This window comes from Macrobrachium rosenbergii, chromosome 8 (genome assembly GCF_040412425.1).
Source record: "Macrobrachium rosenbergii isolate ZJJX-2024 chromosome 8, ASM4041242v1, whole genome shotgun sequence".
Lineage (NCBI taxonomy): Eukaryota > Metazoa > Arthropoda > Malacostraca > Decapoda > Palaemonidae > Macrobrachium > Macrobrachium rosenbergii.
The window spans coordinates 48478149-48622327 of NC_089748.1; the positions used below are offsets into that span (position 1 = coordinate 48478149).

The 144179-nt window shown below is 36.0% G+C and overlaps 9 protein-coding genes and 1 long non-coding RNA gene across 20 annotated transcripts in view; 6 read left to right on the plus strand and 4 right to left on the minus strand.

The window, feature by feature from the left end:
• Positions 1 to 644: 644 nt before the first annotated feature.
• LOC136840820 (uncharacterized) lies at positions 645 to 13975 on the plus strand. The gene is made up of 12 exons (XM_067107743.1): positions 645 to 735; positions 1269 to 1392; positions 1642 to 1789; positions 4732 to 4850; positions 5186 to 5361; positions 6595 to 6696; positions 6994 to 7070; positions 7775 to 8017; positions 8365 to 8492; positions 9390 to 9511; positions 12889 to 13119; positions 13841 to 13975. The coding sequence occupies exons 2-11, from the start codon at positions 1350 to 1352 to the stop codon at positions 13114 to 13116; spliced, it is 1386 nt and encodes a 461-aa protein (XP_066963844.1). The 5' UTR covers positions 645 to 735; positions 1269 to 1349; the 3' UTR covers positions 13117 to 13119; positions 13841 to 13975.
• LOC136840821 (uncharacterized) lies at positions 13858 to 15501 on the plus strand. Its single transcript, XM_067107744.1, has 4 exons — positions 13858 to 13989; positions 14233 to 14322; positions 14448 to 14614; positions 15023 to 15501. Exons 1-4 carry the CDS (start codon positions 13858 to 13860, stop codon positions 15267 to 15269), a joined length of 636 nt encoding a protein of 211 aa, XP_066963845.1. The 3' UTR covers positions 15270 to 15501.
• A 1690-nt stretch (positions 15502 to 17191) lies between these two features.
• Positions 17192 to 33157, minus strand: LOC136840824 (probable glutamate receptor). Of its 3 annotated transcripts, none has more exons than XM_067107749.1 (15): positions 30914 to 33157; positions 29053 to 29215; positions 28117 to 28279; positions 24764 to 24870; positions 24171 to 24346; positions 23868 to 23969; positions 23245 to 23321; positions 22707 to 22949; positions 22229 to 22356; positions 21593 to 21714; positions 20880 to 21111; positions 19885 to 20033; positions 18649 to 18738; positions 18031 to 18197; positions 17192 to 17691 (listed from the first exon to the last, which is right to left on the minus strand). In XM_067107749.1, the coding sequence occupies exons 2-15, from the start codon at positions 29102 to 29104 to the stop codon at positions 17460 to 17462; spliced, it is 2040 nt and encodes a 679-aa protein (XP_066963850.1). In that variant the 5' UTR covers positions 29105 to 29215; positions 30914 to 33157; the 3' UTR covers positions 17192 to 17459. The 3 variants fall into 3 exon arrangements, with proteins under 3 accessions (XP_066963850.1, XP_066963848.1, XP_066963851.1); XM_067107747.1 differs by having other exon boundaries at positions 24764 to 24873; positions 30914 to 31062; XM_067107750.1 differs by lacking the exon at positions 17192 to 17691 and having other exon boundaries at positions 18059 to 18197; positions 18626 to 18738; positions 24764 to 24873; positions 30914 to 31062.
• Positions 33158 to 33231: 74 nt separating this feature from the next.
• RpS30 (ribosomal protein S30) lies at positions 33232 to 37987 on the plus strand. Of its 2 annotated transcripts, none has more exons than XM_067107760.1 (4): positions 33232 to 33395; positions 37238 to 37358; positions 37515 to 37614; positions 37752 to 37987. In XM_067107760.1, exons 1-4 carry the CDS (start codon positions 33247 to 33249, stop codon positions 37931 to 37933), a joined length of 552 nt encoding a protein of 183 aa, XP_066963861.1. In that variant the 5' UTR covers positions 33232 to 33246; the 3' UTR covers positions 37934 to 37987. The 2 variants fall into 2 exon arrangements, with proteins under 2 accessions (XP_066963861.1, XP_066963862.1); XM_067107761.1 differs by lacking the exon at positions 33232 to 33395 and adding an exon at positions 33549 to 33573.
• A 1832-nt stretch (positions 37988 to 39819) lies between these two features.
• Tango14 (transport and golgi organization 14) lies at positions 39820 to 48832 on the minus strand. Of its 3 annotated transcripts, none has more exons than XM_067107758.1 (2): positions 48700 to 48832; positions 39820 to 46133 (listed from the first exon to the last, which is right to left on the minus strand). In XM_067107758.1, exon 2 carries the CDS (start codon positions 46129 to 46131, stop codon positions 45358 to 45360), a length of 774 nt encoding a protein of 257 aa, XP_066963859.1. In that variant the 5' UTR covers positions 46132 to 46133; positions 48700 to 48832; the 3' UTR covers positions 39820 to 45357. The 3 variants fall into 3 exon arrangements, with proteins under 3 accessions (XP_066963859.1, XP_066963858.1, XP_066963860.1); XM_067107757.1 differs by lacking the exon at positions 48700 to 48832 and adding an exon at positions 48479 to 48615; XM_067107759.1 differs by lacking the exon at positions 48700 to 48832 and adding an exon at positions 48338 to 48451.
• Positions 48741 to 76703, plus strand: Ced-12 (engulfment and cell motility Ced-12). Of its 3 annotated transcripts, XR_010853746.1 has the most exons (17): positions 54504 to 54969; positions 56590 to 56743; positions 58023 to 58127; positions 58993 to 59154; positions 59347 to 59487; positions 60564 to 60725; positions 61102 to 61248; positions 63239 to 63403; positions 66592 to 66752; positions 67146 to 67251; positions 68118 to 68263; positions 68529 to 68702; positions 70343 to 70445; positions 71711 to 71889; positions 72232 to 72368; positions 74455 to 75886; positions 76214 to 76703. XR_010853746.1 is itself a non-coding variant. In XM_067107746.1 (16 exons), exons 2-16 carry the CDS (start codon positions 56621 to 56623, stop codon positions 74616 to 74618), a joined length of 2175 nt encoding a protein of 724 aa, XP_066963847.1. In that variant the 5' UTR covers positions 48741 to 48870; positions 56590 to 56620; the 3' UTR covers positions 74619 to 76703. The 3 variants fall into 3 exon arrangements, 2 of the variants coding, with proteins under 2 accessions (XP_066963847.1, XP_066963846.1); XM_067107746.1 differs by lacking the exon at positions 54504 to 54969 and adding an exon at positions 48741 to 48870 and having other exon boundaries at positions 74455 to 76703; XM_067107745.1 differs by having other exon boundaries at positions 74455 to 76703.
• FucTB (alpha-(1,3)-fucosyltransferase 10) lies at positions 48869 to 50544 on the plus strand. The gene has a single exon (XM_067107756.1). It carries the CDS (start codon positions 49045 to 49047, stop codon positions 50416 to 50418), a length of 1374 nt encoding a protein of 457 aa, XP_066963857.1. The 5' UTR covers positions 48869 to 49044; the 3' UTR covers positions 50419 to 50544.
• A 4098-nt stretch (positions 76704 to 80801) lies between the features above and the next one.
• On the minus strand, positions 80802 to 121367 carry LOC136840826 (kelch domain-containing protein 4). Of its 3 annotated transcripts, none has more exons than XM_067107754.1 (11): positions 121016 to 121367; positions 95789 to 95959; positions 94354 to 94470; positions 93318 to 93436; positions 91963 to 92129; positions 89440 to 89589; positions 88201 to 88419; positions 87003 to 87112; positions 85913 to 85987; positions 85442 to 85640; positions 80802 to 82545 (listed from the first exon to the last, which is right to left on the minus strand). In XM_067107754.1, exons 3-11 carry the CDS (start codon positions 94435 to 94437, stop codon positions 82361 to 82363), a joined length of 1308 nt encoding a protein of 435 aa, XP_066963855.1. In that variant the 5' UTR covers positions 94438 to 94470; positions 95789 to 95959; positions 121016 to 121367; the 3' UTR covers positions 80802 to 82360. The 3 variants fall into 3 exon arrangements, with proteins under 3 accessions (XP_066963855.1, XP_066963856.1, XP_066963854.1); XM_067107755.1 differs by lacking the exon at positions 121016 to 121367 and adding an exon at positions 107409 to 107666; XM_067107753.1 differs by lacking the exon at positions 121016 to 121367 and adding an exon at positions 100969 to 101202.
• Positions 111085 to 119590, plus strand: LOC136840825 (protein fem-1 homolog C-like). Of its 2 annotated transcripts, XM_067107751.1 has the most exons (6): positions 111085 to 111257; positions 114647 to 114794; positions 115275 to 115475; positions 116394 to 116612; positions 117256 to 117445; positions 118008 to 119590. In XM_067107751.1, the coding sequence occupies exons 1-6, from the start codon at positions 111222 to 111224 to the stop codon at positions 119092 to 119094; spliced, it is 1881 nt and encodes a 626-aa protein (XP_066963852.1). In that variant the 5' UTR covers positions 111085 to 111221; the 3' UTR covers positions 119095 to 119590. The 2 variants fall into 2 exon arrangements, with proteins under 2 accessions (XP_066963852.1, XP_066963853.1); XM_067107752.1 differs by lacking the exon at positions 115275 to 115475 and having other exon boundaries at positions 118008 to 119244.
• A 7800-nt stretch (positions 121368 to 129167) lies between the features above and the next one.
• The window catches only part of LOC136840831 (uncharacterized), a 49237-nt gene continuing 34225 nt past the window's right edge, over positions 129168 to 144179 (minus strand). Inside the window, exons 2-3 of the long non-coding RNA XR_010853747.1 lie at positions 142140 to 142296; positions 129168 to 130088 (exon numbers count right to left, since the gene is read on the minus strand). This is a non-coding gene — a long non-coding RNA (uncharacterized lncRNA). The remainder of the gene's footprint in view (positions 130089 to 142139; positions 142297 to 144179) is intronic.

Below are 144179 nucleotides of genomic sequence, written 5' to 3' on the forward strand. Positions count from 1 at the left end.
GGAAATATTAAATGTTCTCAATTTGTTTTTGTTTCTTTCCTTAGTCTCAAGGTCTTTCCTTTACCCTTATCATTCAATAAGCTACACATCTCACAACTTTCCAGGGAATGCCAGACTACACGAATTCGTCTTCTTCAAAATAAAAATAAACTTTCTGTGAAAAGTAAACTCAAGTAGGAACTTTGGTAATCGTTATCTCTCTCTGGTTCAGTACAGTTCTCTGGCCTCTAATTGGTTTCTTAAAAGGAAAACGGTGTATCAGCTAATGGGCAAGGATATCAGCCTATGGAATCTTCAAAATATCCTTCACCTTTCCAAGGCAAGCAAATTATACATTCCACGAACACACACACGCACACACACACACACACAGGTCTACTTAAAGCTCTGAATGAACACTCACGAAGTCATCGATTATGTAAAGCCTTTGGGGGAATCATTAAAATTTACGGTCATGAAGTCTACGCGGCTTAACAAGAAGCCGTCAAAAAATGTTATCAAATAATATAACACCTGAGCACACAATACCCTGTTCCCGTATCATGTGTGAATGACTGATATGCAGTCCATTGACCAACATACTATTCGATGATTTCTTTTTCTGGATTCAGTCCAGCCAATAAGAACGTAGGACGGCTAATCGCAAACCGATCAGTACCTGGAGCGATTTATCTTTCGCTGGGCAGAGTTTATCTGGAGGGAGGAAGGAGCGACCACAAAAGAACTTGTTCCCAGGTAACATCGTGTCTGTCTTGTCCCGCTCTCTGTTTCGTGTTCTCTGATATTAGACCACAAATACCCTTAACATCGAAGTTACTTTAAATTGGGAATAACTTGCACCCAAAGGGAATTAAATGCGATTAATGTATCTGCCCCAACCTGAATTCGAATCTACGATTTTTTGAGATATAATTTGATTTAGATTCTGCTGTATATATTCCGATCGAATTCAGGGGTTGTACTTAAAATCTTCAAAATATATACTACGTTCCTAAATATATCAAATCGCTTGGATATGCGCATTAATGTGACTACGTGGGCATAGTATCTGGTTAAATTACAGTATCTTTTTTGCTAATGAAATTCTATCTATTACATAAAAATATACATAAAAGGCAATTTTACAATTATTACAATACAGAGGCTGATGACTGTCGCCCACCCCCTCACCTCTTGGGTGCTAAGGGAATATTAACGTCCTCTAATACTCTCTAATATACCAACCTTTCTCTTACACGTCATGTGTCACCACAAATGCTGCTACACAGCACTGGATAAGCAAAGACTAAGCGAGTTCAACGCAACGCTTTTTCCATGGAAGCTTTCCGAAAGGAGAAATCGCGTTAGCCATGGATAAAATAAGCAAGGTGTCAGTGACGATGCTGATATTAGGTACGTTATGACGACAGTTGAAACCTAATATTAATGATACATTTTTAAACAAGCATGTTTCATGAATTCATCTCCAATAAGATAATAGACACTGAATTATCTCAGAAATTTATAGGTTATCTAAATATGAGATTAGTTTTAAAAAAATCCTCGACGTTAGGCCTATTGGTTTTACCTGTGTCATTTTTCATTATTTAATATATCAGCTTTTATCCCAACCTTCTAATGTAACATCTTGTCCATCACCAGCATGTTTACTACTGCAGACAGCAATGTCAGCCAATGTCACTGCTGTACAGAATGTGACAAATCTGGATTTGCCAGACTCATCAAACATCACGAGGGGCAATGAACTCAAGGGTGGAAACATCACTCTCCAAGCAGGATTCACAGTAAGGTAAGTCTATGGTTGTATTATTATTATTATTATTATTATTATTATTATTATTATTATTATTATTATTATTATTATTATTATTATTTCGGAAGATGACCCTCTTTCAAACAAACTTCATTAAACAGAATGGCGCCGTCTAGATGCCGTTGTGTTTATATTAAAGTTTCTGAATCTCTCGAATGGTTTCTTAGCAGCAGCAAGTAAATTATTATTATTATTATTATTATTATTATTATTATTATTATTATTATTATATAGCAACCAAAAGTATTTAGAGAGGATGGTACTGAAAAATAAATATAAAACAAAGTATAAGAAAGGATAGTGATGAAAAACAAATTTACGAATAAATAAATAATGATCTCCTACACAAGGAGAACACTAATAGTTTAAGGAAAACGAAAAGAAAGTGCATTTACGCAAGGAATCTCAAGAACGGCTGCACGGATCTAGGTGAGACTTGGCAAACAATGTCCATTATCGTTCTTTCTCCAGATGAAAAGGTTTGGGAGAAATTGTTCAAAGATTAGAGGTTGAAAGTGGTTTAAATGCTTCATGGCCGGCTACATACTTGTGGCATCCTCTTCATTGTGATACAGCATAATAGCAATTTCCTTCGAGATTAAAAGTTAATATTACTGTTTTAAATGTTTCATAATCTGTTGCACATTTCTGGCACCCTTGATCACTCTGATAAATCAAGATGGCAGCTCCTTAATTACTAAAGTGTACCAAACTTACCCTTTCAGGACTAAAAAATCAAATCCTTGGGAATGGTACTAATTTGCTGCACTGACCAAACTAGTGGCTTCCTTTTTGAAAAAGACAATTATCATCAATTGTTTACTTCATAAAAGAGTGGGCGTAAATGTGCTAGCAACAAGGGTGAATCTAAACTCTTATCTTTCAAACAGGACAAGCAAAAAATGCGCCGAAGTTTCTTCGGCTCAACCGAATTTTCTGTACAGCCGCTACAGCGTATAATCAAGGACACCGAAAATAGATCTGTCTTTCGGTGGTCTCGGTGGCCTATCCTATATCGTTGCCAGAAGCACGAGTATGGCTAGCTTTGGCCTTGAATAAAAATAAAAACTACTGAGGCTACAGGGTTGCAATTTGGTATGTTTGATGACTGGAGGGCCGATGATCAACATACCAATTTGCAGCCCTCTAGCCTCAGTAATTTTTAAGATCCGAGGGCGGACACCAAAAAGTGCGGACAGAATAAAGTGCGGACGGACATACAAAGCTGGCACAATAGTTTTACAGAAAACTAAAAAGGACGAAATGCATTGAGCAGTAGGTAAATTTCAATCTTATTTTCATCCAAGTAACGAGATCTGAAAATAACGTCGTTACTTTCAAATAAATTCAACGGTTGGAAAGTAAGTTGACTCCTTATAGAATTCCATTTCGTGACCGAGGTACGGCAGCTGAAAAATCAGTGTGAAAACACTTGCGTCTACATGTTATCCAAGCGACAGGTAACTTATTTCAATATATTTTCTTTTATGCTCGGGTATTTCATTTTCTATTTATTACGCAAACATCATTCGTCTTCATGCAGAAGTGCCGGAAACGAAATCTGTACAAAACAGCAGTGAGAATGAGCGTTGTTCAAACAAAAGTTAAGTGGTCCTACTTCATCTATCTGACAAGTTTGAACTATGCTGTCACTGAACAAAGAACACTTCATCAAGCCGTTTGGATGATAAGTCGCCTGTTTTTCATTATTCACAACGAAGATTTATTGTAATGGAGCAGATCGCCTAATAATGCTCACGATTTTTTATTCCCACCTGTAGTGACATACTGACATACGACGGTGAAAACTGACTGAATCGTTATATAATCTATAAATAAGTAAAAAATGCGCCGTAGTTTCCTCGGCGCAATCGACTTTTCTGTACAGCCGCTACAGCGTGTAATCAAGACCACCGAAAATAGATCTATCTTTCGGTGGTCTCAGTATAATGCTGTATGAGCCGCGGCCCATGAAATTAACAACGGTACGGTGGTGGCCTATCTTATAACGTTACCAGAAGCACGATTATGGCTAACTTTGACCTTAAGTAAAATAAAAACTACTGAGGTTAAAGGGCTGCAATTTGGTATGTTTGATGATTGGAGGGTGGATGGTCAACACACCAATTGCTGTCGTATTTGTTTGTTTTAATTTTCCCAGCAAAACAGACTTGCGTCTAATATCTTACATGGCTGCAACTTCCCGCCTTTATTTTTGTATGAAATTTGGTCCACTCCTATAACTGCGGTCTATCAGTGCATTTATGCTTCACGGAAATGAGTCATTACAGTGCAAACCTGCTTTGCCTTGAGAAACATGTTATATGCTGACTTGACAAAACTTTAGGGGTCGATGTCACACCCAGACTACTTCTCTCTCTCTCTCTCTCTCTCTCTCTCTCTCTCTCTCTCTCTCTCTCTCTCTCTCTCTCTCTCTCTCTCTCTCTCCGTTACATAATGACCTTAGGATGAATTTACAGCATGGCTGAAAAGTAAGGAATAAACGGCAACCTGACAAAATGAGACGGGATGATCCACAAGTGTGGAATAATTCTATGTTAGGCCTATGCCATGGTTTAAATTTCTCAAGATTTTAGGTGAAACGCTGTTAACCATTCAAGAAAATCTATGTTTTATGATTATCACTGACAAATTATTTATAACTAGACGTTCCTTCATGCCAATGAATTCTAGCTTTGCACAAGGTTCGAACCAAACAAAAACCTAGAACACGCTGCAGGTGTAATATTGCAATCCACAATGAAAGTTTCAAAGAGAGGAAATTAATCGAACAGAAGATAGGCTAACCTTATTTTATCAAACTGATAACATTCTCTTTCATGATGCATCTCTCTCTCTCTCTCTCTCTCTCTCTCTCTCTCTCTCTCTCTCTCTCTCTCTCTCTCTCTCTCTCTCAGGAGGAGGCTGGCACCGAATGATAAGGATGATGAAGCAGAATTGGCCAATTTAATCGAATTCTTGTTTAATGAGTCTACAGGCCGAAACGTGTACTTCTTTTACGATTCCGCAGACGCAGGTAAGCTCGGCGAGGCGCTGTTGCCTTATATATCTAGCAAATAAACAGAATGATGAGGAATATATACCTGCTTATATTTGTAAATACACACAATATAGCAGCGTGGTCAACGACCTTCGCTCCCCAGCGAGAAACCAGAGTTTGGTCAAAGTTATTTTGTAACGAAGTGAAAGCAAGAAATAACAAAGCAATGTTTCTATTTCCAAGCAAGGCCCAAAGCCTAAAGAGAACCAAAAGACGATAAAGAACAATGCATTTTTATCATCAGTGGTGTGCGTAATCAATTTTTCAAGTCTTAATTTGCGAAATTATAATTAGAGGTCGTCTCGTTCCAGCAATATCAGCCTCCTTAGCCATGTGTTATCGAAGAGGGGCTGAAGTCAGGGTCTTTCGTTGCCTCGACGGAGTGAACTACGTCGAGAAAATCATCATGAGCTTTAATCAGTTGAAGAGTATCCGCAACGCGTTCGTCCTGTGCTCGTCTAATGTCACCAAGTCGCTGTTTAAAAAGGTACAATGTATAAAAAGTGGGGCCTTTTGAGCGATTAAATTTAAGCTTATATATATATATATATATATATATATATATATATATATATATATATATATATATATATATATATATATATATATATATATATATATTTATACACACACACACACACACACACATATATATATATATATATATATATATATATATATATATATATATATATATGTTAGTTTCTTTATTTATCCGTTAACAATATGTCAAGGAAACTAGTAGGTCTACATACATTATGATGAAATTTGTTTGAAATTATTTTTTTTTTTTGCAAATAATAAAAACTTTGGGGAAAAATTTCATCAGTGCCAACAATTAAGGTCACCGATTCAAATGTTTCATACTCATCATCACGTTTATGGCATGGATTTAAACTTTTAAGGTCAAAGGTCAAGGTCAAGTTTTGCACGGTTTAAATGATTCACATGCATAGTATTCTTTTCATACTGAAGTTTACTATGTCACAGATTAGCGACAATTCATCTTGAAAGTAAGTTGGTACATATTTATGGTATCCATTTAACACTGATAAGTTTTTAAGGACATTTCCTATATATTCCCTTCTAGCTATATATCTCTGGCATCCAAAATTATGAAGCTTACTAAAATTATATCTAAATATGGCCACGAGCCGACGTCAAGTATGGTCTCAAATTAGCTAGAAAATCATAAAAAATTAAATTAATCTGAGGTTTTTGTTATCGTCAATATCTAAATTTACCGCGCAAAGGCGTGTAATTCCCAGACAGGCCGCTGGAGGGCTAATTCCTTCCTTTTCGCCTCTAAGCAGCTGAACTCTATGAATATATGAAGACCACCCCACTTCCCTCATTATCTGAAAAAGAAATATCATTCTTAATAGCCGCAAAGTTGTTTTCTTGTTTCCTTCTTTCTATACACGTACTGTATTATGTGCTTAGTAAATTTACACACTCTATCTGAAATGAACGGTTTCCTGCCCGCGTTCGATTCTCCGGTCGTCCAATGAAGAATTAGAGGAATTTATTTCTGGTGATAGAAATTCATTTCTCGGTATCATGTGGTTCAGATTCCACAATCAGCTGTAGGTCCCGTTGCTAGGTAACCAATTGGTTCTTAGCCACGTAAAATAAGCCTAATCCTTCGGGCCAGCCCTAGGAGAGCTGTTAATCAGCTCAGTGGTCTGGTTAAACTAAGGTATACTTAACTTTTGCGCAGATCTACGACCTGTATCTGGAATCAGCCCTGACGCACTGGTTTGTGATACTCTACGAGGATATACTGAAGGAGCTCTTGCCTATTATGAGGGAAGGTACACAGGTAAGACATACTACGACCTATGTTTGAGAGTGAAACTTACAATTCATCGCCATATTTATCCAGTTTTTGCGCCGTGAATATAAAAATGACGAAATCAGTACCCCACCTCTTTTTATTCTAAGCCCCTAGCTTTATATCATTTCAACATTCGTTTATTCTTTTTCTTCCTGTTTGAATTACACACTCATTCATTGGATGATTTCAACTGTATATTAGCGGAAATAACAAAATTTTTAGTATTTGGCGAAATTGCGCCAAAACCAGTTTCGATAATGATCACAAACTTCTTTCGAACAGGTAACGTTTTCGATCAACAGGGAACCTGGCCTTTATGACCTGAGGTCATCGTACATTAACATCAAGAACAAAGCAGCGTAAGTGAACATCGAATTTCCATCAGATTTCGTTGAGATATTTTTAAACATCAGATTATTTTTCCCAAAGTTTACCATTAAACAAAAAATGAGCTGATATGCGTCTATTTCTCTGTATATATATATATATATATATATATATATATATATATATATATATATATATATATATATATATATATATATATATAAAATGGGTTTTCAGTTCATCTGCAAACATTTCGTTTTTAATTTAATGCTGAATTCAAGTCTCAAAATTTGGAGGGCCAGATATTTATAGTGTCAAAAGTAGTAAAAGTCAATTTATCATCTGACCTGAAAATATTTCATACTAGTCGCCCCTGCCTTCATTTTATTTTTCTTATCTAGGCCGTTCTGTTCGGTTATTATGGCGATTCTCAGTCCACATCTGCAAAAGGAAGTTATAAAAAAGATGCTCGACTTGTTAGAACATCACTCTGGGAGGATATTTAATTAAGATTTTGAAATTAATCCGGGCACAGTTTTTTTTTAGACATGACATAAAGAAACTACACTACAGCCTCTTTCTCATTAGACCAATTTGTATCAACACTGGGACTGAAAAACATTTCAAGTACCAGGGAACTGTCTTTGACCTACCTCTTCTGTGGGTGATTATAATTTGTCAGTATAAAACCATGAAAAGAGAGGAAACTTGTCACACTTTAGCCTATAACTGCCAGAACACACGAAATCGGCTGGTGGTTTTGGAACGCAACTCTTGGTGCTAAGAAACTGCTGGCGAGACCTTTGTATCAGCCCGTCCTGGAAGTCTACAGAGACTTTGGAGGACGAGAACTGATCGTGACAGTCATCGACAACTGGCCCTTTTGGCATCTCACTTACCCTGGGGACGGACGCGTCATTCCCACGTCAGGACTAGACTACAACGTTCTAAAGACCATCGGAGACCACCTGAATTTTACGTAAGTTAAAGAACATTGTCCTGATCAGTGAACTGAATCATGTCAACAACCATGAAATGAATCACGAATTTCTCACTAAGAAAGCTTTCTTAGTCCCACACTTTTTATTGCCTGAGAGCACTCAGTTTATTAAATCATTCCGTTGGGTCTCTGACCTCATTGCTTTTCATTACCGCCCACACTGGACCCCACTTTGCAAGTAGGCCTATTCTGCTCCATCTTAATGAAGTCACTTGAATCATCAGTTTTCAATACACGTAAACTGTCTAGGAGGTGGTCCTTCTTCCTAACGTACCCTTCAGTACTCAGTGCAATTTTCTGAGATATGAGTCTTTCTTTATATTTAGATTCCGGATGGAAATAACCCCAGATGGCAAATGGGGAGGCGTCATGGCTGACGGGACTGTCACCGGGATGGTGGGGGTGGTGCATCGCCATGAAGCCCATGCAGCTATTAATGAGTTCACCATCACAGGTAAATAGGAGAATGGGTGATAGTGAATGAATCTACAGAAAACTGAAAATAACAGAGCCGGGGGCGGGGGCGGGATACAGGGACCTTCTTCATCTGTTAACTTCAGAATCAAGAATAAAGTCACTGTGCAAACAAATTCCATTACAGGAGTCTTTTCCCATCTTGCACTTATCCTCTCGTTTTCTAGATGTTAAAGCCATTTTGCTTCAACAGTTCTTTTTCCCCATCTAACCGTTATTTCCTTGGTCTCCCTTTTCTACCTCATTCCAGAATTTCCAAATTACATGGGACAACATCGGCCTAAAAACCCTCGATTCTTTTCTAGGAATAAAACCACCTTGAAAAGTAGATTCATCTTTTTGTAGATGCTAAACCTCGACATTTTTTATTATCAGTATTATTAACACCAAATATTTTACATTCTAATTTGGGATTCACCCCGATTTCTCACTGGTTGTATAAATTCTTCCCTGTCTTGTTCTTCGTACCACTGATGATAAGACGTGGTGTCTAAACATTCGACGCACTAATGTAACTTTGAATAATTGATTTTTGAACTCATTGTCGATGATATAAGACTTTGTATGTAGTAGGTATGTATGAGAAATGAAAGCCATAAAAAATCATTACTTATACAAAATGTAGATCCTGAATTCATCATATCTCTACACGATAGAAAAGTTAACCTAAACATAACCTAAATATAAAAATAATTGTTAAGTAAGGAAGACACATATATGTCTTGGTTCCAAATTAATGATGTTACTTCTCGTTAGCAAGGAGCTATAAACAATGAATATCTAAATAGTGTTAGAGACCAGTCTATTATTCCAAGTACATTATAGTAAAGATAAGCATTCGATAAGATGGTTTTACAGATAAAAAAAAACTTTTCAGAGCAAAGAGAAAGGGCTGTTGATTTTACGAGGCCCTATTACTACGAATGCACAACGCTGGTGTCTCCAGCTCCCAAAAAGCGGATAAGGACGTTTGCTGTGCTGATGTCCTTCACCCCTAAGGTTAGTTCTTGAGAGATATTGTTAATATATATATATATATATATATATATATATATATATATATATATATATATATATATATATATATATACTGTATATATGTAGAATCTACTGGTCACTTTTAATAGACATATATGTAATTCTAATAGCCACAATGCCTCTCAACTTTTTCGAATTCTTCGCGCTTTTTGGACATGCTTGTAACTACGAAGCCGTAAGATCAAACGCAAGAAATTGAAGAGACTGTGATGGCCGGTCGCGGGAAACGAACCCGCGTTACCATAATCACAAGGAGGTCCCGTTGCCACCATCACAGTCTCTTCAATTTCTTGCGTTTGGATCTTACGGCTTCGTAGTTACAAGCATATGCACGAAGACTAAGAAGTTAAGAGGGCATATCCAAAAAAAGCACACACACACATATAGAAGAATTATATATATATATATATATATATATATATATATATATATATATATATATATATATATATATATATATATATAAGTTAAGAGGGCATTGTGCATTATATATATATATAGCTAGAATACACACACAAACACACACACACACACACATATATATATATATATATATATATATATATATATATATATATATATATATATATATCAAAATTATGGAGGATATATGTATTACAAGGCAGCATCATGAATATATATATATATATATATATATATATATATATATATATATATATATATATATATATATATATATATATATATATATATATATTCATGATGCTGCCTTGTAATACATATATCCTCCTATATTTTTGATATATTTACTCTTTTATTTATCATGTATTTGTGTAATAATAATAATTTTTGAAATATCATAACAAATCTCAAAAGAATTGATGCTTTAGATGACTTAATAACGTAGTTTAGAACGAATACTAAATTATCTTTCTTGATAAAAGCGTGAACACACGCGAAGACTTGTTTCATTTCAATTGTCATCAGTTGAGATTAGAGAGGGCGCTTTGTTTTGGGTTGACGTGAGGACAGTTTTGAATAACAAATGCCGATTCGTTCAGGAAATCAACTCAGTTTTTCGTCTTGTTTATAAAACACGTCAATCATAATTAGCCGATTGCAGTATGTTTCGCTCGTGTAGAGATTTCTGTAAAAGATTCGTCCCGCACGAAAAGAAAAGAATGCGAGTGATTTCACAGTGTTACATACTGTACATGGCTCTGATCACGTAGGCCCCTTTGAGGGGAAGAGCAACGTCCCGGCTGCGTTCAAAACGTTTTGCTGGAGTGACGTCACCTTCCTTCTAGAACTTTTCTTTTGTATCTCGTAACCAAAATGTTTTAATGACGTTATGTAATTGTTTCATGTGCTACTGGAATTCTGAAATCTGTTTCATACTTTCATTCTGATTTCAGAGACCGTTCATATTAGTTCCTTCTCTCTCTCTCTCTCTCTCTCTCTCTCTCTCTCTCTCTCTCTCTCTCTCTCTCGTTCTTAAAAAGAGATTACTTTTAACGTAGTATATTTGTGTTCACTGCTATAATAAAAGAGATTACTTTCAACGTAGTATATTTGTGTTCACTGCTATTGGTATTAACTTTTGAGATCTGAATTTAGTAAAATTATTTAATTTGTAACGGCGCTTGGTAAAAAGTGTGTTTAGTGAAATTAGCGCAGCTGCAGAAGGGATTTTACAGAGGTTTTCACAAGTCTGTGTAAGGTAACGTGAATTTTACTTATTAATACCATGGTATAATAAGTTAGGGAAATTTTGCCTTAGAGAAATTATTATTAATAAATCTTATGTGTATTTTTGCGTGTTTTCTGTTCGCAATCTCTTCATATATTCACATTTTTTTATATTTGTGATGTAACATTTATTTACATGGCATTTTAAATATTTCTTGATAATTTAACATTGCATACTTGATTTAATTCTTCAATTATTAAGATTTTCTTTTCAAATCTTGAGTAATTCTTGATAGTTTAAATTTTTCTTGATTAATTTAAATTCTGATAAAGTTTTTGTGAATTAGTTTTGTTTCATAATTTAATTCAAGAATTAATTAAGTTTTGTGTTATTTTCAAGTAATAGTAAATTTTTCAGATTGTTAATTCCAATTAAAAATTTTGAATTTAAAAATAAATTTTTGTGTTTAATATTTTTAGAAAAACAGTGTTGCATTTATTGACCATCAGTGACTAGATTAATTGTGTGTGCATAAGGCAAAGTGATAAACATGTTTTGTTCTTTTAGTTTCGCTAAAGTGAGTTAAGACCATGGAAACAGAGTTGTTTGATAGAGTGATGCCCTTTTTCTTTAGAACATTTCTTGTTTAATTGTTGATACCTCACACGTATTCTGATAAATTGAGTTTGATTTTTTCAAGTGATTAATAAGGTTTTTAAAGGGACCACAGTTACCTTTAGAGTACCCCGTCGTAATTCCTATTGTTATGAGAGTTCAGGTATCTCGCTGAAGTAGGTAAATTTTTGAATTTTGAGATTAGTTGTGTAATAACTAGGTACTGGTATCTTGACAGCATATATATATATATATATATATATATATATATATATATATATATTATATATATATATATGTATATATATATATATATATATATATATATATATATATATAATATGTGTGTGTGTGTGTAAAAGTATTTAGAATCCAAAGGTGAGGTATGTGGAGGTACAAAGAAGTGATAACAAGGTTATGTAGGAGAGAAGATGGATCAGTGTGGTTTGGTCATGCAGAGAATGGAGGAGGAGAGGAAGACATGAAATGCACTGAACACATGAAGTGGAATGGGTACTGGAATGGAATGGACTTGGTATCAAGGATTGAGAATGTGCAAAATAGATGTGAATAGTACCCCATGAGCAGTTTTTACACAACTCATCTCCTTTATTCAGCAACGAAATGTGTTAGGCTTGAAGAATATGAATTGGTGGTTGTGCTGAGTGATTTTAATGCAAAATCTCATTAAAATAAAAGAGATGGCACTAATAATGGTACTAGGTCCCTGGAGTAAATGAGAAAGTCATGTAAATCTGTGTTTGAAGAGGCATGACTATTGGCAGCACTTGGCTCAATAGTAATAAAAAGCTGAAATTTCAATAGCGTGGCGTCTCCCAGTGTCCAACAACCTTTTGATGGCCCTTTAACGTAGATGTATGAAAAAACTGATTTTGTCGACGTTTTGGAGTCACACCGGTCAGGTAAAGGTTCAGTATTATGTATATATATATATATATATATATATATATATATATATATATATATATATATATATATAGTATATATATATACACATATATATATGTATATATTATGTGTGTGTATTTTTATAAATACATTATGATTTCAGGTATGGATAGCATTTCTGGTACTAGTGATCTTCACCCCTCCTCTCGTGATGCTGCTAGTCAGACTGAGGAGGAAGTTATTCGGCGAAATCAATAGGCCTTGGGAGGAACTGGGCACCGTTTACTTCATGATGTTCGGACACCTGATGATCCAAGCGACTCAGATCCTTCGACATGTTGGTCTATCGCCTCTTCTTCGTTTTCTGGTTTCCTCTTCTGCTTTCTCGTAACGGGTCGGTTTGACGATGTTGTTCAGTGTCCTTGCTCATGCCTTGTTACCTCATATTATCTTTGCTTCGGTTTTCTGCGCATGAAAAACACCATTCACACTTTTGGGTGAGATTCAAAACTTCTCGAATGTGAAATAATGACGTAATGCAAAACTGCATCGAAGCCCAAGTTACATATTACCGAAGCTTTAGTTTTATTCAAAGGTGGTGTAAACCCGGCCACGTTACCTCAAACATTATACAGGTTTTGTGAAAGTGTATAGTTTAATGAACAAACAAGTGTACGGAACTCCTTATTCCATGCAGATGCATGCTGCAATTGTTTTATTTCCCAAACTTTTCCACTTCAGGTGCATCTATCTAGTTTTTTTTTAGACAGATGGCAGCACTTAGCCCAACGTTTGCCTAGTTTTTTTTAATGTAGACCTATCTGCTGAGCTCTACTCAACTCAATATAAGCACCAAGTTCTTTCAGTGCAAATGTTTCTTTTTAGCCTTTCCCAGAAAAATTTATGCACATAGTTATTCTAATATAGCTGTATTTGGCTAGTTCTTCTTAGGTAGTAACTAATTAAATACAGAGCTTGCCCCTGGTTCATCCACTGCAGATTTGCAAGCACAGTTTACTCTACGAATGTAACTACATGTGCAAATGAATATCTTTAGAGCAGGCAAACCTCTGAAGATAGAGTGATATCTTAACATCAGCCTTTCTGTCTTTCAGCTCTGTATTCCGAAGTCATGATCTCAATGCTTGCGGTGCCCGCCTATGAAAAACCAATTGATTCTCTTTACGATCTGCTGGAAGCCATAATAAAAAGGCACTTTATCACTGTTTTGGGTTGTGGGTCGAACAACGAGTTTATCTACAGTGTAAGTATTATGCAGGAGAAATAAACAGATAGATAAACAGACAGAGAGAAAAGAGAAAGAATGCATTCAGAATCCTGCTTGTTCCAACAGCCTGTCTCTAAGCTTCTTAGTGCCTAGCCTTCACAAACATCTCTGCCTAATAAAGTAGACAATATTCTAATTAGAAGTTCTGATCAAAGCTTCAGTAATACAAATTATGAACATATGGCAGCCCCGGTACATACTGTAAATTTCTATTTGCAGACTACAGATCAAAAGATATACAGAGACATCTACGCGAGGTTCGACCACAGCAAAGGTTGCGTCTCGAACTGGAATGATGGAATGGACAAGGTTAGTAATATATAATTGAATTGCATTACTGTCTGATCTTATAAGTTCGTCCTTATTGGTTCTGTGTACCAGGAGATTATAATATTCATAAAACTGCTACTATAACTGTCTAATGAAAAATATAGGTGCTCTTAGGTGGACATGTCTTCAGCAACAACCGCTTGGGGTCCGAAGTCAGGGCCAATCTGAAAGGTCGGAGCAAATTCCATTTTGCAGAGCATGAATTTTACGCCCATGGCTACAGCATCGCTTGTCCAAACGGATCTCCTTATAAAACAGCATTCGAAGAGGTGTGAGTAAATAATTATTTATTTAAGCGAATATTCAGTTATCTATACCTAGTCTTATTAATTAGAAAGACAAAGGATTTACATATTTTAGCAATGAAATACTTTCACGGAATAAGTTATCAGAAAAGGAAACATTTTTCTTTGTATACTGTGTCACTGCTTATGGAAAGTTCCTTGCTTATAAGCTTACAACTTCTACCTTGTACAAACATAGGAAAAGCTTTTAAGGTAAGACCATACCGTTATCGAAAAATCTACAGACTTTTCAAGAAAGTATTTCTTATCGGTTTTTGGGAGGGGGATGTACTAAGGAGGAGCCAACATATAAGTCTTGCCATCTACATGTAGGCCCAAGGTTTTCATTGGCGTTTCTGACTGATCAAGAAATTTAGATTTTCGTTATATTGCAGACTGATTTGGGAGATGTCATGTGGTTTAGTTCAAAAGTTCACGAAAGACGAATTGGACAAGGCCCGCAGACCTGAAGACGCAGAGTCACAAGATCCCGAACCAATAGGTATCCAGCACCTTCAAGCAGCCTTCTTCTTGGTGGCCATAGGAAACGCCTTTGCCACACTTCTCTTAGTACTTGAGAAGTTGGCCCACTGGAAAGGTTCACGTTCTACAAAACGATCACCTGGGAACTCTGACAAGTGATGACTTCATGAACTTCTCAAGATAAAACTCTGATGTTTACTGTCTGAATTATTTACGTCAACTTTCTTACAGCTTAGGCCCAGTTGTCTGGAAATCAAGTGTCCAAGCAAAAGTATTGCTTACGGCCGTTAGTCGTTCACTTACCTTATTGTTTACAAGCACAATAATTATACAAGTTTATCCTTACAGAGCATTAAATATAACAATACAAAAGAGGTCTCTGAATCCATATGAGCCTGTTTTGTCACTGATGAGAAAAATATGGGGCATAGGCCTATCAGTTCAATTATGCACCTTTTTACCGTCTTGAATTTAATATAATTTTGAGTCCAGTTATTTTTTTCTAATTGTTCTAAAATTATAAGAAGAATAACTACAATATATATATATATATATATATATATATATATATATTCATTGCTAATGGGTACAGCTTGTCCTGAAAGATGTACTACATGTTTCGTTAGTATTGTATAAGAATATCAACATAAAGAATTCAGAAGCAAGATGGACACTAATCAATATAAAGGCAGTCTACGCTGTTGAATGTTACCAACGTCAAGACAGGGAACTGGTTCTTCTCCAGAATGGTAACTTAATAAGAATCAAGATACCTTGTTTAATCAGAGGAAGTGAGGAAACTTGACCAAAATCACGCTGGCTGATCAAGATTAGAGCATCACTATTAAAGGATATTTCTGTACTAGGAAGCCACTATAGGCCTACCCAAAGATTCCAATCTATTGCTTGGTTTCCTGACTGGATCTATCTCTTCATCATTCAAATTCATAAGAAAATCAGATATGCATAAAATCCATGCATACATAAAGTGATTTTTTCATACGTTTTCGAAAGAGGCAAGGTCATTCAGCCGTTATTATCCTGTCATCTTTAAAATCTTGCTCAGAATGGTTTTGCCGAAAGAAAAATATTTGTGGTACTCAATAATAAAAGGTCGTTGATTGATCTTATAACCCTTCTTTTCTACGATACAACACATACACTAAGCTACATTATCGTACCATCGTGATTCGCCGTTTCTGGTTTTTTTTTCGAGATGGCCGCAAGGTTCTCCAGCGCCGCCCTGGTGGAAGAACACCGAACTACGTGGTACTAGTATACAGATATTAACACCTCAAGATATCATTGGCCCACTATGATCAATGCCAACAAAATAATAGACCGGTTATAAGGTTTTCCGGGTTTGTAGTCGGTAATTGCTGGATATGATAAAAGGGCAGAAGAGTATTTAAAAAAAAAAACCTTTAGGAATGAAGTGCTCCTTTTAGCATTACTGGAAAAACTATCATGAGACTGCATTTTGAATGTTTAGCTTCCTTAGGCTCACATAGGACAAGTACATCAATAACACATGATTTTTTTCATTTTAAACATCTTTTTGCAACATTTCATACATCGATATACACATGGTTTCTATAAAATACAGCCCGACTTTGTGTATAACCAGTTCTCTCTTCTTCTCCCGTCGGAATTTTAAAGGGCGACTGTATCATTACCTTTCCCACCCAGTGTGCTCTGTAGGTCTAATCCACTTTGTTCTTATGAAGTGATTTCTACTCGCTTTCATAAAACAAGCATTATATAGAGGGTTATTACTGAGACCAGCATGAAAGAAAGGCAATAACTAGTATGCAACATTCTGACTAGAAAGGAATTTTGTGAGTTCTGACCGGGTCGCAAATTCCTTGAGATGTGTTAGTATTGTACCAACCCCTGTTTTTTTTTTTTTTTTTTTTTTGCCAAGACCCTATAGGTTAGGTTAGGTTAGGTAAGTTTAGTACTTTTGGAGTAATTTGGGTATGGGAAACATAATGAGGTTAATTTCAAGAAAATTCTATTGTTAGTTTTTAAGACATGACGAAACGCATTTTTCAGGGAAAGGTCCCGGTACTCTGTTACATCTTGGGAAAATGCGACCGTGTCACTCGTGTCTTTTTAAAATTCGTTGACGACTTTTATCAATTAAAGAAAAAAATATGAAGAAAAAATCGTAACCGAAACATGTATTTTAGACACCGGTGGTATTAACGGGACGTATACTTGTAAGTATATATCCCGTAGTACTGTTTTCTATTATACAGGTTGTCAATCATAAAATGCTTATAACAATTACTATTGCAAGAAATCTTGTACAGTTGAGTCTTTTGGCATATTTACAATAGGTCATTTTTACTTTCCCAAGTCTGAGCCCGGTGAAGTATGCCTTTTCACTATAGTCTCAGCAATGACGGCGCAGCCTCCCAGGAAGTTGCCGAAGAGCCACAAATAGCAAGCTGCCTGAAGGTGGCGGATGTTGATCGGTTCGGGACCTTGTTCTGAGACACCCTGGATCTTCCTCGCTTTCTCCAGCTCATCCCTCGTGTACTTCTGTACGAGACCGTAGGTCATCTCCCTGACGAGCCTGAGATCATAGAGAAAGTCTTACCAGATAATCGTTATGAAATGTTTACCATGACTTTTTTTTTTTGAATTCCAGTATACTTACTGCTTTTATATCTCCAATTTGTCTTACAATTTTTTTTTCATAAAAACAGTTTATTACTCTTGGAATCTGCCTCCTTGTCTGGAAAGCAACAAATTGCAAGTGATTTAACAGCTTAACGGATGACGTCAGACTTGTTACAAGGCAATCTTGTGGTTTTTACTAGATGCCACCTCCAAGAATTGCATAATAGCAAAGAGTTGCGCTTTACTAGCAGGCAAGACAAAGTATTAGTGAAGAAAAAAAAATGGCACTTACACTTCCTCAAAAGCGGTTTTGTAAGGCGAACCATTCGGACAAGCGATGCTGTAACCGTGAGCGTAAAATTCGTGCGCTGCAAAGTGAAACTTCTCTCGACCTCTAACGTTAGCACGGACTTCGGCTCCTAAACGATTGTTGCTAAAAGCGTATTTACCTTGAAGGACCTATACGGGAAGATAAGCAGATGATACTAATCTTATCTAGGGTGTGCTATATCTGCAGTCATAAAATAAAAAAAAAAGGTACCATGAATATAAAGAATGAAATCATAATGAAAAATAAAAAACATTGCGGCTGGAGGTTTGAGGAAGTGCAGGAAGAATTTAATTGTAACTGATAAATTTTATAGAAGAAGCATCAAAAATACCTTTCTAGCCTGGCTAGATTACGCAAGCTTACAGAAACCAGCCTTTATAGGGAGTTAAGATAAGTTTGTTAATATTACAAACACAAATTCCTCTTTTGTAAGTTGTTTGCAAATCGATCTGCCTTAATTTTTCATCAATTTGTTTTTAGTTCCCATAACTGCCCACTCTTCAAGGGAGGAAGTGACCCAACTATTTCCAAACCATAGGCTGGAGAGAGCATTAACTTTTATCAGACACCATCACAGACCCTGTCCATCCCGTCGTCCCAGTTCTTGATGCACCCTTTGCTGTGGTCGAACCTCGCGTAGATCTGCTTGTAGATTTCCATAGTCGTATTCTGGAAAAGAAACTGACTCTGTAAAAAGCGAAACGACAAATCTTTCGTTAGAGACTGTTTTAGACAGGATTAATAGAGTACAGATTAATCCTGGTTTTAGACAGGCTTCGAAGACACTTGGTACGCACTTTTATAGGCCTTTTATGGTTATGTTAAGTAGAGTTTTGGAGAGAGGGAGAGAGAGGATTTGAAGATCTTCTTGTAGATTTCCACAGTCGTGTTCTGCAAGTGAAAATGATTGTATAAATCTTTCGTTAGTGACTGTTTGAGACAGACTTGGGAGACACTTGGTACACACTATTATAGGCCTATAACGGTCATGTTAAGTAGAGTTTTGGAGAAAGAGGATTTGAAGATCTCCTTGTAGATTTCCATAGTCGTGTTCTGCAAGTGAAAATGACTGTAAAAATCTTTCGTTAGTGACTGTGTTTGAGATAGACTTGGGAGACACTTGGTACGCGCTATTATAGGCCTATAATGGGTTATGTTAAGTAGAGTTTTGGACAGGGAGAGCGAATGAGAAAGGATTTAAAGATCACTTTGTAGAACTCCGTAGTCGTATTCTGAAAAAGAAATTGATTTTGTATAACAGCAAAACGACAGATCTTTCGTTAGTGACTACAGTATGTTTGTGACGGACTTGAAAGACGCTTAATACTCTGAATATGCTCATTTCTTCCGCGTTGATATATGACCTGCTTGGCCTTCTTCTTATCTTCAGGTTTATTTTATCTTCTTCTTCTCAGCTTAATACCTAGTCGGGGTTGCTGTTTTCACCGAGACTTTTCCAGGTGCTTCTATCTTGTGTCCTCCCTTCGCCTGTTCCTCGTGCCTGTCATGTTATCGGAGTGCTGACTTCCGTTTTTTTTTATTTTTAGATTACTACGGCTGTTCTACGCGATGAGAATATGTTACTTGTCTTAGATTGCTCTCTCTCTCTCTCTCTCTCTCTCTCTCTCTCTCTCTCTCTCTCTCTCTCTACGTGTATATATATATATATATATATATATATATATATATATATATATATATACTGTATATATATGCATGCATATGTGTGTGTATACCCACGCCCACATGTCATTAATAAAATAATAATAATAATAATAACAGTAAAGACTGATGGCTTACGCGTGCGAAACTCACACTGTAAATAAACTCGTTATTGGAACCGCAGCCAAGAACCGTCACGTAGTGGTCTTTCTCAATGGCCTCCAGAAGGTCGTACAAGGAGTCGATGGGTTTTTCGTACGAAGGCACAGCAAGCACTGATATCATGACGTCGGCGTAGAGAGCTGGAAATGGATGAGATGACGTTTTTCTTTATAACTGGAAAGTTATCGAGCGGTCGCCAGCGTACTGTACTGTATCATGAAATATTTTAACTAAATAAAATTAGCGGTTTCAGCGCACTGTAAGGGATCATGAAATATTAACTATTAAAATCATCGTTTTCAGCGTACTGTAAGGGATCATAAAATATTAACTAAATAAAATTACCGGTTTCAGCATGCTGTAAAGGGTCATAAAATATTAACTAAATAAAATCACCGGTTTCAGCGTACTGTAAGGGATCATGAAATATTTTAACTAAATAAAATCACCTGTTTCAGCGTACTGTACGGGGTCATGAAACATTAACTAATAAAACCATCGTACTGTCAGGGATCTTGACATTTCGACTTCTGAAGTATTTTTATTTGAAATTCCGTTTACAACTTTCCGTCAAATTCTTCCTACGAGATTGTTGAAACTTCTTTGAGTTAAGATTTATAATCAACGTCAGCTTAGAATGTAAATTCTGCCCCAACTTCTCTCGAGAGAACAAATCTTGAGATGAAGAGCCAAATTAATGATTACAATCTTTCCTAGATAGTGACCCCCAAGGGTTTTCGGGGGTCGTTATCTAGGACTAACATTTCTTGCGGTCATTATCTTTTGCTTATGTTTCAACGGTAATCCCCAACGGGCTTGTACTAAACACGCCGCAAAGGTGGTTACATACCGGGTTAAAAACCCTTGGGGGTCACTATCTAAGAAAGATCCAATCATTAAAATAAACATCACGGATTCCCACAAGTGTTAACAGAAAACCCAGCACTAAAAAAAAAAAAAAAAAAACTATCTCGAGCTCTACTGACATATCATGAGGAAGGAGAAGAAGAAGTAGCCGATGAAGACGAGCCTGTAGAACCATTTTGGGGAGGGAACCCTCCCCCCCTGGTTCACCAGGGGCCGGAACATGAACAGGCTCACGTCGGGGAGGTATTCCCACTTCTTGTGTACTTCTCCAAAGAGCTTCTTCCTCGTCCACACCAGAAGTCTTATCAGAGGGCCGATCAGCAACTCCACCACTATGAGGGCTATCCACACCTGATGGAGATTGGGCTTTTAGTGGGTAAAACAGGGGATCAGCTCCTGCCCTATGAGCCTACAGAGACCCAGGAGGACTTTAACTTTAATATTTTACCTTATACTGTATTTATATGTATAATATATATATATATATATATATATATATATATATATATATATATATATATATATATATGTGTGTGTGTGTGTGTGTGTGTGTATGTATATGTATATGTACATGTATATAAATATATATACTATATATATATATGTGGATATATATGCATATATATTTATGTTATGTATATATATATATATATATATATATATATATATATATATATATATATATATATATATATATATATATCTAACATGAAAACAAATTAAGTCACGTATAACAATCCATCTTACAAAAACACCAGGACAGAAAAGTGCCCGAAATAAAACAACAACAAAGGAAGCCCCCACCCCCACAGGACGCACTCCAACCACTAACCTCGTAAGTGAAGGAAGTGAACACCGCGTAGGACCTCAGCGTCTTGGAAGGAGCGGGAGAGATGAGCGTCGTGGATTCGTAGTAGTAGGGTTTGGTGAAGTCTACGGCCTTTTCTCTCTGTTCTGAAGTTCGGGTGCGTTTGGGGTCGTTCATGAGACGAGGTGAGGGAGGATGATATTGTTTGATTATCTGCGTTTGCCTTCTGTTCGTGTGGGGGATTTTTTTTATAAGCTAGCAGTGGCTTTGGTGTCATCGGCTTATAGGCTAAAGGATCATTTCTGTATTACGCAGTTATTTTAAGGATATTATTTTGCGTACACAAACACATACTGTATATATATTGGTATATATATGCCTATTTATGTATATATACATATATACAGTACATGTGTGTATATATATGTATATACATACACACACACACACACACACACACACACATATATATATATATATATATATATATATATATATATATATATATATATATATATATATATTATGTTTGTTTTGTGTGCTATACATGCATTCATTCATCCATACACATACTGTACACTTCCATGAGGCGTGCGTACTGCTTTACCAACTGGTACTGAAACAACACTTTTTATCTACTCTGACATATAATTCATTTACCTGTGATAGTAAATTCATTAATGGCTGCATGGGCTTCATGGCGATGCACCACCCCCACCATCCCGGTGACAGTCCCGTCAGCCATGACGCCTCCCCATTTACCATCAGGCGTTATTTCCATTCGGAATCTAAATATAAAGAGAGACTCGTATCTCAGAAAACTGCACTGATTACTGAAGGGTACGGTAGGAAGAAGGACCACCTCCTAGGCAGTTTACTTGTATTGAAAACTGGTGATCCCTGTGACTTCATTAAGATGGAGCGGAATTATAGGCCTACTTACAAAGAGGGGTTCGGTGCGGGGGTTGATGAGAAGCAATGAGGCTAGAGACCCAGCGGAATGATTTAGTAAACTGATTGTTCTCAAGCATTAAAAATCGTGGGAATAAGAGAGTTTTCTTAGTGAGAAATTCATAATTCATTACATGGTTGTTAACATGGTTCAATTCACTGATCAGAACAACATTCTTCAACTTACGTAAAGTTCAGATGATCTCCGACGGTCTTCAGAACATTGTAGTCGAGTCCTGACGTGGGAATGACGCGTCCGTCCCCAGGGTAAGTGAGATGCCAAAAGGGCCAGTTGTCGATGACTGTCACGATCAGTTCTCGTCCTCCAAAGTCTCTGTAGACTTCCAGGACGGGCCGATACAAAGGTCTCTTCAGCAGGTGCTTAGCGCCCGAAGTTGGGTTCCAAGACCACCAGCCGAGGTCGTGCAGTCTTTGAGATATATAGAAATACGAGAGTTTAAATGATTCTTATATTATTTTTTTATGTAAACGGCGATTAGCTATTACTGTTGACTTTGGAAATGGGACTGTACACTAAATGAGGTCCCATTTACTAAATGAGGTCTTATACACTAAATGAGGTCTCACTACGAGTCAGGATATGAGGATTACCGGAAGAAATTCGTATGCACTGCAGAGACCACTTAATTCCAGCAATTTTCAAGGACAAAAACCTGATGAAGAAAGATTTATTTCACCAACTTTTACCAGAATGTTTTACTCACGCTGCTTTGTTCTTGATGTTTATGTAGGAGCCCCAGAGGTGGTACAAGCCAGATTCAATTCTCAGGGCGAATGTCACCTGTATAACGAAAAGTACTATTATTATTATTATTATTATTATTATTATTATTATTATTATTATTATTATTATTATTATTATTATTATTATTATTCAGAAGATGAACCCTATACATATGGAACAAGCCCACAGAGGCCACTGACTTGAAATTCAAGCTTCCAAAGAATACGATGTTCATTGGAAAGAAGTAACAGAAGGTGATAGGAAACACAGAAAGAGGAGATCAGTTATTAGAAAAGAAAAAATAATTTATCAAGTTAGTAAATAAAAACTCGTAGATAAAAATGTAAGTAAAATATAAGAAATGACATTCCAGCCACGACTGTCGGTGGCCATATTGAAAAATATGTATAACCTAAAAACAACTCCAGTATGCCTCAAGAAAATTAATACATATTTTGCATGCGGTAAAAGCATACATCGACCCAACATAGAAGTGTGAAAAGATACAGAGAAAGAAGAAGAAAGGCGTAGAAGGATTGATAACCGCTGTAAATTTCATACCAGTCCGCGTGCGCATTAAGAGTCTACCTTGAGTTCTCTTACCTGCGTTCCCTCTCTCATGTACGCGGTGACGGGTTTCAAGATGTCTTCTTCAAGAATCACAAACCAGTGAGTCAGGGCGGACTCTAAGTATTTGAAATAAATCTGTTGAGAGAGAAAATCAAAAGGCAACTTTTACAGGCCTAAAGTAAACATATAAAATCCTATTTATTTTCGAATTTGAAAATTGACTGGAAATTCTTTTAGGCCTAAAGTAAACGTATATAATATCTTATTTATTTTCGAAGTAGTCAGATTATCATATGAGTCTACCTTCAATTTATATGGCGGGTTCGCGTCACTTACCTCTCTGAACAATTGTTGCGTCACTTCTGACGAGCAAAGGACAAAAATGTTGCGTATGCTTTCCAGCTCGTTGAAAGACATGATTATGCTTTCGATGGCCTTCACTGCGTCTTTACAATTGAAGACGGTCACTTCGGCGCCCCTGGCGTAACACATAGACGCAGAAGCTGTAACGGCTGAAAGCAAGCGAAAAACACTGCCCTTAAAACCTTCACAAATTCGCATTTCTAGATTCAATCCCTGAAATCGTTGTATTTTTCTCCCTCTTCTTCAAAATAGCCGATGGGTTTTGAAAGGAAACTCTTGTTAATTTTTGTGTCAACTTATTTCGTGTAGAGAATGTAAAGTGTTCGATGTGTTGCTGATTAACCCTCCTCTTATGAAACAACTAATGTGGACGTTTTCTGCACATTGGTCTCAGTCTTGATCAACAGTTAAAGGATGAGTTGTTAGTAACCTTTTTCTCGAGTCACTCTTGTTAGGCGGAACATACCAGAAATAAATTTAGGCCTAATACATATTAGAATGTTGTATTGTTAAAGAAATGTTAATATATAATGTTAAAAGGTAGTTAGAACACCCATTAAACCCACCTGCATCTGCGTGGTCATAGAAGAAGTAGACATTACGCCCAGTCGATCCGTTGAATAAAAACTCGATCAGATTCTGCAGTTCGATTTCATCCGCGCCACCATCTACTCTACTGGAAACGACCAAGAAATTCAATGAGATTAGTAGAATTTTTTATTTTTATTTTGGAATTTTATTCTCTTTTTATTTTCTAACCAAAATCTATTAACTTTTCTCATCACAGACAACATTATAGAGCCATACCATAAATAGGCCTAGAGAGGTGGAGGAAAAAATGTCCATAAACTAATATTTGACATGAAATTCGTGTCTAAGAATGAATTTGTTTTTATAATAGGATTATACAAACTTTCTGTAAATTATCAATTCAAATATCAAACGAACCAGTATAACACAATGTGAACCAATGATTAAAAGTTTACTTTAGATTTAGACCAAATTCTATTATATCTGCAAGGCATTTGCTCAATACCGTTCGTCTTCTTAATGTTGTTAATGTACTACGTAAACATGGCAATTTCTCATAAGGAGGCTTGAGCGAAGAAAGCCACTGTTTGTCAGTTAAATCGCCGGACTGTCATGAGTCAGTGTTGACTTTGCTAACAAAATAATGACGTTTAAGTCAACAAAAGAATCCGTAAAATGGTAACAATAACCGCTTGACACGTAACTCTAACATCCTGTTAGTAGGCTACACAGTTCCTTAAAGTATGAGTCTATTCAAAAATAACGCCCAGAAATAAACATTTCGCAGAAATCGAAAACATGATGCTGACTCAGCAACGCTCGAGTGTCTTAGTGGAATAACTTTGAACAGCGACAGGTGCCAAAAAAGTATTAACCTTTTATTGTCGATCTTAACTTTTTCTTTCTTGCTGGCAATTGTTTACTGCCTTCCACGTAACACTGTTGCCAGTAACTTTTTCTTTCTTGCTATCAATTGTTTACTGCCTTCCACGTAAAACTGTTGCCTGGCAACAGTGTTACGTGGATGGCAGTAAACAATCTGCTTTAAACGAAAAGTTAGATCGATAATAGAAGGTTAATACTTTTTTGGCACCTGTCGCTGTTCAAAGTTATTCCACCAAGACACTCGAGTGTTGGCTATACGACCACCAGATAGATTCAGCTCAAGGATAACGGATTTAGAGAATGTCTTAAGCAAATTTTTGTTTATTTATTTATTTATTTTTTCTGTTTATTTTTGCGTACTTTTTCTGCATTCCATATAGATGTTTTCAGATTCCTACTATTTGTCACCGTCCTAAGAAAGCTCATAGGAAATGTATATTTGTCTTAAGACGCCATTAGATTCCACAGACTGCGTTGTGTGGTAAAATTTATTTGCATATACAAGTAAGTGTATAACTTGGCACTTAACATCATAAGTCAACAAAGGAATCAATCAGAGAAGCAAAAAGAGAGAGACATCTACAATGAACAGAAAAGAATTAGGCTATTATCGAATGGCGTCTCTGCACACGCAGTGTTTACACAACTGAGTAAAGGTCATTCGGAATTTCTCCTCCGCGGTATTTTGCTAGAAAGACACACACGCACAACAAAGGAAGATGAAACCGTATCTTAAAGCTTTTCAAGGACGGTGCAGATTGGGGATTATATATCCTGCACGAGTACACAAAAGTGAATCGATCGAGAAAAAGAACGAGGTTGTGAGTCTATTGTTAAAATGGATTTTCTGCCCGACTGCTTTGCTGGCTTTCTTGAAACGACATCCATTGTAAAAATAGTAGATAAATGTTGTCACTGTTTGGTTTGAAAAAAATAGAAAGGTTTCAATTAATTTACAGAACGTTCCTATGGAAAGGTGAGTAAATAATTTAATATATATGTTCAGTCTATACATGTTGCTTTAGACCAATAGACGGGGTGAAATCTGGGAAAGGTGACACAATGATTTACATATGATCAGTATCTACGGACGCAGCTATAGATCAGTAGTAAGGGCAATATCTTTAACAATATCCTCTATGGGGCTGAGGTAGAATCAGCTATTCCAAGAAAGAAATATTTCAAGTTATTGATATCAAAGGACGACGGAACGTACGCGTTCTTTAAGGAGTGCTGCATTCAATCACGACAAAAGAGTTCTGACAGACCCCATTCCACGACAAAGAATTCGTGTGGAAGGTTTCTCGGTTTTCTTTCGCCTTTGCAAAGCGATGACGAATATTATTCTTGTGGAGGTGCCATAACGAAAATTTTAGTAGATTCCACTTTTTCTAGTTTCTGCTGAGGTTTTAATAGGCAGATCTGGGTTAGTTACTTGCAGTGATCGTGAACGCCACCGCCTGCCCTCTTTTCAGTCTAGTTCTTAGACATGAGACAAATACAAGTAATAATATAAAAACTAACAACCTGACGAGCAACGGGTGAAAGAATAATGGAACTGCTGTGTTTCTAATAATTTTCCTTACGAATAAGTCTTCAGCAGCATGACAGAACTGCTCACTGTATTATTATTATTTTTTTTTCAGAAGATGAACCTTATTCATATGGAACAAGCCTGCAGGGGCCATTGACTTGAAATTCAAGCTTCCAAAGAGCATGGTGTTCATTCGAAATAAGTAACAGAAAGTAATGGGAATTTGGGAAATACAGAAAGAGGAGATCAGTTATTAAAGAACAGATAAATTAACAAATGAATAAATTAAAATACAAGTTGAATTGTGTTAGGGTAGTAATGCATTGCATCTTCGCTTGAACTTATGAAGTTCCAACTTCACGACATCCTCTGGGAGGCTGTTCTACAGTCCAACTGTGTGACTGGTGACCAGTCACACCATAGAGTACTGGAGGATTCGTTATAGAATGAAATACTTAGAACAAAATTCGTCCATTTTCAGTCATTTTCCGCGATATGGCAGCATAGTCTAACTACAAAATTTACTTCCTAGAGCTAGTTTCGTATGCTGTGTAGAGGAAACCTCCTTAGACTAATATGTACCTTGTTCCTAAGGGCATCTTCATATAGAACTCCTTATGTAAATTTTCAAGAACTATTATCCAATGATCTCTTTAATGAAAAGATTGTTGACAGAGTTTAAGAAATCCTTTGTTTTCCAACGAAAATTGTGAAAAATTATTTTGACTGAAAAAAAAAAAAAAAACACTAGACCGAATATTCAGAACGAGGACGCTTAGTTGGCTAATATGAAACTGCGTTCCTGCACGGCACCAGAATATAATCCAATTCAAATAAACAACAGTGTATTTTGCGTATTTTGAAGTGTTCTTAAAACTAAAATGTCTGTCAAATTCCTAAAAGAAGAAGAGGAAGAGGAAGAAGAAGAAAGAGCACCAAGACATCGAGAGTTGAAAAATCTCTTTGTACCTTCGCTTCATCGCAGGAGTTTGAGAAAACTTCGTCTCCAGTGATGCGTGATCAAAATGATGAAGGTGATTAAGTGAAGTCTCCGTAAATGAATCTTGTAGGGTGATCTCCTTCGAAACATTACCAATATTTGTTTGATCTGCGTTTGAAGTGGCTAAGAAACCTGTGAGCGAACGAGAGGATGAGTTTGCAATTCTTTATAGGCTTGAGTGCAGGAATGCACATTATTTACAACAAATTGAGAAGAAAATTTAAAATTGCCATTATCATTGACCGCTCTGAGTACAATGCGCAGGAATATAATTTATATAGAATAAAACTTGTAATTAATATTATTTTTTGTGGTGCTGAAGTTAAATGAAGGAAGAATGACCTTATGATTACTAAAAAATAAAGTAAAAAATATTCTTCATTTTAATTCAACAATATCATGATAACTTGGTATTAGAAGACTACGGAAGAATTCAAGGAGAAATTATAATATTTTCTTAAAACAGTGTCATTACGAAGTGAAAACTACAACGTATATAGGTAGTCTCACTCGCAGTCACTAAGCATTTCGACAGATCCCTCTAAGCCTTAGACCTTTCCTTTCTTACTTCAGATGATAATTCAACTTCCTGCAACTGATTAAACCATAAAATCCCGATATTCTAGCCATGATTGAAATCAAATAGAGATCATATCCTTTTTGAAAGTTCGTCGGGTTAAATTATATTCCATAATTGTAAAAGAAAGTGAACAGAATGAAGTATAATTACGATGACTCTCTCCTCAGTCATTTGCGTTTTGTTTCTTTGATCTGCCTGTTTATCGATCTATCTGTCTTTTTCAGTGCATTGGCTTCATAAGTAGGTAGCATGAACATCTAATACGAGATTCATTGGTCCATGTGAAAATGAGATCACATGAAAATGAGCTTAGCGAACTACTTACCTAATGCCACCGTGATCAGGGAGGTGGCAGCTGCAAGATAACTTCCTGACATAACTGCCCAGTAGTTGGATGACGAGATTTTATCTTGACTAGACAACTATAATGCCTTCATGTGATCAAAAGCCATAAAAGCATGGGCAAGATGTTACATCCTCCAATTCACCTGCAGTAAAGACGCAAAAGTTTTCACATATCTATTAAAACAGTATATATATATATATATATATATATATATATATATATATATATATATATATATATATATATATATATATATATATATAATAATACCAGGAATAGGTTACGTTACATATTAAGATAACACACAGATTCATTCATTTTTGTTGGTACTGAATACTAACTAGAAAAACTAATCGCTATGTGGAAAATTTCCAGATAAATGTCAAAAGTTTGCAAGAGACTTGTTACACCCAGCTTACACATCTTACTCGGCTGTAATCTTTAAAAAAAAATTCAAGATAATGATTGGCATGAGTGTCTGATTATGCAGTTTATAATCAGCAGTTCACCTCGATAACTGATGAGGAGTCTTACATCTCGAGCATCACCCCTCGTCAGACTTAGGCCTACAAATGGCTCGATTTTAACCTCAGTCAAAGAGCACTGCTAGACCGGGTTAAGAATCACTGCAGTCTAGACCGACAAGTCTAGACCTATAAAATTAGTCGCTGGCTTTGATGAGCAAGAAAGCGATGGAAAATTTATTATCCTAATTAACCCATAAAGTCATGCAATCAAACGTCGGGTTAAATTGTTTTCCAGAATTGTAAAATAAAGCGAACAGAATGATGTATAAATACGATGACAGATAAGTGGCTACACTCTTCTTAGTTATTTGCGTTTTCAAGGCCACCGAAAATAGATTTATCTTTTGGTGATCTCGGTATAATGCTGTATGAGCCGCGACCCATAGGCAACCACGGCCCGATGGTGGCCCCTATCTTATATCGCTGCCAGAAGCACGTTTGTAGTAACTGATTAAATAGAGTAAAAACTACTGAACCTAGAGGGCTGCAGTTTGGTATGTTTGATGATTGGAGGGTGGCTGATCATTCCAATTTGCAGCCATCTAGTCTCAGTAATTTTTAAGATATGAGGGCGGACAGAAAAAGTGCGGACAGAATAAAGCGCGGACGGACAGACAAAGCCGGCACAATTGTTTTCTTTTACAGAAAACTAAAAAGTGACGAGTTTACTGGAAAAAGTAATGACACGCTGCACGATTGGTGGAACCACAGGTTATATTGTACCATGAATAAGCAATGCAGTGAAGTAAAACAAAATTGTTGTTTTCGTCACCAGTCTCTACTGTTGGGTAATTCCTCTTATGACCTTAGAATGAAATGTTAGGAAAGACTGCCACCTATATTTTGCCCTTTGTTGAAAGTTATCACCTTCCATTTTAAAATATTCAGAAAATTTTGCACGTGTATCAATGAAGAAAAATTAAATGGGAAACCAACCTCTAAAATTTTTGTTAAAAAATAAACTTCACCGCAACAATGACTTCAGTGTGTTGCATAAATCTGCAGCAGAACAAGTAAATAAAAAATAAAATCCTTATTTTGCGAAAAGTTAAAGTATTTTGCTGACTACTAAACTATTCTTACTATAGTACATAAAGTATACACAGACACATATTCAACTGTATTCGTAGCATACATGTATATACATACATACACGTATACATGTACACACATCTATATATATATATATATATATATATATATATATATATATATATATATATATATATATATATATATATATATATATATATAATCAGACTTATTATGGAAAAAGAGAAGTGATTGTCCGTGAACAAACCTAGAGAGCTTACCCAGCAGAGTCAAATCCAAAGGGAAACTGCGCTTCGGCCGAGCGAACTCTGCGCCTAGACCTATATGTCGAGTTTTAAATAGCAACTGAAAGATGGATTGCCCTCGAGTTGCTGATTGATTGCTAGACGATCCTTCTCGCGTCCTGTATGGTCCGTCGAGAGCCAATCAGGAATCAGGTTTGACATGAGATGCCAAAACTTTTTTTTTATGGAATAAAAGAGTATGAGGTGGTCTTCTCCAAGATAGGTTAAATTTCAAGAATATTCAGGATGCGAATAATCTTTTATCATCCCCGGCAAAAGTTTTGTATCACTAACTCCATATTTAATGTCTCTGAGAGTTGGAAGAGTCAAACTTTTCGTCGAGCCTGTATTGTTTAAGGAAATACGGTTACGAGGGCAAGGACCACTTGATATTAGTAAATATTATGTACGTTCAAAAATTTGTAGATCAAAGAGTTTATATTCTACAATTTTCGTTACTGCTGCCACTTTGACTCACCAGGACCTACTTACTGTGATTTCTGGGCGGTTGGCTTGAAGAATTGATTTCTTGTAGGTTTGGATATAGGCCTAGGAAACTTATCATATTATTGTTAAACCATCAAAAACACCATTTTTAAATCGATCATCTCTGCACTCGTGCTGAAGTTCTGGCAGTTGGGAATATCTAAAACAAATTAATATTCCTTCTTTTCAGTTGTGTTTTACTGATTACATTTCTGTAAATTAAGAATTCATTTTTCTTTACATTCACGGAGTATAAGTGCACAAAATTTTCTCTTATGTTATCCTCGTACTATTAAGCAGATAAACAGACAGACCAGAAAATTTCGTAAAAACGGGGAAAGAATCATTCAGTGGATTAATACATTGAACACATACATACATATAAATGATGGGTCTATTTATTTTATGTCTTTGGTCTTCAAGTCGTAGATACCTGCTATTTGAAAAAGGCATTTTTTTATACTTTATGTATATGACTGTAAATTGAATATGTATTCCAGCTTATATTTTATGGCTGGTTCTGACCTATTAGGGATTTATACAGACTAAGTAAAAATAAGATAAGATTTTTATTTAATTCCTTTAGCAACCGAGATTACAACAGATCCCCTAAAAGAAGGCAACGATAAGGCTTCAGTCTTTTGTTTACATTACTATCTCTGGCGCCAAATTGATCGATCTGCTTAATCTAGAATTGTCTGTTTAACTGTCATTTAATCGTTGTTGTCCTTCCACCACTGATGACAATAAATTATTGATAGATCCATACGCCTTTTTTGCCCGTTCCATTCAAATTCCCTTCTTCAAAAATGTAGCGCAATCAGATCATTATACTCATCCACTACCTCATTAAATTTTGCACCAGGCAATTTCATTTCACATTTCTCATGGCAAAGTAGCTTGAAAAATTCAGGCTTTGGAAATTGAGATTATATGCACTGAATCTTTATGCACAAACTGTCCAAGGAAAGGGTTGCATCACTTGCCGTTAATCTAAGCCTTAAACAGCTTTAGCACTCATTATCTGTTTATCTGAACACGGCAGAATTACGCAAGTCTCTAAGTCCGCGCTCTCTTTCATGCATAAGTTGGGGTAACATTTCCTTTTCTCCCCCTGCAACAGTACAGACCATCCCACTTTGCTGTGGAGCTCATTGTACAAAAATTACAGCAGAAAATTAGTCTTACAATGTTGCAGAAAGTTCAGAAAGCCTTGTGTCCTTGCCTGTTTTTCCTGAGTCACTCCTTGTCTATACGATGCAATTCAATTTAGGATAGACTTGGAAGGTTGGGGAGAAGTTTCATGTGGGTTGCCTTATTATCTAAAAGCAGGGTACCTTTTGCAAAATGAACACATCAAATAGTTTTTTCAACAGTACATTTTTTTCATTAAGTGTTTCCAAAGAACTGTATAGTACAATTGCTGACTGCGTTAACAAAAGAACACTTCGTCCTTCAGTGAAACAACTGAAGTATGAGTTTTTACATGAGTACAATACATGTAGATGTTGGTTTTGTAATAAACCTTTCAGGGCCTGTCATCCAAGATAAGCTTAGTGGGTGAGATCAGACGAGTTCGAATTGAACTTGGCGTATCCTTTGACGTGGTTAACCGTGAAGTTCCTGTATTATATGTTGAACTAGGGACATGAATCACATGACTGATGGACTAGAAAATAAAAAAAAAACGGCAAGCTACGCTTGTTATGGTACTACACTCGTTATGGTTAAACTTTTCGTGTTATTTCTCAGTCCTTCTAATATACAATTCTAACAATGAAATTGAATTGTTTCTGAATCTAAATTGAATTAAATTTCATCACATGAAGCCATTTGTCAGTTACAGTAGAGTCTGCTGTAATATTTCAAGCTCATCGATCATTCTGAAAAAAGAACCATCGAGAAGGCTCTTCCATTTTCACGTTGCGCACCACCAAAACAACCTCTTCGAGTCCTACCGTCTCTTGACTTGGTAAGACCCTCAAATTCCTTTTCAATGCTTCGATTTTGTGCCACTTATATTTGTTCTTCCTATTTTATATTAGTGTGCAAGTGTTATTAAAAGCTTGAGGGTACAATTGACGCCATTCTGGTTGACGTTTGAGACGGTGCGCTCGACGTAAGTGCATTTTATCAGGACCAGTTCACGTGTGAGTGTCGAGTTTCCGTCTTTCGATTCTTTTCGTGCGGTTTCGTCCGTGTTTCATGTAAATGGTGTCCATGGGTTGGTCCAAGTCATTCCTAATCATATTTTCATTCTTGTTAATTCAGATTAATATATCTGTTAAGTGCCCCCAGGCCAGACTTTGACCTTTGTCCATCTTTCGTACGATGGGCAGTTGCATCAGCTTGGTCAATTCGCAACCAATTGTATTTTGTTGTTTAAGCGATAAAGTACCTTATATTACTGTATGATTATGTTGTTTAAGAGGACGAATGCTGAGTAATGCGTCAGGGCCAATGTAGGACTAGGCTAGGCTAGTAGGTATTTCAGTGGTAATAGGACCTAACCAACCCCAACCTTGGACACCGCACCCTCATGCTGCACATTCTACCCATATTTAGTTTTGCCCATTATAGGGAGTAAATAATGACGTAGGAATATTTAATATTTTTGGTAAAACTTTTAACTACCACGCCCCGCTTACGGTAACCACCAGGTTACGTGCAAAATGGGGACCTTTAGTGCAAACCCCTTGTAGGTGAATGTAAAACAGTAAATCAGGGTAAAACTTTATTCTAGTTGCTTGGCCTTATTCCTGCCATTTGCCAACCATGACAGATTATGGCCTTTTATTTGGTTTGTGGAGGGTCCTGGGGAGGCGAAGCAACCCCCCCCCCCTCCCCGGCCAGGTCATGGCACATCGCCTTAAGTTAGGTTAGGTAGGTGAGATCTGGTTAGGTCAGGACATGGCATTACAGGAAAGGGTGTATCTATGTATGAGGAACCTGTCACAGTCGACAACTGGCAGGAATCAGACCATGCAACTAAAAAACTTTACCTTATACCTAAAGCAGTGACAGTGAATACCATTAAACACCAACCAAATGCAGTAAATATTGTGGTCGAAGACTGACAAGAACCAGGCTGCAATAGGTTTAGTCTTTAGTTTTACCAATTTTTGTTTTCTTGGCAAACCATTGATTAGCCTAGACTTTTGAAGTATTTCTAGGCCTGCTTAGTCTGGATTAAAATTATTCAAACTTCACCTTATACCTGTCATTTTGTGGTAACAGCAAAAGCGTGGACGAAAGACATTAAGTAGTTGGGTGGCAACTGGTGGAAATCAGGCCATGGTAATGGTCTGCAGTTTTACTGTTAACAGGCCTGTGGTGTACACAGACCATTTCATAATTTAAAAAATAAAGTTAATCTAGGCTTTTATCTTAGCCCATTTAAACTTCCTAGCTTATCAGCCCAAGCAAACTTGCTTGAATTATTGTAAGCCTTGTGAACTAGGCTTTGTTTGACCATGAAAAAAGGTGTTTAATTGACTACAAAATGAAATTAAACTGATCTGCAATAAAATTTCCATATCAGTTATAACAGGCTTTAGTTTTTGTATCATCACTTGGGAATGTAGTCAGGGTGTGAGCGTATAGTAGTCATTGTGCTGGAATGCGTAGTGTATGGAAATGACGTTCACCTTGTAAAGATTGACAGGTTATTATATTGAGATACTTACAGTTGTCATTATAAGTTTGGGAACAGATATGATTTAGCTCATTAAACCTCGTTGCGACTAAACAGTCAATTTCTGAGTTAGGATGGGAAAACTAAATTTAGGTAATGCCCAGTAGGTTATTCATTAGTATATCTGCATTAAGAGAAAAATGCCAGTGTTTGTATTATTCTTAACATGTAAGTTATTTGATAATTCATTGTACCCTCATACTAATCATGTCAGCAACTGCGAGTCATCGTTTTTCTCAGATGTCTTGCAAACCAATTATTTGATCAAAATGGTACTTTGACACAGTGTACAAGACACCACCTGATAATTTTTGGTAATATAGTGTATTGTCAAATAGTTTTAGTTAAGGGGTTTACTCTTGACTTGCATGGTGTTGCCAAGCATTGCCAAACTGCATTCACATGTCCTTTATCCCCATCCCATCCCTTCCTCTTCCCTCCCTCAACCCACTTTCCTGGCCTGGCCAGCCCTAGGAGAGCTGTTAATCAGCTCAGTGGTCTGGTTAAACTAAGGTGTACTTAACTTTTTTTCCCCCATCTCTGCCCCCCCCCCTTTCCTGTCTATGGGGGATAGTGCACATTCGATTGCATAGATTAGTCATGCTGACTCCTGCGACTTTGTTTTTAAAAGTCGAGTAAACATCTTGACTAACATGCCTTTAAAAGTCAAGAGTAAATGTCTTAACTAAAACCATTTGACAGAGCACTATATTACCAAAAATTAGCGGGAGGTGTCCTGTACACATCACAATACAGCATGCAGCAAAGTTCTTGTGACCCATTTTCAGTGTTTTTTGTTCGAACTAACTGGCAACTCTTACGTTACCCTCACATTTCTTTCTAATGATGCTAAGTTGCAACGACAAAACATTTTGCAACTTCGCAAAGAAAAAGATCACAGTTCACTAAGCATGGTTTTAAAGTATGTGCCATATTTTTTATCAAAATACAAGCTAGCTCATTATAAACACATTAACAGTTATTTTTAAATTTTGTAAATATGAAAAGTTTATTTTTAATTATGGTAAATGTGAAAAATGTGTAAATAATGAATAAATTTTACTTTTTAGGCACCATAGCAATGTATTTAATGTAATGAACGTATTGGAGATGACGTCGTAGTTGTGGCTGTGGTCTAACCAGACGTCAACTGTTTAAGCAGCTCAGTTTGCCTCCCCTCACCTTACCCGTAGACCAAGTGCACTTCTCAATTATATCATTCTTATGAAACCTATAGGCCTATGAAGGAAATAATGGTGGAAGTATACCACACCAAGACTGTGGAGAAATTTCACAAATCCTGCTTTATGGTCTTACAGACACCCTTTTTAAGTTACAAAGATTTGACGCAACTATGTATTGTTGCTATCAGAAATATAGCCTAGTATGTTATAAAGCCAGTAGCATAGGCCTAGATTCCAAAGCCATATCATTATTTTTTATAATACATTATTGTTGTCATTCTTCAGAATCTGCACATAACGGGTGTGGCTAATATAATGTCCGATCTGATCATAGTCTTTCATTCCTAAAGTAAAAGTAAAATAGTAAAAAGGTACGATTAATTGTATTTCTAAAAGCGAAGATTACTTTCCACCTGGCTTTATTTATTTATTTATTTATTTATTTTTTTATTTTTATTTTTTTTTTTTTCTTCAAAATGAAGAAACCCCTCGCGAGACTAGACCTTGACCATAGCCTAAGCTATGACTTGTAATAATTTATCACGTTTTCCATAAAGTAAGTGGCACCCAGTCATTCAGGTCTCTCTCTCTCTCTCTCTCTCTCTCTCTCTCTCTCTCTCTCTCTCTCTCTCTCTCTCTCTCTCTCTCTCTCTCTCTCTCTCTCTCTCTCATTTAAACATGGCCTGGCCTTGAATTTGGAAGATGTATGTATCCATAAGCGAAGGGGTTAATTTCAGAGTACAGTATTGATCCAACTCTTCAGTTATAGAAGCCAAAAACAAAAATACTAAACTTTCCTGCCAACTACAGTATTGGTATTGTGTAGGGAGGGAAATTGTCATCATTCATTCAGTATGAGGGAATTTGTCATCATTCATTCAGTATTCATACCATTACTATTGATACTGTGTGTATAGATACACCTTTTATTTTCAGGTTCACAATGCAGATCTTCGTGCGTTCGGGAGTCACCCATGTCTTGGACATCACTGAACAACAGACTGTTGGTGATGTCAGAGCCTTCATTTGTGAAGCAGAGTCCCTCCCAGAGTCTGAGGTGATTCTTTTATTGCCTTTGGAATTTGAATTGTATAAATGGCTAAGTTAACTAAAGGAATAACAGGACAAAGTGTTAGCTTCTCCAAATGCAAATGTTTTAAACATGTAAAGACAACAGTTACAGAATTAACGTGTTGTTCATATTTTTATACAGGTGAGGCTATATGCTGCTGGTACTCCTCTGGACAATGATCAAGTCCCTCTGATTTCATTGACAACTGATGCCATTGATGTGAATGTTGCCCTTAAGGGAGGTAAGTGTTTGTTACATCTGTCAGCTTTCAACTGCATGTAAACCATTATTCAAATGAAAAATTAATTGAATAAAAATTTATTTCATGCCATAACTAGTCCATCTGTAATTACTAATCTTTATTTTTTTTAAATACAGGTAAAGTCCACGGTTCTTTGTCTCGTGCCGGTAAGGTGAAAGGCCAGACTCCAAAGGTTGAAAAGAAGGAGAAGAAGAAGGCAAAGACTGGACGTGCCAAGAGGAGGATCCAGTACAATCGTCGTTACGTCAATGTAGTGGCAACCTTTGGCAAGAAACGAGGCCCTAACAGCAACTCATAAGATATTAACCTTGGCTAGGATATGTCTTGCAATAAAAGGCAGTTAAGTTGACAATTTTGTTATTTTTCCACCTATGTTGTTTGATTTGTTTCAGTTTTGCATTATGTACTGCTGTTTGACTGCTGCAGGATGACAAGGCAAGCTTTGATGTATTGTTAAAGATAACCATATGAGAATTCTGCATTCCAATCACTTGTCAGAAATGATTGGGACCTAATTTTCGAACAAAGGATTGGGACCTAATTTTCGAACAAACCTCACTTGTGTAAAATGGTTTGAACATGTAAAGAATATCTGTTGTTGGCAATACTGTAGTCATTTATCTGGGCAGTTGTCAGGTTTAGGGCAGACCTGCTTGCACCAGAGTTTTATACTTGTAGTGCACTAGCATAGAGCACCATATGGGGATAGTGCTATATTCAGAAATTGCTTGTTGAAAATTGTATTTGCTAAGAAACCCAATCCTCAAATGCAGGTCAGTGGTTAAACTCATCATCTGTCGTGAAACAAGATTCATATTTTTAAAATGGTTTGAACATAATTAGAGGTTCAAACATTTATGTTGATGGCAATAATTATCTAAAGTTTACAGGTTTAATGTAGACGTTACATTAGGCACCAATAATAGATTTCCAAGTTGTATAGAGTACAAGTGAGGAATTTGGTGGTCCAATCCAGAAGGTCATTGCTGATGGCTGAACATAGTATCTAAATTTCACCAAATGCCAAGCGAAGAAAGCAGGTTTTTTAAATACTGGTATTCAACTCTTGCAATTTTTTACTATTCGTAGTTTTGTAACTACTGTAGTTGCAAATTGCTGTAATTCTAGTGAAGATTGCCAACTGTACCAAAAGAAATGCAAGTGAAATGGGGAATGAATACATAACAATGCCTTTAGAATGCTAACCTGTTCTGTCAATCTTGCAGTCACAAAACCTGATTGCTGAACAGTATCGACCCATGCTCTTGATTGATTCACAGTATTTCTGTAAAACATTTTGTGGCAATTTCAGAAGTGTCTGGAGTTCATCCTAATGATGGGGTGGTGGTGATGACCACCAGTTTTACCAAAAGTTATGAAGCCACGAACCTCAGTGTAGATGTTTCCACAACAGAAGACACTGTAACTATTGAAGTTAACCACTCGCCATTTTATCACTCAAGTAGAACTTGCCATGGAACATTGCCCTTCTCAAACTTCACTGGGTACATTAAACTATTCTCACCACACATCCTACAATGAGGCCAGGCAGACTCCCAACTACTAATAATCCCCATATGAATAGTGTGAACCTCTCCACCCTACCCTCTTATGCCAATTCTCCAACCACTGTTAACCGTTTGTTGCAATGTTTTGGTTCCTAACCCATGTGGAAATAAAGAATATTGATGAAGCAGCCCAGGCTGCAACTGCTTGACCCATATAAAAAAAAAACCATTCTTGATAGTGATCATCTTATGTTTCAAACCCATATAAAAGGCAGCCTTTGTGGAGTGTTGAATCTGATTTAAGCAGATTAAACTCATGCACTGAAGTAATTTAATATTCATATTGATCAACTTTTTTTTTGACCCATGGATACATGATTAGAAGACCACGACCCAAATCTTGTGTGTAAAGAATTAAAGTTGACATTAAACCTTTAAATGTGCATCCACTCTTCACCAATAGCTAATGTCAATTAAGGACATTGTCATTTAATTTTCTATATCCAATTATCACTGTTAAAGACTGCATTTATTAAGTATATTTTTATTATGAAACAAAAACATGTAGTGGACATATGAGTATTGAGTTTCAGCCTTGTGGTCTAATTACAAGAAATATGGTAATTTAGTTCTGTCCAAAAAACACCATAGTCTTGGTTTGAATGAAACCAAACTGTATAAATAACATTTATTGAAACAAAGAATTAGCAGTAACAGCCTCTGCTAACATAAATATTTACATTACTATTAATATGGAATCATGTCAAACTATACAGAAATAAAAATTTTCAATAATTAACTATCACAGATAGCTTGCAATAATTCTGACCACTGCAAGAGAACTTTGGGCTGCAAAAACAGAGATACCTGTTAACTTCAACAGTTGAGACTTTCAAGAAACATCCCAAATGAAGATTCCACAATGATACAGCGCATATTTTCAAGAGAAAACCATCTCTTATTACAATCAAGTTGACATTTACAGTATAAACCATTTCCAAGAGTTTTCCTTAATCAAATTCTACAATAGTACTAAATGTCTCAAAGTAAAAAAAATGTCCTATTTGACACCTGAACTATATTCACTGTACGAACAAGAAATTTACATCACATAGAATTTACTTACTGGGCTAGTGGTAATCACCTACCTTAGTCACCTAGGTTATTTGTACATTCAACCATGGCTCTCGCCCCTCCTTTTTGCATCAACTAAAGTTACGAGATTGGAAAATCTCTGCCGCCCAACTAATTCAACCTTGGAAATACTCTGCCCTAGTACAGATATTAAAAGTTTTTTTTTTTTTTTATTGTATAGTACTTGAAAAACTGTTCTCTCACTTTAGCCCTATCTTCAGGAATCATGAATTTATCATGACAGTTCAGTTCATGGGAAATCAAAACTATAAAACATCCTAAAGCATCAAGATAAATGTCATCTATGTCATACTTAAATATGCATTAACTTTTATCACATAGTTACTTACTATCATAATATCAAGGACTACTTTGTGTTGGAAACTTGATACTTTTCATTAGATTGCACTTAGGTATGCACATTATATCAACCTTCATAAATGCAAATATTTAGACAAAATAAATACAGGTACTCATTAGGGGTGTACAGAACCTGGGTGTCTTGAAAAGCTTAATACAAGTTTTACCTGGCAGTATCATATAAATATGAATTTTATGAGGGCAATAAAGAGCACTGATATTTGACTAATATTGTGCAATCTTTTGAACAATTCTCAACAGAAAGAAAACAGTCATTAACAACAAAGATGCCAGTGTGCATACATCATTTAAGTCATGAGAAACATTTGTTTACTAAAATACAACTAGCCAGAATGAGAATAACAGCCCCTAAAAATACCTTCAAAAACAATTTGCATGAAATATTAATCTACAACTGCTGCATAGAAGTGCACTGTGAATTCTCTCAAATATTTTCTAGCTGGAGTTATTTCAAATGAAAGTTTAGTGTTCCATACCAATAGCTTGAGAACCTAAGTTCTAAAGGTTTCAGCCATAAGATTTCAGATAAGAAAATAAGCTATATTAAATCAATTGTGGGTTTTAAAAGTGCTAAATGAAACTAAAATTCCAGTCTTTCCAGAATATAAATCCATGAAAGATTTGTAGCCTTTAAAGATGGCCGAAAGAAAAAAATGTTTACTGCACCCTGGACTTCCCAGGTTTTCAAACTATGTCATTAAATTACCATGGGAGAAGAATGAAAATGAATCTGCCCAGACAGACAACTTGTGGTAGCTTCAATACTAAACATATCTGCTAATGCAGATTAAATTTTACACCAACTTTCTTAATGCGTTCTTGTTATTTAAACCAATGGCATGGCAGTTTATAACTGTCCATTATCCTATTTTCTATTGCAATATTTTTCTCAATTCATCCTACAAAGTGTAAGATATATGCTGACTTAATTATACAGTATACATTACAATCTGACCTCTGGCCCTCCATTCACTTTTACATTTGCTTCATATATGATTCCTATTCAGGCAGAAAGAGCACTGGACAGAGTAGAATGGAGGACACTCATATTTCCCATCTAATGCAATAGAGGGAAAAGCAGATAAAGAAAATATTTTTGATCATGAAAGTATATATATGTAAGAAAGGGAAATTGTGGCACTGATGTATTCACTCACTGTCAAAAAACATGGGCAAACTGGCAACCTCACTTTTGTGATACCTGAAATATCAATATAATTTCCACTACATTTTTCATTTACAACACAAGGTGCACTGCACTGAGAATTCTCCAAAAGCAAGAAGTTATTTTCTGCGCCCTTTCCCTAAAATAAATCAAATGCATTCCACATACTATGACTTGCTCATTTATCTGTAACTAAACCTTTCCCCATATCTTTCATGAGTACACCATGACTTCATATTAAAAACACACATTATTAATGTCAGTGAACTTAGAAATCAGAAAGTTAGGCACTATCACAGTTAATTACTCAGTTTCAACCACGCATGAAAACCTAGGAAATATGAACACTGAAATTATGCAAAGTACACAAGGGCTGATGAAACAGATCTGACCATACAAAAAGTATTTAACATTTTCATTATGCTACACACAAGAAATTCAAGAGAGCTCTTCAAACCAAATTACATATGAACCACACTGCAGAACAATCAGTGGAAAGCATCTTCCATATCATGCTAATATAAACAGTTTGTTGATATTAAAAATGTATATAAAATTACAGCCATGACTACGTGACTATAAAATTACAGCCATGATTACGTGACCATATACAATGACAGTGATAAAAAATAATGAAAGTACTGTATCATTTCCAACCTTTACTTACAGTGAAGTCCTCACAGTAACAAATCTCAAAGGATAGAAAAACTATTTACTGTACTGTACCGAGTAACTCGAAAGGTAAATCTTCACTACTACAGCAACAGGTATAAATTTAGCACTACCATGTGACGTATTTTGGGTCATGTACATAGTTACAGTGGGATGAAAGAATAATTTGTAGTAAGTGAGTGACATCTGCATAAGAACAGCAGATAAGACGAATTCCACAAAGCCTTCATCCAGCAGATAATCTAAAACTGGAAATTGCCAAATACATAATACAGTATTCACATTTTCAGTCCCAGTATACATATTGTAACATTAGCCTGCTATTGCCACAAAGTGACTTCTCAAAACTGTACCATGAAATGCAATGCTCTAAATATACTGAATCGTCCACACACTCCTCTGATAGGAACGTACAGTAACTGATTTTGCATTAAGCAGATGGTGACCACCGGATTCTTGCAAGCTAAAGGGTTCCAGGGTGCCTGACTATTTAAAAATGGGTAAAAATAATCTTTATCAATTTAGAGGTCAACTCAACTCATTAGAGCTCCATTATTTACTGTTCAAGTTGTTGGTACTGTATTCATGTGACAGCCATCAAACTAAGTTCACTGATAATGTAAAAAGATTAAATAAAGAAAGTACTGATGAGTGCATATTGCTGACAAAGATGTGTAAGTTCAACCTCAAAATATTGCACCAAAAGCATATAAAAAAAATGTGCAAACAGCAAACCTAATTAAATATACCACTGTCTATGTTTTTAGTGGCTGAAAAGTTACTACCAACACGTTCATAAAAAAATAAACCCATCATAAGCAAAATAAATGAATAGTACTGTGCATAACATCATAATGAAAAAAAAAACAGAGGTCCCATCAAAAATTTCATTTTAACATCTGGTACCTGTTTGCTGAAATTACCTCATTCCTTACAGAAAAGAATGTAAAACCAAAATTTTCCTCAATCTATTACCGACAAATGGCCAAGGATCAATAAGGCATATACTGTACAGTAATACTTCCCCCATAACTGTATGTGTATAGTGTATACAGACTTCAGGTTGGATGGTAGAAGAATCGAAGCTGCAGATCCAAATAGGTATTTACAGTAGATATTGGAAAGTTAAGAGCCAAGTCACAATACAGTATATGATGCATGGAAGGTAGCTGGTTATCAGCAAGATGTTTCCAAGAGAAGAAAGAGTATACGATGTACCTTATAAGGAGACTATTAAGCCAAATCTCCATTACCAAAGTGAGGTGTGGATATTAAATGATTGGGAAAAAGTGATAGCTCTGGACATGAAATGTTTGTATAGGATAAATTTACCAAGGTTGAAAGGGGAAAACCTAGATGCAAACACATGGCAGAAATGTTAGCACAAATGAAAAGATAGGTTTACAAAAGGAACGAGTTACATACATGTATAATTTGGATACTTAATTAAGTGTTGTTATTGTTATTTAAAAGTATTTTTTAATTATTGCCTAAAAAGACATTACTTACATGAAGATTTTATATATTTCAGTTGACAGAGTGGCAGTAATTGAGACGTGTTTCGTGATGATTCCTGCTTTCCTTTAGAGTACTGAAAGCAAGCAATGTGATGGATGAAAAAATACTTGTATATAGTTACATGCACCTCTTTTCTATGTACTATCCATCATTGGCCCCACTTTCACTGTAATTCTCATCGGCATATACCTGGTCCAAGGTACACATGCATTTAGTATACAATAACACTGAATGCTTTCTAGTACAGTATTTAGTACATGTTCCCAATTTTGTATATTATAAATATTATAATCTTATTCTTTCTCTCCTGCAGTTTTCCTTCACATAGAAGCACATACACACACAAACACACACACATTCAGGTGAGAGGAAGAGAGATTTGATTTGCAGATTACAAATACTAGGCCAACTTAAAAACTATGAAGCAAGTGCTTTGCACCTTGTCATGGGAGGAAGGTGACCAATGGCAGCCTGTCATATTAGGAGGTTAACAGAAAAGTCAAGCAAGCTCTTGTAGGCAGCTTCAAATTCACTCACCACAAATCATTAAGTATTCCCTTTTAACAATACTGAAAGTCACATGACAATGCCAGGATTCATGTAGTTAAATGCAAAAGAAAGGCAATAAGGGGGTTTCCTTCTTAACAAATTCAGAAGCCAATATGAATAATAATACATAATAAACTAAAGGACATTAAAAGCTAATAGGTCATACCTTAAAATAAGAAAGAAAAAAATGACAAATACCATTTTGCACATAAATTTTGAGCTGAAAATGAAACTCGAAAGAGAAGGCATGTAATCCAATACAATTACCTAAAGAATATACATTTTCCTACAGTAAACTCATTCTGGATTATTCATTTAATCAAAAACTTCTTTACCAAACTGTCTTAAAGAAATGCATCTAAGCAACAGAATATACAGTATTCTTTAATCAAAACTAATAACATTTGGTAATAGGATATGCATTCCTTAGAAAATGTGGAAGAAAGTAATACAAAATTACAAATAAACTTTACTTTGATGAAGGTGTAACGTGAAAAGCTGCCTGGCTGAAAATTATTTAACCCTTTGTTGTAACACATGAAAAACTACATTGAAGTACGCCGTCAACTAGCTATGATACGCTTAAAAATGCTGTCATTTTTTCTGTCTTTATGGAATGTAGTATAAAAAATACCTTAGTACTTTCTTCACACTAACGAAATACAAAGGTCGAAACTGGCACTAGAAACAAAATGAGTGGTAACTTTTCTTCTTACAACCTGAGTATAGCATTTAAGTACACCATATTTCTGTGTAAATCGTCTAAATTTTCAAACCATAATGTATACAGCTTAACTATTTTCCCCATCTTTGTTCACATCTTGAATATTTCTCAAAAACAGTTCGAAATTCACTATACTCAAATCTGTTCAAATATGGCACTTCATAAAGTTCACTGAGTCTTAACTGCCAAGGAAGGAAACCTAAAATTGTCACTGGCTTTCCTGCAGTTATAACCACCTCAGGATCAGGCTGTCCCTGTGTCACCAAACAGTTATCCACCATATTCTGGTCAACTTCGGTTGCACCATCACACAACCTGCGTGCCACTGTTACAAGATTACCCTTCCCATCCTCTAAACTCAGGAGGTTCACTGTTACCTGAGGGTATGAATATCCATTCTCACTTCTGCTACCTATGGAAACACAATCTTTAACCTGATGACAATCCAAACTGTGTGTTATAACATTAAACCTAACACCACAACTTATGCTTTCAAGTGATTTGACAATAAGTGATTTATTTTGTTTTAGTATGCCATATGCATCATAAAGGGATATGTATTTAACACCATAACCAACACACCAATTAATAACTGTAACAAGATGAGATATATAATTTACATTATGCCCAATAACTACTATCCCTACATGTTCTGGAATTTTCTTGAGAAGTGCTGCATCTGCTTGTAGACGATACGCTGAAACATCCATAGGTTTTAAGCAAGCATAGATTCTCAACAGCAGTCTGTGCAAGTCATGAAAAGTATCATAAACAGACAGTGCTAAGCTGACGAGGAAATGGGCTACAAAGTACAGTAGCTGGAACAGTGGTAAAAGGATGTCCATTTCTGCAAAAGAAAAATGCAATGTAGTGCAGAATACTTCATGTGATGTCAGCTACATTTTTTACAAATGCTATCATAACTAACTCGAGTGATTTTATTCAGCCGCAAATGGAAAACATTCTGAAATGGTCTGGCTGATAGATACAAACCCTTACTTGATAGCTGTATACAGAATTCTTAATTAACTTGATAATGGTAATTAATGTAAATAAAGCAGCCTCCTTCTGAGGCACTTAGTCTCTCCCTTGACTTTTTTTTTTTTTTACCTGCAAGAAACAAAAACTGGCGTACAGAATGAAATAAAAATTACTCCTTTACAAATGCCAAAGGGATACCTGGAAATAGATGAAATTCTTAAGGTAAATTTACCTATTCAATGCTTTCTCTGAGATATCTGAGATATCTCAGCACTGGATAAACCTCATAAGATCAATCATTTCATGGATGCCTAAAGACATTAATAACCAACACATATACTTGCAGTCACCACAAGAGCAACTTTATGAAAGCATTGTTATCATGTTTAAAACCCCTGAATGTATATTTTTATCAAGATTAGAATAATTTGGCCTAAGTAAAGATGAGAGTAACTGAGTAAACTAATGATTAAATATTTTCATATAAATTTCAGTACTATTTCAAAGTTAATTAACTCAAGTAGGTAACGCTCGGGATACTGAGCTCTCATCAAGTTTTACTCTTGCATTTGCCTAGGGTGATAAGTCAACTACTGTATAGTTGTTTCTCATAATTTGTTGTAAATTCAATCTACCCTCACTTTGCCTGTATCAAGTGCTTTTCTACAGCCTGCCTTAATCGATTGGAGTTTTACTGACACACCCCTTTTGCTGAGGCTATCCTAATTAAGGTAAGGTTAGTGCATTACTAAGATAATCTTTCAAACCATAACTAATCTAGTACCATAGTTTACTGTGTTAATATTAGCTAGCCTGGATTCTATCTTGTAAGTTGGACTCAAAAGATATAAAATCCTTTGTATCATAGCCTAAGGGATAAAGATTTCAAAATAGGGCACCTCTTAAAACAGAATCTAGACTAGCATTCATTAATACAATAGGCTAAGAATGTAGTGACTGTCTTGTAAGACTTCCCAGGCTAATCAAGGTGCAGACCTACTTGATTAAACTAAACTTGAATTATGCAGGGTAGCATTGCTAGGGGAGTTTACCAATGGAATCCTACCAAGGTAAGGTGTGCAGATATGACAAAAGTGCTCAATCTAATCCTACAGAAGGTACTTTTGATGAAAACCATTAAACAAAAGTAATTTTAACACAAAACATTCTTCACTTTATAATAGGCCAGTTTGTGTATTTCTAGTACCATGCCAGCAGTGTACTGTATAGTGAAAAATTACCTTAATGGCAGACAGCTGTGGCAAAAATGCATTTAAAAATTAAACATCTGCATAAGAATGCAATCTCCACCAGTGCTTAGCTAAGGGCAAAACTGTTACTGTTTACTGTTTTTTCTTTCTTTTTTTCTAGGGTCTCGCCCCACTGCAGGCATGGCCTAGTGCATATTAATAGTCAAATCTACACTGTCATAGCACTCAGAAAAAAAGAAAAGTATTTAATTTTTTCTTGAATGACTTGATATTTTTAGTTCTACTGATATCAAGTCACAGCTTATTGTAAAGCTTAATCTCGGAGCAGCATGTTTAAAGTCTCTAATGCCCACATTCGAATGACATTTTGGCTCGAATAACTTGAGCCTAATCTGCCCAAACACTGGGAATAGGCCTATCAGCCTTAACCAATACAGAAATTCAACGGGTTTCGTAGATCTACCCTACCCTAGGCCCAGTTTAGCCTGTCAAAGTGAAGGCTAGCCCAGTCTAGCTTCTCTATATACCATATCACTCGCTTGAAAAGCTCTCCACAGAGTTATAGTTTACATTTAAAGTTTGTTATAGAAAACTTTACTAAAACCAGTGTTAGGACAGGCAGGGTAATTTAGTCTCGGCTAAATAGGCCTAGGCTAAGCTAAGGTACGGTATTATCAACTAGACTCGCTTTCTAGGCCTATGAACGAATGGTTCTGGCCTCTAACGACCATATTTTCTCATATTTTCAGGTGACAGAGTAATATAACTCGATGGGATTACGATATCACAAATGGAATAAATAATAGCAGCATACTACATCGTCTACTATGAAGACTGAGTATCCTAAGCCTACACTTACCTAGTTCTAAACCGAGCCTAATTGGGTTAAATGAAGCTATAAGTACTGTTTATACACCAAAAACAAGCTTCCCAGAGCTTTAAAACATTCATAATCTTACTTTTAACATCTATTTATCAACATAAAATTATATACCCTTACTGAAATACGTGAACAAATAGATTGAAGTGCCGTCTGCCCGTCAGGTGTAAACAAGCCACCACGTACGTAACATTCGAGTTTAACTTATATTATCGTAATAAATTCCAAAAATTTGGTAATGCACGCATTAAATTCATACTAACTTTAAAAAATATAAAATAAAGTATAAATTCAACTTTTATATGCCTAAAATATGTTAATATAGTGAACAGTATACATACTTTGCAAGTTGCTTAGGCTAAGAATGCTCTCATAAGACCACGTGATTGGTCCACGTTCACTGTGTGCATCACTGCCTTAAATCTATTTCCGAGTATCATCGGCAGGCACAATTTTCAACGATCTCGGTCGCTTTCTCCTCTTAAGTGAAAACGACGGCGCTGTCACGGTTGGTACGTTATCAAGGTTAGAGTAAACATGCATAGCACAGTACATATGTTTCGAAATTTGAAATCTTTAGCATTACGTGCACGTAAAGGATTGCATCAGCTGTCAGAGAAAGTCGAGTGCTTGGATGGCATTTTATTTGGGATTTGCTAAAGACAATTCCGTGTTCTGAAACATCAATGATAATGTGTGTGAAACGGTATTACTTGCTCATTACATTGTATATGTGTAATTTTTTCCTTGTTTCGTGTTACTTGGACGAAAATAAAGATGCCGGCCCTGTTGATAATTTGGCCACACCCCCAAATGTTGACAGCCAAGGGGAGGAGAACGTTGTTTTGTGGTGGACCCCGTTTACAGGAATTCAGGGTCAATCTCGTACTTGCTCTGTAGGCACATGCTTTTTCACTGAAAATAGGAATGTTGTCAATGAAAAAACTACAAAAGCAGTGCTATTTTATGGTAGTGATTTTAATGTTGAAGATTTGCCACTCCCGCGTCCTCTTAGTCAGTGGTGGGGAGTGTTGCACGAAGAGTCTCCTAAAAACCAACCTCTGTTTGACCACGACCCGGTGTTAAAATTATTTAATGTAACATCAACGTTTCGCAGGAATTCTAGTTTCCCCCTTACTTTGCAGCACCTTGTCAGTATTGATATTTTGACTTCTACGGACGAATATTTCACGTTAACAGAAAAAACGTTATTTAGTGAACGAGATGATTTAGCTCCAATAATATACGTGCAGTCCGACTGCGATACCCCTGCCGAGAGAGATAACTTCGTTCAGGAATTATCCAAATTGATTAAAATTGATTCTTATGGACGTTGTCTTCATAATCGGGATCTGCCCTTACATCTACAGGATGCAGCCGCCACATATGATCACACGGACTTTAGGAAACTAGTTTCCAAATACAAATTTGCACTTGCCATTGAAAATGCTGCTTGCGATGATTATATTACGGAAAAATTGTGGCGGCCTCTGAGTGTAGGAACTATTCCAATTTACTGGGGATCTCCTTCAATTATCGATTGGGTCCCTAATCCCAAATCAATTATACATATAAGAGATTTTGATTCTCCTGTTGAATTAGCGCAGTACCTGTATGCTGTGTTGCAGAATGACACGTTATACGAGTCATTTTTGGAACACAAAGAGAAGGGAATGGTATCAAATACAAATCTTATAAAGTCAATGGACGATAGAAAATGGGGTATTAACAATGATTTCGAGCGAGGAAACTTCATTGAGCATTTTGAGTGTCATGTCTGCGACGAAATTTTGCGTGGCTTCAATAGCCAAAGGAAGCAGGCTGATTCAAGTCATTACGGATGTCCAGAGCCTCCGAGCGTGTTGACAGGTCAACCAAATCCCAAAAGCTTTTGGGTTGAAGAGTGGCACAAGGCGCGGGTAGAGGCCCAAGTTCTTCATCGCTTCGTTTCCACAAAACCAGGAGTGTTTACTTCCGACCAGTTCTTTCAGGAGGTCATTGATCGTTTGCAAAAGGATGGATTTTTCAGCAGATTCCTCCATGTGCATGAGGATTTGTAATTGGTTACAGAAGTTGGCGGTTTGTGTATGTCACAATATCACGTGGTACCCAGTGGAAAATATTTTTGTTACCCGTTGAATTTTTATAAATTAAATATTTTGCATAAAATAAATTTGGAAACGTCACCTGGTGTTTGATTTATAACCTTTTCATACGAGGGCAACAACACTTAACTTGAGTGAATAAAGTAATTAATAACAAAATGCTTATTATGATTTTCTTAACAGTTTATGATTTATCACTTAACCCTCTGTCTGTGAACTGACAAACTAGGTCCAGAATCTCAGAGGACGGATTAATATTATTAAAACAGTGCAGTGTGTGAATATATGAAGCAGTTGTTGCTGCAGAAGTTTTCTACCCTGGTTTCGTCCTTAATTTAACAGTTAAAAGGTTTCACTATGCGCCAATATAAATTAATGGAGGCAAGGTACATAAAAGATATTTTCACACAGTCATTTAGATTCATGACACAAAGACCATTCGATGAATTGCTGCAAGAACTAAAAAGATGTGAAAATTGAGAGACGTTTAAAGTGAAACCGAAGAAGTACCTCTTCAAAAACAGTTATAGCACACTAGAACAAGTTACTCGAGAAAGATATAAGCTTTCACTGAGATATGGGTCCCACCAAATGAGTAAATGAAGGCCTAGATACGGCCTTCCAAAATTATTCAAGTATGACGATGATAAAACTAGTCATACGCTTTGCGAGGGTTTATAAGGCTAGAAAGTGGAAAGTGGCTGCGAACAAGAATGAGGTTATGAATGTAAATCAAAACCATGATGGAGGACCGAATGTTAATATAAATAGAGGTAGAATGAGTGCTGAATGCGAATGAAAGAAAAAAAAAATTGAAGTTGATGTGAATTTGCTTATGTGGTATGTGCGGAGTAAGGGCCACTGCGCTAATAAGTATGAAAAATAGATTATTATAAAAATTTGCTAGAAAAAAAAGTTTTGCTAAAGTAAAAAGATGAGTAGAGGATATGTTGGTGAAAAGCGTGTTTGACTAGGAAGCATTGGGAAGAAGGGATGAAAGGACCTTAATATTCAAGATATGAGTATGTGTATGTGTTTGAGTGTGTGCCATACATAAATGAAAGGCATCGCTTGTTTAGGGGGTTGATGCGTTGTTTGCTGTCGAAGTTATATGAAGGAACTAATGCTGGTGAAATTTTTCTGTTCAAAAGATTCAACCCTGATTCACCAGAAACAGTATTGTGAATTTTGTCCCGTTGAGACCCTCTGGTCATCTTCCAGTAGGGGAAGTGGTTTACCTTTTACTTACACACGCATACTCCCGTAGGGGGTTATTGCCGCCAGTGCACCTCATGTGACGCACTGTAGGCATTGCTTGGAGGTCTTGCCGTATCCCTCCGGCCCCTAGCTGCAACCTCCTTCATTCCTGTTACTGTACCTCCGTTCATATTATCTTTCTTGTATCAGACTTTTCTCCCTCTCTAACAATTATTTCTTAGTGCAACTGCGAGGTTTTCCTCCTGTTACACCTTTCAGACCCTCTTACTGTCAATTTCTCTTTCAGTGCATAATGATCTCATAGGTCCCAGCGCTTGGCCTGCGGCCTAAATTCTATATTTACACATTGACATTACTATTGACATACACACATATATATATATATATATATATATATATATATATATGTGTGTGCGTGTGTGTGTAGGTATGTATAACTGAATCACGAAAATATGGAACGTGATGAATAGAATAAAGATAAATTACGAAGGAAAGGAAACAGTGTTTCTCTTTCATGGATTTTATCTTTATACATTATATATATATATATATATATATATATATATATATATATATATATGCATATATATATATATATATATATATATATATATATATATATATATATATATATATATATATATATATATATATATATATATGGAGAGGAAAGAGAGCTATGTACAAACGTACCAATCGGGTGTCACGATGGGAGCGTGTTGATGCCGACGCCAAGTACAACTAACTGCACTCGAAGATAAATGAATCACGTACAAAAGTGATTTAATAATCGACGGGAATATGTACGACAGAGTCGGTATCAACTTATCCATCTCTTGCCAGTGCAGTGGTGAGAGAGCTCATCACTTAAGTCAGGGATAGTTACTGTCGGTGGTTCGAATTCATCTGGTGACTGTCACCAGTTATGAATCGAGATCGGTTTTATTTCTGAGGTTTGTAAATAAAAAAAAGTCACGGTCACATGATAAAATTATTATATATATATATATATATATATATATATATATATATATATATATATATATATATATATATATATATATTGTATTAATTACAATGAAGCAGTACATTTGTTAGCAACATTCAACTGTTTCTACTTGATCGACCAGAGACAAGCTTGACTTAACCAAACTGTAACGAAGACATTACTAATTATCAGAGTCCAACTCCAACAGACTCCAGTTAAGTAACAATTGTCCTTACGAAGGCGATGAATTCACGTGGCCTGGCTAGGCCTCAGACTTTCTAAATCTGAATTACGACTCTGTGACATGGTGAACAAAAGGCTATTCCACTGTCACCTGTCACAGCGAAATTAACATCTATTGACAGTCGGTCATGGCAACACTGTGCAGGGATTTATTGCCCGCAGACACAAGACGAGATAAAAATGCTGGAAGAAGGACACGGGAGAGAAAAACAAACAAATGCTTTTATGAAAGCGACAGCGTCAGCAATTCAGTTTCAGCTGAAGCTCTGATTCCGGAAGTCAAGTTAGATAATTTCCTGCGTCCCTCTTCGTTCTCTGGTAGTTCGTATACGTTCATCGTATTTCTTACTGGTACTAAGTTTTTATATAATTTTTGGTCTGTATATCTGTAGTAACTCAAAAGGATTTATATATTATTAGTTATTTTGCATTTTGTATATAATCTTGTGTCTCCATTAAAAAAGGTGCTTTGGTAGGAATTCAAAGTCTTTTGTGTACATTCGAATAAGGTGGGATTAAGCCTGTCAGGGGCCGATATTATCAGGAATGTTGCCATGACAAAATGTCTACCCAAGACAAATTTCGACAACAGATCAGCGGACACTGACTATAGTAAGCATCTTTGCCCTAATGACTAAGGATTTCGGGGAACGGTCTAAGATTTGATCGGTACTTTAATTTGGTGGTATATAATTCCTTAAAAAACTACTATGAACTGTCTTTCGAATGATAGGCCTACTTAGTTTATTGATATTTTGCCATTTCGCAGTAAGGCACAGAAAACCGATTGTTTTTAAACGATCAATTTTTTTATAAAATCTTTTATGAACCAGTAATTTGCCGCCACTTGTAGCCTTCCAGAATCAATTTTTTAACAGATTTATTTTACAATTATTTATTGCTCTGTCGCTGTAATCTTACATTATTTTATAAATGTGAATGTCTGACCTAAAATGTTACTGAATCTTCAAATTTGTGAAAACTTATGAGATACAGTAAAAGGATCAAGAGAATTGTAAACTAACCAATTAGTAAAGGGATCTTTCCTAGATAGTGACCCCCCAATGGTTTTCGGGGGTCGTTATCTAGGACTAATATTTCTTGGGGTCAATATCCTTATGACATTTACAGTCTTTTGTTTATGTTTCTAGGGTAATCCCCAACGGGCTTGTGCTAAACACACCGCAAAGGTGGATACATACCGGATTAAAACCCTTGGGGGTCACTATCTAGGAAAGGTCCCAGTAGAGAAAAGAGAAGATTGAAAAGTAACGAAAAGGAGACCTAGAGGATTGAAAACAGAAACTGGATAAGACATAATTGTTGATTCATTATTTCTAAAAAGTCCTGAACTCTGGTGCAAGTGAGCTTTATTACACGGCACTTAAAACTAAAACTCTTCCTGGTAAGTGGCTGAAACTCGGCTGTTGTTCAATGTCTTAACTGACTAAGTCATTACGCTGGGGAAAACTAAATAGCTGAGCTAGAGCATATATGAAAGTCTATTGATTCTGAATTAATGTACACGTTGTTTAATTGTCATTGTTGCAAAGGTTGGGTGCTACCCTTTGCTGACAGTGGACCTTGTGTCAAACTAGCTTTGAGAGTCGTCCATAAAGGTTTTGTTTTAATCCATGCCTTTCATTCTGTGCTAATTTGTAGAGCTGCAGATTGAATTATGGTATACCAAATTATGCTTAGCATTTGCGTCAAGGAAGGAACTAATTTGCCAAAAAACAAATGTATCAAGGTTAAAAAAAAGACTTGGTCAAATGTCAATAGAAGACATCCGATGTTAACCAGTGTCAGTAGAACACGCCCATGATTGTTGACAGCAGGAAATGTAACTTCGTAAACATTGCTAAAAGTGGTCTTGTAAATGTCACAAACGAACTTTCCAAGACAGGAAGTGCTGTGGTTAGTGAAACAAATTCTGATTGAGCATGGTTATAACTCTCCTAAATTTACCCGCATCTAAAACCCAGGGACAGCAGCCATAAATGAAAATTATCGTCATAGTGTAGAACTTACTGCAGCGCTGTAATCAGCAGTAAAAGGTAAATTACCCAGCCCAGTCTAATTACGTTTCTCTATCCCTGTTTTTTTTTTTATTATGTAAATTACCCGAGTGTGTGTGAATTTGAGAAATATGGATCATTTCCGGATAGGTTTAAGTACAACTTTGTTCAAGAACATTGAGAGCCCATGGGCGTTGCCTAATAAACACAGGGCCTATGCCTATCCAGGCTAGCCTAGCTGGATCGATCCTGCTACCGGCCATCTCAAGCCCGTCGGTCAAGAAGTTTGGTAAAACCACAATGCATCTTTCATTTTGACGAACGAGGAGACCTAGCATAGCATATTTTATGTTAACTTTAGTCTGTGTTAGTTTTGGTTTGTAGGCTAGTAGGTTAGGCTAGTTAAGCTTAGGCATTTAGGTTCGACTGATTTTGTTCTTGTTTATTCAGACTACATTGTTTTATAAATTCTGTGGAATGATTTATTATAAATCCAGTAATGATTAAAAGATATTATTTTATCTGTTTTACTTTAATACCAGTAAACTACTTTATATTGGAGTTTTTATTACGTTTTCAAGTTTCCTTAATATGTTTAATATGAAAACCAAATAAAAGCTGTTGAAGATTTACTTTTACCATGATATTTCCTGTCCTGTTTTTATGTACATCATTGTGTTTTACTTTAGAATTACATAAAGCTTCTGTATAGTTTAACAAGACCAGTGAGTCTGATTTTTAACAAGACCAGTGAGTCTGGTTTCTAGACTCAAATAGAACCTGTGCCGAGGATTTGTTCTTCACTGTGACGTGATAGGTGGAGAAGGATAAGTTAGAAAAGTTTGGTGTGGAAAAGACCAACAGGAACATTTGAAAAGTAAGAGACTGAAAGCATTACAGTTATTGCGAAAGGGGTGCTGTAAAGAAAATTTAGGACTATCTACAATTAGTCAAATAAGGTACAACAGGCCCCAGCTGGGTGTCATATAAAGTAAAATAAATACTGTACTTGTTATTTTGGAATACTGTAATGTAATATAAAATATTACCAGTAAATATTTTTTTATTTTTTATTTTTATTCTTTATACATGTATTTAGTGTTTTTCATTTTCATACTATGGCTTTATATTTGTAAAGGAATTCCAAAGCTAATGTAATTTTTGCAAATAAATACTTAGCTATGTATGTGTTATGAATTTGCAGATCTATAACACCAGGCATTCTCAAACTATGACTAGTATTATTTATGAAGGGATAACCTTATCAGATAAAGCGGTGTTTTGGAAAAAACAAAATTTGTCAGGAACTAGCCATTGTGTTATTGAAAATTCTTGAGGTTCTTTTTATTTGTGATGAAGTAGAGTAAAAAATGCAGTACCCTAGATGAATTTTGTGGCTAAAGTGTTGCTAGTTGAGTTTTTGTTCTAGAACTTCATCTTGGATGGTTAGTAAAATAGTGTCATGCTTTGAAGAGAAGTCTTAAATGAAAATTTTAGCTGGGAATACTAGTTCCAAAATTATTTGAAGAGCTTAGAATTAATTAGTTAATGCTTTTAATAAAAACACCAAGTGTCATATAGCTAATTCTTTTTATTTGAAATATGAAATGCTGTATTTTGGGTGACAGAGTTTAACTACTGTATTATCATCTCATTCAGGAATTGGTATATATATCAGACATAATTCAACATGGCACCAACACGAGATGCAAATGTTGTCAAGATTGCAGTGGAGATGAGGGTGATGGACATGAGAGCTAATCCATATCTTGGAGAGTTTAGCTTACAACAACCTCTTGCAGCATTCATTGTAGTAAGTATCCTACTTTGGTGAAGCAATGACATATCAGGTTCAGATAAAAATGCTAAAATACATATGCAAATCGTAAACCTGATTTGCAAAGTTGCCCATCAGCAGGCACCGTTCATATTAAAGGTAAAAGTCCAGGAAAGTTGTCCAGATTCTTTGACTGGTAAATCCCTTTTTTAGTTACTCAGTTGTATTTCTTTTGTTATTTTATTTGAAGATCAGCATTTAAAAAGAAATCCTTCTCTCAGTTTGTACCCTGCCAATTTTCAACAAATTTTTGTTGCTCAATTAAAAGATATTATTATCAGTATTACTGACATGACTATACATGCATATTGCAACTATAAGTACTGTATTTAGGAAACTAATTTCTAAGATGGAACAAAACACTTTAATTTGCCCTTGAATTAAGTTTTTTGGAGATGCATGTCCTTGACACAGGCTCCAGGGATTCTGAATTAAGAGTTATGGATGACTTCATGGTCCATGGACTGGATCAATGAGGTGTCTGTGTATCTGATGAGTGAATGACAAAATATTATCATTTGCATGTCCATTTGTAGTTAATGGGCATGACAATAAGAGAACTACCTTATGGTATACAGAAACACCCTACTTCAGTTTAGCCTTCAGTGCTGGCTTGTAGGAAAAGGCTCCTGTAGTCATTTGGCATGTCTTCCTGCAGCATACTGTTCAGCAAATGTTAGATATATGATTCACTGCAAAAAAACCATTACTGTACATTAGCTGGGAGTCAAAGGGTTTCTTCAAAAAACCTTGAGCACCATCTACAGTAAGACATGCAAGGAATGTTGTAAGTGGTACCCCCTTAAGTGGGAATACATATTTTGGTCATAATAGTACTTTATGTATTAAACCAATTAACTGGACCACTGTCATGCATTTGTAAATTCATACTGAGCATTTCTTTCTTTTGTTGTTTAGAATTTTAGTGTGAAAATAATGCTTCTACTGATATGCTTCAGTTGCCTTTAGTTCTTATTCTGCTGTGGATAGAATTACCAAAATTTTCATTAATGCCATTATGATCAAACTTGAGAAAAAAGAAATAAAAAATATCCTGATATTATTCCATAGAAAAGTTTAGTTTTGGTAAGGCTATCTGATGATAAGTCATCATGCAATACTTTGTAGAGAATGTTTTGAGTGAGGAGGATAGCTATAGCAGCAGAAGCAAATTCTGCATAGTGATCTCTAAGGAGGTTATGCTTCTGATTTTGATTGTAAAAAATGATGTTTATGTCAGTATTCTCTGTTGCAGGATCTGTGTACATACTGGAAAGTAGATAACCCTGGTTTTTATTCACTTCAGTACTCAGAACCGCCATGCCATTATGTTACAGAGAAGAATAGAGGTAGAATTAAGGTAATGTACCTTGTGTTTTTCACCATTTTAATTTCATGTTGGTATGTTTAACTTCATTTTAATAATTGGAAAAAACATTTTTGCAATATTTTTACTTTGAGCAAGCTTAGAAGCAGTTTTTATGGATTCATACTAACTGTTTCTAAGCTTTATACATGTACTGACACCTAGATGCTGAATGTGTCACAAAACTGATTCTGACTGAAAGTGGACCAAAGTATCTTGATACTAGATCATATTACTTTTCTTGCTTGTGTCAATTCTTCCAAAAGAATAATTGGCTCAGTACTTGACAGGTAAGGAACTTTGAGAATGATGATAATTTTTCAGGATAAACTTGAAGATTGGTATTCAGATATTAAATGTTTTTGATACTAAAATGTGATGTGTTGATGTTAAGCAAACCTCTTGAATATTTTCCTCAACTGAGTGTTCCATTGATAAGGGTAGCTCACTACTTAGTCATTCATCACCATGTGTCATTTCTTAACATTGTCTTTTAACCAACAATTTTGGACTTTTCTTGTGGTTATTTTCCATTTCCTAAATTGCCATTTGATATGAAGTTGAAAATTGTGACATTCCAGCACCCATGAATCACGTTTTCTCTTATATTCATTCCCATTTTTTATTAAATTAGTCCTTCTAATATGGCTGACAAATTTCCCTCAGTCAAAAATGTAAAGGCTTGCTGAGGCAGTGACACATAAGTAAAGCAGATTTTGTTTAGAAATATTAATTTATTTGATCTGGAAAATCATCTTGTATTTGTGAAGTAACTTTTACAACTTTTTTAAGTAACAGAATTTTATGTAAAAATACTCCAATCACAAATTGATAATTATGAAACATTTTTTCTTTTCAGGATGGTACAGTTTTGTCATTGATTCTGTCAGCTGCAAGAATTGCAGAGGATATACTGAACAAAGTAAAGAAAGGGTCACCAGACGAGAAAAAGGAAGCCCTCGATAGACTAGTCAAGATGAGCTCAGACATAACGTTTGCTCATGAATTCATATCAAAGCAGGTTGGATATGCATTAGATAGTTTTATTGTTTATAAACTGTATACAGATTATTTTATAGAGCAAGTTTATTATTATAAGCTGATGTTTGTTTATTTATTTTGTATGTCATAGTGACAGAAATTAGATCTGTTTAATTATTGTAAAATGTTTAATTAGAGTAGCTTCTGTATCAATGACTTTTTCTCTCCGCAGGGTATTTCATTATTAATTTCATACATGGAAGGACAGAGGGTTGACACTGTTCTGCTGCCCAACATGCTGTCATCATTCTTAGAATTGATGGATCATGGCATAATGCCTTGGGATGATTTACCAGACACTTTCATTGCAAAGGTATTGAAATTTTTGTATCACATAGCCTGCGCATTTGGTCTTCTCTTTTGGTACTTAGTTAGTGTTTGTTTTGTTGCTGCAGTTTGTAAGAGTTGAGTCATCTTAGTACCATGTTCAGTTCCCTTACTTTGGGTGACCATGTAACCAGAACTCTCAGACCTTATATGTAGGTGATTACACCAAAAACACCTGTTTAGCCCTTTTCCCTAAGATCATTAAGGTCTTATGAAAAAAGGTTATGCACGATAATCAAGAAGTCTTGAAGAAGAAAAGCAAGAATTTAAGAAAGGTTATAAGATAAAGTGACCAAAGGGCCACAGGCAGAGGGATTATTGGTAGGAGGAGACCTCATTGACCACCTAGGAACAGAGAGAGTTTATTTTGAGGATGTGATGGAATTTTGCCAAAGCCAAGGATTAAAGTTGCTAAACAATATTTCCTATAAAATTCTTATTTTTATTGTTATACAAATCCATTAATCATACAAAAGAATATGTGGTGCTTGGTACCACATTTACGACCAGAGGATGTTTTCTTTGTGCCTGTCTTTTGGAATGTGACAGACAGCTGATGATAATTCACTGTTCAGACATAGGCTTGAAGAGTGTTTTTTGGCCATTTTATATTGAGCTGCTAATCAGTCTACTTGAAGTTGTCAGTAATTATTCATCGCTGTCAGCAGCAGAACAACGTTGCTGCATGGTAAGCATGCATTTTTCAAAAATTATGATCCCACAGATCATTATAATGAATTTATGATTGTACGGCATCCAGTTTTTAGTAGTATTATGAGGCACATATGGCATAAACAAAAAATTGTAAATTAATCAGTTGTAAAAGTAAGGCTTCTGTACTTATTGGTTATTGTTATTTTTATTTTCATTTAAAACTAAGGTGGTCTCTGTTGTGCCAGGTATCACATAATAGCATCATAGAATACTAAGGATGAAATGTGTTAATCTTAGTGGTCAGGCAGTTACTAAAGAATTTGTTACATATTGTATCTAAAAAATATCATTTTTAAGCTGTGTAATTTTGTTGTGTAAATAAATAGCTTTTTATGTTCCGTACACCAGGTAGTATCTTTTATCAACGTGCAGTCAACTACAGATACTCGCACCCTCTCATCATCTCTTAGCATTCTAGAGAATATTGTCTTAAACAGCCAAACAAAGTATGGGTTAGTTGAAGAACAAGTCACCATTCCCCACTTGTTGCAGCATATATCCAATAATAAGGTATGTTACTGTAATTTAAGTTTGATTTTTTTATTAGGTAAAAGTAATCTGGGACACTTTTTCAAGTTTTTTAACCTTTATTTCACCTAAATTTTGTAAATATTTGGATGTTTCTTGGCATGAAGACAGTTTAAAAACTTCCAGTATATCTTTAAGGCTACTCTAAGCTTAGCACATTATGTTTGCTGTTAATGTTTTACAGTTTATTAATTATTAATGGAGATTTTGAAAAGGTGTTATTGTAGAAAATAAAGATTCATGGCTGAAGTACAGTGAGAAGATTTTACTGTGAATGAAGAATGTTTGGAGAGATGTGGTATCAAGAGGTTGCAAAAACATTGTTTTAACTAATTTCGGAATTTTTTTATATTTACAGAAAGTGGAAATTCAGCAGTCTGTTTTGGCTCTCATCAATGCTTTATTCCAAAAGTCTGATGTTCAAAAAAAGAAGTATTGGTCAGCAACATTATCTGCAAGGCAGTACAGAACCATTCTAATCAACAATGTTCTTATTCAGGCAGAGGTAAAATACAGTAGTTAGATCAGATGTTTCGCCTTTTGCACGAATAGTTTACAAAATTACATGACCTTATCCATTTCAGTTTTCCTTGCCTCATGAATATGTAGCAAAGTGAATTATTTTTATATGCTATAAAGACGAGGTAATGGTAGCAGTGCATGTCCAGAGGCATTTGTGTAGATGCTTCCTTTTCACTGTTTTCACTCATCACTGCTTCATTCATTTACCATTAAAGTGCCACTTTTATGGGAGTCATTCACACTTTTACAGTGTTCATTTTGTTAGAATGAAATGATTATGCTATGAAAATACTGGAAAAGGTGCTGTAGGAAAAGTTTAGAGAAAGTTAAAGTCAACCATTGTCAGTTTGGCTTATGCCAAGATCAACTTTATAATGATCAACTACAGAAAAAATACTACAGAGAGGAAGAGAGTATTCATCTTTGCAGTTCCCTGATAAAGCATTTGATAGCCAAGACAAATAATTAAATAGGCATTATGAAGCCAAAATGAAAGCCTTGGTACTTAGGGAGAATCGGCTTTCAAATTTTACGTTATCCACACACCATCAGCATTAATAAGCCAACCTACATTCAACATTCTCATTAAGGTAATTAGCATATACATGCACTCAGTGGATTAGCTTGGCTAAGCAGAGATATTTTCCATCCCACTCCAGTTTATTCAGTCTTGCTCCGCGCAGTCATCCGTACAGTATCCAGTTTTATTCACCCCTTTGCCTTTTTGTGCAGATAAATACACACCCATTTGCACTAAGAAAAAAGATGCAAATAAGGGAAAAATTTTAATTGCTGTACATATGTGTGCAAATAAGTGAAAAATTTTAATTGCTGTACATATGTGTGCAAACTAATATTAATGGAACTGTGATGTTGCATTTGAAAGTTTGAGAACATTCCTGTTTTCCTGTAATCATTTCTATTGCAACCAGAGTTTTTGCAGCAAATGTTTAAAAAAAAAGTCAGCAGTGACTAGAAGTTTATTTATGTTTGATGCTCTTCTTAAGAAACTGTGGTCTTATATTGGTTGCCAATTCAGCATTTATGAAATACTTGCCAGTATGGGAATAATGACAACACATGGAAGTCTGTTGGGAAACATAGTTTATGTGAATGGCTTACTGTAGTAAGTTATGATATTTCAAGTACAGTTATGTAATAGTTGGGAAATAACTTAGTGTAGGAAGCACCATACACATCCGTCTAGGCATGGTTGCAAAGTTGAGTGAGAGATGGTGGTGGCAGAAAGTGAACTGTGGGCTCGACATGCACATTTGAACCTTTCTTTCAGCTCTTCAGGTTGGTCTAACTAGGTATTTTTTACATGGAGTAAGGTGAATAATGATTAATGAGTTTTGTTTAACAAATGTAGGGTGAAATTTTTATATTGATGAATGTATTATTATTTTTTTTTTATCCATGCGTTTGTTATGAAATATTGTATGGTGGGTTAAAAGAGAGATTTTAAAGTTCTTTTAGTCTGTAAAATTCTTTCACTAAAAGCTTGAGGAACATGGTCTTCAGTTTCCAGGAGGTAATTGTACATTAAAGGTGAGAGATTGACACCTATACGTTAGCCAGTCAAATATATTTTTCTTCTTTGCCTTATGAATCTGACTTTCTCTTTATTAAGCGTGAGAGTTTTATTTGTAAAATTTGTTTTATTTTTCAAGAATCATTAAAATGGCCAGTGTTATATTTAAATAATTTTGTCATTGAGGGCAAAATTATCAGTTTGATCCCATTTCAAGATAAAATCAATCAGTACCCTTACTTTCAAAGCTGAAAGTGTACATTTATATTTGGTTAGAATTTATGTATTAAGATCATTGGTAACCCAGCTTGAAGCCCCAAAATAAACTTTGTTAACATTATTTAAGAATTTTGTATCTGCTAACACAGGTTTTTAAGCATATACAAAAGTATTTTTTCTCCCAAGAATTTTTTAATATTCTTATGCTTTCTTTTGACAGACTGGTTCAGTTGGAGCAGATATGGCTCATCAACTATATGTCCTTCAACAGTTACTCCTTAATCAGTATGAAGAAAGGATGAATACTAGTATGGATCCAAGTGATCAAGATGCCACTGATAAGATCAAGGAGCTGCGTCGCATTGCTTTTGAATCTGATGGCGAGGTATTTGATGATAGCAGCATGGGACTGTTCCTTCATTGTTATTTTTCTGTTTACTTTGCTCACTTAGTATTATATGGATTTTTGTCATCTTTTTCAGAAGTAATATACAGTATATTGTATCGGTGTCTCTTGCCATTATTGAATGACTGGTTATTCTTGGCTTTTTTGAAGGAGTTGGAGAGGCACTTGAGGCTTTCTCTGGACATGCTTTATGATCTCTGTTAGTGCCAGGAGCACCACAGTCTGCTGAAAAGTTCTGACATTTCCACTATACAGTATATCAAAATCCTGATGTTTTTGTCTCCAGGAAGGAGAACTACAGGCAAATAAACTACTTTAGAGCTTTAGATGGTCTTCTTGGGCAATACCATTGCCATCGTTTACGTATGGAAAGGAAGAACAAGGTCAAAGTCTCTTTGCTTGTTAACTATCAAGATATTTGCTTAGTTCTGTGGGTTCATAGCACAATGGAGGATGTGCTTAGTAGGACTTATAATATTCCTCCAGAGTGGTCCCTTCATACTGATATCTGTAAGGCTGTGTGGCAAGTGTGGGGATGCCCTTCATTTAACATTTTGATACATTGATGGTTTATGTTTTATGACAAGGACAGGTTCTCACCCCCACAATGTATTCTGGATTTTCATTTAACCCTTAAACGCCGACTGGACGTATTATGTCAACTAAAATTGTCTGTTGGGTGCCGAGGGACGACTTCATTTACTACAAAAAAATTTCAACCTTCGGTCAACTTTGACTCGACCGAAATGGTCGAAAATCTTAATTACATTCTAGTAATATTCAATCATTTACCTTCATTTTGCAACAAATTGAAGTCTCTAGCACAATATTTCGATTTATGGTGAATTTTTGAAAAACTTTTCCTTACGTCCTCGCCAGAAATTCTTTAGTCACGTTGTCGTAATGTTTGCAACTGTTTTATATTAGTCGTTACAGAAAGTTTTATATATGGAAATGTGCGCAATTTCATGTAGAATACAACAGAAAATAACTCATGGTTGTAGCTTTTATCAGTTTTGAAATATTTTCATATAAATCACGCATAACTGCCAAATTTCAACCTTCGGTCAACTTTAACTCGACCGAAATGGTAAAAACACAATTATAAGCTAAAACTCTTACATTCTAGTAATATTCAATCATGTACACCTTCATTTTGCAACAAACTGGAAGTCTCTCAGTACAATATTTCGATTTATGGTGAATTTCTGAAAAAAACCTCCTTATGTCTGCGCCAGTGGTAATTCGGCCAACATCTCAGAAATTCTTTCATCACGTTGTCGTAATGTTTGCATCGTTTTACATTAGTCGTTACATGAACTTTTATACATGAAAATGTGCGCAATTTCATGTAGAATACAACAGAAAATAGTTCATGGTTGTAGCTTTTATCAGTTTTGAAATATTTTCCACATAAATCACGATAACTGCCAAAATTTCAACCTTCGGTCAACTTTTTAACTTGACCGAAATGGTCGAAAACGCAATTGTAAGCTAAAACTCTTACATTCTAGTAATATTCAATCATTTGCCTTCATTTTGCAATAAATTGGAAGTCTCTAGCACAATATTTCGATTTATGGTGAATTTTTTGAAAAAACATTTTCATACGTATCGCAGTAACTCGGCCCGAACATCTCAGAAATTCTTTAAATCACGTTGTCGTAATGTTTGCACCGTTTATATTAGTCGTTACATAAACTTTTATATATGAAAATGTGCGCAATTTCATGTACAATACAACAGAAAATAACTCATGGTTGTAGCTTTTATCAGTTTTGAAATATTTTCATATAAATCACGATAAATAGAAAAATTCTACTTTCGGTCAACTTTAACTCGACGAAATGGTCAAAACTGCAATTGTAAAACTAAAAAACTTACAGTCTAGTAATATTCAATCAATTAGCTTCATTTTTCAACAAACGGGAAGTCTCCAGCACAATATTTCGATTTATGGTGAATTTTTGAAAAAAACATTTTTTTAAATGCGTGCGTTCATTTAATTCATGCATCATTTTTGTGATAATATTTTCTCTGTGTTGCTTTGATCGTTTTACAATTTGTTATATACCAAAATCATCGCAATTTAGTGTACAATACAAAGAAAAAATAACCGTTAGCTTTAACAGTTTTGCTCACAGCGCGATTTGTATAAAATTATATATGAAAAATTTTTTTGCTTGTCATGTATTTCAATATTTATATATGATAATGATATTTTTTCATATCTGATGGTTGCATACTAAACTTCAGGCAGTGACAAAAAAGGAGCCAAAAATGAACTCTTAATCTTAAAAACTAAGCGTGCTGTGATTTTTTGAAAAAACTTTTTTTCCGCTTCGGCGCTAACTCCCGAACGCCGCCGGCATACAGGAGACGTTTTTGTAAATAGAGGCTCGGCGTTTAACGGTTAAGTTGGAGTTCGTACAGAAGTTTCTGTACCTATCAGTAGAGCCCAGTGTGCATATAGAGTTAGCTTTTATTTAACCAAACCATATACTGTAAAATATTTTAGTGTTGTCAACATAATACAGTATAAGAAGTTGGGAATTATATGGATATTTACAAAAATTGCAATTTTGTACAGCTAAAATACAGTGAAACCTTAGTTTCAATGCTATTCTGAAACCAGTAGTGTGTGAGTCACATTGATAGTCAACCAAACAAACCAGAAAGCCCACCTTTTACAAAAGTCCTCTTATTTTGAGCTTGTAACTGTGCAGCAGTTCATAACATACAAACACATGGCTTTCAAGAATCTGCATATACATTTTCACTTTATAATATTACCAGATTCAGTGTATGGGTTCACCTTATTGATTCATCTTATTGTGATGAGTCAGACATTACTTTTGTCATTGTGATACCAATTGCTTATAGTTATAGTTCCAGTGGTTAACTTAACAGTTGACCTTTATTACAGAAAGAGACTTCCAATGCTTGAGAAATAGTCATGCATGTTTTCGTATTTTGACCTTTAAAATATATTCCAAGTACTCAACAGAAGGTCTTTTGTACTGTGCAGTCTTTGTTGCTTATACCATTCCTTTTAGTGAAGGTACCATTCGGAGTTCATATTTATTAATAAAATAAACATGATATTCAAGTCATCGCAGTTGATAGAACTCGTGAGCTTAGTTTATATTTTTTTGTGTGTGTAACAGAGCAGCAAAGATGTGACAACACGAAGGCCAGAATATAAAAAAGAATACAAGAAATTAGGATTCAAGCACGACATCAACCCAGCTCAAGATTTCATGGACACTCCACCTGGAATGTTAGCACTGGACAACATGGTATACTTTGCAAGAAATCATTCTGATCAGTAAGTAACAATGGTTTTATTGTTGTGTATTTGAATTGAGCTTATTTATGCAACAGTATGTCATTTGTGATTATGCTCTTATATCTTATCTTTATGTCATCATACAGTATTTAATTTTTCATATGAAATTTTTAGTTTAGACTGATTAATCACACTTGCCCCAGATCCTCATAAACCATAAGTTTAGAGGACATTTGCAGCTGATGAGTAATGTTGTCTTAAAAATTATGAAGAAGTTATATCTACATGTCATATATTTCTAAGAAATGTTTACTAATCAAGAGGGACAAATTAAGTTAAAATATTTAATTAGACATTTAACATGGGGATAAACAGTTCTTGAATTCTTTTGATCCATATATATTGGAGTGAATGTCTGTAATATATTTGCAGGTATGCCAAATTGGTTCTTGAAAACTGTTACCGAGCAGATTCCCATGAGTGTCCGTTTGGTCGGGCCAGCATTGAGCTGACCAAATTGTTATGCGAGATACTTCAGGTAAGGAGAACCCATTACTAGTTTGGTTTGGTCATCCCATGATCCTGCAGACTAAGGATTGGTATTGTGAGCATTATCCTATTTTTATTATTTTTACTTTTGGAAATGGTTATTTTTTAAAATCTTGATAGCCATTTATAAATTCTTTTTCTACGATTATAAAACAGTAAAGTTGTTTTCCAGTGGTATATATATTATTGCTATTTATTCCAGTTATTTCATATCAAAAATATAATATGACTATTATTTTAAAATGGGACGATGATGATTCTCTTGTGAATCTCAGGAATGGTTTGATGTTAATTCTCTTGTGAACCTCCCCTTCTCAATGGGGATATAAGGTAATTCATTCCCAGCACTATTTAGACATCATCCTTATGCTACCCAACTTCAAAATATTTTTAGTTAAATTTTTCATTTTTACACGCGACATCATTTGACATCAGTAGAGTCCAAAGGAATGAAATTTGCATGGTGTCATTTAACATCATGTTGAATCTCAAAGGGGGTAACATAAGCTTTTAGAAATTTCTCTTTTAGATAAATATATTCCTGATATTCCTGCAGTCTTCTTTTTCCTGTAGTTAAAGCATCTGATGGCATCTGTGAATTATTTTTACTGTCTGTATGATGTGAAGTTTACTATTGCAGGTTATTTATCCTTTTGTACTAGCTATGTTTGCAAGCCAGTAAAACACGCGTACTCTCATTATACTGTTAAGAAGGGCGACGTGAATAATTTGGAAGAACCTTTCATATTATAAAGTAGATGTTCTTCATGCTTCAAGTAATGATATTTTTTAATCACAGTACAATCACTTAGTAGAAACTAAAAATAACACCATCCTTATATTAATTTTTTCCAGATTGGAGAAGTTCCATCTGAGCAAGGCCAAACCTTCTACCCAATGTTTTTCTCTCATGATCATGCATTTGAAGAGCTGTTTTCCATTTGTATTGTGCTCTTGAACAAAACATGGAAGGAAATGAAAGCCACCACCGAAGATTTTAGGTAGGGAACTCATTGTTGTATTTAAGAGATTTTTCTACATTCATGTGTATTATTTTTAACTATTTAATTATTTGTAAGTACTGTATTGGTAAATCAAGAGACTGTGGGAAGCAGGTTGGTTATGTTGTCTTTATATATTATTGCAAAGTTTTTGTCTGTAAAGTATATTGTACAGTATTTATAACCTGAAGAGAGGCAAGTACTTTACTTACTAATGACGTGTATTTCTCTTTACTAATTAAGCTAATTTTCCTCTTCATTTCAGCAAAGTGTTGAGTGTAGTCAAAGATCAGATCATTCGCACAATGAACCAAATGCCATCTACTTTAGATAAGTTCAGGATCAAGATCAACACGCTTAACTACACTGAAATAGCAGAAATTTGGCAGCAAGAAAGGATGAATATTGAAGAGCAAGAGATGCAGGCACCACCCATAAAGTAAGTCTATAATTTTGAATGCTTTTTTGGTTAACATATAAAATACTTCTTTTATAGCAAGTGATGTATTCATATTAAGAATATCATGTACATTTTTGTTATTACGTTGATAAAAGTATCTTCAGGAAAGGTACTCACGATGCTGATAAAAAATTGTGTTAAGAATGTCACCATGGGTCCATATGCACCAAGTACCTGTAGCATTATGTTACTATGGTCTTTGGTTGCTGCAAATTAATTGAATAGTGAGAAATCAAAGAGGATGGAAAGGAACCAGTTAAAAGATAGATAATACATGATAAATGAAAAATTAAGTAAAAAAGTGACAAGAAAAGGCAGTAGCAAATTTAACATCAACAAGTGTTATTTGGAAATTGTTGAAAGAAAGCATAAAAAAGGCAGCACAGCAAGTGTGCCAAATTGATTTGGCATCTCAAAGATCAAAGTGTTGACAAGAAGGATGAAGACCAGGAGGAAGGGATAGAATGTTGTGGAGAAAAGGTAAAGAGGAAGACCTGGACCATGTGGAAATTCAGGTATAAAGTGCACAAGGCCGAGACAGTGGATAGAATATATCATCTTCATTATTAATTTTACATCAAGAGTTTCCTCCTTCAGGGTCAGATATCTAATAACTCCTCTCCACTCTCTATCAGTTGTATGTTCTGCCTGAATTCCCAGCTAGTCAGTGTCCTCATTGCTAAGCACTTCTTGATTCTCTGTGGCTACCCACTACTGTAATTGCTGTCCTGTCACTTCTATATCTATTTCTTCTCATTACCTGCCCCTAACCTTGTCAATCTGAGATTTAAATCTATTTTCCACTTCTTGAATATTACATGTTGCCCTTGGATACTGTGGTGATAGTTCTTTGGCAGGGCCTTGACATGGTTGTTCTGCCTTCACCTTGCTTTAAACCTGGGAACATCAACTTTAGGTTCTTGTATTCTTTCATTAATGGTGGCAGGAATGGCAATATCAAGGGTTCTTCCTCCTAGATTATAGTATTTTCTTTGCATATGTTGTTCAAGACATTCCACAGGCAGTGTTTTTCCTGTAATAATGTCATTCTTTAGTTGAAATACACATGGAAATAATTTTTTAAATTATTATTCTTGCAAGTTTTTTGGTGGCCTGAGAGCATATTAGTGAATTTTGTAAGTTTTCACTTTTTAAGTAATGAAGACATGCTGAACCTGCAGATCAGCACTCATATTACAAGTGATCACATCTTTACTACAGATATTAAACTAATTCTGTATAAGTTCCCAACTTGTAACATTTTAGCTATCCATTTGACAGGTGGATGATAGAATTTCCAATTAATATTTTAAGAGCTCTTGTGTATCAGGCAGTTATTTGGATGTTATTTTTGTTAATATAACACTTTAACTCCTTGGTTACTCATTGACTCTTAGTGTTTCCTCAAAGTATGATTTGTAAGTGCAGAAGGGTATTTTGGTGAAACTCTATCCAGTATTTTGATATACATTATTGTAATTAATAAGAAAATATTTAGTTTTGTAAGAAATTAAACTGACTTATATTTAACCATAATCAGAAGTATGCTTAGATAATTATGATTACCGAATATTTTTGAAGTTAAAAATGTAATCTGTGAACTGTATCTTTTCTTTCAGGGAACTAAGAAGACAGTTGGAGCCAGAAATCTTAGAATTAATTCAGCAGCACCGATTAAGATTCCTTGTTGAAGGAACACGATTCAAGTACGCTCGTGGAATGGTAAGGTTTCATGTTAGCTTTAAATGTCAAAATATTGATGAGTACAATATATCACAAAATTGTTGGAAATTCAATTTTTATTACTCTTTATGATAATGACACTTGTACATAATTCAATACAATAAAATATTCCTTTTATGGAATATTTTTAATACTGGAATATTTTAAAAAATGTTTACATGTAAATACAATTGTCGTATTGCGTATTTGCCTCTTGATTTCATAGATATTGCAATTTAGTACAGTATTTACGTCAGCAAGGTAAGGTGTGGTTTTTATTTACTGATGTTATTCAAAATGTCAGAACATTTATCAGGAACAAGACTAAACAAGTTAAAAATGCACTGAAGTTTCTTTGGTGCAGTTGAATTTTCTGTACAGCATATAATGTTGCATGAAACTCTCAGCCGCAGCCCATGAAACTTTCAGCCACGGCCCAGTGGTGCCCTGTGTTGTTGGCACCTATAGTGGTGCCAGATGCACGATCCTGGCTAACTTTAACCTTAAATAAAATAAGAACTGCTGAGGCTATAGGGCTGCAATTTGGTATGCTTGATGATTGGAGGGTGTATGATCAACATACCAATTTGCAGCCCTCTAGCCTCTGTAGTTTTTAAAATCTGAGAGTGGACAGAAAAAGTGGATGGACAGACAAATAGCCATCTCAATGGTTTCCTTATACAGAAAAGTAAAATCACCATTAGCTTGTAAATAAGCTATGACAAGAAAATTCCTATATGAGAGAAAGCTAAATGCAGCAAATAGAATAATTTATAAATTGATGTATACTGTAGTAATGAAAAATACATTGTATATGCATAAACTGTATAACATTAGATAAACCAAGGTAGTGAGGGTGGCTTTGCTCAAATGTTTGATTAATATCAGTAGCACTGTCAGGAAGGCTTCTCACTTTTACAGCAAAGGGAATGAAAGACATTTTGTACTGGGCAGTGTTGCAAAGTAGTACAGTACACACTAATTTTAGCGGAAGCTCACTGTTGATATAGAACTTATAGAATGTGGCCAAACAGAAAATCTGTTGACAGTGTGAATGGCAACTTTATATTACTGAAGAAAAGGAAATCGTAACTTCAAACTTTGTATTAAATTTCTTCACCAGGCTATTTTGTTATTAACACCAGGCTATTTCGTTATTAATTTTTATACTCAAATATTTTTAAGAAACTTAAAAATTATGCCTTAAAAATTATACCCTAAAGTTTCTGCTAATGTGATTCTTCAGAAGAAATATTTTCTTTCAGAAAACAAAAGATAAGTTCCGATACTGTCGATTATCTCCAAATCATAAGTTCTTCCACTATGATGACTGTGATGAGAAAACTGTTCCAGCTATTGAAGACTTAGGTAAAAAGATAAGCATTGTGGAACTGAAAGGAATTGTAACAGGAAAGGACTGTCCGCATATGAAGGATAGAACTGGGTAAGTTACTATAGTATGTTTTGAAGTTGTTTTATATACAGTATAAAATTCACTTCATTCTTTGAGATATCTTTGTTAAAACTTACCTTGAAACAGTACTATATTTGGCTTGTTGTGTTCATTAAAAAATGAATTCTCAAAAATGTATTGTTTTCATGATTTCTTGAGGCACTATAGGAGTAATTATGTATTGTTTTCATGATTTCTTGAGCTAGTATAGGAGTAATTTGACTTTGTTATGACCAAAACGGTGCAGAAAGAGGCTAAGATACAACCTAGTATTGAAGATGTAGAATTGTACAAGATTTCTTATTGGTAACAGGTATTTCTTTTACCATGCAGAAAGAAAGGTGCACACAACCTGGCTTTCTCCCTTATTCTAGAAAGCAATAATGTGAATGAAACAAACAGCCTCGACTTTATAGCTCCAGGAGAGATGGTTTATAACTACTGGATTGATGGTGTACATGCATTGCTACGTAAGTATTTATGTGTATTACTAAATATCATTCTTGAATTGGTTTACACATTGTATGTTAGTACTGGAATAGGTATAATCATTCCAGTTTATTCTCCCAGACTCGTAGCATGTTTTGGGAAAGCATTCAAGTCTTGTTTATTCACTTTTAACCCATCCAAAGTTTCAGATAATCAGGTCTGCAAATAAATTACTTTCAGATTGAGGTTATCAGACAGTTAAACCTAGCTGTCAACTCACTGGATCCAGTTGAACATATAAACATAAAAAGAAGCAGCCAGTTTGAAAAAAAATAATTTTTGAATAGTGAAGTACCAAACAATTAAACCTAGCTCTCAGCTCACTAGAGCCAATTTTTGCATTATTTGTCCAAATTGTCAGTTTTCATATGAACATACATTGAGGCAAATTGTCAGTTATCATGTGAACGTGAACATACATTGAGGCAGCATTTTTAAATGTTTTTTTGAAAAGTGATGTAAGAGGGCACTGTAATGTTATTAACTTTTTCCATAATTATCCAAGAAATTAAATGACATTGCATTCTCTCTCTGAAGCAAAATTTTCTAAATGGGAATGGCAGCCTTTGTAATTTATGCAATATGCATAGCCTAGGCCTAAGCTTATAAAATAATAGTAATATTGAAGCTTAATGCTCAAATTAGGCCCAAAAGGTGCTTCTATTTCTAAATTTGTTACAAGAAAAGCCATGCAAAATTAGTCAAAGTCCAGTTTGACAAATTGTTTCAGGCCTAGACACTGCTTTGGTAAGCTTGATTGCCTTTCAAGGACAGCTGAAGTTGGCATAGTATACATAAGATTGTTTTTTATAAATGGCAGCTGGTTTCAGTGAAGAGTAACAAATCTCACCTTCAGAGGTAGACACAGACTACTGTGACCTCTAATAACAAATTTAGACCTTTCACATACGTGCAACAAAGTGGATCATCTTGTGATCATTTATTTTGTGTTATAAAGATATAAAATAAAATAAAATGTTTTTTCTTGAAGGTAAAATCAGCATAATATTATGTCCCAAGGAGGAAAATGCTTTCTCATTTGCTGTTGCAGTATTAAAAAGTACTATACTTTATTGTTGTCAGTAAATATCCGTAAGTAGCAGTATACTGTACATGCCAGTCATCGTCACACAGTTATCTAAGAATAAGAATAAGGGTATTTTATATTTTGCCTGTGTAGTTGTAAATAACTTTGTGTTGCATAGTTAGAAGGAAACGTTATCTATGGTAACAATACATTAGTTTTGTTTTCTTCATGCTGATGTCTAGTGTCTAATCATAAGAGGTAACATTGTGTACCAGCTTTGTTTTCTTCATACAGATGTCTAAACACAAGGGTTTTCGTGTATTAATTACATGCTGAGGAACTAGCTTCAGCAGTTGTAAAATGTAATTGTTGCATATTGTTCATTGTCTACTAATTGTTGCATATTTACTTTTCACCTCCACTGCTCCCTCACGATCAGTCTGCAACAAAATTGAATGTTTGAAGTCTACATACCTTTTCACTGTGTTTCATATATGCATTTTTATTAATATTGTAAAATATCCTTAGTATGTTTAAAATTATAGCATCAGATATATTTGGAAAGAGAGGGATTATAGGTTAACAGATGTTCAGTATGTTATATTTGCAAATTCAAGTAAAGCACACCACTTATGTAACATACTGCTATCGTACTTCTTTATTATAATGAAAATTACAGTACCAGCACTGTTGGTGTGAGAGAGGAGTTTTAAGCTAGTTAGGCAGATGTTTGTATGATTGCTTAACTTTGAGATGATTACTGAGGTTCAAGTAACTATTTGTTATTATTATTAGTCAGTATTATTATGATGTGTCCTGACATTCTGAATATATATTTTTTTTTCTTATCCCCTTTCCAATGATTATAAGTTTATTTTATGTTTGTGATACTTTAGTACAGTGAGAAGTAGAGTACCACTTGTTTATTTTCTTTCTGCTGCACCCACAGCAACTTCGAGAAGGTATTACTATTAAATAAAGTACTGGTCATCAGAAACCTGAAATGAAATGAATAAATTTACACTAATGTTTTGTTCCAGGTCAGAGAATGCCTAGTGTAGCGACCACAAGAGATTTGGAGATGCTGCTGAACATGGAAATAAAACTGCGTTTGTTGGATGCTGAGGGAGTTACCATACCTCAGCAAGAACCTCATATTCCCCCTCCACCTCCTAATTATAATTTCTGTTATCAGCTGTCTTGAAACAGTGCTGTATGCACAGTCCAGTCAGTATCGTAAAGTTTGGTTAAGGGTGGTCCAAAAAAATTAAAACTGATACACTGTTAAAGAATGAACATTTTAAGCTTTCAAAATGTTGGTCAGAGTCAGAAGGTTTAACTATGTGTTCCAGTTTGTTCTGACAAGGAAAGTGCTTTTTCTGCATGTCTTAATTATCACTAAAGTAAATAGCTTTTAGTATTCCTCAGAAGTAAAATATTTAGCTTGTAAAAATGTTCATCTTGGAAATTTTAATTTGCTGGGTTATAGTTTGCTAAGTGGAATATCTTATTTTTATGTCATGAGAAGATTAAGGAATTTGTAGTTCTGCACAATTTTAATCTTAGTAGAAAGCCGTTTGAATACAGTAACAGAAATTATGCCAAGAAGAAATGGATATATTTTCAGTATTAATTTTTATATAGGGTTACAAGTGGTATAATGCATTATCTGATATGGTCAGTTCTTAAGTGACATCTGACATCACTGAGGCTTCCCTTTGTCTGGTTTGTGTATACAAGCAAAGGAAAACAATATGTACTTCACTGCACTAATGTTCTATAAAATATCTACAACAGAATAAAAAATTAATGTTAACACAGAGGGAAACTGTAAATTGTAGATGTATGATGTTAGATTCCTTTGGTGACCTGGTTTGTTAGGGTATGCTAGAGGTTCACAACATACCCATAAGTTTCAGTAAGACGTTGAGTTTTATACTGTTTTCCATTATCAAGTATGGCATATTCCACTTGGTGTATATCATAACCTCTGATTTTGGTTAATGACTCCTTATATTGTCTTGGTGGTTAAGGTTCAAATTCTCTTATATTTTGACACGTACGCTGTTAAGTGAAAGAGCTCGATAGGTGTAGTTTAAATGGACCGATAAGGCCAATACTGAAGTAGGGTCTGCATATGAGCCAAGGTATGATTGGTTTTCCAAATCACAGTTTGCTGTCATGATAGTAGATTGGATTGGGACCTCAATGTATACTGTCAACATACCAGTTTTTTCAGTTACTAGTGCTGCACTAACTTCAGCTGAAGCCCCAGTACTGATCTCCATGTCTTCTGTGTCTCGAATAATTGGACAAAGATTAAGAAAAATCAACAACAATAAGCATATAAGATCTGCCGTTATTTTAAAGCTTCATAACCAAGTTCCAGCATTCATGTCTTCTGGTCAAATGATAAACCACACTGGTTTTGGATTGGTCAGTTGTATATGCTACACGACTCAAAATTAAAAGGTATGCCTTACACTTAAAAACTTCTTTACCAGAAAGTGTCAGTTTAATTTTTATATGTATATATATTATTTTAAATTAGGGACTTGCACCATACTTCCCTTCAAGATTGGTCTTATACCACAAAAACACAAGTCATGTATAGCTTCTCCATCGAAGTACAGAAATTGGCTTAAGCAAACAGGTCCCAACTACATTATTGTTGACTCTTGAGTCATATTTTACAGAATAACATAAAATTTTTACCGTTTTTGCACAAACTTGCTTATCCGTCACTTTTTTTTTTTCACAGTAATAAACTTTCAACTTTCTTGTATTTACAAATTTCAGATTTTATGTGAGATACCCAAATATTTTTCTTAGAGTTGCTACTATATGAGGCCTTGGACCAGAGTGCAATGACAAAGGTGGTGGTTGTAGAGGCCATTATTTTCCAGGTGACTCTTTCATGTTTACATACATTTATATATTTTATTTCAAATCATATACTGTAATGTTTTCTGTGTTCATGCTTTGTGAAGAAGTCTGTATAAAGGAAACTCTATGATGAATTTGCATTGTTTGTTAAATGACTGATGTTTTGTATTTCTTAAATCTTTGCTCACTTCCTTCCCTTACCCTGTGATACAATATTGTATTTATGTGGATTGGCCCACATAAACATAATAGGCTCTTCTTTTATAGAATATAATTTCATGTATTATTTATTTTATTTGAGTGACACATGGACATGCTATTCCACTTGTTGCATTTTAAGTAGTACAACTGCAATTTTTTCATATTTGTATCACTTAACATTTTTCAACCATATCACTCCTCAGGGTTTTTTTTTTAACCACTCCCTTTTCAAACATTTCATAACTAAAAAATCACCCAAGAAGGTAATGTTTGTGTAAATTGTAAAAATCCACAATGGAATTTTAATGGGGTACACTGAAGTCAGAAGCTTCTCCCCACTTGTTACCAAAAATTGTAAAAGGAAACATGGAGGATAGAAAAGTTTTTACAGTAAAAATCTGTATACAAACCCATTCATTGTAAAATAGGCATTATCTGTGCAGAACGCATACAGGTGCAGGAAGAAAAAATCCAAAAAGAACAGTTCTACTTAGCAAGCTCAATCACTCCCAATTTAGGTCCTTAACAGTACTCATTCTACTGTGCCAATCTCTTTATCTGAAATTAGAGAAGGGAAGAAAGTACTGGAATTTATGATGAGTGTGTTTGTATAAAAACTTTTGTCATAAAAAATAATGTTACCACAAAGCCATTCATGTTAAAAACGGCCTGAATCATTTTGATGACAGTGCTGCCAGAAGTCCATTAGAAGGGAAAAAGTCTGGGAGTTGGCAATGGCAGGTCCAAATGAGCACTTCTGTGCTATACAGATTTGCAACAGAAGGATCTTCAGACTGGGTACTCCCCTGTATGGGGTAGTGTCATCAGTGCATCTCACATGGCGCACTTTAGGTGTTAATAGAGGTTCATTGCAGTGTCCCTTCAGCCCCTAGCTATGACCACTTTCCTTCTACTGTACCTCCATTCATATTCTTTCTTCTGTCTTATTTTACACCATCTTCTTGTAATGTTTCATAGTGCAACTGCAAGGTTTTCCTCCTGAAACCTCTTCCTCTCAATTTTCCTTTCAGTTCCAAATGACATCATATGTCCCAGCTTTTGGCCTTCAGCCTAAATTGTATATTCTACAAGCTGCACCACAGCAGGGTACTGCTTAGCTTTATGAGCAGGCAACAAGGACACAATTGCACCAATAACAGCACAACTAAAAGTGCTGCTCATGGTAATGAACTGGCAGCAAGACACACTGAACACCTGGAGAGAAAGGCAGCACATCCACACTCAAAGAAGGTGGAAATAAGAATGAGGAGCATCACTACTTCTTTGCCTTCAGCTTTGCCCATTTCTATATGGAGTTGCTGTTTCCTATCAGCATCACTATGTACTTCTATTAATAAGAAGACTCAGCATTTGTGATGGAACTGTTGTTTTAGGAACTTCTTTTGATCACATGTTTGCATACTCACATAGTTGAAGAATATTTCAGAATGAATGGGTTTATGATTACAGGCAAGACTGTGAATTTCAATCTAAGTATCTTCTACCTACTGCTTTTTAAACAACACCCTGTAATTGGTAAGCTGCTAGGCACAACAGGGTTGAGAGATTTTTAATATTTTTTCTAGACTTGGCTTCTGAAATAGAAGTCATTATCTGTACATACTTGTCTTTGTGCCAAGAGCCATGGAAAGGAACTTGTTTTTACTAAGAACTGCATAGTTATCATGTCTTGTATCTTGTTCTATGGCTTTCCTAGTAATTAGAATTTAGGGTAAAGTATATAAGTAAACAGGTAAGAATATAAATTTTTATCTTGCTTGCTCTTCTGTAACTAAAGTAAAGTCACACATTAGATAAGCATGATTTTCATGAAGCTTATTTTGTTCTCATGGCAAAATGTGGTTATGAATGCATTCAACTTTAGTCAGCAGTTTTCTTAGCTTTTTAAGTAAATTATTATTATAGAAAGTAAGGAAAAAATTTAAGTGTAAAATTATGAATTCCAAAATTATTTTTTATCTTTATGTTGTCCCTGTTACTGCATTTAAAACAAGGATCATGCATGGTGCTGTAATTATACAATAAAGTATAAGTGAAAAAAATGTTATATTTCATATTTTATCATTGGTGAAGCTAATGAATTGTTCTTTTATACCAGGTGAGTCACACTTAACACAACAGACTGTTTAGAGCTGAACTCTCAGTGAGGGGTAGGAAAAGTATGAAGAATGAGAGGCAAAAGAATAAAACCATGGAAACTAAAAAGTATGTAAAACAGAGTTGTACATTGAAAAAGTTACTCCAAATATATTATCAAAAAGTGGATAGGAAGAGGAGAAGGAACAACAAAACAAACAAAGTTTGTTTTTGATAAAATCTGCATGAAAAGAGTATACAAATTGGAGAATATCAGCATAATGGAGGGACCAAAAGATAATGTAATATTTGAAGGAGTTTTGAGGACCTTTTCAGCATAATGGAGGGACCAAAAGATAATGTAATATTTGAAGGAGTTTTGAGGACCTTTGGGAAAATGATAAGTACAAAAGTCAATGACTATCAAGAATAATTAGTTATTGGCTTAAAAGCAAGAAGAAAACCAGTCAATAAATGGGCTTTCCAGAAAATATGAAAACCTCTTTGAGGAAAGGGCAGAAAAAGAAGAGTGGAAAAGATAGAATAACCATAAATCATAAAGGAATAAGACTACTTGAGCTTTCAATGAAAGTACAGTACAGTAAACCCCCCGTATTCACAAGCTCCTCATGGTTCATGGACTCACGATCTCGCTGGTTTCTGTGGAACATATCTAGCCATCATTCGCAGAAAAATTCGCCCATTCATCTGTATGTATTTTTCACTGAGAAATATTCACTAATTACTGTATTTTCACATAATTTTCAAGAATAAACGCACTTTTGTGATAAAACTATTAAAACACTCAGGTATAAGCATTTTACAGATTTTTCTTGGTTTAAGCTATCAAAATGGGCAGTTCTAAGTGTTTTTAGAGGGGTTTTAAGCATTCATGATTTGACCTATTCGCTGGGGTGTGGGACGCATCCCGCTAATACAGGGGTCACTATATATGCTTGAGAAAAGCTGAAAAATTGTTATAAAGAATAAGTTTCAGTTTGCCTGAGAAAACAACAAAGGCAGTTCTACTAAGAAAGGAACTACAGGTAACTTACCATGTAAATCATCATCATAGATGTATTTATATAAAATTTTCTGTTTGAGGCTCTGTAAACATATGGGGTAAGTGCTTGTTGGATACTATTGACCATCACTAGTTGCTCTTATTCAGTTGGTACACAAGCAGACCTGGTAGTACGTAGTGGCATTACACATGCAGGATTGCTGTCAGTACAATTCTATCAATTGAAGAGTTACTTCCCTTGACCACTGTTCTTTAGTAGATGGGATAGACCCGTTGTTGCGGCAAGTACTGAGAAAAGGAAACCAACAATTTGATGGCCCATAGGTTCATGTGTAACTTCTAGTGTCTGGTTCAAGAAAAAGCAAGGGCATTTTGATGATTTGCTTATGCTTTCCTAGCTTATGACATCACCACGCTTGCTGCCAACCGCCACCATCTAAACATTTGAAATGAAATGTGATTTGGTAACAATAATTACCTGTCGGGCACTTGCCCCTCTAGCATACGAGGCGTAGGGGGTTAGAAGTGAAATGAGTTCTCTCATACCTCCTCTGTCCTGTGCTCATTCTGCCTGAACTTCCATCAGGTTTAGGTTTTCACATATCCCCTTTTCTCCAAAGAAAATCAGTCGGGAAAACGGCACATACAGTAGGTGCTGTGGGAGAAGTGGTGGGGGTGAATTCACTACTATATACTACATATGATGTGGAATAACTTGAGTTGCAGATGATTATAAAATATGGAGTTAAGAAATTTTAATGTCCAAATTATTTTTAATACTGTTCCCCATTTTGATAAAAAACAGCTGACTTTTATCTTTAATTGTTGGATAAAAACATTATTTTCATTAAATTTCTTATTGCGGACCTTAGCATAAATCTCCATCAGTGTTATTTGATTACTTTACTGAGTATACTTTATCCCCAAATTATGAAATTACCTTTCTTGATCATGTAGCTGACTTGGTATTTTCAAAATTCAAACTGGATGCAAAAGCTTTTCTATTCAGCATGCTCATAAGTCTTATTTCACAGGATGCTTTATTGCATTTTCTTAGGAAGAAAAATCTAGGTTCCCTTGCAGTTATCCATTAGCATATTTTGGTTGTGACTATAAGAGTAAAAACTATGATAATCATAATTATGAGCATCCTTACAGAGGAGAAGCAAAATGCTGTGCAGTAGTATGTTATATATAATTCACAACAAGATATAAACAACAGTACATTGTGTATCATTTCAAAACCTTAACAAAGGTACACACTGGTATTTTCTTTTACAGTAACTGCCATTGCCTTCATCAGTGACTAATAAAGGTCTAAATTCCTTGAAATGAGAACAACTGATGTGCTGTTATATACCGTATACACTCGTGTAACGCACAACCTCATGTATTGTGTGACCCCAAATTTTCACCCATAAAAAATTATTTTATAATGTATCTCGTATATTATGCGATGTCCTTTTTTGAGACCAAATTACAATAGACTAACCACTTTTCCTACATCTCTTATCCCATCTTCTAGTTAAATAACTTAAAAAAATAACAGAATGGTTAAAAGTATCGTTAGCAACACTATCTCGTTGTGTGAACACGTACAGCCATACACAACCGAATGGGAAACAGCTGTTTTGTTATGAACAACCAAATCGGATAACAACAGCTGTTTTGCTTATTTTTCAACCATTGTAAGATAGTAAATAACTGCCCTATTTATGTTACAAATGTTGTTATGCAGAATAGGACTGATACATTTTTACATTACAGTACTGTATACCCTTATTCGCTTTAGAGAAAAGATTGGCAAGGAAATATACTACTAAATTTAAGCTGCTAGTTGTGGCTGAAGCTGAGATAACAATGCTCAAGCTGCTAATGACTGTACTGTAAATTATCATGCATCAGCAACATGGATGAAACTCCCCTAAACTTCGATATGCCATCAAAGTCGACCATTAATATAACTGGAGAGAAAAGTATTTTAATCAAAACTCCTGGACACTAAAGAACACATTTTACTGTTGTTTTAATGTGTAAGGCACATGGGACAAATCTTTCCCCCATGGTTACCTTTAAATGGAACTTGATGCCTAAACATAAATCCCCGAATAGTATCACTGTTTCACAAAAACCTAAACAATGCAAATGGTGCATGATCACTATGTTTGTATTTTATAATACAATAGTAATATGAGAATACTGTACATATGACATTATTGGATATGTGAAGTAAAGCATAACTTTTTAAAAGACCCATGGAAATAATATATACTGTATTCATTATGTTTGTATTTTATAATAGGATACTAATAAGTGTATATTACATAAACTAACTTTATATCTCATGTATGATACGGCCCCTTTAAATTAGCTTCAAAATTTGGTCTTCAAAGTTGCATGATACACGAGTATATACGGGATACAGTGTAGTGAAATCAAGGAAAAATATTTGTGTAAATCCAAGCAAAACATTGTAGTAAATGTTAAATAATGAGATATAGAAATACTTCTACTCTAACACAACTTAAAAAAACATAAAAAGTACAGTACACTGAAAGACAATGTAGATATGTTAAATTCTACATTTCAATAACTGCATTTTGGGGTGTGAAAAGGATTTAATTACAATACTTGCTTGGCTTCCTTCCACGTCAATAAGAATAAAATAGCATTGTATAAGCAACATTATTTTTGCTGGGAAACGGTCCACTTTAACCTCAAAATAAAATTATTGTCTGCTAATCAACATCCATGTTCTTATCTCCATTATCACTTTCTTCTTCTTTGTCTTCATCATCATCATCATCATCATCCTCATCATCCATATCATCCTCGTCTTCATCTTCAGAATCTGATTCAAACCATTCCATATCTGCTGGATCCAAGGGAATTATGGTGTTCCATTCTTCTAATTTATTTAAATCTGAAAAATACATATTGAATAGGAGCTGATGTACATTATGTACGCAATGGGTTTTGCTTACTAAATCACTAATAGTAATGTATAGTATGCAGCTGTGGCCAAAGATATTAAGTTCTCCCAGAAAATGTTCCAAGATATTTATTTGTATTTAATATTTCTTTACAACAGCATTAATTTATACTTAACTATTGCTTTACGACAACCAATAAAAGAACAAGATGTAAGTCCAGGAATTAGTGTTTTAATACAGAACTATAGTATAAAGCTTGGTAGCTATCACTCAAAGATATTATCATGGTTAACTTAATTTTGGATAGATAAAATACTGTCATCGATAATACTAAAACTAATAACCAGATCATTAAAAATAATAGCAAAATACTAGAAACTCTGCAGGCACATAATAACAATAACATTGAAGGTATTGATTTTAGTAATCTGTATGATACATTACCCCATGATCTTACAAGATGCACTGTTATAGTAAATATACTGACTGATTTAGACATACTATACTTACACCATTATCACAGTTAAATTTCTTAAAAATACTGAAATAAAATTCTGTAATAACAATAACTATATTCAATCTGATGATATAATGTAATTTACAGATAAAAATAGGTACTAATTATAGCCCTAATGTGAAAACTTATATTTATATTTTTATGAGTAAATTCTTACATCAAAATCCCTTAAATGGCTGACTTAGATTAAACAAATACAGATATATACAAGGTCTGGTATCACTGAAATATTTTTATGTCAATTCAGTATATTCCAGAGTACTATAAATTTCCATTTCTAATAATGACCATTATGAAACAGGTTCCATTTCTAATAATGACCATTATGAAACAGGATCCTACTTAAGATACTGACATTAAGATTTCAGTTTTGCAGTACTAAGACTGCAGGCTTTCTATTCTAATACAACGCTTGATGCAACTTCTGGAGTTATATGCTTGCAATTTTCTATATTTGCAAATATTTGTAAAGATGGTGAGTACTTTATTTTAAATTGTCAACTTCCTGTTAATAAACTGATTTATAATAAATTTCCAACAAAGTTATATAAGAAAAACAAATTTGAATTTAAGAGGACTTATACCATCTATAAATATAATTTCAAAAATGTTAGGGTGTTTAATGTTTCTAATATCTAAAACTTATTAGTTAGTTAGTTATAAATGATTTGTTTAACCAGACCTCTGAACTCTTTTAGGTTCTTCTCGGGCTGGAAAAAAAAAGGGGGAAAGAGTACATAAAAATTAAGTAGTTACATAAATAAATAAATAATAAAAAAAAAGGGAATTTAAAAATCAAGAGGGAAAGAGAGAAAAAAAATGGAAGGAAAAAAGGGGGAAGATTATATTTTACTTATCAATTTAATTTTGTTTAGAAGAGAATGATATTAATTGAAAAGTTATTACCTTCTGCTAGAATATCTTTTATTGATTTATTTTGTAAATAAGCATTTCTTTCATGATGCCATCTGGGACAGTCAATCAAGATATGTTTGATTGTTATTGGGATGTTACATCTTTCACAAGTTATTGGGTTTGTGTGGAGTTGACGCCAGATGACCATGAGTGAGTCTGGAATGTCCTATTCTGAGTCTTGTTAAAATTACTTCATTAATTCTTTTGCTTTTGCAGAAGAATGCCACTTTTAACTTCGTTCTGAATTTGTTTTAGTTTTGTTTTGAGGGGGCATCTGTCCAATCATTTTGCCAATCCTATAAATTAAGGGTTTAACTGATGCTAGCCAGTCTGATATGGGGGCTTTCGTAGTAGTTGGGGAGATTGTACAAGTCAATTTAGCAGCTTTATCTGCTTTCTCATTACCCTCAATGCCTACATGGGCTTATTACTCCTGTATTCTTACATATACAGTAGTTGCACATATATACATATAAATATTTGTTTATATTTACATAATAATTTCATTTTACTGGTACTGTAAGAAGTGTAGGACTACAACTTGCCATGGATACTGAAAGTGAACTCGATGTACAGGGAATGTATAAATATACATACATGCACCTCTTAAACATTATCTTCCCTTTACTTTTTTGCTTTTTATAATTTCTACAAAAACATGCAAACTGCACATGACGTATGTAGTAGTGATGGCTGGGCATATTAAAAATCTAGCTCTGCATACATCAGTAATGGCTTGTATGTTTTAGTTACTTATGTTAATGTTTTTAGTTTACTTAAAGTTAATTGCTGTACATCGCATTTTTCACTGATCTGCCACAAACATCACTAACGAATTCACTAACCACTGAGAATAACCTTTTTTCAAGAGGAACTGATTTTTTTCACCTGCCCTGGCCAGGAATCAAACCTGGGCCTTTGGTTTGGGTATTGTGATAGACAGTCAACTTAACTGGTCAGCTATGAAGAGATATTTAAGTTGATAACTTAAATATCTACCCTGCTGTACAGATCTCTGTTGAATTCAGGCATTGCCAATAGAATTGAGATTAATTCATATCCACCAAGATAACTGAATGAAGTCTGAATCACTTGGCTAATTATGAAGTTTTGTCGCATAAACACAATTATTTTATATTGTACCCCTAAATATTAAGCCACAAACATTAATTAATACTAAATTCACTATGCCCTGAGGATGAATTAAACCTGAGGCAAGTAATAATAATAATTTCTTTTTGGTCTAAGTTATTCCCAAGGTGTAGTAAATTAAATATTAAGTGACATTTGTGGCATAATATATCCAAGATTAGGCTCCTTTCTTCCTTTGTAAGTTGGTGGATATTTGTATATTATACAGATATTATATAGGTCCCCTGTTCGTTTTTTATAGTTTACCAAAATTCAATACCATATCCTTCATGTGACATGATGTTCAATAAAATTACACTTACCTAAGGAATAGAAATCATTTAGTGTAAGCTGCTTATCTCCATCTTCATACATTCCACCATACAAGTATAGAATTCCTTTTTTAACAACCATTCCAGCATTTATTCTTGGTGGTGGAAGAAATACATCCACATTCCCAGCTTCTGCGCCCGGGTTTTTATTCCCAGAGTCCACTCCTGATGGAGAGGGACCAACAGTCACCTGTTTCAAGGAAGATAACTTTAATACAAAAAATTCTCATGTAAGCATATGTGCAATTCTCTTGATAATCTTACAATGGTGAGCAGAGTGTCATCATCGTCTTTTAATAAACAGCTTAACCTGACCACTCACTATGATGGAAGTGCAATTAAATTCCTTATACCTAAACTTGTATCCATTATTGTCCCAATTTTTACTTTGCTCTGTCACTGTCAAGTAATTTAAGGGTGTTAGCTGATCAAAGAAAAACAGAAAAACAAACGTTTGCTTACCGTAAAAACACCATCATCGCTAATTACTTTTTCACCATCATCAACTTTCATGCCCTCCATTTTTTCTTCCACCTCCTGAAAGAAAAAACCTTGTGTATTTAGGTGGAAAATATATTTTGTATAATACCCATCACTACACTGGTAACAAAAAATATGAAAAAAATATTTTTAAAACACTCTTCATACTAAACCATTTTTCATATACTGCAGCAACCCCATAAGGGTAAGACAACAGAAGCTTGCTTCCAACTGTGCGCTTATCAAGGTTTCAAATACACAAGGCAAAATTCACAAACGAAAAAGGAAACACTGATAAAGTGAATGCAAACAATGAAATGAGTAATGAAAATAAATTAAATAATGACAGCACAGTGGATAACTTCACAAGACGTATATACAACCATGGAAATACACATTGGCGGGCTCTCAGTCTTGAATGGCATAAGTTGGTGTGACTGGTTACATCTTCACCCATAGTGAGATTGATTCAAAATTATCCGGTCTCACAACTACCACAATTACTGAAGCCAGAAAGATTTTATATTTCATTCTCGATAAAACTTTTTCCTTTCTATAAACCTTTAATCAGAGACGTGTCTGATTTTCATCAATACTATTTATGTATACAAAGCAATTTCTTAGATTACAAAAAATATGTTTACAATTATCTGTGCAAATAACTTTGTACAAGATTACTATTTAAACTGCTGTCTGGCACATTACATTATTTCAGTAATAAAATATAACATGTTACTTATAATCACAAATGCAGAAAATACAAGAGCTGTAATTAAAGAGTGCTACTGTAATGGAGATACAGAGAGGAATTCCAAAAATCTAAATGTACTTACAATAAATCCCCTGTGAAACAGAACCTCATATCAGTTGGGAAGAGTAAAATTAAAATCTTAAAATTCAGCTTTGCTTCAGTACTTGTTACAAGTATGAACAACAAAAGGAAGAACAATTTACATGAAGGTCAAAAGTCCCATATATCAAAAGGCTGCATGAAAGCCTTGACTTGCAAAATTTCAAAACAACATTACCTCCTGATCACCATCATCATTGCAAAATTTCAAAACAACATTACCTCCTGATCACCATCATCATCATCATCTTCATTCTCAGCTTCTTCACCATCTTTCTTTTTCCTGCGTCTCTTCTTTTCCATCCCCAATTCTTTTTTACCAGAAACTGTCACTGTAAGTAAATGATAAAATGATTATACAGATATGTACTACAGTAAAATGCTGTTTTTCAAACCTAATTTTTAAACCTATATCAGTCTCAAAAGAAGAATCGAGTCCTAAGAAACATGATAAAATCATTTCAGCAACTTATAATATATGAATAAAGTTAGAATACAGGCTACAATGGAGAAATTACATTTTAACACTAGCAAGAGTTAGCCAAAGTTGTAGATGCCTGAAGGAAGGAGGAGGAAGTACATAAAAGTCTCAATTAAACGGTTGTAATAGCAATTGTTATGCCCCAGTTATTTAAAAAAATTTAAACATCTTTGAAAGTAAAGGAGACGTTGTTGTTATAATGTAAAGCCATGCCAGCAGAAACCATAAGCATGGACTGTAGATGGAACAGTAATTTTCTCTTCTTTGGAGTGTCCAAAAGTTTACTCACATTAACAATAACGCTTAAGTGTGGATTATACCAGGTTACTGCTTTCTTAATGCCACACTAATCAGGCCTATACATGCATAACACATATACTAAATATATGTGTACTGGCCATATGTCAAAATACTAAATACATGTATGTATATAGATTATATATTAAAATTTAATAACTTTTATAATAATTCAAATAAATACTTGTTAGTCAATTATTATTTTTCTCAATTAAAACCTATCATATTTTTCTAATAGCATTAGTAAAAAATGAAAATTTAATTAGTAATATTATAAGATGGAGTTCAATAAAATTTTTCAAATTTTGGGTTTTGGGGTGTACTTAAAAATACCATATATAATACATTTTTTGAGACATCACTGCCTCCCCTTAATAGTATTATGTCTTAGGGAGCTTTGATCACTGCTGCTGCCATTCTGCCTGGTTGGGTGATTTTCCTGTAATACTGCGTTCACAGCACTTTCAGAGCCTTTCGTATATAATGTACACTGTGGCATGGGCATGTGCCCTTTCAAATGTTAATGAATATTTTGTTAAATTTTCACTGGAATATTTTTTTTTCTACCCTTAAATAAAATGTGCAGATTTTCATAATCAAGCCATTAATAAATACAAGACGATATTCCCAATTATTACTAACCTGGATGCCAAGTTGGTTTCATCAGGTCCAACAAGTGCATATCATTGTAAAATACACCTTCTAGTTCCTCCTCATCATCCACTTCATCATAAACACCACCAAACAATACAGCTTTATCGCCTGTTGTGAGAGCCAATGAGAACCCACATCTTGGAGATGGTTTAACTCCTGCCTGCTTCACAGACTGCCATTTCCACTTCAGGCCTGTTGTGTCATGTTCTGAAAACAAGTGTTAAGATTAGATAGTGTACATACTCAAAAACCATATAATATAATAGCTACACAAGAATTATTTATAAAACAGATTATACATTATCCAAATCCTCCCTAAGAAATATATCTGAAATTAAATCATTGTTATTCTTTAACTATAGTACTAAAAGATATGCTAACACTTAATATAGCATATTATCTGAGAAGAATTATTCACTACACAAAAAATAATCCTGAAATACTGTACTGTATCATATAATAAACCTCCAAATGTGGGAGCCGTCTACTCACATTGCCTACAGAATCGAAATTCATCATGCTACTTTGACTCGTGCAACCCCGCAAATGGATGTACATTATTGTGCGTCTAACAGTTGTCCAACTCTAAAAAAATCCTACTGGCCACCCCTTTGAGAGTTAAGTAACTTGATCTGGTAGTCTGGTAAATCTGCTAAATAACAATAATGATAACTGGCTGTATGACTAGTGTATCTTTCTTCCTTCTTACTCTCACATGATACTTTACTGCAATACTGTTATTTATGCTACATGCTATAAAAAATATATGCACCATTACACTATGTAAAACTCCTTATGTTACCATAATTTGCAACTGTACTGATCAATATACATTAGCCTACAATCTCTATATCTCTGTGTGCTATAATTTTAAATTTTTACCATACTAAAGATATTCAGAATTTGGGCAAAATACATAATAGTACAATATGGCATGTGCACTTTATTAAAGATTATGAAAGTTCAATGTTATTAGAGGCAGGCTGAAGGATAAGCAGAAAACACAGAAACGAAACTGATAAAAGCTTGACGTCAAAGGGTAAGCCCACTGCCAATAACTGTGGTTGACGACTGCAAAATCTTGTGGTGGTACAAACCTTAGCCATCTCTTTGAGCCAATAGGGTGAACTGCATCTAAGAGGTTGAATAATTTCATATTTAAGTAAAAATCATCCAAATATGCTAAAGTAATAATGCAAACAATTTTCAGCATGAAATGGTACTTACTGTCTGGTGACAAAAAATACATATCAGTGTGTGTGATGCCTTTATCTGCATCCTTTTTAACCTTTTCTTTGCTGTATCCTCCATATATTAACACACGCCCATCTGATAAAGGAACCATCGTGCAAGCAGATCGTGGACATGGTGCATTGCCTGAAATACACATTAGATAAAGAGTTGCTGAAAACCTGACTCTTGCTGGATCATCTTTCAAGTACACAGAATAAAAGAGATGCTCTAATATTTAACCATACAGGCATCAAAATAAGCATCAAATAGATCATAATTACAAAATATTTCCTCATTAAGTGAGCAAGCTCCTAAACATTAAAAAATATAACATTTTTGGAACAAAATTTTATTTTTTGGTATGAACCCATCACTTTGATTGCCTTCAGGAGTGTCAGCTCCCTTTTCATACAAGCTCAAAATAGGAAAAAAAAGAGTAAGTCACTGTCTGCACATCTAGGCTCCCAATTCCCTCTTCTGGCAGAAAGTCATTACAAGTGCTGTTTAACCACCACTCGGCAAGCTCTTTGGGGCTGGGATGAGAGCAAATTGTAAAATGATGAGATTGTACAACAAAATCAAATCTTTAAAAATTTTTATTTATTTTGGCAATAAAAACACATCTCTCTCTAACAGCCTAAGTAGCTATTTCAGTGGGAGTTTTGTTGCCATTTGGACATTTGATTCTCAGGGACTTAAGAGTCAGAAAACTACCGAACTACTGCCTGGAAGTCCTGGAAATCTGGTGACCAACAAGGTTTCAAGAAATGGGCTGACACTTTGTTAGTAAAACTATTGTCTGTACTACAGTATTACTCAATTAATAGTGGACCAGTGCAATTACTGTTCATCCACAAGACAGAAATGAGTATCCCCAGCTGATCATGATGAGCAACGAGTACCCAATATCAGGAGGCAGAGGAAGAGAAGTTGTCGTCAGGATCCTTTTTAAGTAGTAATAGTGTGGCCAGTAGCTACAAGAGGGCCAACTGAGAATGTCAAAGGAATTATTATTATTCAGAACTCTGAATATGATAATTCTCATATTCCATATTTCTTTCAGAGGGCAGAGCTGTAGATACAGCCCTACTTTATGAGCTCGATGTTGCAAGTCTGGAAATACTATCAAGAACTCTTATTGGCTCACCACCCCTTTCTAGAGGCATTCATCCAATAAACAAAAGTTAATATTTGTATGTTTGTTTGTGTTTGTACGCTACAGAAATCCAACCCACTCGACCAATCTAGACAAAATTTGGAAAATGGCCATCATTTGACCCAACTTAGATAACAGGGTATGTTTCAAACCTGTACCCCCACCCCCGTCCCTTCCCTTTGCAACTTATGTGGTAAATCAACTCTACAGGTTTATCATACCTCATTTCATGTACTTGAGACCATAGAAATATATTACTGAAAATGCTTTTCAGTCACCATGGTAATACCTGGATAAAAGGGACAGACAGCACAGTAATATCTGGATAAAAGGGGCAGTCACCACAGTGATATCTGGATAAAAGGGACAGTCACCACATTAATACCTGGATAAAGGGACAGACAGCAATACCAATAAAAATTTCAGACAATATCATCTGTGCATGGAAGGTTCTTGTAATTACATTTCTTTGGTGCTACAAACAAAAGGAAATCAGCACTACCAGACAATACAAAAATCACTTATTAGGTCAAAATACCAAAAAATGAAAAAAGTTGAGTATAAGAACGATGAACATTATACAAATCCATGATTTCTTGACAAAATTTTAAATTGTCTTGGGAACAAAATCTATGCATAAACAACAAATGAGATGGGTTAAGAGCTGGGGCTTATCAGACTCTAGGTGTGTACACACTGCTTAACTGACAAGAGACTGGGGCTTTTCTTCTCCTCTAGGGTCAATTTGTCTGGGAAAATTTTATGGCAAACGAAATGGCATAAAGTTATGGGTTTGTTATCAATAAATGCAAGTGATATCACAATAAACCCAACCATGACTGAGAAATGATTTGGTGTTACCATGAATAGGGGTTGCAGAAAAGACAACAAGAACACTGGTGGCAAAAACGTCTCAAGGAAAATTCAAGTAGTTAAGAAAGACAAGGCAGGAAGAGAAAAAACAAGATGCAGTTGACAAAGCAACAACTAAAGTTTTACACAGATAATATAGGGTGAAATAAATGGGAATCTTACCCCATTTGTAGAGGATCTCAAGCACTAGAAAAGTTAGGTCTTTGTCTACCAAATGTGTATTTGGTCTCCAATTCAAACTGGAGTGTAAAGCTATGTAAGACATGAGTCCACTAATTTCACAAACAGAATTACTTGAGATTAAGGTATTCCCATTCAAACTGAAATTATGTAAAACAAGGACCCCACTGATTGCACAAACACAAAATTGCAACTATAGAAAATGCAATAAGACTTAGAGAGTTCCATGGTTTTGGGCAAATTCATGAAGCTTTATGAACATTCATGCAACAACTGTAGCAGGCTACACATACATTACAGTTACTTACCTACTACATCTAACTTATTCCATTTATATGTTTCAAGGTTGAAGGCATAAACATCATTGAAGTATTTGTATTCTCGTGTATTGTCATTAAATCCTCCAAAAACAATGATCTGCTTTTTGACAGCCACCATTCTATGACCACTTCGGGCTGAGGGACCACCAACTGCACTATAAAAAAAAAAAGCAATTAAAATGCAAAGGTAATATCACTCATGTTCCTTTTATACTCCCAAGAAATGCTGCATTTCAAGCTTCAAAAATGAAGAGGCTTTCTAATACTATGAAATCTTCCACATTCCAGTGTGAAACTCTACAGTAGTTCAAGCAAAAAATTTGTAAAAACTTGTGCAAGCCCAACATCTATCCATTCTTTTATACTGATGGATACATAGCTTGCACCCCTAATGAAAATGCAACTCCCTTTGAAATTAATTTCTCACATAATTCCTTTATTTTGATTCCAGGGTCCTGATCCTACTACTATGCTCTTCTGTAATCCCATGATCTCCCCCTTATTTTCTGGTCTTAAATTTACTAAGTCTTGTAGAGATTCTAACTTCAAGACTAATGACAAATATTCAACTCTCACTTTCTAATAAACCTTGTGCCTAACTCATTCCTTTTAAGTCACTTGTATAATCCCTACCAATCATAACTTTCCATGTGCTATACACCACATACTGTAATGTACCATACAGTAGACAGTACATTATGTATAATATTACTTAATTCTTTGTATACTGGTTTTACTGACTTTAATAATGTGCTAATACAACAAATTATACCTTGGCAAATGTTTACGTAAACAGCAGACTTGTATATACAATAATAGTTCTCATTTAGGATGAAAACTGTCCAAACTTTCAATGTTTTAATGACAAGTTCTACAACATCCATAAAAATTGTTTGGTCCTTAATCTTTGCATATGTTTTACTGACTTTAGTACTGTGTGTACAGCAGAAAATGGGTACACGATGAACAATAAACAAAAGGAAGGGTTCAAGGCCGGCCAGCTTAGACTTGGGGTTCACAGTAAGTTGGCATTAGCCTACATGTACATTTCACTCATTTTTGGCATTTACTCTGCTTACTATTTTCCACTTATTGTACAGCAGTGAATGCATTAACCATTTACTCTCCAGCTATGAATACATTAGTTTACGTAGTTTAAGACCTTTCTATGTACTGACATAAAGTGCAATAAAATAAAAGGGGTTAATAACAATGATCAATGAACATGTACCTATGCATATGTAATTTTTCTTGTTTTATATCATATACTGTTTATATTTATTATTACTTATACAGTATGAGCATATAGGCAGAAATAATATAAAAATATTCCTTTCACTTACCCAATCTTTTCCCACTTCTTTGTGTTGAAGTGGAAAACCCACAAGTCCTTAAAGTGATGAAACTGAGACTGACTTTGTGATGTGAATTCACCCCCAAAAATCCACAGCTGCCCTCCTCCCTGAAAAATATAAATGTAAATAGAGAAGAGCCCTGGAAAATAAACAAAGGAAATTATAAAAATCCTCCAAAACACTCCCTAACTGTCAAAACAAATAGTCAAAACAAATAAAACAGTCAATTATCCAAATAAACACAGTGCAGTAATTGCTCATTTGCTGACAGATACAGCCACTCTTCAGGATCAGACTAAGTTTACTACTGTATAGGTAATTACCAACACCTAGTGATTGGAAAGAGAGAATAATGCATAGTGTTATGGATCACAATGATTACATAATCCAAAATTGTTAAGATACAGATACAGCAAAATGTTTCTACGAAACAAGACTTCTAGTGTGATTCAACCACCTGACATGCAGAGAATGAATAGTTCTTCTCAACATTAAGCATGAATACTCTTCTGTGAATTTTGTAAGGGGATAACTACTACTGCAGATTAGCTAACATAAAATAATGGGTTTGTTTGGTAACAAAGACATGATCTACATGATCAGCCAAATGTAAGAAAAGAATATCCATGAAATGCAACAAATTCCACTCTGGTAGAACTTGGATACATTTCCAAAGACGAATAATAAGAGCAAACACTGAGCATTAGTTTGAGATGAAAAGACATAAGGAAGATTTAGGCAACAGAGATAGGAGCCTAAAAGAGGAAATGTACAAACACTTCAGCAAAAAATCTATTGTAGCAAAATCTATATATTTCAGTTTGTTTAAGGATGCACAGCAAAAAATCATGCTATGCAATGCAACAGTTAATGTACTGTTTGAATATATGTTCTTACAGAATAGCAAAGGGCTTAGTCAACCTAGAAGAAAATCATATGGGATTTTGGTACGAGATGAGTTTGTTTTTGTGTTTGCACGAACAAGGTCACAATTAAAGTAATCTTAAAGCAATGCAATACTAACCTGTGAAACAGCAACAGCTTGGTGTGCAGCTCTTGGTGTTGGGCCTCCAGGACTACTAACCTTCAACCATCGATTTTGTTTCATAGTGTAGAAAAACAGATCATTATATAAAAACGTCTGGAAAAATAAAAATAAACACATTGGTATACAATACATGCTTGAAATTAATATCTGAATTATAAAATATGCTCACATCAATGATTATAACCTATAGCAACTCTCAAGTATTTTGCAAAACTATGAAACACCAATTATATTCCTGACTGGATGTTGAGTGGTGCTCACTATTCATATCAATGCCTAAGCAGGCTGCCCTGTAATACCTTTCTTATTCAAAACACTGACTGGTAAAGACATCAGATCTATTGTTAAACAAACCATTCATGAAATGTATCTTAACAATAGACAAACCATTCATGAAATGTATCAAGTTCTGTTCTGATGTGCTGCTCTGGCTGTGCCCAGCTGGAAGTCTCCAAGGAGGAGGTAACTATCCACGAGTCAAAGTTAGCATTAAGGGATTGGGTTGTGTGGGTTATTCATCATATACCCATGAGTCAGACACCTAAGATATCAAGTATTCAGTGCCATTTTGGATACTGGAGATAATGTAAGTTTCATTAATTAAGCTTAATCTGGCAGATCAAGAAATTAAACATTAACTGGTAACTGAAGGTTCAGATAGGAAAGTACCCAATGCAGGGTACATTTAATTTTCTGTTTAAACTGATGGTTTCCTACTTATCCAATTTCCCAAAGACTTCCTGGATCTTCCTACACATCTTCATCCTCCTGCTTATTTTTCTACTACTTTATGACCAACTGTTCCTCATCCCCTCTCATCACATGGCCAAAAACCATCTCAATCCTTTTTTCCCAGCCTATTGATACCACAATTCTATACCAATTCCCCATTTTTAATACAATCATATAAGAACCATCTATATTCTTACACCTATATGGTCTCTTCACATGGAGACCATTCTTAAGGACACGGTTCCATTCATCTTTGATCTAGACCATACACATTTACCAAAGATACACTAAGATGCATCCAAGTACCATGCAAGTGGTACGTAGACTATTATGACTGTAAAACTGAAGAAGAACAAGACTCTACCACTTGTTTTACAAGGAAAAGAAAAATAAGTTGGAGTGAACATCAACATACAATAACACAAGCAAATTGGCAGCTACTTCCATTTGAACAATCTACCCCTTACTAGCAGCAACAACAGGACTATAGAAAAAAAAAAGCAGTTTCTATACTGTATATGTATGAACATTACCTTGAACAATAAAGTGTTATACCTAAAGTCTGACACAACTTTTTGAACAATTTTATATTGCAGCAGATAAGAATAATAGAAAAAGTTTAAAAGTTAAGCAATTAACACTCAAAATCACCGATAGCTGGAAACTTCACAACCCTTACTTTGCTGCCGTTGAAATATTCGCCACCAAAAAATATCAGTTGATCTTTATCAGGGTTAGCAGTGAGTGTAAATGAGGTGCGCTTTGAAGGCGGAGGAACCAACTCTTCTGTAACAGCTGTTTTGGCTTTATCTTCCTCAACAAACTTAGCAATAAGAGCATCAATGTCTTCCTGTAAAGAAAAGGCAGTAAAAATACTTATATCTGTCAAAAATTATTTCCATCTTACTGAACACCTGCAAGAATTCAATTCAAATGCCTGTCTTTTACAATAATAAACTACAGTATTGACTAGCATGGAGTAAACATGCTAATAAAACAACTTGAGATTATAAGTACATTTCTTTCCTAGAATAATTTCCTAGAAAAAAATTATCAGCAATATTTATACCACCCTTATTGATACAGTCACCACCCTATTTAAATCATTCAAGTTATGAACAAACAGGATCACAAGTTCAAATTTTGCTCTGCGCACCTATTTGGCCAGAAAGAATTTTTGCAAAGAAGAACACGAGGAAGAAGAACCTTAATTCCTTCCCTGATTATCCAGAGTACTCTTGTGATTAACTACCATGTATTCTTACAATCACGAGAATACTTGTCCATACTCATGAAATATTACTACTAATTTCTATCTTCCCGATTTAACTCGTTGTGATGAATTTCCATTTTCTCTACTTCCTCTACCCATAGGAAATGTTTAGTATGTATTTTTCTCAACAGATGGCGGCGTGCACACTTACTTTATGAAGTAACAAAGTCGGACGCTGCTCCTGCGAAATTCTCTCCAAGTTCATAATTTTCAAAGCATGAATCTAAATTTTATTTTCTTATTTTTACTTTTCAAGCATCGAAAGTAATTCTTTATAATACTGCATGATTTAAAAATGCTGTGGAAATAATATAATCTATGACTCACGGGTTAACTCTGTAAATATCAACAAAAATTTTGCTCTATATATTAAAATCCAACTTATGAACAATTCAAGATAAGGAAACGGCCGTCCGAAATGGAACTTGTTCATTAGGGTGGTGTCTGTACCTCACATCAAACCTATAGTAAATACCAATGCATTAATCTACAAACATTCATTTAAAATATTTACAACTCTTTACATGGTCCAGGGTTGGTGATTTTTTTCTTAATAAAAAAATTAAAAAATCAGTGATTTATTTGATTTTTTTTATTTGTTAAATGTTTTTTCAATTCTTTTATTCCTCAAAACCATACATGACTATTTACTGTACTTATAGTTCAGGTTGAACTTGAAAGCCACAGCCCAGATTCCAGATACATACTTGTTCAAGGCCTGCCTGCTTAGTAATGCACCCCAGTGTTAGTTAAGGTAGAGTTTCCAGATAGCACTTTTTTTTACTGATTATTACCTTATTTATCAAACAGAAAAATCTATATGATTATTCAGATGATGCCTTATTTACACTTTACAGTAAATTACCTAAGTCTTTGAAATACTGACTGCCAAGTTAGAGCAAACTGCTGAGATTAAAAATAAAAAAGCTAGTTGCCAAGTCTTGGCTGTTTTGGTTGGAACTAGGAACAAAAGCACAAGCAGTTGGCCAGTGGCATTTGCCCAGTTCAGTGGTACTTTGACTCATGTATTTAGTTACTAAAGTCCTCCTGCTTTTTCTGCTTCATCAGAGAGAGTGAGATTCAAAGAGAATGTATGACCTGCAAAATGTTCACTCTTTGAAATCAAGTGGCAGGCCTGTGAATCTCACTTTCTCTAACTAAGCAGGAAAAGCAACAGGATTAAGTTTGTTCAGGTAGCAGTTGATAATACTGAATAACGTTTCAGGATGAATACATATAAGCCTATGCTGTAACTTCCAAGATGAGAAAAGCAGGAAGACAGAAAGATATCATTTGGACTGAATTTGATGAACTGGCAACAGACACTCAAAAAAAAGGAGTCCATGCAAAATGTAAAGTTTGTGGTAAGGAATTGCAGGGCTTGGTGCAATGCTTAAGAGAGCATAAGCAGAAATGCAGTGGGCCACAACAAGAATCGCAAAATCTTGAAGAAGAAGCAACAGACGGTAATTCAAGTTCTTTATTACAATACTCTGTTTTCAGTAATTTCCTGATACCATAATAGTTGTCAAATAAGAAAAAAAATAATGATAATTTTTCGTATTAGGATACCACCTGTTTTGTAAGGTTATAAAAAAAATTAACCTGTATATTTCACAACTAGCCTAGCCTAACCTAACCTAACCTACATTAGCTTAACATAAATTACCTTGCTCAAATTAACCTAACCTGAAACAACCTGATGGTGTCCTAAGACTTAGAAACAGGTTAGGGACAGAAGAAGCAGCAAAGTTGGTTTTCACTTACAAAAATCACAATTCGGGCTCTCAACAGAAATCTTAGTAAATCTGGTTAGTTCTAAAATTTAATTTTTTTCAGTTTCCAGTTCTGAACATTGTACTTAAAATCATTTTTTCTTTTGGCCCCGTTCAGTCTTAACACAGAAACAGGTTAGGGACAGAAAAGCCAGCAAAGCGTTGGTTTCTGGTTAGTTCTAAAATTTCATGTTTAATTTTAAAATTTTATTAAAAAAAAGTATCCACAAGGTAATTTTAGTTTAGTTTGAAGCAAGCAGCTGATGGATTTTAAACTTTTATTTTTTCTATTACTAATGATTTTTTTTTTTCCAGTTCTGGCCTAAAGTATGTACTCACAATTTTTTTTATATCAAAATGAATAGATGCAGCACAGTTATGCTTAAGCTTTTGTTAACCTTCAAACCATATTTTTCAATTTGTTTACTTATTCCTGACAAAGATGCTCAACTGGCTGCAAATCACAGTTATGTTATGTATACCTTAGTTTTACCAGACCACTGAGCTGATTAACAGCTCTCCTAGGGCTGGCCCGAAGGATTAGACTTATTTTACGTGGCTAAGAACCAATTGGTTACTTAGCAACGGGACCTACAGCTTATTGTGGAATCTGAACCACATTATAGCGAGGAATGAATTTCTATCACCAGAAATAAATTCCTCTAACTCTTCATCAGCCGGCCGGGGAATTGAACTCCGGCCCATCGAGTGACAGTCCACAGCTCTACCGACTCACCCAACAAAGAGCTGCAAACCACAGTTACTGGCTGGGTGGAATTCAGTAAGATGCACACAACCTCTTGCAAGATTTGTGAGCTGCATCCCTCAAACTTTGGTACTTTACAGAGATTGATGTAAATGATGACCCAGCACAAAAGTGGTATCCTGGCTTTATTGATCTTCGTACAGCTTCTGATAAAGTTTTGCTAAACTACAGTACTTCCAATGATTTACAGTTCACTGGGACTGTTAATGAAGCCCTTGAGCATTTGATATTCTACTTGCATGACAGAAATTACTGTGTGCAGACTGGAAGAGAAGTACTACAGGGAAGTGTGTTAAATCCTATTTTGTATTTATACTGTACAGTACACTTGGTCAAATGTACTACAGATACAACCTACCTGCAGATGACACCAAAGTTTATTCTAAATAAAAAAATACACCTGGGGTGGCTGAGGTGGGATTATGATAGAAGTCTGGTTTGAATACTTAGAAAAACACAAATTACTTTTAAAAATTTGGCATTTGTTCCTGGGGAAATACAAACCAATGTCTTTTATGTATGAGAATCTCATTATGTGTGAGAATACTCTCTCATCTGACTGGCAAGTTCAATCTCTACCCAAAGATACCATACTCCTGGTCCAAATGTAAGCACAGGACCACTGAATCCTATAACCTCCTGTATTATCTGACATTGCTCTAAAGATAGGGTAGCATAAGTATTAAGGCAACTAGTATCTGGGTCAATAATAAAGTGATTGCCACACACTCTGCCTTTGTTATAAAATGAGGGTTGGGGGGGAGGAGTCACAATGTATGAGCTGAAGCTCTAAGATAGGTGAGGAAAAATAAGAGCGTAAAATGAAAGGATGCATTCTAACATCGCCATGATGGCCTAATTCTGCAAGTTCTGATTCTGAATGTTTAGTGGTTTAGTAATTTTTATAGTAAGCCATAATTGTATTCTGGAGTTAAAAATCTGATTATCCTATGTATTAAAGTGGGTTCTGGCTGTCTCTAATGTTCCTTTCAGTAGTAAATTAGTAGGCTATGCCTAGTTTTAAAAATACTGGCCCCTCTCATATCCTACCGTTATCTGGACCACAGATGGAGACCAGGTTTTTGGGAGGACGGACAATTCATGAGTGAAATACATGGATGCATTCTAACTTATCCCTTACACTTTTGCAAGTTCTGATTAAGATTAAGTTATTAAAGGTTTTCAAAGTGACATTATGACCTAGATAAATATGGACCTAATAACTTAGGCTAAATCAGTGAAATCTTACTGTTTAATTTACAGAGCCCTCAATTAGGCTAGGTGGGGGATGTCAGTAAGAATAAAACCATGGATTAAAGGTAAAAATGCATTTCAGTTCACCCACATGACAGACGGGAATTCCATGTCTCACATTTTCACTAGTATAGGCAACAAAATATTTTATTGTGCTGATTATAACTAAAATCTTGAGTGATATCTACAAACATTACATATACACGTAATTAGTGTCAGTACATCGTTAAATGAGCGCTGGGAAGGAAGTGTTCAATCGCCAATCAATTTTGTCTCAGCATTTGGGAAGAGTGAAGACGCCACTTTGGATTCCAAATTGCCTTCAACACCTATTTTACGAAGCTTTAATCTTTTAAAAGGTTTTCTTAGAGGTTTAATTTTTTTGTTATTTCTTCAATTAAATATCGAGTGAAAAGTGAAAATTCTGCCACCCATGTGTCTCAACCCCAATCATTTACCTTACCCAGACTTATCCTTGCCTAACCTACCCTCAGATGCCGTGACCTAACCTGGCTCGGAGGGCTTCGCTCTCTGGAATCCCGTCCCCTTCAACAAAAGATAAGTGTTCCCTCACTCTGCGTTCTATGTTCAGGCCTAGGCTAAGGGACACATTAAAAGACAGGAAAATAATGATCAACTCTGGAATGCGATTATGATTCAAAGTAAAAATTCACCGAAATTAAGTAAAAATTTACCGAAATTAACAAGTCATAAAACACACGGCTGTGAAACTTTACGCTAATAGAGTTCAAGTTTGCTTATCTGTTATTGTAAACTGATTCCACTCTGACCTCTCCTCTTGCTGCCATTTCCTTCTTCAACTTTTGGTTTGCCTTCTTTTCAGTTTTAGTCGCAGTCTTTTCCGCTCCTTTCCCTTTCTTCTTGTCTTTTTTCCCCATGATTAATCAAGAACCAATCCTCAAGAAACTGTCAATCCTATCTTACACCGAAATATTATATATATATCGGCTTCGCTCTTCACGTGTTTCAACGTCACAAAAGCAAGAGTTTGTGCGTGCAGGGTAGGAGTGTTAGTAGTAGTAGACGAAAATTGTCTTTGAAACGGCTCCCTCGCTTGTTCTATTCCTCCTCATCTTATGTTTGGTTTATATTCTCTCTGTAATACCATATAAATTTTCATGAATTCTTTCTTATTTTCAATTTCTTCTCTCGACAGATCTTTATTTTCTTGATATGGCTGCTGCACAAATCTATATCCAGTGCTGCTCGTTTTCCGTTTCAAAAATTCTGCCGTTTTCTTCATAAGGTAAACAAAGGTCAGTATTGAGTACTAAATGGCATGTATATTCGGAGTGCTGAAAAATTCCAAATACAAGGTTTTAAGTATCTTTTTTTAATTTATTTCATGCAGACCAATCTTAGTAGCTTAGTGCGAATGAGCATCATTAATTGTAGCCTATTGGTTTCTTTGTGGTTCAGTAATTCTTATCATATTCATAGGAAATAATAAAAAAGTAAAGGCGAAATTATGACTTCAGTTTCATCATCGTCGGAAGAATTTTACATTCGCACATGTTCTTGGGAATCATGTCACAGCAGAATAAATTATCTCGTAATTTAATGCATGACTGATATTGATTCTCTTTAAAATGATACTGTGAGAGAGGTGCAAAATAATGAGCAGGAAGACGAGTACTGCTAGTTTAGTGATGTTGTTTCAGATTTAGCTGGCCTTGTGCCAGCACGGGCTCTTGCTCCTAGAGCAGCCCGTAAAAGTTTATTGATGTTGTTTGTTGTTTCAGATTTAGCTGGCCTTGTGTCAGCACGGGCTCTTGCTCTGAGAGCAGCCCGTAAGTTTATTGATGAAGCGAGCTGCTTATAAAGTGAGATGCAGACGTCTGCGTAGTTCGCAGAGACCGCTGGTGTACAAAGATTTACAGGTGACCTGAGGTCAAACTAATTTCTTACAAAACAGGACAGATTCATACAAAAAACACAGTGATCAATAATGTCTGACACATAACATAAATAACTCGTTACTTGTACATAAAGCATGATTGTTTAGAAAGACAACATATAAACAATTTACAATGATGATAAATATATATTCTGATCGACCTTAGGTCGATGTGAAGGCACCGCAGAAAACGGGAAGTTCTCTACAGAGAACGCGTTGAGCGGGGACTTTACAATACTTTCCCCCCCCCCTCCTCAAGACGGAGGCAACATCTGATTAAACCAGGTATCTCCTGGGGCGACGAAGGGGGCCTCGCTTTCTCGATATCAACTGGAGAGGGTGGTCGCCTTCCCCGGTGTCCTCTGCAGCGGTTTGTTGGGGTGGCTTTCTGTCCGGTTTCTAGGTTTTCCGGGGACGCCCACGCCTCCTTCCTGTGCCTGGGGTTGTCTGAGGGGCTGCCGCATCTTGCGGGAGATCTTGGGGTCCGCCTCCGTTACCCTCCTCCAGGAATGCGGGTTTGAGATGATCTATTGATACCCAGTCTCCCCGCCCATGGATGGATATTCGGAATGCCTTCTTGTTCCTTTCCAGTACAAGGAAAGGTCCTCTGTAGGGTCTAGTCAAGGGTGGGCGTACAGCGTCGTCCCTGACAAAGACGTGGGTGGCGGGGGACAGCCCGGGGAGCATGAAGGGGGACGTCCTGTCGGTGAATGTCTTTTGGCAGAGGGCGAACTTTCCAACCCTATCACGGAGCCTCTGGGTCCCTATGTCGTCCCTGTTCTCTGCAATGAATTTCCCCTGGACTACCAGTCTCCTCGTAGACTTTTCCCGCTGAGGATGGGTCGCCGTTGGCTCTGGGGGGCAGTCCTCAACCCGAGGAGGACCCAGGGCAGCTGGTACTTCTAATTTTCAGAGGAACAACGAGCCATGGGGGACGCCTTCAGAGACCTGTGGAACCTTTCCACCATTTTGTTGGCAGCGGGGTTGTAGGCGGTGGTGCTGCTGTGAGTGGTCCCCATTAAGTGTGCCAGGGCGGTCCACAGCTCGGACAGGAAAATGGGTCCTGTCTGTTGTTATGGCGTCTGGGACACTGAACCGGCTGATCCAGCTGGAGAGGAGGGCTTCCACGTATGCACTGGAGGTGGCTTCTTCCATGGGCGTAGCTTCGGGCCACCTGGTGGCGCGGTCGACAATTGTCAGAAGGTATCTGGCTCCTCCTGATGGGGGAAGAGGACCCACTACATCGATGTGGATGTGCCCAAAGCATCTCTTTGGCTGGGGGAGTTTGCCCACTCCCGATTCGGTGTGCCATACCACTTTGCTTGCCTGACACTGCATACACTGTCTTGCCAAGGCTGTCGTGTCTTTCTGTATGCCGTGCCAGACGAACTTCTCTGTTAGCAGCCTGGCTCTTGTCCTTCTGGAGGGGTGGGATAGGCCGTGGATGATGTCGAAGACCAGCCGACGTCTGGAGGCGGGTACCAGGGGGCGGGGGCATCCGGTGCTGACATCGCTTAGTAATGTTAATTCTCCTGAGCCGAAGGGCACGTCCTTCCACTTCAGCGACGTGATGGCTGTGAGGTAGGCTGGGGTCTCAGGATCAGCAGCTTGTTCGCGGGCGAGGTCCTCGTAATCGATCCCGAGCTGTACGGAATTAATCTCGATCCTCGAGAGGGCGTCAGCTACCGGGTTCTTCCTGCCAGGGAGGTATTTGGTGGTACAGGTGAACTCCACAATGGCTGCGAGGTGCCGCTGCTGCCTAGAGGACAATGCATCCCCCAGCTTTGTGACGGTGTGAACCAGTGGCTGGTGGTCGGTCCAAATTGTGAAGGGCGTCCCCTCCAGGAGGAACTTGAAGTACCGTACTGCCTGGTATGCTGTGAAGAGTTCTCGGTCGAAGGTGCTGTAGCGGGACTCTGTGGGGTTTAGCCTTCTACTGAAGAAGGCGATGAGCTGAGGGGTCCCTCTGATGACCTGCTCCAGGACTGCTCCACAGGCGACGTTGCTGGCGTCCGTTGTCAGCTGGAGGGGAGCACTGGGGTCCTGGTGGGCCAAAGATGTTGCTTTAAGTTAAGTATACCTTAGTTTTACCAGACCACTGAGCTGATTAACAGCTCTACTAGGGCTGGCCTGAAGGATTAGGTTTATTTTACGTGGCTAAGAACCAATTGGTTACTTAGCAATGGGACCTACAGCTTATTGTGGAATCCGAACCACATTATAGCGAGAAATGAATTTCTATCACCAGAAATAAATTCCTCTAACTCTTCATCAGCCGGCCGGAGACTCGAACTCGGGCCTAGCGAGTGCTAGTCCACAGCTCTACCAACTCGCCCAACAAAGAGCTAAGATGTTACTTTGGCGAGGGCGGCCTTCGTCAGGAGGAAAGCCTTCTGCTGGTCGGGTCCCCTCACTAAGGTCTTTTGATCACAAAAACATGGAAATAATTATGAATTAATATTCTTTATTACTATTCAGTGCAAATAAAGATATATTTTGCCTAAAGGCTACAAGATTTTAAGCTATTCTCCTTAATCTGCCTGGTAAAATAAGTGTCAGACAAATGTCCAAACCTGACATAAATTTTAATGTAAAACACAAGTCAAATCCTTAAGTAGACAATACAGAGGACTTCGACTGAATAAAAATTTGTTACTGGATATTCAGCACTATCAAAGATAGACTATGCTAGGAAGCTATCAAAGGTAGACTATGCTAGGAAGCTATCAAAGGTAGATTACGCTAGGAAGCCATCAAAGGTAGACTATGCTAGGAAGCTATCAAAGGTAGATTATGCTAGGAAGCCCTCAAAGGTAGACTATGCTAGGAAGCTATCAAAGGTAGACTATGCTAGGAAGCTATCACGGGTAGATTACGCTAGGAAGCCATCAAAGGTAGACTATGCTAGGAAGCTATCAAAGGTAGATTATGCTAGGAAGCCCTCAAAGGTAGACTATGCTAGGAAGCTATCAAAGGTAGACTATGCTAGGAAGCTATCAAAGGTAGACTACGCTAGGAAGCTATCAAAGGTAGACTATGCTAGAAGGTAGATTATGCTAGGAAGTTATCAAAGGTAGACTATGCTAGGAAGCTATCAGAGGTAGACTATGCTAGGAAGCTATCAAAGGTAGATTATGCTAGGAAGCCCTCAAAGGTAGACTATGCTAGGAAGCTATCAAAGGTAGACTACGCTAGGAAGCTATCAAAGGTAGACTATGCTAGAAGGTAGATTATGCTAGGAAGTTATCAAAGGTAGACTATGCTAGGAAGCTATCAGAGGTAGACTATGCTAGGAAGCTATCAAAGGTAGACTATGCTAGGAACCTATCAAAGGTAGACTATGCTACAGGTAGATTATGCTAGGAAGCTATCAAAGGTAGACTATGCTAGGAAGCTATCAGAGGTAGACTATGCTAGGAAGCTATCAAAGGTAGTCTATGCTAGGAAGCTAACAAGTCCTTCTGATACAGAAAATTCTGTAACATACCATACCATAGATCTTCGATTTTGCGAAATATACTGAAAAGTAAGTATTGCCTTAAACGTGCTTGCAGTCCTATCTGGTATATAGCTTTGGCCTTTTATCGACTATTTTTCGCTTTTGATGTGCTGTTTCACCTTACTGCCGCTATAGACATCTATTGACACTAAAAGTAACTATTATATAAAGAAAAAAGAAAACAAATAAATGGTACCTGACAACGTTTTTTGTTTTCGTCCCTCAGACATTGCTTCCGATTTTGCATAAGCCACACTTTATACTTCATCAAATCTATACAAAATATAATTAATAAGCTTTTCCACAATTCTCGATATAAATTTAGTCCATTTTTATACCAGACACTATTGCAACAAATACAAAGTCAAACAGTAACTAGCAACTTTTGTAAAATTAAGACAGTACTCGCTCAACTTTTAAAATTCTCAAAAAAAGTGTTAATCACGATAACATAGAAATGATAATAAAACATTACTATATATTAGTACAATTAGTACAATATAAGAGTAAATTCTGCTTAAGAATCAGAAGTCATATCGGTTATTTATTAAAGCCATCTGGTAAAATTAGCAGCTAACAAATGACCTTGACGACACAAGAAGTAAAGTAAAATTAAAATCAAATCGTTGAGTAGACATTGCAGTGGACGTGGATTGAATACAGATTAACTTCTGATCATTCAGCACTATCAACGATAGATTCCATTGCAAAGTTGAAAATTTTCAAAGATTTATGACACGTTATTGAGATAAAGATAACTCGGAAACATTTCTGTGCCTTGCCCTCGATTTCTCAAAATCCTATCCTATCTGTTTCATGGTTTTATCATACTATCGACTTTTTACGTTTTTCCTGCGTGGAAACCTCCAAGGACTTTTGCAAAGTTTGTTTTGGTTGTTGAAATTAAGAAAATGCAGCAATAAAATATCGAAGTGTAATTAAATATTATTGTATAAAATATCAGTAATGTTTCCAGCGGCCCCCACCAAAAAAAAGTTTATAACGGTGTGTTTTAGCTTTAATGAGTCTTCTTACAAAGTTCGCAGAGTTGAAAAACTTGAGATATAAGGAGCCTTGTTAAAATGACCTTGATTCCTGCAGGACTAATGTACTCCCAACAACTGTAAATTTCGAATCCCATGAGAGAGAGAGAGAGAGAGAGAGAGAGATTAGCTTCGTTGGTTTGGTTACACCAAAAGTGAATGTGTATGGTCTACCTGTATTCGATATGACGGGAGTAGCTGTTGTGGAGCCTTATGCTGTGTATTGACTAAGAAGGATAACGTAAACAGACTTCCTATACTGGGTTAGTGTGCGTCATAACTTTTACTTTTTTCTCGCCTATTTTTTCAAGTACTATTATCTATTTAAACACAAAATATTGAGAAAAGTGCATTAAACCTAAAAATTATGATTCCTCCCATTAGGCGAGATCATAATTATTGTATAACAGAAAAGGATTATGCACTTAAGCATGCAATAAAACTATTATTAATTTCATAAACCACTGAATATACTTATCATGGCTTTAACAGATAAATAGCCTGTGTATTTTTAATCACGTCTTGTCCTCTTTACGAATACTCTCAAAATATTAAGATATATCTTACGTTTCGAAAAGAACGGACACTATAAGCCTAAAGTACACGAAGACTATATATTACGACAGAATTGTGGAAAACAGCAGTGGAGGTGGGTAACGCAGCAGGCCGATTATAGCCTATCAAAAGGAAAATTCGTCGCAACTATAATATAGAAAGCCATGGATACGAATTAACCTTCGTAAACAAATCTGGAAAGGTGCAAGGTCTTACTTTCCGTCCAATGGATCAGCCAGGATTAATAGAGTACTATTAATCCAGCAAGGATCTATCGCCTCTCACGACCGAGATCCAATTCTTCCTTTCCCAACTTCCGTCCCGCTACTCACAACACAAGAAAGTCACTATTATACGATTTAACCTCTAAATTTTGAAATCCCTTATTTTAGACAGCTCGTGAGAATGACTTGAATGGCTCACAGCCAATCACAGACGTCCACGTCACTCTTTTCAAGCAGAGACTGCAATCCTGATTAGCTAAAAGAACGTTTAGGTAAAGGATCCGTTACATATGTGGCGCGTAACAACGGCAAATACTGACTTCTGTTACATGAAAGCTAAAACGAAACTAAATGGAGGAAATATATGTTAAGGAAGATTAAGAAATAATTAGGAAAATTAATGTTTCGAATCATTCAGCATTAAAAAAAATTCAGAATGCTTACGTTCTGAAATCGTGTGTGGTGTTTTAAGTCTGCGATCAGCCGGAGCCCAGATTACATGACGCTTCTGTCAGAGAATACCGAAATCAAAATAAAATCTCTCTCCCCCTCCATCAGTAACTATAGTATTAATCAAGCAATACAAAACGCATAGACAGGATTGGTTTTATATTATATTAATATTGCCAGTTCATTCAGAGGCGAAAAAACACTTCATTTGACTCTTGTTTATTTACAATCAAGAGAGGAGTTAATACTCGCCAATGCTTTGCTGTGAATGACATCTGCGAGGAGCTTCGACCAACCGTGCTGTCAGGCAAACGGCTGATGGTTCCTTGATGACTGACGTTTTTGACCTGAGCTGCGCTATCGATGTGACAACGATTATACCACGTATATCGTGATATAAGAGTGGTTTGAGGCAATAACCACTGGAAACCGTATATTTATCACGAAGGTGTTACTTTTAGATTATTATTTTTTTAATCCAGTCAAATAGTTGCATTTTCACATTTAACTGATAAGTCTGGCAATATTAAAGCAGCCAGAAAACAATATTTCATAGTACGAAGTTCTATTTTCCAAAATGACAGTGAGGAAGGAGTTGCAAAGATTCGAGTTCTTTAAACGCACGAATAAGTGGTCCCAGGGGAGGAGCTCACTGAGAAAGAAAGGTCGGTGGGAGGTTAAATGAGCCTCGGCCTAAAACAACCTCCTCGGTCTGAAAACCGTTGGCGTTGGTCATCTGGAGGCCGGTCGAGTATCTTAATCGTCGGGGTTTTCACAGGATCATCCACTAAATCCCCTTTCCACTGGGTTGAGGATAAACTGTTATTGTTTGTTGTGCTGGTGACTGTTGCTTCTAAGATTTTCCTCTTGATTCGGGCATGAGCTTTTAAACAAAGGGTCGTATGAACTGATGTAATGTTCAGAGTCCGTGCATGTTGGACAATTTCTGAGGTTCGTTGACTAGCCTTTGTTTTCCCGTCAGCATCCCCTATAAAGACAGCTCGGCCATACACAGAATATAGAGAAGGAAACGACAAAGAACATATGGTAAAATAACACATATGTTAATATTCCAACATGAAAGCATAAATTTAGTTACAGAAAACTAAGGAATCAATGGTGCAATGCTATTTAAAATATTATATTTGTTCCCTATTGTTTCAATGATCTAAAGGCCAAATAAACGCTGATTCATTTTTCAGTAACAGAGTAAATGATATGTGATCAGTTTCATCAAATAACAGTTGGTAGCTATGTATTAATCCTTATATCAGCCAGAATACTCTTACAAATTTTACGCTTTGTACAAACAGAAATCTCTCTCTCTCTCTCTCTCTCTCTCTCTCTCTCTCTCTCTCTCTCTCTCTCTCAGAGCGAATTTTGCATAACTTGCGTTTGTATATCACTGTCCCATGCTTTGACTGGCTCCCCGTTTGTCAGGGGGACGTTCTAGGCGGATTCTTACTTAAATGCCCCGTGTTTTAAAGATTCTTCTCCTCTCCATAGCGGCGTAAGGGCGCCAAAAGGCAACCTGGAGAACCTATAAGGAATCTGCTTTTGTTGTTGTTCGGTCAAGGTCGCGGAATACGGAATACCCGCTCGCATGTGTAGGGATGGTCCGGGGTGGGTTGGTGGGGTAGGGATGAGGCTTTTAAAAGACAGCCACAGTTTCACAAACTTCAGCTTCTCTTACGCTTCTTCAAAATAAGGAATTTTCTTCCTCAAATCAACAGCATGTTTCTCGTCTGGTTAGTACGAAAAAAACTCCATACTGAAATAAATGAAGGACTGATGAACACTATGAGGGAACTGAGAAGGAAAGCTCGTGCGTAGCAGTGAAACTTGCTTTAAATCACTCCTTTCAGAAGCACGGATAAAAATAGTCAAGCAATATTTGAACATGTACTGTACACACCTGTGGTGATATACATACATACATAAATTACATCCGCTAAGTCGCACAACAGTGCAAGGTTTCGTCAGAAAAAATGTATATTAAATACTGCAGATCATTTTATTTGATCCGCATGAACATGAAATCAATTATCAGAATAAACCAGCAAATACTTTTATATACATTTAGAAATATCCAGGCTTAAGGCCCTCTGGACACAATTGAGCGTGGATGGAATAGCCGCATGAAATATAAGAAGTCTGTAAGTCTAAATTTATGTCTTGATTTCATACGGGACAAGACATACGAAGGGAATTTTAAAAGAGAAACCAAGTAACTGAATCTTTCCCAAATCTAGTACCTGGGTTAATCCAGGACATGTGGTCTCAGACCCTTTTCTGATGACTATAACCTCAAACACAATAACCCTTGTAGTCATAAAAGTGCATATAAACAGGTTTGCTTTTGTCGTTTCTGCGGTAAAATCTATTCGTCATTATAATCTGCCCTTGTCTTTGTGTGTAGTTTTGCTTACGAATGCCTTAGAACAGAAGCAGTCATTTATTCAGTTTTTAGATGAGTCACACACACACACACACACACACACACACACACATACACACATATATATATATATATATATATATATATATATATATATATATATATATATATATATACATATACATATACACATCACAGTAAGACAACGATCACCGCCCTCATTCACATTGGAATATCTGAACTGTACGTATTTATGTATTTACAAAGGATAGATTTTTACTCAGAGGATGAACTTTGAGCAATGTGCGTCAGATGACAATATTGTAAACAGTTTCACTAACAAATATAAAAAAAACGTTTTAATTTTAACATCTTTACCATTTTGTTCCTTTGTTAGGTATTATTGTATCGTGATAGTGTCTTGCGGGCTACTCCTAGATCTAGCCTGAGCTCGTGACAGCATGTTAGCGCCTGAACATCTTGTCAATAATTTTAATTTTGTCTAGGAATTTTTTATAATTAGATCAAAATTTCCTTCTCCGCAACTTGTTTCAGGAGGAAGGCAAGCAAACGCGTGGGTCGAACGATCTCGTGACGTCACAACTTAGCTAGCCAATAGAAGAGGCGTTATTGTCCAGATTGGCCGTCCCTCAGGTGACCGTTGGTTGAGGGTTTAAGGAAGGACCTTACAACCCAGCCTCCTCCGATCCTAGGCCAGATAAGCCGTGGCCACCGATAAGCCCAGCCTTCTCCGATCCTATAGACCAGATAAATAGGCTGAGAATCGGAGGCAGAGTTCAGTTGTGTCTTAGCACGAGGTACGGTGTGGAGTGACTGCTGCTGTTTAGGAACAAGAACCTGTAAGGTCTGTGATACATCGCTGACGAAAAAACCCCAGACATCAGAAACGAATTTCTGTCAAGTGCCACAAGTGAGAGTTAAATAAAGGACGATATCATGGGGTCTGAAAACAAATTTACATGCGTCTCAAAGGTAAACTAATGGCTTTATTCGTTACTGCATTTGTGAACTGATAAAAATGCTGTGCGATCTGAAAAGCGCTCTGTTAAGTGTAGTGTGAAGTCGCATCATAGAAATTAATTCTAACGGTGCAGTATATTAGCATATTTGATCAATGTTTGGAAAGTGACTCATTTTAACCATTTCATTAAAAATATCAATCACGAGTTGTTCTGGTTGCATCATTATTGCGCTGCAAGAATTTTTTTTTCACTGACAGTTTTGTGTCCACTGAGAAAAAAATTCTCATTTTTTTCGTTGTGGTAATTTATTCAATAATTAGGGTGATGGGTACTCGAACGTTCCTTTCCTCGTATCTTTGTTGTTTATCTCCTTTAATTTATATTTGTCAATGCTTCCATGTATATCTGTAGGAAATCTTTAACATGATTCCATTGCAATGCACGTCCAAACGAATCCAGGTAAAAATGTCACAGAAAAAAAAGCCAGGAAAAAAGTCACAGAAAAAAAGCCAGGAAAAAAATCCACAGTAAAAAAGTCACGATAATCTTTCCCAGATAGTAACCCCCAAGGGTTTTAACACGGTATGTATCCACCTTTGCGGCGTGTTGAGTACAAGCCCGCTGGGGATTTCCGTATAAACATGAACAAAAAACTATAAATATCAAAGATAATGACCCCCAAGAAATATTGTGAATTTTCCCCCTCTGACTTCATTACCGGCCACCATGAATTAATGTGACTTTTTTTCCTGTTACTTTTTTCCTAACCTAAATTGTGACTTTTTTTTCCTGTGACTTTATTACCGGCCACCGTCCAAACATACACCCAATTTCTTGCTTTAGCGGGTAGCCAGTGGGTTCAATAAGGATTGGTGTGACTCTGTCCTTTGGGTGATTCAATCATCGCTAGTTTCGCCTCTTGATTAATTAAAAACCTGCGATTTATTAAGGGAATAATATGGTAGGCCATCAAAGAGAATGCTTTAGTAGTTTAGTCTTGTTATTGCTTGGTTATGTAAAGGCGTTTTTAACGGATCCTTATTTAAGTGTACTTATAAAGGTTGTACAGTGTTTCTCAAGTGACACTATTTTCACTTCCGTACTTATTTTATGCACTTTTAATATCAAACCCTTGTTAGGCTGTTTATTCTGATCATATTAATATGAATCACACACACACACACACACACACACACACATATATATATATATATATATATATATATATATATATATATATATATATATATATATATATATATATATATATGTTATCGCCCATTCTGCAATCGCCATTATGTTACCTAGTTTGGCCGTAACGACTTGCATGTTGCCTAAAACAAAGTTTTATTCTTTACCATCAGCGAACTTAGACAGACTCATACTCCTTTCCGTAATCCATGAAGTTCTATGGCATGTAGACTAATTGATGTTGATCTGTACATAAAAGGTTCCTCTAATTATAGGAAGCATTATCTATCCAGTTTAAGTCTTTTTATCGAAGCCTCAGTCGTTGTACTGTGCTATCAAACGCTGTGATTTGGGCTAGTAATACAATTATTGAGTACAGTATATTAGGGGATTATTTATCACAGTATAATACACTTTCAGTGGGATGGTATTTTCTCTAAAAGTTCACTGATTTTCTCTAACAAAAAATGTTAAACTTTTCACCTTTCATACGACTAAGAAAGATGCTTGAACACTACCATTTCAATACGATAGAAATAACGTGAAATTGGTCGATAAGATTCTGAAAAGAAATTCTCTTTCATGTGGCACTTTCCTTGTGCAGTAATTTTCTAGGCTTTTATTCGTCATTTAACGGTGCAATATAACAAAATTTCCCACTGCTTTGTTCTTTACTAATATTTTATCATATCGTTGCAAGTCCTTCTTAAAGGTGATATATAATTTGTCTGTCATTTCATGAAGCAAATCTGCAAACTTAATTATTTGCAAGTTCTTGTTCGTTTTCGGGGAAGGGTGTTTCCGTTTTCTGTCAAATTTACAATCTGGCACAACTTGTTCACGTCTGTTCTGGTATTTTCATGATGTGGTGTTTTGGGGCATTAGCTCGTCTCATTAGAATAAACCAGTCACCCTATTTTCCAGCCTTTGCAATATTTCCTGATTTCTTGAGCTTTCCTTTAATTATGCTTATTTTCTGCGGGACGTCATTTTTTTCCTGGAGTGTTCTACTAAATCATTTGATTCTAACTTCTTTAGATGTTGTTACAGGATTGACTGTACTTCGAGCTAAACATGAAAATGAAAGAAACTGTTCAGACAGTAACTCGCATCAACATTACTTATTATATTTGAATTGTTGCAGCAACAAGGTGCTTCGATTTTGAAGCAAATGTGTATAAATTGGTGTTTCAGATTCTTTCCTCGGATGATGAAATTTTCGATATTTAAACATTCTGAACTGAATATAGAATTTAGGCCAAAGGCCAAGCACTGGAACCTATGAGGTCATTCAGTGCTGAAACGGAAATTGACAGTAAAAAGGCTTGAAAGGTGTATCAGGAGGGGAAACCTCGCAGCTGCACTATGAATCAATTCCTAACCTGCCCGGATGGGGTTCGCCCTCCCCCTCCCCATCTCTGGGCACCCCCCTAAGTCATTCTCGACCCCTTATTGTGCATTCTACCCTTATTATTATATTATATATTATTGTTACACATATATTAGTTAATCTTGGGTATAGGCCCTCTTTCAAGCATGTTTTGTTGAATATGATGGCAGCCTTGGTTGCATTAATCTTGTAGATTATTCGATCAACTCTTCTAATTAGCCTTTTTTCTTCTTCAGCAACAGAACTAAGTAAAATGCCAAAGTTCATTGTAGGGGTTTTATTTATAAAAAAATATCAAAAGTCGAAGGTAATGGAAGTTCCGAGGGGGCCAAAAACGAGTCGTCAGTGCACTCGTTTTTGGACTCCCCCCTCTCGGAACTTCCATTACCTTCGACTTTTGATATTTTTATGAATAAACCCCCTACAATGAACTTTGGCAATTTTCTTAGTTCTGTTGCTGAAGAAGAAAAAAGCCTAATTAGGAGAGTTGAACGAATAATCTACAAGATTAATGCAACCAAGGCTGCCTATTATTATTATTATATTATTTTAAAAAAATACTCATAGCAGCTAGCATGAGTCTTAAAATGGAGAAACAAATCCACAGTTATGTATATGTACATATATTTAAAGGTAAATCTACACAGATAGCTTTCGGGAATCTGTTCGATTCCCCTTTTCAATCGAACAGATTCCCGAAAGCTCTCAGTATATAGATTTACCTTTAAATATATGTACATATACATAAATGTGGATTTGTTTCTCTATTATTATTATTATTATTATTATTATTATTATTATTATTATTATTATTGCAGGAGTGCTCCAGTCGCCAGCTGTCCTGCACATCGTCAGCCACCTCGGGAAGGGATACTCTGATGGCCAGGGCAGCATACCTCGGGCATACGAGCTGCCTTAAGGTCCTCGTTGAAAAACACAAGGCAGGCATTGAAGAAGAAGGCACGAGTAAGTGACTTTTAACATTTCTATATTGATAAATTCTTTGAAACAGCACCTGTCTTCACATCGTATGAAAGGTGACAATTTAATATTCATTAGAAATAATAATAATAATAATAATAATAATAATAAAAATAATGGGAAAATATTTCACGTATGAAAGGTGACAATTTAATATTTAGTAATAATAATAATAATAATAATAATAATAATAATAATAATAATAATTATAATAATTATAATAATAATGGGAAAATATTTCACATCAACAGGCATGTTCAGTGGAGAAATAACATCCGCAATTAAGTTCTTGTAACATTAAAGAAATGTCTACAATCATAATTTTTAAAAAATTAAAGCAAACTTCTTTTCTTTAAGTAGAGGTGACTGGGACCATCCATACGATTTTTTCTTTATTAAATTCATACCGAGGAGTAGGGGAGTTTTAAAATACTCCTGTAACGATCATCTCATTTTTCCTCACAGTCGCCATGCGTTCAGAGTTAGTCGTGGGAGTCACTCCGCTGTGGTGCGCTGCTGTGGGCGGCCATTACGAAGCTGCGGCCTACCTCCTTTCAAAGGGCGCCAACTCGAACTTCCATCCTCGCCCCTTCTGCATTCCGTTTCGGGCAGCTTGTTCGCACCGGCACTTGAACGTCGCCAGGCTTCTCGTGGAACACGGGGCAGGTGAGTTTTTCTCGCGTGTGCTCAAACTGAATTGTCACTTTTAGTTTCTGTAAAAGAAAACTATTGTGCCGGCTTTGTCTGTCCGTCCGCGCGCAGAGCTTGAAAACTACTGAGGCTAGAGGGCTGCAAATTGGTATGTTGATCATCCACCCTCCAATCATCAAACATGCCAAATTGCAGCCCTCTAGCCTCTGTAGTTTTTATTTTATTTAAGGTTAAATTTAGCCATGATCGTGCGTCTGGCAACGCTACAGGGCAGGCCACCACCGGGCCGTGGCTGAAAGTTTCTTGGGCCGCGGCCCATACAGCATTATACGATGTACAGAAAGCTCGTTTCCTCAGGGCATTTTTACTTGTTCTTGTGTGTTTTCAAACTGAATGTTCCCTTTTTAGTGCCAATTTCACAGTATTAGAAAGTGACCAAGTTCTCATTTTACTGTTTCTTAATTAATTTCGCTCCTATGTTGGTATTTACTGCTGTCTGCTCGTCGTATCGTAGAATGCAGAATTTAGGCCAAAGGCCAAGCGCTGGGACCAATGAGGACATTCAGCGTTGAAACGGAAATTGACAGTGAAATGGTCTGAAAGGTGTAACAGGAGGAAAACCTCGCAGTTGAACTTTAGCACGTGCAATAGCAAATGAACTACTTCACTATGCATCAATTGTTAGGAGGGGTGGAAGAAAGACAATATGAACGGAGGCACAGTAAAACGAATCAAAGGGGTTGCACCTAGGGGCAGAAGGAACGCTGCAAAGAACCTTAAGTAATGCCTACCACATGAGTTGCACTGACGGCGCTATACCATCCTACGGGAACTCGTCATTTCATGAGCCACATTGAGTTATCCTTTGCCAGGCATTGAGTTTGCCGCAAAAAATCCCGTTTATTTAACTTTAATCTATTTCTATTTTTTCAGACATCGAGACTACTGACTCTGAAGGAATCAGCAGTCTGATGGTCGCCTCTTACCACGGCCATCAGGAAATTGTGAAGTACCTCATCGACATTGGCGCTGATGTGAACAGGAGGAGGACCGACGAGAAGAGTGCGTTGCACGCATGCGCGGAGTCGGGACGTCTGGAAGTGATGAAGATGTTGCTGGATCACAACGCTCGTATGAACGTTGATGCTTTCGGTGAGTCTTGCCTGGTCTTTCTTGATTTGTTATGAAGAACAATCATTAAATTTGCTTTGTCTTCTTTGATTCGTTAAAAATAACGATTGATTTTTAAACTGGCTTTGCGATACCGGAATTGGAATATAAATTTAGGCCAAGAGCTGTGACCCTGTGGCGTCATTCAGCGCTGTAAATAATGTTTTGATACTGTTGGGAGAGGGTGGAAAGAAAGATGGAAGAATGTATAAACGCAGGTGTAGCAAAAGGAATGAAAGGGGTTGCAGCTAAGGGCCGAAGGGACGCTGCAAAGAACCGTAAGTAAAGCCTAAGTGCACTGCATGAGGTACACTGACGGCACTACACCCTACGGGTTAAGCTGGCTCTGTAAGTACTTATAATCTGCATATTTCGTATTACCTGATGGTAGAGTTTCAAGACTGTTGTGTTCTATTTCCTGAAATGATAGCGTTTATCATACCCATCTCTCCTCTACCTGATAAGAATAGGCGATGGCTTTGCTCTGGTCTCGTCTGCCACACGTGAATCGGTGCCACTGATAAACAGATCTCTCTTTCGAAAAGCGATTGAACTTGAATTTTATGAAACTTGAATTAAAGAAAACCGTGGAATCCTTGATTCAACGTCCTTTCCCCTTTTCCAGGAACAACACCTTTACTTGTCGCCAGTTATTTTGGTCAAGCGAACATCGTAGCGTATCTGATCTCCAGAACAGACCTGACACCTGCCACAGATAAACTCGATGCACTAGAGCTTCTTGGAGTTACGCTTATTACCAAAATGCAGAATGTGGCCGGTGCCCTCAACTGCTGGAAATTGGCGATGAATGAGAGGTAAGTTCTACTGATTAATGATAGAATAGAATATGGAATTTAGGCCAAAGGTGGGACCTATGAGGCCATTTAGCGCCGAAACGGAAATTAACATTAAAAAGGTTTGAAAGGTGTAACAGGAGGAAAACTTCACAGTTGCAGTATGAATCAATTGTTACGAAATGATGGAAAGTAAGATGAAAGAAAGATATGAACGAAGATACAGTAAAAGGAATGAAAGGGGTTATAGTTAAGGTCCGAAGGGACGCTGCAAAGAACCTTAAGTAATGCCTACAGTGCACAGCATGGGGTGACTGATTAGGCCTACTGATAACACCTTTGAATCTGGAAGACTTAGAGAGCGTTTCTGAATACACTTTTCACCTCCAGTTTAATTTAGAATGTGAATTATTGAGCTTCATAATTATTTTCTATAATTTGTACTCCACTGTAGGGCTATGGTGAAAGCATACCTTCAGTATACAACAGAAACTTCCATTCCAGTGTGAATTAACATAGCGCATATTCCAGTGATTAGGAAGATAAGAACAATTTGTAATGTCTTACATTCCATTTTTTGCAGATACACCGACGGCGTCCCGATTTATCCGAAGACGGGGCATCGCTTGTCTAACTGCTCGTGTGATGACTTCACTGAGGTCACGTCCCTCCATCAACTGGAGGAAATAGAATCCGACGTTGATGCCTTAGAAGTGCAATCCTTACTTGCAAAGGAAAGGATATTAGGACCTTCGCATTTTTCCACAAAGAGAGATTTTCAGTCCAGGGGCTTAAGTTATGTGTTTCGTGGTAATGTTAAAAAGTGCCTCAGATTGTGGATGCATGCTTTACATAACGATCAGGATCATTACGAACCCTCAAACAAGGGCAGACTGTTTCACATTAAGTCTTTCGCTGGATTATTCATAAATCTGACCACAAGCCAGCATCCACGATATGCAGACTCGAAGCCAGCGACGTATTTTGAGGATTTCTTGCGTGCATTCGAAATGTGCATAGAAAGTATCAAGGTAATCCTTTCTGAGTTAAACAAAGCAGATAGTAGTTGTGGTGGTTCTAAACCTCGTGGAGGTGCAAAACGTGCGATTCAGGCTTACCGTGTTACCTGTATAGCAATGCATTTCTTATTTGCTGTAGCAAAGCCACTCCCTGATATCTCACCCTCGCAGTGGCACACGGTGAAAAAAGCCGTTTATAAGTTTGTGAAGGCAGAGCCTATAAGCGACTCTGGCGCGACACTTCTGCATATAGCTTGCTCCATAGGTGCCCAAATGTACGGGGATTTGGTTCCCCGTCGTATCTTTCCCAGTCTGGAAGTAGTAAACCTTCTTCTAGAAACCGGAGCCGATCCTTGTGCCACAGACTTTGAGGGCAGCACGCCCCTCCACGCTCTTGCCGAAGACCTAGAGTGCCCTGCGGGTATTGCGAACGCTCTCTTGTCAGCAGGTGCTCACTTGGATGCTGCGGATGACATGGGGAATACTTTCGAGTCTCTGAGGGCTTCCCGAGGCCAGCCGCTTTCTCATCTCGTAAATGCAGTACGCCACACCTCCCTCCAGTGCCTAGCTGCAGCTAGCATCCGACGACACGGCATTCCTTACAAGAATATCTTACACCCCCGACTTGAGAAATTTGTTGACATCCACTGATTCTTGTGGTAACTATGAGACTTGCATATTTTAAAAATTTATTTAGTCAGCTATTTATTTACATAATCAGTCACAAGGCCACTAATGGATGCTTATACCTCTACGTTAGGGAAAATACGGTTATATATGGATTTGATCAACTTTGCTGGCCTTACTGTGTGTAAAGGACCACTTACATTCATTTGAAACGAACTCGAGTTACTGTTCTAAAATAAGATTATCAGAATAGCATTCCTTCTTGCTCTTTCTAATGGTTGCATGTGCCATGACAATGTATAGTACTAACAGTATATATGAGCGGTCTTATGTGTATATGTGATGTATATATATTTTGATATGTATTTTCTTATACTCATGCTAAATATGTAAATTTCTGTGTATCTATTTTGTATAGTGTGCTGCCGGTAGAGGCTTTCCAGTAAAAATTATCCGTTTTGTATACATTTCATATAAACTCTGTACTCCTTTTTCGTAAAATAATGACGGAAATATAAAACTTTCAATATAGTTTTTGTACTCAGAGATACCATACCAATCCACATTTAGCAAGTGATGACTTTTACAATCTAAGTCTCAAGCACTCGTTCTTTACTGTATCAACTGCATGAAACTTCATATTATTTATATTTGTTTCTATTATCCGTTGAATCTTTGTCACGGATAAACTAACCAGTCCTCAGCCCCAAATACCAAGAAGTACCGGATCCCAGACAGTTTTCTTCGTCCCAACCAATCGTTCAATATATCCACCTATTTCTAGACCTAACTGGCACTATAAATGAAGATCTCACATGTATCACTGATGTAAAATAATTTTTCCACGAATATAAAAGTGCATTCTTTATATACAAACTTGTTAAAGTTTACACGAATAAAAGAAGGAAACCTACGGTTTCTCGATATAAGGTTCACTATCAAGACGACAGAAGTAGTCAAGCGTATTTGGACATGAATCTTGGTATGGGTGAAACCATATCTAAAAGGCTATCGGTGTGAGAATAAAACTTTTAAGAAGAATATCAGGAGTCACATTTCACGGGACCATAAGGGAAGTTCCATATATGGATGCGATATTGATGAAAGGTAAATGGAGAAGGCGTTGTTGACATGTTCGGAAAACTCCTGGGAGAATATAACCTAGGGTCAGTTGCATTCCAGTGGGCACCAAAAGAGTTGAAATAAAGGCCTACTCGGACACGATGTTCATTGTGTGTGCCTGTATATGTAGAGATCAAGATAAACAGTGAGAGATAAGCAGACATTGACGTGGCGGTTACCATACATCCATATCAGTTCCCTAGGCTATACATAGCACAGAAATGGTAGGGTGTTGATTGGTCTAATCTTATTAGCCTACGTACGCTATGGCAGTTCTAACCTAGCACAAATTAATGAAAAAAAACTTTTAGTCTTAGCTGTAGATGGCACTTCTTGAAGGCTAATGATTCTTCATGCTTAAGGTTACGGTTGGCTAGGGCTTATGAATTAACGCCTCACTGATATTTAATCCTTGTCAGGGTTTAACAATAATTGCTTCCATTCTGTTGGATATATTGCTAATGCAAGAATCTTACTCCTAACTGGTTCCTTGTAATGCCAAACGTTTATTTACAACGGTGTTCTCGTGCCTAACGGCATGCGGCCCTTAGCCTAGGCTACACTGTACTCTGGCCTAACCTAACTATTGCAGCGCCCATAGACAGTATTCATTCGTAGCGGCATTTTAATACCGGTTTATCGAAAAATATGGCCTATTTTAGTATGTTATCATGATGCTACAATTGCATAACTTGGAGCAACTTCTCTAAACATTGTCACAACAATTCTTGGTACTTTGCTGTCACAGGATAATGAAAATAATACCAAAAACTATTAGCTTACTTATATGAAAATGTCAGTATCCAACGAAACAAGTTCTTACCTTCTACAGGTGAGAAATATTGCAATACATGGGGAGCTAAGTTCCTTTTTTCTTCTGAGCACTATAAAAAAAAAGTTCTGCGTCCAAAACCTTGAAAGTAATACGAACGCCTCTTCTCTTACGCGATCTTAGATGTTAGTTTCGTCTGAATTCTTGCTTTGCTGAAAACCAAATTATTTTTCGTTTTTCATGTTTTTTTTTTTAATAATAAGAGCTTCCCAACATTACTCTAAGACACATACTGTATATATGGAATTCCTTTGTTCTTACGATTTTTGCTTTATTTTTTTTCGGGTCGTACTCTAGTCTTTTAGACGTCAGCTGTTACCTCCAGTTTTCTCGATGAATAACTGCTGCTGTAACTTCAGGTGCTTACGTGTCTGAAAAGTGTAATATAGGCTTTGTCACGTGTAATCGAAACTGATACAGACTGTAAATGTTCATTTTTATTCTGTCGGTGTACATTCAGAGCTTTCTGATACAGGCTTCCCCATCAGGAGCACTGTACACACACACACACACACACACACACACATATATATATATATATATATATATATATATATATATATATATATATATATATATATATATATATATATATATAAAATGATGATGAAACTTTACTTGATGATGTGCAGCAGGCCTAGTAATGTTTTCACATTTTACTTGAGAGAGAGAGAGAGAGAGAGAGAGAGAGAGAGAGAGAGAGAGAGAGAGAGAGAGAGAGAGAGAGAGAGAGAACTTGTGAATGTGTCCCAGGGCTTGGCCTTTGGCCTAGATTCTATATTCTATTCTACTCTGTTCTTGTGGTTGATATATTTGAATGGTGTCTGGATGGCTTAGATTAAGTTGGTTTATGCTAAAGTTGTGTGTTGAAGGCGTAAAAGGTCTTCTTTGGACATCTGGAGAGTGCTTTGCTAAGAAGACAGAGACGTAGGCCTACTGGTTGGGGATATAAACAGTTTATTTGCGTTAGCTTATCCAAACAAAAGATACATTTGGGACTGAAGCAATTTAAGCAAGAGAGGACGTGATTTAACATGAGGGAGAGAGGAGATGTTGACTTAGCTATAGATAGAGGTCGGTGGCTGTCATGTATTTGGTGATAAATTTGAAGTGTACCATCCAGTGGGTGATAGGCAACATGAGGCTGTGCCAGTCACGAGTATCTTCAGTGATATCGGTTTCGGATATTTACCGTCAGTTAACACACACACACACACACACACACACACATATATATATATATATATATATATATATATATATATATATATATATATATATATATATATATATTGTGTGTGTGTGTAAGTGGATAGTAAAGGCCTATAATTACAACGATGATTCTACCCTTTTACTTCTTTCTGTTTCGTTAATTCAAACAATTATGTTTATCATATAAACTCGTTTTGGATACTAATTAAGCACACATTTCTTCCTATCTTGTCAACAGAACAATAATTATTGTGAAAGGGTTCAACAAGGCAACGTCAGTTAACACATCACGTATTCCTCCGCCGTGATTGCATGTTCGCCCAGTTTAAAGATGGCTATCAAGTATAACGGTTAACCCCTGTGATTCCTCTAATTGTTATATGTTTTGAGAATATTGCGCGAAGCTTGTAATTTTTACTTGAAACGAATTCTCGTTTGCCTTTGTAGTGACACTGATTGTAATTTCCGTTCAGATGAACTCCAGGCGGCTGAACGGGTGTCTTAAGGTAGGCCTATATTGAGACGGTTTGTTGCAAACAATTAGACCTCTGTTATGTCTCTTCCTAGGATAGGTTAAAGACACAGTGCCCGGTGACAGGTTTGGGTTACGGGGTCTTGGGGCAGGTTAAGGACATAGAGCCAGTGGTTTATAGCCAGGTTATAATAAATGTTTTTGGGGTAAGACTGGAGACTACTAAGCTACTGTACAACGGCCTGGTTCCCGCCATTCACCGACCGGAACATGTACCGCCATTTATTTATGTTTTTGTTGATGTTTGTATCTTGTCTTTACGTTTATGATATTTACCGTGTTGAGTATATGATTAGTCCTATACGTTCATCCCCAAGGTACTGGTACTGTACTAAACAAGGGCCCCGTTTTGCACGTAAGCTTCTAGTCTGAACCAGAGGGGCGCGGTGGTAGTCTTCAGTTTTACCGGCTAATGTCATTAACAGTATCAAATGTAGGGTCCTGTGTGTATTTTTTTTGTGACTAATTAAATCATGCTAATTAAGTCCTACTACTCAGACTAATAAAGGTGATATCACACTGCCGTACTTTGTGGTATCTTTTTGCACCTCGTTTGTCATAGCTTATTCTGTACTGTGACGCTTAGACCTATAACATGTAGTTTACAGCTTTTCAAGCCAAAATGCGAGAAACTGTATCTAACTGATTAACGTGTTTGCGAGATGTAAAGTATTAAGTATACTTTTGGTTAAAAGCATATTGAATAGACACTGAAGTAAGCATGAGCACCATTTGCTGCCATTGCTGGTGTTGCGGTATCAATAGATGCTAAAAAAATCGTCTATGTGTCAACAACTTCAGAGAAGCCGAAGGTGTTGCGCTTAAATTAAGTTAAATTTAGATTGACTTTACTGTTGGATACAAAAAAAAAAAAAGTGGGGAACGTAGCAATGAAAATGACGGAAAACAAGAAAGGGACGCATGAAAGGAAAAGTATATGAATAAGGAACTGCGGGGGAAAGAATAATTCCACAGGATGTGTTGCATGTGTTGTTTCACTTGATTGAGAGACCACCATTCAGGGTTGTCGAGAGCCAGTATGGGCACCAGTGCAGTTAGCGTCAGAGGCCTCCGCCGCATTATACTCCTAGAGGCTCATATTCCATTGCGTTATATATTGAATTATAATACCCATATCGATATTGTAGGAACATAGCGTAATAGGAGCACGTGGAATGTAATTTTTTATTATTTTATCTACTCATTTGTCCTGCCAGCAAAGAATTAGGCCAAGGGCAGAAAAAAGGCTAACACAACTTTCGTACTAACCTTTTTCATTATAGGAGCGTGCTATTAACGATGAAATATGTATATTTTTAATTATTATACTTAAAGCAATCATGTCCATAGCTCATGGCTGGGAAATATTTCACAGGAAAAGGGAAGAAATATAGAGAAATGCTCTATAAAATGCGTCTAATCGCGGCACAGGATATTACTTGGGTTTACCATTTGAGATTTTAGTCATTCTCTATGAGGCATGAAAAGAAAATTGTAACCTTCAAACACATGGGTGACTAAAACTCTCTCTCTCTCTCTCTCTCTCTCTCTCTCTCTCTCTCTCTCTCTCTCTCTCTCTCTCTCTCTCTCTCTCTCTCTCTCTCTCTCTCTCTCTCTCTCTCTGTTATGTTGGTGAACAATTATGCATAAAAGTTAGTAACAGTTTCTATATTTGACTTCTACAAAGTCAGCGTTTAACATATAGGAGCAGAGTAGAAGTGTTACTGATTAGCTTCGGTGTTTGTGTAAACTAGTCTCATCCTTTCGCTGATTCATTTGTATGAGGGGTGGTGAAAGAGATAGCCGGAAAATAGTAGGGTTAGGGGACTATTTTGATAAGAGCTAGAATGAAAACTTAACAGTATTAGTAGCCTATTTTGTTTGTATGCGCATTAAAAATCTAACCTTAGTGCAGCTTGTCACTTGTGTTCCCACTTTGGAGCTTTGCTCAGTTTCATCATATTGCCCAGAACTCTCATTTGAATCTTTATTTTCTAAACACTCATTAGACAACAGGTCTCGTGACTAATCTACAGAGCAGATTTCCTAACATACCCCTAATCGTATCATGTACAATTCTCATTTGCACTATAGATGTTCAAGCACTGATTGTTCTGGAGAGGAGTACATTGTTGTCCTCTCTGTTCCCAGCCCTTACTGTATCGTTGGCTACAGAGTCAGGTAACGAGAAATCTAGTTTATTTCTTGACCTGTTCGTGAGTATAAATGAAATCGATAAATCTAGAGTAGCATGAGTTTTCTTTGAACCTGGGAGAAATATTTGTGCTGTGTCTCCCTCGGTTTCATATATTTCTTGAAAGTTTATACAAATCTTCCTGCTTCTCCATTTGTAGGTGATTAAGTGCAGAAAATGTTTGGTTTATGCCATTTCCATGCAAGAAATTCTTGAACTCATGTGAGCTAAGGTAAGATGCATTATTTGAGACGATCTTTTTGGAAGATTATGAGTTGAGAACAGGGACATTAATGCCTTAATTGTGAATAATTTTGTAATTGCTGCAAGTATCTGTGACTAGGAAACATCAATGGATTACTTAAACGAATGCTATTTTTGCGTTCTTCAAGTGCCTTGTCAGCCGGTAGCCAGGTTAATGCATCAGCTCTGCCTACTTCGATTTGGGTTTGTGCTTTGCTGAATAATTTCGGACCCTGATATTACAAGGTTTGTTCATCAACCGCGATGCGTATGCAGTTGGTTATTCAATAACACAAAGCATAACAGGTACTAAACAAACCTGTTCCATTACCTGTTTGTGATGCATCATACGCTAACTTGAGTGATGTGTGGCAAAGTGTAACAGGTATTGAAGTATTAACATGTAATGTTCACTTTCCAGCAGACTATGCACACTTCTGTTTCAATATTTCTATTATACGGCAGTCTTCTATGTCATATCTGAAATACGTAAATAACTCGGATGACGACAGTCCTGTATCTTAAATAAATATAGTTAAAGGTTTCGGTAAAAAGACATGATAATTTATCATGAATAAAGAATTAACAAACACTGCTAATCCAAGGTAAACGCATTGAAAACCAGGATTATCATGTACAGTACCACACTTTATTAAAGAATTATGTACATCTATATACAAGAATATTCAACACTATATGTTACAGGGAATACATATATGGCATGAAGGTAATTAAACCTAAGAAAGGTGATTAAAAAGTGATATGTTACCTAGTTCATAGTGATTGCATTCGTTAGGATACTAAAATGCTTAAAAGTACACAAAGAAACTTTGTTACGGAGGAAGCCACACAAATTCAAGAGAAGCTGTAATGGTATTCAGTCACACGTTCTTTTGCCCTGTCTTTCTCACATTTATTCCTCTCTCTCTCTCTCTCTCTCTCTCTCTCTCTCTCTCTCTCTCTCTCTCTCTCTCTCTCTCTCTCTCTCTCTCTCTCTCTCACTATATATATATATATATATATATATATATATATATATATATATATATATATATATATATATATATATATAAATATACACACATACATACATTAGTAATTATTTTCATTTTGTCACTAGACTTCTCTCTGCTGGAACTTTTTTTACATATTAGATTATATTAAGTTGGCGTAGCAATTTTAACACTTTGTTTTGATTGATATGAATACAAAATAACAGTAATGATCCAATAATAAACCTAGTGTGTTTCGTGACAGTAGAGAATTCAATTGTTGATGACGGATATGGTGGACAGCATCATTTTTTATGTAAAGAGACAGATCACAACAAGGAATGGGGACTTCACTTACAAACAAATTAAACAACGTCCACAAGCCTTACCGTAGAGGACGTCAAATTCGCAAAGGGGAAAATTAAAGCTTACAAAGAAGATCTCGGAACCATTTAAAAACTATATATATATATATATATATATATATATATATATATATATATATATATATATTTCATCGTGCTTACCCCATGCAAATGGGAAAACAAGCACGTTAAAAGGTGTATGTATATATATATATATATATATATATATATATATATATATATATATATATATATATATATATATATATATACATACTATTTAATCTGTGCCTCATACCTGTCTAGGAACTAAATAACTTCTGAAACTTGCAGAGCAGTGATTATCGGTAGGCGAGACCTCTTAACGCTAACTTCCCTGTTTCTACCGATATAAGGATATAAGATCATTCTTTGTGAATAGGACATGTGTATATATCAGATGGCTAGAACTGAAGCATTCTCGTTAAATATAAGGCTTTTTTTTATAAATGAAAGTATGATACTGATCCTTCCTCGCCATATTTTATACCTTCAGCTGCGGTCTGTACACTTCAGGCTGGAGTAAGAACTGTCAGAAAACATTCTTCATTTAGCCGAGATCATGTTCAGTCAACAGAGGATTCTGTGTAACGTCATAAGGGTTCTCCCATTTAGTGTCTTCTAGTTATGAAAGCAAGCAACCATTGCCTATCTGCCTGATATCATATCGATGGGGTGTCCTTAGAGGTCCTCTAAGGACTGAAATCTAATCTCGACCACTCTACCGTGTTCCCACGCTTGACGTTATTTTCTTAATATGGGTTCTCCAATGGTGCACCCGGCTTAGGAGCCATCATCGTAACTCCTGTACAAAAACTGAACCAATCAGGCAATCATTTTTGGAGCAATTCTTAGCAAGTAGAAACTATAATTAGCCCATTCTACATTTTTCCCTGGCATCAGTTTCGTCAAGGATGCCAGGTTCCTCATGACTGACAGATACGCAGAAGTAAAATTTTGTTCGTGGCTCTTGATTTCTTGAAGTTTCCTCTGGCCTCTCATCCACAGAAGGGCAATCGAACAATTCCTCCATCAGTTTTGATGCACTGGTTATGTCTGTACTTTGTTCGCTAATTAGCTCATCCTGGACTTTCCTACCCTGGTGACCAGGTTTCACTTATCTAAATGGAACTGACCAGTGCCTGGGTCATTCTCATCTCTAGAGAGCGAGGGCCTCCCATGCTTTTCTTGACTGTATTTCCGTAGACTTGACTACTGCTCCTACAGGGAGGTGTGATGAAACAGTCATCGACTGTGGCTTACCCGAATCCTAAAATTATAGATAAAAGGTTGTGAGGGCCGGGACTTAATCTGCTCTTCTCTATTATCAGAACTATTCCTTTGGGAGAACTCCTGGTAGAAAGTGAACTTGAAACACGTTTTATCATCACCAAATTTAAGGAGTGCCATATGCCATAACTCTTATTTTCGTTTTCGTCACATTCCGGCATGAAGATAACACTCGCATAAAAAGGGCTTGCCCGTCGTAAACCACCGCGCTCTTAGATTAAGCAGCAATTCATTCCTTTAGACACTGAGATATGAAGACATGCTTAGAGCTACTTTAACCCAATTAATTCTTCTGAACAAATTTGTATTGCACTCAATTCCAAGGATAGCGTTACATATCCACTTTAAGAAAATGAGTTTATAGAGTTCAAAAATTATCACCAAAATCAGTATTACGAAAACTGTTTATGATATTAGGACAATAGTCAATGTTTTTAGGTTTTCTTTTTCTTAAAACCTTCACTGTACAAAACGTTATCTTAAAATCTAGCCTGCGGAAGCTTGCCATTAGTGAATTATGAAAATATATCACATTCAAGTTAAAAAGCTTGTTGACTGAGGGGTTGTCATTTCGTAGTCATAATAATTAGTATGCAGTCATAAACAATTTTGATTTATGTTTTATATCAAGTAAATTAAATGATATGTTACGTACAGCTGAGCTCCAATATGTCCTTATAACCTTTGACAAAGTAAGATAGTATTTTTATAAGCAATAATTACCGTTACCATGTTTTAGACGTTTATGGCAAAAGCAGTACCACAGCGTATGGACTTTGTACACCGATTTTCGGTGCAAAGTCGTGAAGCCGGTTTGCAAACTGTTAGCTGTTTAAACAATACGTTGCTTCGTTTTACGAAACTTAACCGTCTATAAAATACTGTACGTGTTACTTCAATTTTCTCGTCTAATATTCATACATTTTTGGTGAGATGATGTGCATTCACCCCGAAAAGATTTTTTATTACCAGTAAATACAATAATTACTTCTGTAAAAATAATTTTATGTATAAATTTTTGTTTTTGTTTTCTAGACCTTGTGAACATCAATGACCCCGAGCGAAATGCACGTCATCATCAATAAAACATTTTTTATGGGGATGGGGGAGGCTTGTTGGCGGTGGGGGAAGCTGAGAAAGGAAAGTGGAATTGTTATCAGAAGGGAAATCGTACCTAAACCTTCCACTGTTGTTATTGGGATTTTTTTTTTTTTTGTGGTTTGCCACGAGGTTTAAATTTGCTGCTGGTTTTTCGTTTCCTTTTTCGGAATTATAGTTCTCTCTCTCTCTCTCTCTCTCTCTCTCTCTCTCTCTCTCTCTCTCTCTCTCTCTCTCTCTCTCTCTCCTCAAGCTTAATATTCGCTCTTAACAAGCATGGAAGGCTAGCATTTTAATCATAGTCTATTAAATATAAACCTATAAATATTGTCGTTATCACGAAAGTTTTGATCATAATATAACCTTTCATAAAAAAGATGTCTGACCAGAGATATGGTGGGTGTTTGGATTTGAAGCTGAAATATAGGCTGTAAGAGTCTTCTCGTCTCTCCTTTCACCCACGTTAACCTTTTCATCCCTTCTACCTTTCTTCACATTTCTTTATCCTTCTTACGCCAGATATATGTACTATCCAAGCAGTTCATCTAATTATCTTCCGTCTTTTTCTTTTTTTTAATCGCATTCCTCATCCGTATTTCATTTCCACAAAGGAAAAATGGCTCAACGATCGACGACTCACACATTCCCACTTTAGTTTCTGCACAGGGGGCACATCCACGATTCAGTAATTTGGCTAAGTATGATTGTGGCATTGACCTTTTTTTTTTTTTCTTTACTCTGGATTAACATCTGTTAGGTGTAATCGCTTAATGTAAAAAAAAAATAAGTGAAAAGTTACCGAATTTCTAACGCTAGTAAATTTTTCACATTCTTTAAATAACTATTGACTGTTATTAGTGTTTCTCTGAAATATTAAAGAAAACGGATATGACTAAAATAATATAAATGAAATCACAAAAGTGTTGACCTTCGACAGAGAGGAAAAGAGCAACAGAGCTGAGATCAACGAATAAAGGTTTGTAAAACTGAAGACTTTCATAAGATCCGGGGCGATGAAGTTCTTCGTAAACCGACGAGATGACATTCTAACAACGCACACTCCTCTGGCTCATCCTGATCTGATGCAAACATACCGTCCCTGAAATGCATAAAATTATATTAAACTTTGTAACAGCCGGCTTTGCCAAAAACCAAAGCACGAAATATACAGCAACAATAAAGGCGAGGAAAAGCATAACATATTACAAGCTAAAAATGAGCAGGAACACACTAGTGAGTTTTAAATCTTTCCAATCCAATTTAGAGAAAAACTCAAAATTTTGTGAAACTGAAAATAATATATAAATTTCAAGAAAATATTTCACCACAGACATTTTTTGTTGCTTTCTGGCAACCTTCTTAGCAAGAGCAACAGGGAACAAACAGTTTTTCGGAATTGCAATAAATATCTAATTTTTTGAAAAGTGAGTATTCCCTTGTGCTTTTACACATATCATCAAGTTGTTTTGCTCCTAATCATAGTGTTTTCCCCTCCCATTTTAAGCCCTACATGACTATAAGTTCTCTTAGGAGGTACTTGAATCAGTTTAAAGGAATACATGAAAATGCTCCTGTTATGTGCAGAACAATAATGTTTAGTTAATTCACTGTTGAGTCGTGTCAATGCATGCATTCTCAGTAATTATGCAAAAGTGTTCTTTTTTATGACTGAATTTTCTGGCTGTACACTCAATAGATTCAGTTACTTTAGAACGAGCAATGATGTGGATGAGAATGGTGCATTAATATTCCACGTTCTCGTAGGAACCAAATGTCATTATGCTCTTTGGTTCAAGTTTGAAACGAACAGTTACTTGCTAAAGCGAACTTCATATCAGCTTAACCACACCTTCACTATAGAATTTGGTTACAGCGTTAAAAGGTATTTGGTTTCCTCTTCTCTTTTGGTACCAATGTTACCAACTCTTCTCCATGCTCACCTTAATATCTCTCTCTCTCTCTCTCTCTCTCTCTCTCTCTCTCTCTGATGATCACCTCAGTATTTTATCAGTACAATGTGATGTATTGTAAGCATAATTGTGCATAACACTGATGAACGTGGCAGATATTTCAGCTTAAATAGTCAATTCTTTATTAAAATGTTGTGATGTCAAATATAGCTCTCTTTTATTTTTGCTATGTCTTTTGTACGTAACGTTCCCTCTGCTCTTATGTTTGTGTGGTCGTGCAATCCTTTCCCTCAAAACGCACACACACACACACACGTGTATAGACTAACATGCCGACTATTTTTCAGAAAGCGAACAAAATTAACTGTGAAGCAGTAAATTACTTGATTCGCCTTATCTTCACAATATGAGACACTGTAGTACTTACAACCCATGCGTAGGTGTCACTCTGCCTTGACCTGGCTACCAAGGGTACAAAGCCCATCAAGTCTGGAATATTCTACCTGTACCCTGTGCTCTTAGTCAAAAACTGACGAGAACTTTTCAATGCCATGCAAATTTAATTTTCCAGCACTCGTAGCAAAGATGTCACTGAACCGTGAAAATGTCACCCTCGGTGAATTAGTCACGCCAGTGATCCCTTGAAAAAGCTGCCTCCAAGTTAAGGTTAAAAACTCGAATACAAAAAAAAATTAGTTCTTCTTTTACCTATATGCCTAAAGATCTTTCGGCTCCGTCTTTCCTTTCTCAGAGCAATAATTGAACAAATTCTAGAACTTTCGGGTACTTATATCCAATTCTTGGAAAAGAAAATTACGAAAGGTGAGTCGTATCAAATGGTAAAAATGCTTGGGAAAGTTGTACATCAACATCATATGAGGACACAGGACTGTGGTTTTAGGTTGCACTGAATAATCTGATGTGATAAAACACGTTAATCCATATTCAAATTCGTTTGGGAAAGGGTATGTGAGGTAACTGATTGATTTATGTCATACACTGTTCAGTCTAGACATATTAGGTTGTAGTTAATATCAATTACATTCATTACGTTACCCACTGTTCTTTGCGAATATATAAATTTTATTTTTCTTGCATTTTTTTTCTCAGCCTACACAAAGCCCCAAGTTCCTTACTCCTTACTCTTCTTACGTTAAAGCAATGTTTTGGTAATTTCTATACTGTCTCGCATTTAAAATTCAGATGATGCAAATGTGTATCTGAATGGACTGGTATTCACAGCACTACAGTGCAGCAGCACAGCAGCAGCTTTACCGCTGCATCCTGCGGTTGTTCACCCATAACCGCACAAAAGGATAGCCGAATACTTCCTCGTTGCCTGTACAGATATAAATTCGACGGTTAGTTGAATTACCATCCACAAGATTGGATGACAGGATGGATGTCACGCGAGACAGATGTAAGAGTTATATTTCAAATTACTCTAAGAGTTCATATTACTCTAATAATTTCTTCCCCTGTAACCCCTTTCCTTCCTTTTACTGTACCTCCGTTCATATCCTCTTTCTTCCATCTTACTTTCCACCCTCTCCGGACTGTTGTTTTCTAAGTGCAACTGCGAGGTTTTCCTCCTGTTACAGCTTTAAAAACTTTTTTTCAGCGCTGAATGACCTCATAAGCCCCAGTGCTTGGCCTTTGGCCTAAATTCTGTATATTCCATTTTAATAATTCTTATTCACATAGTTTTCAGCAGCCATAATGTGATGGCAACGCTTCTTTTTTTCTCTCTCTCTCGATCGGGAAGATCAGTATTGAATTTAGGCAGTGCCGGAATTTTTGTATGCTTGAGATCGGATGTAACACGCCCTCTAGAGCTAACCTCTTTTGCGGGAAAGGACCTGATTTCTGCAAAACTGAAAAAAATATGTATAAAAACTGCAAGGTTTTACGACTGCTTAGCCTACTGTATGTGGGAAAAACACACCCACTCCCACTCACGCCCATCATGTATTAGCGACGACCGCCATCGAGATCAACACCACAACGACCTCTTGATGCTCTTGATAATGTCAGACAGCTACACATTATACGGTGCTCCTCTAACAATATAAATTAGCACATCCGTTTACGCACTCGGGTCCTTGAACCGATGGTGACATCGACCAGAGCGGATTACGTTTAGGACCTCTGCTGTAAATCTACCAACGCTGACGTGACAAAACCGGGGCATCATTTATAGACTCACGACTGGTTATTTGTGCTCAAGGCGAACAGCTGGTTTTCGTTTTCTTTCTTTCTTTAACTGGAATTGAGGCTACATGATTGTAATTTACTTTAAACACCTTTAGGTTTACAAAAATTATAAATTCGCCGTTCTTTTTTAAAGGGCATTGAGGCCACAAGCGTATAATTTATTTCAAACAACCATTAGGCGTACGAAAATATAAATTCCCCCGCTTGCTCGTGGGCTCACTTGGATATATTTTCTTTTCGCTTGCTTGTATGCTTTCATTCGCGTTTGGTGATATATTTTAGCAAGCAATTATTTCGTTTACTGTTAATTGTATACGGTATTCATTTAATTTCACTCCTGTAATCTTTACCCTCTCCTTTCTTTTTTGTCAAAAAAGGACACTTACTGAATTATTATTATTATTATTATTATTATTATTATTATTATTATTATTATTATTATTATTATTATTATTATTATTATTATTTTCCTGGCAAAACCTTAGCGATCGTAAAATGTTTGAAAGACTATAGATTCCATCAGTCTAGCTTTGAAAACTGACGAAATCTGCGAGCAGTTAAGCTGTTACTTGGCGCCATCCAAGAACCCCCTCTCTCTCTCTCTCTCTCTCTCTCTCTCTCTCTCTGCTCCACGAATCGAGTCAGTGCATCATCTTCCGCGATGGTGAGAAAATCGAGAAAATTAATTACTCCGTTGGTTGCTCTGGGGAGCATTTCATCTCCGACACCGCGCTGAGAAAGGCGAGTCCCAATTCCCAGCCGTAGATGAGAAATTGGGGCATTTCGGTATCGGTGAATCACTCCCCCCCCCCCTTCCTCCTCCTCTCTCAAACAATGCTTCTGCGGGTAATAGTTATCGTCGAACAGTGCCATCTATGATTTGTCTTCGTTTAGCATGCAAATGCAAGAATAGGCTAGTGAGGTCACCCAACACGGCGAGTTCCGTAAGATAACTGAAATGCATACGTATGCGCACTTTTTTCATAGATTTATTTAGCAACGATCAGTATATGTGTATATATGTACGTATATACGTATGTGTGTACACACACACACACACACACATATATATATATATATATATATATATATATATATATACTTTTATTGTTTTTATGTGTATATATATGTATGTATATATTCATATATGTGTATATTATATATACTGTATATATATATATATATATATATATATATATATATATATATATATATATATATATATATGTGTGTGTGTGTGTGTGTGTGTGTGTGTGTGTGCACTTCTCCATTAATGGAATACTGTTACAAATTTATGCCAGCCTCTCTTATCTCATACGCGTGGAATATCTTACAAAGACGAGAATAATTATTCGACCATTTCCTCTCTTTACATAAGATTTTCATGAAGAATCGACATTATATCCAGTCCAATTAACAAAAAAAAAAAAACAAAAAACTAAAAGGTGATGTTTAACAGGGCTGAGGAGCAACTAAGTCAAAGTAATCATTTGGAAAAAAAAAAAAATTGAAAACGTACAAAACAGGACAAAAGCTGACGCACTCTACCTGGTAATTTATTCAGAGCCTAGATTTATGAACAGAAATAGACAACAGTTCATTTCACCCTTCATGGCGAGGAATTAATGAACTGTTTGCCCTGCCTGTTCGAGAGTCTGAGCTTCTGAACTATAAAGACGTAGCGCCAACCGATACTGTCACATATTGTAATGTAATATCTTCTCATATAAACGGTTGGATTATAAGAAAACATTCACTCTGGCTTCCAAAATCAAACCATGTTCTCCCTCTCTCTCGCATGATAAAGTTTTCCGATAAAGGAGGCCCCTGATAACGATCGGCCTCGCCCTCTGATATAAACGGGTGGGGTATGCGGGTTGCAACAGAGTTGCAGATACATTAAACCAAGGTCACAAACAAGGAAAACAGAATCCAAGATATGATGAAAGAAAGAGGGAATGAAGGAAGAGAGAGAGGGGCAAGTGGTTTATGCTTGTGCCGAAGCTGACACATTGATACTCTTGTTGTGTTTTCTGTCAGAAGTCACCATTTCAGCTTAACAGCTTTCGTGATGTTTTCGAAAAATTCACAATTTCAGCTTAACAGCTTTCGTGTATGTTTCCTAGAAATTCACAATTTCAGCCTAAAAGCTTTCGTGATGTTTTCGAAAAATTCACAATTTCAGCTTAACAGCTTTCGTGAATGTTTCCGAAAAATCCACAGTATCAGCTTAACAGCTTTCGTGAATGTTTCCGAAAAATACCCTTTAATTTAAAAGATGATAAAGACCGCTCACTTTGCGTCCTCACCCTGCCACAACTTGGAAGACAAACCTTCCCCCGTAGGGGTTTAGTGTTGTCAGTGTACCTCATGCGGTGCACCGTAGGCATTACTTACGGTTCTCCTTTTGGCCCCTGGCTGCGACCGTTTTTCATTCCTTGTCTGTAACTCCGTTCGTAATCTCTTTCTTCTATCTTACTTTCCTCAACCCTCTCCTAACAACTGATTCACAATGCAACTGCTTTGAGGTTTTCCTCCTGTTAAACCTTTCAAACCTTTTTGGCGTCAATTTCAGTTTCAGCGCTGAATGACCTCACAGGTCCCAGCGCTTGGCCTTTGGTCTAAATTCTATATTCTATTCTATTCTATTCTACCCATAAATCATCGTGGCATTATTATTGTTGTTGGTAAAGCTGTCTCATGACAGCACATTATGCCACGTTGACTTCTTATTCAGTCAGTTACGTTAAACACCGTTTGGTCTGATCAAGACTTGGATGGGAAACAAGGTTTTATCTCTTTCACCTATCGGCGAAAGAACTGACCACGCACAGTCTGTTATCAGCTTCCACCACGTTATCTGTTCGGCCACAGGATGTTTCAAGCAGTGTACACACCTACAAAACTGAACACCAAAGGCAAGCTTATTCGTTATCCATTGTAGATGAAGGAACGTTACTTTCTTTCCTCGTAAACCATTTAATAAATACATTTAGAATTAACATGACCATTAACAAGAAATCGATGAGAAATGAAAGCAAAAGTGCCACACTAACACTCTGGATTATCCGTATTAACCACTAAAACCTTCATCAAACCAATGTGCAGACAGAAAGCTGCTCCCAGATTCAGCATTTGAGAACACTCCTCTGCATAAACATTTGACCTTTTCATCAACGTTCTACGTCTGTTTTGCGTCACCATTCCTTGTTTTTATAAATGACAGCTCGCAACGGTGGGAAAGCCAGCTAACCAAGATAATTGGAACAAAGGTAACCAGGTACAAGCACGTATATTTATGTTGTGTAGAAAAAGTGTTTATTTATCGATCTGAACATACACATAAAAATCCTTAACGTAATCATAGCGAGAGGACCTCGGCTCTTATCCTAGGCGAGGTGATATGGATGGGCTTTATCAGTTAAGAAACTACTATGCCCCTTCTGACGTACAGTGAAGAAGATACTTGGAAGTTAGTCGAGTGTGTTCGGTCGCAATCGCGGCATGGGGCTAACAAGATCATTCCAAAATGACTTGCCGAGACCATCTCTAGGCATATATATATATATATATATATATATATATATATATATATATATATATATATATATATATATATATATATATAATATATATGTATGTATGTATGTATGTATGTATGTATTTTTAGCTGTAATTCACATAGGAAAATGAAAGGCGTTTCTGTGAGAATATGCCCAACAGTTTCGTCCTCCAATGGACCTCTTCTTAATAAACGCTCCAAGGAGAGGTCCATTGGAGGACGAAACTGTTGAGCACATTCTCACAGAAACACCTTTCATTTTCCTATGTGGAATACATCTAAATAACATATCTTCGTGTCTAAGAAGATTACCAGTGTTATATATATGGTGTGTATACCTATATACAGGTATGTATATGTATATACATGCAAAAAGTTAAGTATACCTTAGTTTAACCAGACCACTGAGCTGATTAACAGCTCTCCTAGGGCTGGCCCGAAGGACTAGACTTATTTTACGTGGCTAAGAACCAATTGATTACCTAGCAACGGGACCTACAGCTTATTGTGGAATCTGAACCACATTATACCAAGAAATGAATTTCTATCACCAGAAATAAATTCCTCTAATTCTTCATTGGCCGGCCGGAGACTCGAACTCGAGCCTAGCAGAGTGCTAGCCGAGAACTCTACCGACTAATCCAACGAGGAACTATATATGTATAACATATTCATTATTGTATATATGTATATACATATATTAGCGTTCTTTTAATTTAACCTACTTTTGAAACTAATAATTTAAATATACGCACCAGTGACTTCTTATCTTTGAATGTTCCCGTAAAAGCCACTTCGTTTTTAAAGGTTAATAGTCGACTTCCAATGTTTTTGACAAAAAATACTCGAGGTATGCTCTTCTACGGGATATGCTACTTTTTTTACGCTTTTTTTGCAAAGGGCCATCGAGTCAGGCAACCTCTTGCCATGAAAAAAAAAATTGGACTTGGTTGGAGCTCGTAAAATGATAGAACCACCTCTCGATCGATCGAGAATACACAACTTTGATATAATGATATAACTGAATATGAGTTTAGACTATTTATTACATTTCACAAGGCCCCCTGTGGCCATTCATTAAAAAGGATAACTAACATTCGTTCGTGGCTTAATAAAAGTGACTGCACAAGAACATGACGACATTTGTTCGAGAGGAAGAAGTATTTCCACCCTCCTTTGGATTATCAGGTTTGCTCTCAAATTGCAATTTTATCATTCGATTGACACAGTCGAAGACTGTAACTGAATTAGGTAACAATATGTACCTTGCATAACAAAGTAAACCTCCTCAGTACTGCGGAATCTTTCGAAGGGACCAATCGCGCAGTCGAAAATTATCTTTTTTTTTATAAAGCGTATTCGACATCCTTTTGTTTACCATACCTAAAATTCTGAAAATATTCCGTTTAGCAAGAATGTTCATCTTATAGTTTAACTTTTAATACTGTTACCTACTCACTAATGTTAACGACAGAATGATTGCTTTTGCACACAAACACCCAAGTATTTACAAACATGCATACATACATATATATATATATATATATATATATATATATATATATATATATATATATATTATATATATATGTATGTATGTATGTATGTGTATATATACATATGCAGTAATATATATATATATATATATATATATATATATATATATATATATATATATATATATAATATATATATATAAAATATATATATATATATATATATATATATATATATATATATATGTGTGTGTGTGTGTGTGTGTGTGTGTGTGTGTGTGTGTGTGTGTGTGTGTGTGAATGTAAGTGTGTCTGTGTTTGTGTCTGTGCAGGAGGGCAAGTTACACACACTGAATCACAAGTTAAGTATGCAAATGACTTACGCTCAGCACATAGAAAGAAATTAGAGGAACAATAAATTATCAAATACTCGGAAAACGCAAGAACTCAAAACCGTTATCAACATGCAACAGCAGCATTCTCGAAGCAAGCATTGAAACCCCATTTAGGGATTACCTTGAGCAAATACAAAACTGCAATGCGGGTCTCATATCACCTCGGAGTTCCCACATATTCAAGCTCTTACGTCCCTCATACTACTCTCACTGTTAGCGAGGGCTGGTGAAAGGCCTGCTGGTGATTTCACAAAATACTCTCCCGTTACCGCAAGATTACCATTTTCTGTTACAGTAAATTTGGTCGTTGTTGCCGATGAGAAAGAATATCTCATGCAAACAGTAAAAATGGTGGGAAAAAGAGAGTGCATGTCTATCTGTGTGTATGTATGTATGTATATATATATATATATATATATATATATATATATATATATATATATATATATATATATATATATATATATATATATATATATATATACAGAGAGAGAGAGGAAGTGTGTTGACCATGGTTTGTTAAGCATGTCTAGATGTAGAATAGGTTCTAAAGAAATGGATAAGAGGATTGGTTGTTCCAAGTTATAATTGTAGGGGTGATAGATGTGACTGCACGAATACTTAGCACACCAGGGAAGATGTATAGAATCATCTTAATAAAGAAAGTAAAATAGATGACAGGAGTGATATAGGAAAGAACAGCGTGGGTTCAGACAATGAAGAGGGTGTGTAGATCGGGATGCTGTTATGAAACTTGGGCGAGAAGTTTGAAATTAAGGGAAAAAGATGTACTATGTGGCATACATGGACCAAGAAAAAGAATGTGATAAATTTGATAAAGGGCAGTGTGGAGGGTGTACAAGATAAAGTTGTTGAGTACTATTAAATTATTTTACAAAGGAAATAAAATTAATCATTATTTAACAGGAGAGTGACTGGTTTGGTGTAAAGGTGGGTCTGAGATAAGGGTGTGTTATGTCTCTATGAAGGTGCAAAGTTATGGGATAAGGGAATGAACTGTAAATGGAGTGTATAATGGTTGATGTTTGCATAAGATACAGTGCTAATTGAGGAAAGTACATAGAAACTTCAGAAACCTGTATCAGAGACTGAAAGTGTTTGTGAAAGAATACGGAGGAGATTCGAACTGTCTGCGGAGGCAAATGCTGGAATGTATGAAAGAATTTTTGAGCCCACTCTAATTATGGAAGTGAAGTACGGATGCTGAATGCAAAGAATAAAGGCTGAAGCTGTTGAGATGAGCTGTTTTGGTCTTATTTGCTGTGTAAGGAGTGACAGGGTAAGAATTATGGAGATATAGCCTATACAAGTTGTAAAAAGATAAGGAGGTGAAAGGATGGATCAGAGTATTTGATATGGTTCGGCCATGTAGAAAGAATGGACGAAAATACGTTGGCGTAAAGAATGTATAATTCAGAAGTGTTCAAGGAAAGGAGTGGAAGACGTAGAAATGGTTGGATAGATAGGGTGAGAGAGGTAAGAGAAATGAAGGGCTTTATTATCCAGGATGTCCGAGAATGAGGAAGTTAGGGGTGCTCATAAACCTCCTGTGTATGTGTATGAAACGGCTAATGCTGTAGATTTTTACTGAACAGGTTGTTCATCGACAATTCAGCAGTTAGAATAGACATGTCCTAGTGACCGTTGTTTAGTTTATTTTCTAGACAGACCCGAGTTAAGAGGAGCTGCTTAATGATGGAGGGTGTGTGAGAAGAGAGTTTTGTGCCTTTGTTATTATCAAAGTGATAAAGAGATACAACCCACAGTTCAGTGCCCTCCTCGAAAACAGTAACGGCCCTTATTGTTCGCAAAACAGAAAACTTAACGGGTAATAACTGATTCTGGTGTACCATTTCCTCTCTATGTTTATTACTTCTCGTGCCATGAAGTGACACTAAACTTATTAAAATGAGTTTTCTAATAGAAAAAAATTATATATTTTTATAGTTCATTCAAAAGCGAATTGCTGAACTAGATAAGCATGTGACAAGACTGCTGAAAAAGAAACTCTCTCTCTCTCTCTCTCTCTCTCTCTCTCTCTCTCTCTCTCTCTCTCTCTCTCTCTCTCTCCTTTTCAGAATGAGAGATGCTGCTGAAACATCATTTTTTAAAACGTAATTCATCATACAATTATACCACGAATAAATTTTCAAGAAAATAGGTCAAGAACACTTCGACAGAAAACTAAATGCTATTTTACTACGTAGAATATTATCTGAGGCAGCCTGTATTTACCTTGCTGAAATTCAATATGTATACACACTCCCACATCGCTGCCGATTCATGATGTGTCAAGCGAATATCGAATAATAACAGAGCCGAATTCATGTCATCTGAACCGACCATGGCTTCATACAACGGTTCGCACTGGGTACTCTCATCTCAGAATAAGTTTATCTGCTTGAATTTGTCGTTCATGGTACCAACTGTCAAAAGATCCTGCCGGTTAAGTCGTGTCATGCAATACACTTATTCTTATAAATGACCATTCGTGGTATTGCATTTCATAAACTCGAAAAAAAGTGATCATTCATTTAATAAATGTCAAGGACACGCCGAAAAGCACAAGAGCAGAATTAAAAATCTCGTCAAAATGATTTGACAATTGACGCAGGGTTTGAGAAAGGCGGACATCGGTTAGATTAAGTAAATTTAGATCATCTCGGAAGAATACACACCAAAATCTAATAAATTCAGCGGCAGTCACACATCGCGCAACCAAGTATGGCTTTACATTGCAGAGTACAAGTTTATCTATCTCTCTCTCTCTCTCTCTCTCTCTCTCTCTCTCTCTCTCTCTTCGTTCCATAACGTCTCTTCTTCACTCACACTTTTCGCACTTTCATCAGGAGTTTTTTTTGAGTTCCTCATTGGACGGGTTGGTATCGTTCTCGGATAGCACTCTGCTGGGCCCGCGTTCGATTCTCCGACCGGCCAATGAAGAATTAGAGAAATTTATTTCTGGTGATAGAAATTAATTTCTAGTTATAATGTGGTTCGGATTCCACAATAAGCTGTAGGTCCCGTTGCTAGGTAACCAATTGGTTCTTAACCACGTAAAATGAATCTAATCCTTCGGGCCAGCCCTAGGAGAGCTGTTAGTCAGCTCAGTGGTCTGGTTAAACCAAGGTATACCTAACTTTTTCATCAGGGGTTTCAGATGTCTGGCTGCTCAGCTTATGATGATACACAAATATGCGTTTGCGAGCTGATGTGCAAATAAATATATATATAATTTATATATATATACATATATATACACACATATATTCATATATATACATACGCACGCACACACACACATATATATTTAATAAGTTCACTCCTATGTATACAATACGTGCATGCATGATACATACGCAAATGGTTGCAGTGGTATAAAAACGGGACCACAGGCACTTTTTATTGAAATCAAAAAGTCCATTTAACCATGTTAGTAAAAGTCTGTTTCTTAGTATACTACTACTTGTGAACGAGATGTTAAAGCACCCATAAGATGATATCAAATAAATGACTGAATATACGAAGGCTTTCATAAAAACTAAAACTTACGTGAACCACAATCAGTAGATATATCTTTAGATGTGTTAACGTCTTGTTTCGCTTACTGCATGGGGTTATTCCTCTTGAACATGTCGTTTACAGTTACCGAAGAAACTTCTCTTGGATGTTCAGCCAGACTGTGGTGCAGATGAGGTTGTTATTGAGCCTGTCAATGAAGATGAAATAAAATTATATTAGGTTTTCAGAAAGTCCTTATTCGGATGGTTGATTTTGTTTTTCTCTCTGGGATTTTTTAAGATTATATTGTAGCAATAACCACATGCAGTGTATTGATGGTAGGAAAGAATAAGAGTGATAATGTCACTGACGACGATAATATGATAACAAAAGAGAAATGAGCATGAAAATGTATGGCTACAAATCAATCCTGTAGACCCATAATTAGAAATAGTAATATTGTTTTATTTTCACTAATTAGGCAAAAGAAGGCAAAATGCTGGCTTTCGGAATAAAAGGCAAATCTCGCCAGTGTCCTATACAATTGCTTAATGGTAATACTTAAGCTCTCCACTTTTCCAAATAGGGTTGCAGCTTAGCTGGTAACAATAATAACAGATGGAAGGATTTTGATGTCAGGATTGATAGGGAAAGGAGACTGAGGGTTTAAACAAAGGAAAGAGTGTGTGTGTGTGTGTGTGTGTGTGTGTGTGTGTGTAGCGTTTTGCTTTGTAACAGGTATTTAGAAGTTTGGAAATAAAGGAACTAAGCTGTACAAGGCAAAATCTTATGATAAAATCAATTAGAGATACAATTTAGAGATACTGGCATTGCATTGCATAGAAAATAATTTTCGAGAATGACTAAAAGTTTTTCTGCTAAAAACGGAGTGTGAGTTGGAATATGTAGGCGGGAAAGAGACTTCATTAGTGTAAAAGTGAGTCTGAGACACGTGTGTGTTCTGTCTCCATTTCTGTTCAGTTTCTTTATGGATGGAGTTATTCGACAAGCCAGAGAGAAGGTTGTTTCATTTATAGGTAAAACCGTGAAATAAGAAAATGGCTGGTATATGGGATATGGAATGGCTGGTATTTGCAGAAGCTGAAGTACTGATTGGGAAAAATAAAAAGAAACTGCAGAAATTAGTAAAGGAGTTTAGAAGTAGAAAAAGTTGAGAGTAAATGTGAGCAAGGGTACGGTTATGATGGTAAATGGAAAATGGGAAAAGGAGTAGTTGATGTTAACATGTATGGCGGAACAATGGGAACAGCTGATTCATATAAATGTTTGGATGCTATATATAACTGATGTTAAATGACAGAAGAGGTGGAGCGAGTGTCTACGGAAGCCAAGGTGGGAATATATAAAGGGATTAATTACCAAGTGAAACGAAAAAAAAGTTGAAGATGTTGGCATGAAATGTCTGCATATTATGTGTGACATGACAGTATGAAAATATGAAAAATTTAGAGATAACGTGGAAGGATTAAACAAGGTTATAACATAGGTGAAAGGAGGGATCAGTTTTTCACTTTGGCTCAATCATGTGAACAGAACGGATGGTGGTGATAAGCGTCTATAATTCGAAAGTGTTACAAGCAATGAGATAGTGTGCCTATATTATAGAAAGTGCTCGATAGATAGCGAGGAATAGGTGTTGGAAAGGTGTCCTGATACCCAGGAAGTACGGGAGTGTAAACAAGAGAGATAGAGATGAATGATGCAGTGGGTGTGTGGGTTGTTCGACACGCATCTGACGTGTCTTGTGTGTAGGTGTATGAAGCAGCTCATTTTGCGTTAGGTTTTATCTGCGATTCAGTATCTAGTGTAGGGCTTGAGATTATATATATATATATATATATATATATATATATATATATATATATATATATATATATATATATATATATATATATATATATATATATATATATATATATATGTATGTATATATAATATTCCTGCTGGAGTTGTTAGTAGAATGGTCTTAACAAATTCAACAAAGGAAGTAGGCTAATGTAGGAATTCAAATATGCATCACATTCGTAACCTAACAATTAAACGAACCTTTGTCTACAACAAAACTCTGTC

Bases quoted from the DNA above. Each gene is read 5' to 3' on its own strand.
- LOC136840820 (XM_067107743.1), top strand. From the start codon at position 1,350: ATGGATAAAATAAGCAAGGTGTCAGTGACGATGCTGATATTAG. The intron at 4,851-5,185 runs GTAAGCTCGGCG...GTCTCGTTCCAG, and splicing joins TTACGATTCCGCAGACGCAG to CAATATCAGCCTCCTTAGCC. The intron at 5,362-6,594 runs GTACAATGTATA...ACTTTTGCGCAG, and splicing joins CCAAGTCGCTGTTTAAAAAG to ATCTACGACCTGTATCTGGA.
- LOC136840821 (XM_067107744.1), top strand. From the start codon at position 13,858: ATGATCTCAATGCTTGCGGTGCCCGCCTATGAAAAACCAATTGATTCT. The intron at 13,990-14,232 runs GTAAGTATTATG...TTCTATTTGCAG, and splicing joins ACAACGAGTTTATCTACAGT to ACTACAGATCAAAAGATATA. The intron at 14,323-14,447 runs GTTAGTAATATA...TGAAAAATATAG, and splicing joins GGAATGATGGAATGGACAAG to GTGCTCTTAGGTGGACATGT.
- LOC136840824 (XM_067107747.1), bottom strand. From the start codon at position 29,104: ATGTCAGGAAGTTATCTTGCAGCTGCCACCTCCCTGATCACGGTGGCA. The intron at 24,347-24,763 runs GTGGGTTTAATG...GCTTGCTTTCAG, and splicing joins CTATGACCACGCAGATGCAG to CCGTTACAGCTTCTGCGTCT. The intron at 23,322-23,867 runs GTAAGAGAACTC...TTCGTTATACAG, and splicing joins ACATGAGAGAGGGAACGCAG to GTGACATTCGCCCTGAGAAT.
- RpS30 (XM_067107760.1), top strand. From the start codon at position 33,247: ATGAAGCCATTTGTCAGTTACAGTAGAGTCTGCTGTAATATTTCAAGC. The intron at 37,359-37,514 runs GTGATTCTTTTA...ATTTTTATACAG, and splicing joins AGTCCCTCCCAGAGTCTGAG to GTGAGGCTATATGCTGCTGG. The intron at 37,615-37,751 runs GTAAGTGTTTGT...TTTTAAATACAG, and splicing joins GAATGTTGCCCTTAAGGGAG to GTAAAGTCCACGGTTCTTTG.
- Tango14 (XM_067107758.1), bottom strand. From the start codon at position 46,131: ATGGACATCCTTTTACCACTGTTCCAGCTACTGTACTTTGTAGCCCAT.
- FucTB (XM_067107756.1), top strand. From the start codon at position 49,045: ATGATAATGTGTGTGAAACGGTATTACTTGCTCATTACATTGTATATG.
- Ced-12 (XM_067107746.1), top strand. From the start codon at position 56,621: ATGGCACCAACACGAGATGCAAATGTTGTCAAGATTGCAGTGGAGATG. The intron at 56,744-58,022 runs GTAAGTATCCTA...TCTCTGTTGCAG, and splicing joins CTCTTGCAGCATTCATTGTA to GATCTGTGTACATACTGGAA. The intron at 60,726-61,101 runs GTATGTTACTGT...TTATATTTACAG, and splicing joins AGCATATATCCAATAATAAG to AAAGTGGAAATTCAGCAGTC.
- LOC136840826 (XM_067107753.1), bottom strand. From the start codon at position 101,076: ATGGGGAAAAAAGACAAGAAGAAAGGGAAAGGAGCGGAAAAGACTGCG. The intron at 87,113-88,200 runs GTTAGTAATAAT...ATTTACTTACAG, and splicing joins GAAACCAACTTGGCATCCAG to TGACAGTTTCTGGTAAAAAA. The intron at 85,641-85,912 runs GTAAGCAAACGT...TCCTTGAAACAG, and splicing joins GCGATGATGGTGTTTTTACG to GTGACTGTTGGTCCCTCTCC.
- LOC136840825 (XM_067107751.1), top strand. From the start codon at position 111,222: ATGGGGTCTGAAAACAAATTTACATGCGTCTCAAAG. The intron at 116,613-117,255 runs GTGAGTCTTGCC...CCCCTTTTCCAG, and splicing joins TATGAACGTTGATGCTTTCG to GAACAACACCTTTACTTGTC. The intron at 117,446-118,007 runs GTAAGTTCTACT...CATTTTTTGCAG, and splicing joins AAATTGGCGATGAATGAGAG to ATACACCGACGGCGTCCCGA.